Genomic DNA, 144,179 nt, shown 5'->3' with positions numbered 1-144,179 from the left:
ACAGCGCCATGTTGACCTCCTCCATGCCCAGGGACCAGACACGCTCGATGATGGCTGAACTGGTCAAAGGTGTGCTTCCCATGATACCTTCCTGTTCCACTCTGACCTGTGGGGTTCAGATGTCACAGGGCTAGGGTCAGATGAGGGGTGAAAGGGTCATGTGACTTGTTGTTAAGGATTAGATGTTAGCTGCATGACGGTCTAGCAGCATTTCTCCATCTCAGTCCCAAGGACGCACTACCCTCCAACTCAGTCCCAAAGACACACTACCCTCCAACACAGTCCCAGACACACTACCCTCCAACACAGTCCCAGACACACTACCCTCCAACACAGTCCCAGACACACTACCCTCCAACACAGTCCCAGACACACTACCCTCCAACACAGTCCCAGACACACTACCCTCCAACACAGTCCCAGACACACTACCCTCCAACACAGTCCCATAGACACACTACCCTCCAACACAGTCCCAAAGACACACTACCCTCCAACACAGTCCCAGACACACTACCCTCCAACACAGTCCCAGACACACTACCCTCCAACACAGTCCCAAACACACTACCCTCCAACACAGTCCCAGACACACTACCCTCCAACACAGTCCCAAACACACTACCCTCCAACACAGTCCCAGACACACTACCCTCCAACACAGTCCCATAGACACACTACCCTCCAACACAGTCCCAGACACACTACCCTCCAACACAGTCCCATAGACACACTACCCTCCAACACAGTCCCAAACACACTACCCTCCAACACAGTCCCAGACACACTACCCTCCAACACAGTCCCAGACACACTACCCTCCAACACAGTCCCAGACACACTACCCTCCAACACAGTCCCAGACACACTACCCTCCAACACAGTCCCAAAGACACACTACCCTCCAACACAGTCCCAGACACACTACCCTCCAACACAGTCCCAAAGACACACTACCCTCCAACACAGTCCCAAAGACACACTACCCTCCAACACAGTCCCAGACACACTACCCTCCAACACAGTCCCAGACACACTACCCTCCAACACAGTCCCAAAGACACACTACCCTCCAACACAGTCCCAAAGACACACTACCCTCCAACACAGTCCCAAAGACACACTACCCTCCAACACAGTCCCATAGACACACTACCCTCCAACACAGTCCCAGACACACTACCCTCCAACACAGTCCCAAAGACACACTACCCTCCAACACAGTCCCAAAGACACACTACCCTCCAACACAGTCCCAAAGACACACTACCCTCCAACACAGTCCCAGACACACTACCCTCCAACACAGTCCCATAGACACACTACCCTCCAACACAGTCCCAGACACACTACCCTCCATCACAGTCCCATACACACTACCCTCCAACACAGTCCCATACACACTACCCTCCAACACAGTCCCAGACACACTACCCTCCAACACAGTCCCATAGACACACTACCCTCCAACACAGTCCCAGACACACTACCCTCCAACACAGTCCCAGACACACTACCCTCCAACACAGTCCCATACACACTACCCTCCAACACAGTCCCAGACACACTACCCTCCAACACAGTCCCAGACACACTACCCTCCAACACAGTCCCATAGACACACTACCCTCCAACACAGTCCCAGACACACTACCCTCCAACACAGTCCCAGACACACTACCCTCCAACACAGTCCCAGACACACTACCCTCCAACACAGTCCCAGACACACTACCCTCCAACACAGTCCCAGACACACTACCCTCCAACACAGTCCCAGACACACTACCCTCCAACACAGTCCCAGACACACTACCCTCCAACACAGTCCCAGACACACTACCCTCCAACACAGTCCCAGACACACTACCCTCCAACACAGTCCCAGACACACTACCCTCCAACACAGTCCCAGACACACTACCCTCCAACACAGTCCCAGACACACTACCCTCCAACACAGTCCCATAGACACACTACCCTCCAACACAGTCCCAGACACACTACCCTCCAACACAGTCCCAGACACACTACCCTCCAACACAGTCCCAGACACACTACCCTCCAACACAGTCCCAGACACACTACCCTCCAACACAGTCCCAGACACACTACCCTCCAACACAGTCCCAGACACACTACCCTCCAACACAGTCCCAGACACACTACCCTCCAACACAGTCCCAGACACACTACCCTCCAACACAGTCCCAGACACACTACCCTCCAACACAGTCCCAGACACACTACCCTCCAACACAGTCCCAGACACACTACCCTCCAACACAGTCCCAGACACACTACCCTCCAACACAGTCCCAGACACACTACCCTCCAACACAGTCCCAGAAACACTACCCTCCAACACAGTCCCAGACACACTACCCTCCAACACAGTCCCATAGACACACTACCCTCCAACACAGTCCCAGACACACTACCCTCCAACACAGTCCCAAACACACTACCCTCCAACACAGTCCCAAAGACACACTACCCTCCAACACAGTCCCAAAGACACACTACCCTCCAACACAGTCCCAGACACACTACCCTCCAACACAGTCCCAGACACACTACCCTCCAACACAGTCCCAGACACACTACCCTCCAACACAGTCCCAGACACACTACCCTCCAACACAGTCCCAGACACACTACCCTCCAACACAGTCCCATAGACACACTACCCTCCAACACAGTCCCAGACACACTACCCTCCAACACAGTCCCATAGACACACTACCCTCCAACACAGTCCCAGACACACTACCCTCCAACACAGTCCCAGACACACTACCCTCCAACACAGTCCCAGACACACTACCCTCCAACACAGTCCCAGACACACTACCCTCCAACACAGTCCCAGACACACTACCCTCCAACACAGTCCCAGACACACTACCCTCCAACACAGTCCCAGACACACTACCCTCCAACACAGTCCCATACACACTACCCTCCAACACAGTCCCAGACACACTACCCTCCAACACAGTCCCAGACACACTACCCTCCAACACAGTCCCAAAGACACACTACCCTCCAACACAGTCCCAGACACACTACCCTCCAACACAGTCCCAGACACACTACCCTCCAACACAGTCCCATAGACACACTACCCTCCAACACAGTCCCAAAGACACACTACCCTCCAACACAGTCCCAAAGACACACTACCCTCCAACACAGTCCCAAACACACTACCCACCAACACAGTCCCAGACACACTACCCTCCAACACAGTCCCATAGACACACTACCCTCCAACACAGTCCCAGACACACTACCCTCCAACACAGTCCCAGACACACTACCCTCCAACACAGTCCCAGACACACTACCCTCCAACACAGTCCCAGACACACTACCCTCCAACACAGTCCCATAGACACACTACCCTCCAACACAGTCCCAGACACACTACCCTCCAACACAGTCCCAGACACACTACCCTCCAACACAGTCCCAGACACACTACCCTTCAACACAGTCCCAGACACACTACCCTCCAACACAGTCCCAGACACACTACCCTCCAACACAGTCCCAAACACACTACCCTCCAACACAGTCCCAAACACACTACCCTCCAACACAGTCCCATACACACTACCCTCCAACACAGTCCCAGACACACTACCCTCCAACACAGTCCCAGACACACTACCCTCCAACACAGTCCCATAGACACACTACCCTCCAACACAGTCCCAGACACACTACCCTCCAACACAGTCCCAAAGACACACTACCCTCCAACACAGTCCCAGACACACTACCCTCCAACACAGTCCCAGACACACTACCCTCCAACACAGTCCCAGACACACTACCCTCCAACACAGTCCCAGACACACTACCCTCCAACACAGTCCCAAACACACACTACCCTCCAACACAGTCCCATAGACACACTACCCTCCAACACAGTCCCAAACACACACTACCCTCCAACACAGTCCCAAAGACACACTACCCTCCAACACAGTCCCAAACACACACTACCCTCCAACACAGTCCCAGACACACTACCCTCCAACACAGTCCCAGACACACTACCCTCCAACACAGTCCCAGACACACTACCCTCCAACACAGTCCCAGACACACTACCCTCCAACACAGTCCCATAGACACACTACCCTCCAACACAGTCCCAAAGACACACTACCCTCCAACACAGTCCCAGACACACTACCCTCCAACACAGTCCCAGACACACTACCCTCCAACACAGTCCCAAACACACTACCCTCCAACACAGTCCCAGACACACTACCCTCCAACACAGTCCCAAACACACTACCCTCCAACACAGTCCCAGACACACTACCCTCCAACACAGTCCCATAGACACACTACCCTCCAACACAGTCCCAGACACACTACCCTCCAACACAGTCCCATAGACACACTACCCTCCAACACAGTCCCAAACACACTACCCTCCAACACAGTCCCAGACACACTACCCTCCAACACAGTCCCAGACACACTACCCTCCAACACAGTCCCAGACACACTACCCTCCAACACAGTCCCAGACACACTACCCTCCAACACAGTCCCAAAGACACACTACCCTCCAACACAGTCCCAGACACACTACCCTCCAACACAGTCCCAAAGACACACTACCCTCCAACACAGTCCCAAAGACACACTACCCTCCAACACAGTCCCAGACACACTACCCTCCAACACAGTCCCAGACACACTACCCTCCAACACAGTCCCAAAGACACACTACCCTCCAACACAGTCCCAAAGACACACTACCCTCCAACACAGTCCCAAAGACACACTACCCTCCAACACAGTCCCATAGACACACTACCCTCCAACACAGTCCCAGACACACTACCCTCCAACACAGTCCCAAAGACACACTACCCTCCAACACAGTCCCAAAGACACACTACCCTCCAACACAGTCCCAAAGACACACTACCCTCCAACACAGTCCCAGACACACTACCCTCCAACACAGTCCCATAGACACACTACCCTCCAACACAGTCCCAGACACACTACCCTCCATCACAGTCCCATACACACTACCCTCCAACACAGTCCCATACACACTACCCTCCAACACAGTCCCAGACACACTACCCTCCAACACAGTCCCATAGACACACTACCCTCCAACACAGTCCCAGACACACTACCCTCCAACACAGTCCCAGACACACTACCCTCCAACACAGTCCCATACACACTACCCTCCAACACAGTCCCAGACACACTACCCTCCAACACAGTCCCAGACACACTACCCTCCAACACAGTCCCATAGACACACTACCCTCCAACACAGTCCCAGACACACTACCCTCCAACACAGTCCCAGACACACTACCCTCCAACACAGTCCCAGACACACTACCCTCCAACACAGTCCCAGACACACTACCCTCCAACACAGTCCCAGACACACTACCCTCCAACACAGTCCCAGACACACTACCCTCCAACACAGTCCCAGACACACTACCCTCCAACACAGTCCCAGACACACTACCCTCCAACACAGTCCCAGACACACTACCCTCCAACACAGTCCCAGACACACTACCCTCCAACACAGTCCCAGACACACTACCCTCCAACACAGTCCCAGACACACTACCCTCCAACACAGTCCCATAGACACACTACCCTCCAACACAGTCCCAGACACACTACCCTCCAACACAGTCCCAGACACACTACCCTCCAACACAGTCCCAGACACACTACCCTCCAACACAGTCCCAGACACACTACCCTCCAACACAGTCCCAGACACACTACCCTCCAACACAGTCCCAGACACACTACCCTCCAACACAGTCCCAGACACACTACCCTCCAACACAGTCCCAGACACACTACCCTCCAACACAGTCCCAGACACACTACCCTCCAACACAGTCCCAGACACACTACCCTCCAACACAGTCCCAGACACACTACCCTCCAACACAGTCCCAGACACACTACCCTCCAACACAGTCCCAGACACACTACCCTCCAACACAGTCCCAGAAACACTACCCTCCAACACAGTCCCAGACACACTACCCTCCAACACAGTCCCATAGACACACTACCCTCCAACACAGTCCCAGACACACTACCCTCCAACACAGTCCCAAACACACTACCCTCCAACACAGTCCCAAAGACACACTACCCTCCAACACAGTCCCAAAGACACACTACCCTCCAACACAGTCCCAGACACACTACCCTCCAACACAGTCCCAGACACACTACCCTCCAACACAGTCCCAGACACACTACCCTCCAACACAGTCCCAGACACACTACCCTCCAACACAGTCCCAGACACACTACCCTCCAACACAGTCCCATAGACACACTACCCTCCAACACAGTCCCAGACACACTACCCTCCAACACAGTCCCATAGACACACTACCCTCCAACACAGTCCCAGACACACTACCCTCCAACACAGTCCCAGACACACTACCCTCCAACACAGTCCCAGACACACTACCCTCCAACACAGTCCCAGACACACTACCCTCCAACACAGTCCCAGACACACTACCCTCCAACACAGTCCCAGACACACTACCCTCCAACACAGTCCCAGACACACTACCCTCCAACACAGTCCCATACACACTACCCTCCAACACAGTCCCAGACACACTACCCTCCAACACAGTCCCAGACACACTACCCTCCAACACAGTCCCAAAGACACACTACCCTCCAACACAGTCCCAGACACACTACCCTCCAACACAGTCCCAGACACACTACCCTCCAACACAGTCCCATAGACACACTACCCTCCAACACAGTCCCAAAGACACACTACCCTCCAACACAGTCCCAAAGACACACTACCCTCCAACACAGTCCCAAACACACTACCCTCCAACACAGTCCCAGACACACTACCCTCCAACACAGTCCCATAGACACACTACCCTCCAACACAGTCCCAGACACACTACCCTCCAACACAGTCCCAGACACACTACCCTCCAACACAGTCCCAGACACACTACCCTCCAACACAGTCCCAGACACACTACCCTCCAACACAGTCCCATAGACACACTACCCTCCAACACAGTCCCAGACACACTACCCTCCAACACAGTCCCAGACACACTACCCTCCAACACAGTCCCAGACACACTACCCTCCAACACAGTCCCAGACACACTACCCTCCAACACAGTCCCAGACACACTACCCTCCAACACAGTCCCAAACACACTACCCTCCAACACAGTCCCAAACACACTACCCTCCAACACAGTCCCATACACACTACCCTCCAACACAGTCCCAGACACACTACCCTCCAACACAGTCCCAGACACACTACCCTCCAACACAGTCCCATAGACACACTACCCTCCAACACAGTCCCAGACACACTACCCTCCAACACAGTCCCAAAGACACACTACCCTCCAACACAGTCCCAGACACACTACCCTCCAACACAGTCCCAGACACACTACCCTCCAACACAGTCCCAGACACACTACCCTCCAACACAGTCCCAGACACACTACCCTCCAACACAGTCCCAAACACACACTACCCTCCAACACAGTCCCATAGACACACTACCCTCCAACACAGTCCCAAACACACACTACCCTCCAACACAGTCCCAAAGACACACTACCCTCCAACACAGTCCCAAACACACACTACCCTCCAACACAGTCCCAAAGACACACTACCCTCCAACACAGTCCCAGACACACTACCCTCCAACACAGTCCCAAAGACACACTACCCTCCAACACAGTCCCATAGACACACTACCCTCCAACACAGTCCCATAGACACACTACCCTCCAACACAGTCCCATAGACACACTACCCTCCAACACAGTCCCAGACACACTACCCTCCAACACAGTCCCATAGACACACTACCCTCCAACACAGTCCCAGACACACTACCCTCCAACACAGTCCCAGACACACTACCCTCCAACTCAGTCCCAAAGAAAAACCCAGCAGCGTTGCAGTTCTTGACACAAACCGGTGCGCCTGGCACCTACTACCATTCTCTGTTCAACGGCACTTAAATCCTTTGTCTTGCCCATTCCGCCCTCTGAATGGCACAAATACACAATCCATGTCTCAATAGTCTCAACGCTTAAAAATCCTTCTTTAACCATGTCTCCTCCCCTTTCATCTACACTGAATGAAGTGGATTTAACATGTGACATCAATAAGGGATCATAGCTTTCACCTGGATTCACCTGATCAGTCCATGTCATGGAAAGAGCAGGTGTTCTTAATGTTTTGTACACTCAGTCTATATTGTACGGTATGTCTGTCCCAAATGGTATCCTATTTTCAGTATATGTAGTGCACTACTTTTGACTAGAGCTCTATGGGCGCGGTTCAAAAGTAGTGCACTAAATCAGGAATAGTGTGTCATATGAATGTATCCGGAGAGACACAAAGACACATTGAATTACATTGAATTGACATTATTGTACAAACCAAGCAGGGTTTCCAGGTGCAGGAGAATTAAAAACAACGCTGACAGCTGCATTTTACGAGCAGACATTTTACCCACGAGTACCACCATCCACTTTAAAGGAAAGAGGCAAAAAAAAACGTTTCTGTAACACTGGGGCATATTTGTCAAAGTTTTATGTGTGCAGAACATTAAGGCCTACTTTGCGCTAAAAACATGGTTTTCAATACAGTAGTTAATTTATTAGCCTACTTCATCTTTTTAACTGTAGTTAAGTGAGAGAACTTCATGAATCTTATTATATAATGTCATTAAAAAATGTAAAACATTAATTTGATACAAATTCATACAACATAAATAATTTTTAAAAATGAAGACATGGAAGGTACTAATGATACGCACATAATACCTTGACATTAATGTATTAATTAATACCACAGTCTATGGTGTCTCTACTCTTTCACAAAATTACACGTTTTTCCCTGAGAAAGGTAGGAATATTTCTGATAGGAAGATTCCCGTAATCATAATGGTAGAAGCAAGAAATCCGAAATCCTCCAATAGGGATTTCAGGAAGACCGGGGAATTTTTGGGAAAGCAACCCTAACTCGGAAAGTATTCAGACCCTTTCACTTTTTCCTCATTTTGTTACGTTACAGCCTTATTCTAAAATGGAATTAAATAATTTCCCCCCCTCATCAATCTACACACAATAGCTCATAATATCAACACGAAAGCAGGTTTTTACAAATTTTTGCAAATGTTTTCAAAATAAAATCCCAAAATACCTTATTAAGTATTCAGACCCATTGCTATGAGACTCGAAATTGAGCTCAGGTGCATACTGTTTCCATTGATCATCCTTGATGTTTCTACCTGTGGTAAATTCAATTGATTGGACATGATTTGGAAAGGCACACACCTGTCTACATAAGGTCTCACAGTTGACAGTGCATGTCAGAGCAAAAACCAAGCCATGAGGTCGAAGGAATTGTCCGTAGAGCGCCGAGACAGTGGTCGAGGCACAGATCTGGGGAAGGGTACCAAAACATTTCTGCAGCTTTGAAGGTCCCCAAGAACACAGTGGCCTCCATCATTCTTAAATGGAAAAAGTTTGGAACCACCAAGACTCTTCCTAGAGCTGGCCGCCCAGCCAAACGGAGAAATCGGGGGAGAAGAGCCTTGGTCCGAGAGGTGACCAAGAACCTGATGGTCACTCAGACAGAGCTACAGAGTTCCTCTGTGGAGATGGGAGAACCTTCCAGAAGGACAACCATCTCTGCAGCACTACACCAATCAGGCCTTTATGGTAGAGTGGCCAGACGGAAACCACTCCTCAGTAAAAGGCACATGACAGCCCTCTTGGAGTTTGCTAAAAGGCCCCTAAAGACTCTCAGACCATGAGAAACAAGATTCTCTGGTCTGATGAAACCAAGATTGAACTATTTGGCCTGAATGCCAAGCATCACAGGAGAAAACCTGGCACCATCCCTACGGTGAAGCATGGTGGTGGCAGCATCATGCTGTGGAGATGTTTTTCAGCAGCAGGGACTGGGAGACTGGAAGAGATTGAGGGAAAAATTAATGGAGAGCAAAGTACAGAGAGATCCTTGACGAGTGAAGGTTCACCTTCCAACAGGACAGCGATCCTAAGCACACAGCCAAGACGACGCAGGAGTAGCAGTCGCTGAATGTCCTTGAGTGGCCCAGCCAGAGCCCAGACTTGAACCCAATCTAACATCTCTGGAGAGACCTGAAAATAGCTGTGCAACAACGCTCCCCATCCAACCTGACATAGCTTGAGAGGATCTGCAGAGAAGAATGGGAGAAACTCCCCAAATACAGGTGTGCCAAGCTTGTAGCGTCATACCCAAGAAGACTCAAGGCTGTAATCACTGTCAAAGGTGCTTCAACAAAGTACTGAGTAAAGGGTCTGAATACTTATGTAAATGTCATATTTCAGATGTTTTTTATACATTTGTCAAAAAAAATATCAAAAAAACTGTTTTTTCTTTGTCATTTTGGGGTATTATGTGTAGGTTGATGAGGGAAAATGTAATCCATTTTAGAATAAGGCTGTAACGTAACATAATGTGGAAAAAGTGAAGGAGTCTGAAACATTCTGAATTCCCTGTATGTCTGCTGTACAGACAGACACACAAAACAACTTCAGGAGGGTGATGGAGAGAGGAAAGAGAGGGGAGAGAAGGGAGAGAGGGGCAGCAAAGATAGAGGAAATAAAGGAGAGAGAACAGAGAGAAGGAGAGAAGGGGAGAGAGGGGAGAGATTTAGGAGAGAGAAGGAGAGAGAGGACAGAGGAGAGGTAGGATGCAACAATAATCACATAATGACTTGACATTAATGTATTAATACCACATTCTATGGTGTCTCTACTCTTTCCCCAAATTACCAGGTTTTCCTGAGAAAGGTAGGAAGATTCCCAGAATCATAAGGGAAGAAGCAGGAAATCCGAAATCGTCCAATAGGGATATCTGGAATACCGGGGGATTTTGGGGAAGTTACCAAAATGTGCAACCTTAACTTCACTGTGTCTATCCATCAATCACAAACAGGTGCAGCTGACGCCAGCCGCTAGTATTAGAATCACAGTCAGGGCGACCAGGAGTCCCAGAGCCACAATGGACGCCGTGACGGCCCAGATGTAGGTGCCCTTGGAAAAATCAACCATTGGGGTCCTCATGGCCAGCCTGACCCTGCGAACCTTCTGGTGGTTCTGGGGTGGGTACCGCACCACGTTGACCTCCTCCATGCCCAGGGACTTGACCAGACACGCTCGATGATGGCTGAACTGGTTAAAGGTGTGCTTCCCATGATAGCTTCCTGTTCCACTCTGACCTGTGGAGTGGGGTTAGAGATGTTAGATGTTATGATGTTCAAGTTTCCCAGGTTTACCAGAAATCTCTGTTGAAAGATTCCTGGAATCAGGAGGAACTAAACAGGAAATCCAGAATCCTCCAACCAGGATTTCGGGCAAACCTGGGACATTTGGGAAAGTTGCTGGAATTTTTCAACTATAGTCCAAATTCAAGGATTCCCTATGTTGGCTACTGTATACTGCTTTCCATTCCAGCAAACCTTTTCTATTATTGTTAGGATATATGTGAATGCGGTCAGGTGATTCTCTGATTCAGAGGGGTTGGGTTAAATGCGGAAGACATTTTGGTTGAATGCATTCAGTTGTGCAACTGACTAGGTATCCCCCTTTCAATAAAAGATAGACCTAACTTTTCAGTTCTTTGACAATCTTTAAACAAACAAAGATAAACCATAGATTGGCTGTTAGATTAGAATGAAATTATAGATTAAAACGGAAGATCAGAAAAACACATCTAGCAAGCAAACAGCAGCCCGCCATCGACAGAATCAGTGGCTCATCGTCATTACAGAGGATCGGTGATGGCAAGCTGACGCCACTAACAGCAGTCAGGGGTTTGCACCACCAGGGTTGTGAGTTGAGTTACAGTGTCAGACACACAAAGACATTAGACATTATTCTAAAGACACAGGCACAGGGACATGTCTTTCGTTGAATGTACGTCGGCCAATACAGCTAAAGACTGGCTAGCGCCAGATTTGCCAAAGTCTCCAACAGGTGCAGTTCAAGCCACCAGCAATTAGCAGAATGGCAGTCAAGGTGATCAAGAGACCGAAAGCAAAGACTGTGGCCGCCACGGCCCAGATGTAGGTTTTCCTAGAGAAGTCGACCAGTGGGGTCCTCATGGCCAGCCTGACCCTGCGAGCCTTCTGGCGGTTCTGGGGTGGGTACCGCACCACGTTGACCTCCTCCATGCCCAGGGACTTGACCAGACACGCTCGATGATGGCTGAACTGGTCAAAGGTGTGCTTCCCATGATACCTTCCTGTTCCACTCTGACCTGTGGGGTTCAGATGTCACAGGGCTAGGGTCAGATGAGGGGTCAAAGGGTCATGTGACTTGTTAAGGATTAGATGTTAGCTGCATGACGCTCTAGCAGCATTTCTCCAACTCAGTCTCAAGGACGCACTACCTTCCAACTCAGTCCCAAGGACACACTACCTTCCAACTCAGTCCCAAAGACACACTACCTTCCAACTCAGTCTCAAGGACGTGCTACCTTCCAACTCAGTCTCAAGGACGCGCTACCTTCCAACTCAGTCCCAAGGACGCACTGCCTTCCAACTCAGCCCCAAGGACGCGCTACCTTCCAACTCAGTCCCAAGGACACACTACCTTCCAACTCAGTCCCAAGGACGCGCTGCCTTCCAACTCAGCCCCAAGGACGCGCAACCTTCCAACTCAGTCCCAAGGACACACTACCTTCCAACACAGTCCCAAGGGCGCACTGCCTTCCAACTCAGCCCCAAGGACGCGCTACCTTCCAACTCAGTACCAAGGACGCGCTACCTTCCAACTCAGTCCCAAGGACGCATTACCTTCCAACTCAGCCCCAAGGACGCGCTGCCTTCCAACTCAGCCCCAAGGACGCGCTGCCTTCCAACTCAGCCCCAAGGACACACTACCTTCCAACTCAGTCCCAAGGACGCGCTGCCTTCCAACTCAGCCCCAAGGACGTGCTACCTTCCAACTCAGTCCCTGGTATCTATCAGAAACTTGTTCACTGAGGATAACTCTGATTCTATCTATATGGATGATCTCTATGGTAACTTGTCCCCTAAAGAGGACTCTATATGTATTATCTCTATGGTAACTTGTCCCCTAAAGAGGACTCTATATGGATGTATTATCTCTATGGTAACTTGTCCCCTAAAGAGGACTCTATATGGTGATTACCTCTATGGTAACTTGTCTCCTAAAGAGGACTCTATATGGATGTATTATCTCTATGGTAACTTGTCTCCTAAAGAGGACTCTATATGTATGATCTCTGTGGTAACTTGTCTCCTAAAGAGGACTATATGTATTATCTCTATGGTAACTTGTCTCCTAAAGAGGACTCTATATGGATTTATTATCTCTATGGTAACTTGTCTCCTAAAGAGGACTCTATATGTATGATCTCTGTGGTAACTTGTCTCCTAAAGAGGACTATATGTATTATCTCTATGGTAACTTGTCTCCTAAAGAGGACTCTATATGTATTACCTCTATGGTAACTTGTCCCCTAAAGAGGACTCTATATGGATGTATTTGTCCCCTAAAGAGGACTATATGTATTATCTCTATGGTAACTTGTCCCCTAGAGAGGACTCTATATGGATGTATTATTTCTGTGTCTTGTATCTGGACAGGGTGAACTCTGAATTACTCAAGGGGGTTTATGTTCCTCTCAGAAATTCTGTCTTATTTACATCGGCCTCATCCCCTCATCACACCAGCCTTTAAATGCTGTGACACCCTGTGGAGATTGGGCCTGGGAGTGTTTAGGTTATTATAAACTTGGTATGGTTTGATTGGTCAATGGTGGTTGGTTTTGGGTTGAAAAGTTACACCTTCAGATGTTATAAATGTAATTAAATGCATCATGTATCCAGTTCATGGAGGAAGGTTGTATAATAAATTCTAATTTCCTAGGCTTCTAGGCCTCTGGCCTAGTAAGCATCTCTTTGTTCATGCTTTGTCCTATAAGTTAACTTTAGGATCTATATGCCTAGAATGATGCTTTGTCCTATAAGTTAACTTTAGGATCTATATGGTTGGAATAATGCCTTGTAATGCTTGTTAATGTTCGTAACTTAAGCTTCATGCCTGGTATGTTTAAATTAATTCATTGTTCAATGTTAATTAAACATCTGCCTTTGATATAGACAATTCTCAGACCCATTCTTGCTAGTCAACGTCAACTCATTGTCTAATGCTTGCTTGTGTATTTTAATTGTCTTTATAGAGTCATATCAACATTTTAATAGGTTAATTGCTTAGTCTTTATTACGAGTTTTATGTGACGTATATCTAATATATATATATTATATATATACACATTTTACTGCTCACTACAGTCAGAGGGTGAATGTAGACACAGTGCATCTGTCTACTGTAGGCAAGCCACCATTGGACTGTCGTAGGCATGACTACTGTAGTGGCAAGGTGTGGTTGGGCCAGCAGTGGCATGCCATCATATCAGCTGCCGTCAGTTAACCAGAATCGTCCCAGTACCGGCTAGCGTGCCAACCAACAGTATATTCACCAGAGGTCCGGCTAGGCCGTATCCTAAAGCCTAACAGTATTATGAGACAGTTTTCTTACCTACACCCCCAAAGGGCAGAGAGTTGAGGGTGTAGTGCATAATAACGTCGTTGACTGTTACCCCGCCACTGGTAGTCTCAGCCAGCATTCGCTTTATCACCTTATTGACAGAGACAGAAAGAAGGATGTCTTTTATCAAACCCTCATATGTAAATACATACTGTACATACCCAAAATAAGGACAATTGTTGTTGCCACAGTAACAGATGACCTCCTTACAGTATATAAACTACATTTCATCAGGAGCTCAACTGAAAGTGACCCATGTCCAATCCCAAATAAACCCCTAAAACCCTATGCCCAAATTGTGGAGATTTGAGTGGATTCGGCTGGTGTAATCTCCACCATGTCCTCCTTTTTGGATTTCAGCCCTACTCCATAGCTTGCTCACTAGCTCCCTCCAGACCTTACCTTCTTGTTGGAGGAGAAGACGTAGAGCGCCAAAGGCTTCTCTCTCTCGTTGAGGAAGTGGATGGCGTCGTCTATGTCGCTGACGGTCACTATGGGCAACAGGGGGCCGAAGATCTCCTCCTGCATCAGCCTAGCCTGGGGGGGCACGTCCTTCACCACCGTGGGGGCTGAGGGGGTCAGGGGTCAATCAACGTTTTTTGACAGACCAAGCATAGTTCTCAAGTGTTTCAGAAAGAATCGCAGCTGGAGGATTTTCAATGAGTAAATTCTTAGTTTGAGGATTCCCAGTTAGAGCAATCCCAGTTGGGAGATTCCTGGAATCAAGAGAGCCGAAGCTGGGAGGGAATCCTCCAACTGAGCCACACTTGGTCCCATGCAACCACAGGGTTGTGGGTTTGATTCTCACAGGGGACCAGTACAAATGAAATTGTATGCACTCACTACTCTGGACAAGAGCGTCTGCTAAATGACTAAAATTAAAAATAAAAAAATTTAAAATGTAATTCTCCAATTGTGATTTCTGAAAAACCTTGGAACTTTGGGAAAGGTACTGGGAATGTTGCAACCCAAGGGGGAAATACAGTAATATTATTAAAACCCGAGTCTGCCAACTACTAACTAATGTGTCACCAAATATCTGTGAACCCAATGAGACTGCGTACCAATGTAGCGCTGTGACGCATCACTCTGCCCCCCTACTGTTGCCGTGTAGCCCTCCAGCAGAGTCATCACGCGGTTGAAGTGGCGCTGGTTGATGATGCGGCCGTAGTCAGGGGAGGATTTGGGGTCAGGCCCATAAAACTCCTAGGATTAAGGAAAACAACGTATGGATTAGATGCTAGCTGAGAATAAGGGGTTGTTACCTACAGTCAATCAGAGTTGGGGTCAATTCTGGAAGGGAATTGAAATCAAATTCATGAATTGGGAAGATTCTCATAGAAAACAATGGACTTTCACCCCCTAAGTGTTTTATTTATGAATCTAATAATTTCATTTCACTTCCTGAATTGACTGAATTGAAAATCTGAATTGATACCATACTGTGTACATTAATATACAATGTAATAAAGTAGTAATCCATTGGCAGAGCTATCGTAGCATCCTTGCTAACTAGCTACAGTAGAGATAGAGAGGAGGTAAGAGACCAGTAGTGTCTGCCGGATACCCTCCACCACTCTGTTCTGGATGCTGGGTTCACACAGGATGTAGTCTGGGGCGATGCACGTCTGACCGCAGTTCACAAACTTCCCCCACGTGATACGCCTGCGGTGGATGAACAAAACCAACATGAAGAGAAAAATTAAACAATAAATAAACCACAGACATAAAATCAATGTGCATCTTTCATCTTTCACATACACCTTCAACATTTGTAAAAGGAGCTAAGCATGCTGTTGTCTCATTACATATAATAACCCTTTAGGGTTAAAAGATTCTGGGGGAAAAAATCCCCAAATCCCCTTGTTTTCCAGAAATCCTGGGTGGATGATTATGTATTTCCTGCTTATTCCCTTCTAACTCCGGGAATCTCTCGAAAAGGATTTCTGGAAAACCTTGGAATTTTGGGAACATTTTTACAATTTTGCAACCTTATGACCCTTAATAAATCCTGTTCCTCACATCTTTCTCAATCACCAACTGCCAAAACATTAGCCACGATGCTACGCTAATACACGTCAGCTGAAACGGCTTTGCTAGGCAAAGATTCTAACTAGTCCAAAACTCCCTATCAAAGATGTTAACTAGTACAAACTCCCTATCAAAGATGTTAACTAGTACAAACTCCCTATCAAAGATGCTAACACGTACAAAACTCCCTATCAACGATGCTAACTAGTACAAACTCCCTATCAAAGATGCTAACTAGTACAAACTCCCTATCAAAGATGCTAACTAGTACAAACTCCCTATCAATGATGCTAACTAGTACAAACTCCCTATCAAAGATGCTAACTAGTACAAAACGCCCTATCAAACGTGCTAACTAGTACACAACTCCTTATCAAAGATGCTAACTAGTACAAAACTCCTTATCAAAGATGCTAACTAGTACAAAACTCCTTATCAAAGATGCTAACTGTTAAAGCTAGCTCACTATGTCATCTCTCGCTGATAGCAACAGGTGGTGGGGTTGTTACCTTGACCAACAATATGGCTGTTATATTACTGACACCAGGTATTACAGACCACAGGTATTACAGACCACAGGTATTACAGACCACATGTTACTGACCGGCATGCGACTCTGAGGTCGACGTCCTTATCGATGTAACAGGGGCTCTTCCCCCCCAGCTCCAGGGTCACGGGGGTGAGGTGTCGGGCTGCGGCCTCCATCACCAGTTTACCCACAGTGCTGTTCCCTGTGTAGAAGACGTGGTCGAAACGCTGACGCAGCAACTCCTGGGTCTCTGACACACCCCCACACACTACAGGGTACAGCTCCTGGAAAGACCCCAACATTAACAGGACAGTTCATCCCAGAACCAAAGTTGCTTAGATGCATGGTAAGATGCTTGAAAATTAAGCATGCTGTGTACTATCCCTTTAAGCGTGCTGTTTACTATCCCTTTAAACATGCTGTGAACTATCCCTTTAAGCGTGCTGTGAACTATCCCTTTAAGCGTGCTGTGAACTATCCCTTTAAGCGTGCTGTGAACTATCCCTTTAAGCGTGCTGTGAACTATCCCTTTAAACACGCTGTGAACTATCCCTTTAAACACGCTGTGAACTATCCTTTTAAGCGTGCTGTGAACTATCCCTTTAAACACGCTGTGAACTATCCCTTTAAACACGCCATGAACTATCCCTTTAAGCGTACTGTGAACTATCCCTTTAAACACGCCATGAACTATCCCTTTAAACATGCTTTGAATTATCCCTTTAAGCGTACTGTGAACTATCCCTTTAAGCATGCTGTGCACTATCCCTTTAAACATGCTGTGACCTATCCCTTTAAGCGTGCTGTGAACTATCCCTTTAAACATGCTGTGTACTATCCCGTTAAGCGTGCTGTGAACTATCCCTTTAAACACGCTTTGAACTATCCCTTTAAGCGTACTGTGAACTATCCCTTTAAACACGCCATGAACTCTCCCTTTAAACACGCTTTGAACTATCCCTTTAAACATGCTGTGTACTATCCCTTTAAGCGTGCATAGGACACTAACTCAAGACAGCAGGATGTAGCCACTATGTATTATTGACATCACAGCAATAGAGGACTTGTCTATACTACACGCAGTATAAAGGTGATGCTGTAATATTGGAGCTAAATCGCTGACTATTGGCTCACAGTCACAGGACTAAAACAGTTCAGCTCAGATTGCTCTCAAAAAACGGAGTATACAAAACATTAAGAACACCTTCCTAATATTGGGTTACTTTCACCTGGTCAGTCTATGTCATGGAAAGAGCAGGTGTTCCTAATGTTTTGTACACTCAGTATATATAGGTAGTGTCCCAAATGGCACTCTATTACCTATATAGTACACTACTTTTGATCGGGGCCCATAGGGTTCTTGTCTAAAGTAGTGCACTATATAGGGAATAGGGTGCCATTTGAGGGACGGTGACATACAGTATTCTCATACAGCAGACAAGGGGGAATAGAATAGGGACCTGGTCCAGATATCGTGGGAGCAGAGCTTTGAGGAGACTAGCAGAGTATTCACTCAGCTCAGACGGCTTCACCACAGCTGCATTGCCTAGAGAGAGAGAGAGAGAGGGAGAGAGAGAGAGAGAGAGAGAGAGAGAGAGAGAGAGAGGAGAGAGAGAGAGAGAGAGAGAATGAACAGTGTGTGAATGGGATGACATCACTCAGTGGTATCAGAAGGCTAGACAACTAGGGAGATGGATAATGCTGTGTGTCCGTGTCCGTGTCAGTGAGGGATGGAGAGACAAAGCTGAATAAAAGACAACTACAGTGGTGGGAAAAGTAGGAGTGGAGGGGGCAGCTGAAGATTACACAGCGAAGGAGGAATAGGAATGAAGGGGGGGGGGGGGGTCGTTGTGGTGTACCTGCAGCGATAGCCCCGACCAGGGGCTGCAGGGTGAGGGCCCAGGGGTAGTTCCAGGCCCCAATGATGAGGACCACTCCCAGGGGCTCCGGCTGGATGTACGCCTTCAAGTATATTACATTACATTACAGTACATTCAACTTTATTCATCCCTTTTGAGTTCCAAGTAGAACCCTTTTGATTCCCAAGTAGAACCCTTTTGAGTTCCAAGTAGAACCCTGTTGAGTTCCAAGTAGAACCCTTTTGATTTCCAAGTAGAACCATTTTGATTTCCAAGTAGAACCCTTCTAAGTTCCAATTAGAACCCTTTTGAGTTCCAAGTAGAACCCTCTGTTGAAATGGTTATTCAAAGGGGACAGCGGCAGAACCATTTTAGGTTCTAGATATAACTTTGTTTCTAACAGTGTAGCTAACTGTAAACGGACTGATGTAGTGCAATGATAAGTCTTCCATAGAGTACCTGGTCTGAGATGGTGAGGAGGTTCCTCTCTACATGCCGAGGAGCAGCCCACTGGGCCAGCTTCGACACAGCCAGGCTGATCTCATTCTCCAGGCCGATCAGCTCAAACAGCGGGGTGTCGTACTGGCTCTGTGGAACGCAAAGTGAGCTTTCTTTATGTGAGATATGGGTATTTCCACAGTAAACTTACTGAAACTTTTGGCAAAATGATCTAAATGTATAAGTCCGTGTATTTGTACAGTTACTCCCAACACTTTAAACTTTCAAAAGCTACTGAGGAAGACATAATTCATAGTTCAGAGGCGTGATAGTTTGTGATATACTTACAAGGCTCATTTAATTGGCTCTTATCGAAGGCGTCACAATTGGCCCCAGACTATCACAGCTAATGAACTACTGTATGATTGAAGATTACCCTGCTGATGTCCTGTTTGAGGGCAGTAGCGATCTCTCCCTGTCTGTCTGTGATCATCCTCTGGAGGGACTTGAGCTGCTGAACTCTGAACTCTAGGGGTCGCGACCGCCCAGCGAGGAAAGCCTCTCTGGCCTTCTGCACCGCCTGCTTCTCCATGGTAACCGGTCACCAGCACACACCTGAACAGTAAACACACAGCCACTGTAAAGTACACACAAAGTACACCTGTTCAGATAGACACAGGTACATGTCACTAGAATACACCTGTTCAGATAGACACAGGTACATGTCACTAGAATACACCTGTTCAGATAGACACAGGTACATGTCACTAGAATACACCTGTTCAGATAGACACAGGTACATGTCACTACAATACACCTGTTCAGATAGACACAGGTACATGTCACTAGAATATACCTGTTCAGATAGACACAGGTACATGTCACTACAATACACCTGTTCAGATAGACACAGGTACATGTCACTAGAATACACCTGTTCAGATAGACACAGGTACATGTCACTACAATACACCTGTTCAGATAGACACAGGTACATGTCACTATAATACACCTGTTCAGATAGACACAGGTACATGTCACTACAATACACCTGTAAAGTAAAGTACAGCAGACAGACACAGGGACACTCGGCACGGAATAACTAAAATATGCATGCCCATCCTTATACTTGTATCATACATGGCTATATACTGTATATCACTAAATTTCTTATGAAAGATAATTGTTTTGAATAATTGGTACATTGGTTTATCATAGATTTGCCTATGAATACTCACGTGAAGAAAATGCTGAGAATTATCCCAAACCATCAAATAAATGTCCAGTGCTTTTGTGGTCTGCTTAAAATGAACAAATATGAAGTAGGTCTACTGTATTTTTCTTGAAGAGTATATTATCTAATCAACTTTGACCTGGCATGGTCCCGTGTAGCTCAGTTGGTAGAGCATGGTGTTTGCAACGCTAGGGTTGTGGGTTCGAGTCCCACGGGGGACCAGTACGGAGAAAAAAATGTATGAAATGTATGCATTCACTACTGTAAGTCGCTCTGGATAAGAGCGTCTGCTAAATGACTAAAATGTAAAAATATGTAGCGGGGTTCAACAGAGCACGAAAGTAGAATGCACGGTCTACAATAGAAGAGTAACTACAGGGTCAACAGTACTATGCAGTTGTTTGTTTTCTCTACCATCAACCTAAATGTGGAATATAAAATATCACTTAAAAATCAGTTTACATATGTTGGTTGTCAAATATGTTGAAATAATCATTAAATGATGACGCTTTCACCGCACAATAAAGAAGTACTGAACAGTATTTTGTCTGTTGAATAAGCTTAACTACGTCATCGAATACATGTAAAACAACGTTTCCAATACTCACACATGAATAAAAGAAGCACGCAGGATTATTGTCCGTTGTCAATAAATTCCATCCATAAAATCGGAAAAATGTATGACAAAAAATACACTTCTGAAAAGTTAAATCCTTCGGGACAGTGTAAAAAAAATATATATATAACGATATCAGAAACTTTACTATTCTGCGCAAACTTCTTGCATAAAACAAAAAGTCATTCACCGTGTGAAACAAAATGCGCTGCTACCGACGTCTCATTACCAAGGAGGTGAACTTCATTATGCCACAGTAACGCACCTTCTCTTCCGCTCAGGTTCTGCCTCACTGACGTAACCGCGGGATTGACGTTTATTTATTGCTTGAGGCAACGGGTGGTATCGGTTTAGCCGCAGACCGTAGCCTACTCAAATTAGCCGTTTATTTTGCATTTTTGCTAATTAATGGAAGTATTTGTCTTTATGGAAAACGAGCTAAAAATGACCTAGAATTTTCTTAATGACGTTAATTAAATATGTTTAATATATATTTTTTAAATGTCTCCTAGATTTAGGACAGACAAAACCGTGTTTCTAATCATGTATTCTTTGACTGTCCTTATTGCCATTATGAATGTATTATTCAGTCCTTCTTGCCATTATGAATGTATTATTCAGTCCTTCTTGCCATTATGAATGTATTATTCAGTCCTTCTTGCCATTATGAATGTATTATTCAGTCCTTCTCACAGCAGGAACACCAGCTTCCCCACGTTAACCTCACAGCAGGAACACCAGTTTCCCCAGTTAACCTCACAGCAGGAACACCAGTTTCACCACGTTAACCTCACAGCAGGAACACCAGTTTCCCCACGTTAACCTCATCGCAGGAACACCAGTTTCACCACGTTAACCTCATCGCAGGAACACCAGTTTCCCCACGTTAACCTCACAGCAGGAACACCAGTTTCACCACGTTAACCTCATCGCAGGAACACCAGTTTCACCACGTTAACCTCACAGCAGGAACACCAGTTTCACCACGTTAACCTCACAGCAGGAACACCAGTTTCCCCACGTTAACCTCACAGCAGGAACACCAGTTTCACCACGTTAACCTCACAGCAGGAACACCAGTTTCACCACGTTAACCTCATCGCAGGAACACCAGTTTCACCACGTTAACCTCACAGCAGGAACACCAGTTTCCCCACGTTAACCTCACAGCAGGAACACCAGTTTCCCCACGTCAGCCTCACAGCAGGAACCTCTGCAAGAAACACAAGGCACAAAATGGCTCCCATCATCACCTCTATTCACAAAACAGGACAACAAGTGAATACAAACAGTGACACAGCAAGTCACAGAGATGAGGAGATTGGCAGTCAGATATACTTTAAAGGGACTGTTCATGTGAGGACAAAGTGTAGAGGTCAACAAACAGCGATACAAAAAAACAAAGGCCTAATTTAGTGGAGGAGAATGGTGCATGCTGGGTAATTATAGGGGGCTGTAGATCATGTCGCTAGTTTTGTGTGGTTAGATTTTCCTCAACAACACCATACATTGTCTGACGGTGACAAAGCCATTCTTGTGTTGCAGCAGCGCAAGGGCTGTGTACCCAATGCCACACAGTTCCCTATATAGCGCACTACTTTTGACCAGATCTCTATGGGTCCCTGTTCAACACTAGTGGACTATGTAGAGTAAAGGGTAACATTTGGGACAAGCCTTAGCCTTTGGAGCTGTGGGACAATGTTCTCATAATGCATCTTGAAATCTCTGAGGAAAATGAACTTTTCATGATGGATTGGCGAGAGAAAATAGAAGCGTTTCCCCATTTTAGACAAACAAATAGCTCATTGAATAACAATAGCTGAGGTTTCTTTTTCCCCCGAGATAATAATTGAGTCCTATTTATAAAATCAAATGTTTTCATTTGAAAATAGTTACTGTTTGACAACATAAACTACGTAAAACACTGCTGCTACTCTCTGTATATTATCTATGCATAGTCACTTTAATAACTCTACATACATGAACATATTACCTCAACTACCTCAACCCCCTGTATATAGTCTCATTACTAACCTGTACCCCCTGTATATAGCCTCATTACTAACCTGAACCCCCTGTATATAGTCTCATTACTAACCTGTACCCCTTGTATATAGTCTCATTACTAACCTGTACCCCTGTATATAGCCTCATTACTAACCTGTACCCCCTGTATATAGCCTCATTACTAACCTGTACCCCTGTATATAGTCTCATTACTAACCTGTACCCCTGTATATAGTCTCATTACTAACCTGTACCCCTGTATATAGTCTCATTACTAACCTGTACCCCCTGTATATAGTCTCATTACTAACCTGTACCCCCTGTATATAGTCTCATTACTAACCTGTACCCCCTGTATATAGTCTCATTACTAACCTGTACCCCTGTATATAGTCTCATTACTAACCTATCCCCCCTGTATATAGCCTCATTACTAACCTGTACCCCCTGTATATAGCCTCATTACTAACCTGTACCCCCTGTATATAGCCTCATTACTAACCTGTACCCCCTGTATATAGTCTCATTACTAACCTGTACCCCCTGTATATAGTCTCATTACTAACCTGTACCCCCTGTATATAGTCTCATTACTAACCTGTACCCCCTGTATATAGTCTCATTACTAACCTGTACCCCTGTATATAGCCTCATTACTAACCTGTACCCCCTGTATATAGCCTCATTACTAACCTTTACCCCCTGTATATAGCCTCATTACTAACCTGTACCCCCTGTATATAGCCTCATTACTAACCTGTACCCCTGTATATAGCCTCATTACTAACCTGTACCCCTGTATATAGTCTCATTACTAACCTGTACCCCTGTATATAGTCTCATTACTAACCTGTACCCCTGTATATAGCCTCATTACTTACCTGTACTCCCTGTATATAGCCTCATTACTAACCTGTACCCCCTGTATATAGCCTCATTACTAACCTGTACCCTCTGTATATAGCCTCATTACTAACCTGTACCCCTGTATATAGTCTCATTACTAACCTGTACCCCTGTATATAGTCTCATTACTAACCTGTACCCCCTGTATATAGCCTCATTACTGACCTGTACCCCCTGTATAAAGTCTCATTACTAACCTTTACCCCCTGTATATAGTCTCATTACTAACCTTTACCCCCTGTATATAGTCTCATTACTAACCTGTACCCCTGTATATAGTCTCATTACTAACCTGAACCCCTGTATATAGTCTCATTACTAACCTGTACCCCCTGTATATAGTCTCATTGCTAACCTGTACCCCCTGTATATAGCCTCATTACTAACCTGTACCCCCTGTATATAGCCTCATTACTAACCTGTACCCCCTGTATATAGCCTCATTACTAACCTGTACCCCTGTATATAGCCTCATTACTAACCTGTACCCCTGTATATAGCCTCATTACTAACCTGTACCCCCTGTATATAGCCTCATTACTAACCTGTACCCCTGTATATAGCCTCATTACTAACCTGTACCCCTGTATATAGTCTCATTACTAACCTGTACCCCTGTATATAGTCTCATTACTAACCTGTACCCCTGTATATAGCCTCATTACTTACCTGTACTCCCTGTATATAGCCTCATTACTAACCTGTACCCCCTGTATATAGCCTCATTACTAACCTGTACCCTCTGTATATAGCCTCATTACTAACCTGTACCCCTGTATATAGTCTCATTACTAACCTGTACCCCTGTATATAGTCTCATTACTAACCTGTACCCCCTGTATATAGCCTCATTACTGACCTGTACCCCCTGTATATAGTCTCATTACTAACCTTTACCCCCTGTATATAGTCTCATTACTAACCTGTACCCCTGTATATAGTCTAATTACTAACCTGAACCCCTGTATATAGTCTCATTACTAACCTGTACCCCCTGTATATAGTCTCATTGCTAACCTGTACCCCCTGTATATAGCCTCATTACTAACCTGTACCCCTGTATATAGCATCATTACTAACCTGTACCCCCTGTATATAGTCTCATTACTAACCTGTACCCCCTGTATATAGCCTCATTACTAACCTGTACCCCTGTATATAGTCTCATTACTAACCTGAACCCCTGTATATAGTCTCATTACTAACCTGTACCCCCTGTATATAGTCTCATTACTAACCTGTACCCCTGTATATAGCCTCATTACTAACCTGTACCCCTGTATATAGTCTCATTACTAACCTGTACCCCCTGTATATAGTCTCATTACTAACCTGTACCCCCTGTATATAGCCTCATTACTAACCTGTACCCCTGTATATAGCCTCATTACTAACCTGTACCCCTGCACATTGACTCTGTACCGGTACCCCCTGTATATAGTCTCATTACTAACCTGTACCCCCTGTATATAGCCTCATTACTAACCTGTACCCCCTGTATATAGTCTCATTACTAACCTGTACCCCCTGTATATAGTCTCATTACTAACCTGTACCCCTGTATATAGCCTCATTACTAACCTGTACCCCCTGTATATAGCCTCATTACTAACCTGTACCCTCTGTATATAGCCTCATTACTAACCTGTACCCCCTGTATATAGCCTCATTACTAACCTGTACCCCTGTATATAGCCTCATTACTAACCTGTACCCCTGTATATAGTCTCATTACTAACCTGTACCCCTGTATATAGTCTCATTACTAACCTGTACCCCCTGTATATAGCCTCATTACTAACCTGTACCCCTGTATATAGTCTCATTACTAACCTGTACCCCTGTATATAGTCTCATTACTAACCTGTACCCCCTGTATATAGCCTCATTACTAACCTGTACCCCCTGTATATAGTCTCATTACTAACCTGTACCCCCTGTATATAGCCTCCTTACTAACCTGTACCCCTGTATATAGCCTCATTACTAACCTGTACCCCTGTATATAGTCTCATTGCTAACCTGTACCCCCTGTATATAGTCTCATTACTAACCTGTACCCCCTGTATATAGCCTCATTACTAACCTGTACCCCTGTATATAGTCTCATTACTAACCTTTACCCCCTGTATGTAGTCTCATTACTAACCTGTACCCCTGTATATAGTCTCATTACTAACCTGAACCCCTGTATATAGTCTCATTACTAACCTGTACCCCCTGTATATAGTCTCATTACTAACCTGTACCCCTGTATATAGCCTCATTACTAACCTGTACCCCTGTATATAGTCTCATTACTAACCTGTACCCCCTGTATATAGTCTCATTACTAACCTGTACCCCCTGTATATAGTCTCATTACTAACCTGTACCCCTGTATATAGCCTCATTACTAACCTGTACCCCTGTATATAGTCTCATTAATAACCTGTACCCCCTGTGTATAGTCTCATTACTAACAAGTACCCCCTGTATATAGTCTCATTACTAACCTGTACCCCCTGTATATAGCCTCATTACTAACCTGTAGCCCTGTATATAGCCTCATTACTAACCTGTACCCCTGCATATTGACTCTGTACCGGTACCCCCTGTATATAGTCTCATTACTAACCTGTACCCCTGTATATAGCCTCATTACTTACCTGTACTCCCTGTATATAGCCTCATTACTAACCTGTACCCCCTGTATATAGCCTCCTTACTAACCTGTACCCCTGTATATAGCCTCATTACTTACCTGTACTCCCTGTATATAGCCTCATTACTAACCTGTACCCCCTGTATATAGCCTCATTACTAACCTGTACCCCTGTATATAGTCTCATTACTAACCTGTACCCCTGTATATAGTCTCATTACTAACCTGTACCCCCTGTATATAGCCTCATTACTGACCTGTACCCCCTGTATAAAGTCTCATTACTAACCTTTACCCCCTGTATATAGTCTCATTACTAACCTTTACCCCCTGTATATAGTCTCATTACTAACCTGTACCCCTGTATATAGTCTCATTACTAACCTGAACCCCTGTATATAGTCTCATTACTAACCTGTACCCCCTGTATATAGTCTCATTGCTAACCTGTACCCCCTGTATATAGCCTCATTACTAACCTGTACCCCCTGTATATAGCCTCATTACTAACCTGTACCCCCTGTATATAGCCTCATTACTAACCTGTACCCCTGTATATAGCCTCATTACTAACCTGTACCCCTGTATATAGCCTCATTACTAACCTGTACCCCCTGTATATAGCCTCATTACTAACCTGTACCCCTGTATATAGCCTCATTACTAACCTGTACCCCTGTATATAGTCTCATTACTAACCTGTACCCCTGTATATAGTCTCTTTACTAACCTGTACCCCTGTATATAGCCTCATTACTTACCTGTACTCCCTGTATATAGCCTCATTACTAACCTGTACCCCCTGTATATAGCCTCATTACTAACCTGTACCCCTGTATATAGTCTCATTACTAACCTGTACCCCTGTATATAGTCTCATTACTAACCTGTACCCCCTGTATATAGCCTCATTACTGACCTGTACCCCCTGTATATAGTCTCATTACTAACCTTTACCCCCTGTATATAGTCTCATTACTAACCTGTACCCCTGTATATAGTCTAATTACTAACCTGAACCCCTGTATATAGTCTCATTACTAACCTGTACCCCCTGTATATAGTCTCATTGCTAACCTGTACCCCCTGTATATAGCCTCATTACTAACCTGTACCCCTGTATATAGCATCATTACTAACCTGTACCCCCTGTATATAGTCTCATTACTAACCTGTACCCCCTGTATATAGCCTCATTACTAACCTGTACCCCTGTATATAGTCTCATTACTAACCTGAACCCCTGTATATAGTCTCATTACTAACCTGTACCCCCTGTATATAGTCTCATTACTAACCTTTACCCCTGTATATAGCCTCATTACTAACCTGTACCCCTGTATATAGTCTCATTACTAACCTGTACCCCCTGTATATAGTCTCATTACTAACCTGTACCCCCTGTATATAGCCTCATTACTAACCTGTACCCCTGTATATAGCCTCATTACTAACCTGTACCCCTGCACATTGACTCTGTACCGGTACCCCCTGTATATAGTCTCATTACTAACCTGTACCCCCTGTATATAGCCTCATTACTAACCTGTACCCCCTGTATATAGTCTCATTACTAACCTGTACCCCCTGTATATAGTCTCATTACTAACCTGTACCCCTGTATATAGCCTCATTACTAACCTGTACCCCCTGTATATAGCCTCATTACTAACCTGTACCCTCTGTATATAGCCTCATTACTAACCTGTACCCCCTGTATATAGCCTCATTACTAACCTGTACCCCTGTATATAGCCTCATTACTAACCTGTACCCCTGTATATAGTCTCATTACTAACCTGTACCCCTGTATATAGTCTCATTACTAACCTGTACCCCCTGTATATAGCCTCATTACTAACCTGTACCCCTGTATATAGTCTCATTACTAACCTGTACCCCTGTATATAGTCTCATTACTAACCTGTACCCCCTGTATATAGCCTCATTACTAACCTGTACCCCCTGTATATAGTCTCATTACTAACCTGTACCCCCTGTATATAGCCTCCTTACTAACCTGTACCCCTGTATATAGCCTCATTACTAACCTGTACCCCTGTATATAGTCTCATTGCTAACCTGTACCCCTGTATATAGTCTCATTACTAACCTGTACCCCCTGTATATAGCCTCATTACTAACCTGTACCCCTGTATATAGTCTCATTACTAACCTTTACCCCCTGTATGTAGTCTCATTACTAACCTGTACCCCTGTATATAGTCTCATTACTAACCTGAACCCCTGTATATAGTCTCATTACTAACCTGTACCCCCTGTATATAGTCTCATTACTAACCTGTACCCCTGTATATAGTCTCATTACTAACCTGTACCCCCTGTATATAGTCTCATTACTAACCTGTACCCCCTGTATATAGTCTCATTACTAACCTGTACCCCTGTATATAGCCTCATTACTAACCTGTACCCCTGTATATAGTCTCATTAATAACCTGTACCCCCTGTGTATAGTCTCATTACTAACCTGTACCCCCTGTATATAGCCTCATTACTAACCTGGAGCCCTGTATATAGCCTCATTACTAACCTGTACCCCTGCATATTGACTCTGTACCGGTACCCCCTGTATATAGTCTCATTACTAACCTGTACCCCCTGTATATAGCCTCATTACTAACCTGTACCCCTGTTTATAGCCTCATTACTAACCTGTACCCCCTGTATATAGTCTCATTACTAACCTGTACCCCTGTATATAGCTTCATTACTAACCTGTACCCCCTGTATATAGTCTCATTACTAACCTGTATCCCCTGTATATAGTCTCATTACTAACCTGTACCCCCTGTATATAGTCTCATTACTAACCTGTACCCCCTGTATATAGCCTCATTACTAACCTGTACCCCTGTATATAGCCTCATTACTAACCTGTACCCCCTGTATATAGCCTCATTACTAACCTGTACCCCCTGTATATAGTCTCATTACTAACCTGTACCCCCTGTATATAGCCTCATTACTAACCTGTACCCCTGTATATAGCCTCATTACTAACCTGTACCCCTGTATATAGCCTCATTACTAACCTGTACCCCTGTATATAGTCTCATTACTAACCTGTACCCCTGTATATAGCCTCATTACTAACCTGTACCCCCTGTATATAGTCTCATTACTAACCTGTACCCCTGTATATAGTCTCATTACTAACCTGTACCCCTGTATATAGTCTCATTACTAACCTGTACCCCCTGTATATAGTCTCATTACTAACCTGTACCCCTGTATATAGTCTCATTACTAACCTGTACCCCCTGTATATAGTCTCATTACTAACCTGTACCCCTGTATATAGTCTCATTACTAACCTGTACCCCCTGTATATAGCCTCATTACTAACCTGTACCCCTGTATATAGTCTCATTACTAACCTGTACCCCTGTATATAGTCTCATTACTAACCTGTACCCCCTGTATATAGTCTCATTACTAACCTGTACCCCCTGTATATAGTCTCATTACTAACCTGTACCCCCTGTATGTAGTCTGACTATTGTTATTTTACTGCTGCTCTTTAATTACTTGTTACTTTTATTTCTTATTCTTATTCATATTTTTTAAATTGTGTTGTTGGTTAAGGGTTTGTAAGTAAGAATTTCACTGTAAGGTCTACACCTGTTGAATTCGGCACATGTGACTAATAAAATTTGATTTGATTTGAAACACTTTATTCAGCCAATAAGCTGCAGTACCGGTCAGTTAGAAACACACAGTAAACTGCTGTGGTTTCGTCCTAAACGGCTCCCTATTACAGATATAGTGCGCACAAGTAGTACATTAAAAATGCACCCTTTATCTCCCTCTGTTCCTTGGATCACTGGTCGCTGAGAGGTTCTCGTAATTAAACCAGTCCCTCCCTGCCCTCACACAGGCCACTATGTTATTTAAGTAGGAGGGGTCGTAGAGACCAGCGGAGCTAAGAGGGGGGGGGGGGGGGGGGGGGGGAATCTAATGTGGGGATCTCAACTGTTCATAATATCCATTTACGATATATGTCCAAAATGGCACCCTATTCCCTAGGTAGTGCACACTACTTTTGACCAAGGCTCTGGTCAAACTGGTTAAAAGTAGTGCACTATATAGGGAATAGCGTGCCATTTGGGACACTACCCTGGTTCTCTAAATCAGTGGTCACCAACCGGTCGGTCGCAATCGACTGGTCGATTACCAAGGCATTCCTAGTCGATCACCAAGGCATTCCTAGTCGATCTCCAAGGCATTCCTAGTCGATCTCCAAGGCATTCCTAGTCGATCTCCAAGGCATTCCTAGTCGATCTCCAAGGCATTCCTAGTCGATCTCCAAGGCATTCCTAGTCGATCACCAAGGCATTCCTAGTCGATCTCCAAGGCATTCCTAGTCGATCACCAAGGCATTCCTAGTCGATCTCCAAGGCATTCCTAGTCGATCTCCAAGGCATTCCTAGTCGATCTCCAAGGCATTCCTAGTCGATCTCCAAGGCATTCCTAGTCGATCTCCAAACATTTCTGTAAAATAACAATGATAAAGCCTTGTGTTTATATTTGTTTTATTAGTTTTGTGCTGTTTGTGTTACGTTAATTATCCTAACCTGCTACATTAATTATCCTAACCTGCTACATTAATTATCCTAACCTGTTACGTTAATTATCCTAACCCGCTACGTTAATTATCCTAACCTGCTACGTTAATTATCCTAACCCGCTACGTTAATTATCCTAACCCGTTACGTTAATTATCCTAACCCGTTACGTTAATTATCCTAACCCGCTACGTTAATTATCCTAACCTGCTACGTTAATTATCCTAACCTGTTACGTTAATTATCCTAACCCGTTACGTTAATTATCCTAACCTGTTACGTTAATTATCCTAACCTGTTACGTTAATTATCCTAACCCGTTACGTTAATTATCCTAACCCGTTACGTTAATTATCCTAACCCGTTACGTTAATTATCCTAACCCGTTACGTTAATTATCCTAACCTGTTACGTTAATTATCCTAACCCGTTACGTTAATTATCCTAACCTGTTACGTTAATTATCCTAACATGCTACGTTAATTATCCTAACATGCTGCTTAAGTTCTCCTAACCTGCTACGAATTGTCAATTCTGTTCAATTCTGACATAAAGTGTATCTCATCTAGTCAAACCCCTGTAACTGTTAGCAGAGAGGAAGAGGCGAAGCGAGAGGGGTTTCTCCACCCAAAAATGTATCCATGTTAAGCAGATCATGAATTATTAAGCAAGTGAGGAGTTTTTGTATGGGGGCAATGAGAGTACGTTGAATTTAGTCAAGATAAACATGAATTTCTATTTTGATACGTAATGCTTATTTGATCCTAATAGAAGTTTGGTAAATGCTTAGGTTGTTAGGAGTGTACTGATATAAGTGTGATGCAAATGACATTCCAGACACTTTGATTAAAAAAACACTTTATATCAGAGTTGTCCCTGTTGAAATTCGAGACAGTCTATGCATATTCATAAGGTTGATTAATTTGTAATATCTTTTCCAGAGATTTCAGGCGGTTGACGACAAAACTTATCGAATATTCACCACCCCTCATCGAATATTCACCACCCCTCATCGAATATTCAAAGGCATTGATGGAAAAGAGACCACTCTTGGGAAGTTTTCCCATAACAAAAGGGTCGAATACTTATCGACTCAAGACATTTCAGCTTTTCATTATTTATTCATTTGTACAAAATGTTTTAAATAAACAATTCCACTTTGACATTATGGGGTATTGTGTGTAGGCCATTGACAAATATAATCAATTTTAAATTCAGGCTGTAACAACAAAATTAGGAAAAAGCCAAAGGCTGTGAATAATTTCTGAAGGCACTCTAACTGGTTTCAGAGCTGAGGTGAGAGAAGTTGTCCGCCATGTTTTGTGTTTTGGCAAGGGTTGTGCGACGTCACGCACCCAAGAAGGCTCAACCAATCATCAGACAGATATTATTGACTGCCTCCAGGGATAGACCCAGTCCGGTATTAGCTAGAACGTCGCGACTCTGCCCACCTGTGGGGTAAACAGCTTGCGGTTTTATTGTTACACAGAGAGATATGGAGTGCAGATCCGGGGAAGCTCGGATGAGTTGCAGAAAAAACAGATGTGGAGACTGAGGTTGGAGTTGGCTGAGTAGAACAGGGTAAACAGGTCCTAAGGGGAATCCAAGGTAGTGGTGGTGAGTAAAATCCAGAGCAAGGTAGTTGGGTGGTGAGATGTGGAACAGGAGACAGGAGCCAGAGACAGAGCTGTAATGAGCAGAGATTACAATCTGGCAGAGTGGAAGTGGCAGGACTGAGTATTTGTAGTAGAGGTCTTGATTATGGAACGAGTTGCAGCTGGTAGGGATCTGCTTTGACTCCAGCACACCTGTCTCAAACCACACAATCACACAGAGAGGGAGCGGGAGAGAGAGAGAGTGTGTACAAGGGGAGTAACTGCAGGTCAAGAAGATACCGGATGAACACCAGAGGGCGCTAGCTTATCGACTTTGAATCTCACTCCCCTAACAATGACTTACTACAGTGTTTCATAATTTTGTGATATACTGATATTCGTTGTTGCATTTCATAAGGGTCTGCTCAATAATACATGTTACAGCAATGCATACTTTGAGGTTCTGTTGATGTAAAAAGCTTATTACCAAATAAAGTAGGCTTTCTTGACACAGCGGCTTATGGCAACCTAAAGTAGGCTCTATAACAGAGGGTTCTGTTAAGTCAGGCTTATGACAGTTCTATGATAGTGCGTTCTGTTAAGTCAGGCTTACGACAGCCGAAAGTAGGCTCTATAACAGAGAGTTCTGTTAAGTCAGGCTAACGACAGCATAAGGTAGGCTCTATGACAGAGGGTTCTGTTAAGTCAGGCTTACGACAGCCTAAAATAGGCTCTATAACAGAGGATTCTGTTAAGTCAGGCTAACGACAGCATAAGGTAGGCTCTATGACAGAGGGTTGAAGTTCTACAGTATGTGATGACAGCAGTATGGTAGGCTCTATGACAGAGGGTTGAAGTTCTACAGTATGTGATGACAGCAGTATGGTAGGCTCTATGACAGAGGGTTGAAGTTCTACAGTATGTGATGACAGCAGTATGGTAGGCTCTATGACAGAGGGTTGAAGTTCTACAGTATGTGATGACAGCAGTATGGTAGGCTCTATGACAGAGGGTTGAAGATCTACAGTATGTGATGACAGCAGTATGGTAGGCTCTATGACAGAGGGTTGAAGTTCTACAGTATGTGATGACAGCAGTATGGTAGGCTCTATGACAGAGGGTTGAAGTTCTACAGTATGTGATGACAGCAGTATGCTTGGCCGTATACCGTATACTGGGGTATTTGGAAAAATACACGGGATGTTTTTTTTAATACAGTCAATACCGTTGAAACAATTTCTTTGAAGTGTTTTTTTATTCATTTCAATATTTGTAACCACTTTTTAAGTAGGTGCCTGCAGTCAACTTGTGCAATACGTTAGGAGATAAAGAACATTGCTTTCTTCATTTCACCTGTCACATTATTATGACACTTATGGTAGTCCCCAGTCACGTGTCATATGGTGTTTGTTTACAAGCATATAACGATGAGTGACCGGAGCCTTGTGAGTCACTCACTGCTGTGCAGCATGCGCCAAGTGATCTAATTACAGAATACAAGATGGCGCTGATAGAGATGGCAGCTTCGCTTCTAGGCCTTAGGAAACTGTGCAGTATTTTTTTTTAATGTATTATTATTATTTATTTGATTTGATTTACAGTATTTGATTTACTAGATATTTACCAGATATATATCTTATAACTATTATGTTAACTGTCTAAAATGTGCTAAATGCTCAACAATTCTGCTAATTTAGTAGCTTGTTAGCTATGGTTTAGGTCAGAAACTGTACAAAATGGTTGCAATGCACTCGTTAGCATTTAGTTAGCATTCTCTATGGGATTTTACATGTACTTGTTAGCATTGCTAACAGTGAGGTTTGGAAACAGCACCCCTTGTGCTCAGTGCCGGTATTATTGAATATCACAGTATGGCACAAGGTCGGTATAAAAGGTATGACAATCTGGATACCGCCCAAGCCCAGACAGCATTCTGTTTCTGCCTGAGAATCATTTCCCTCTCAGTGCAACCAGCAGGCAGGTCAGAGTTCAACTGGTTAGACTGTCTCTGTCATCACAGCCCAGTCCTAATTATGTTTGACTCAACTCCTGGCTCTCACACCTCACTTATCTTCTTGGCACATGCACACACACACACACACACACACACACACATACACACACACACACATCCCCCATATCAACTACGTTCCAGATGTGAAAGAATATACTCCTTCAGAGAAGACCAGTGTAAAACACATGCTCCGGTCATAGGGTAAAGGACTTAGAGAATTACTGCTAACTGTGAAATATCTCAATGACACTAATCAATTATGGATCTAAAAACAAGAAATTGTCCTTTACTGAGGTGGTGTTTTGATGAATTTCCAGCGTTGTCTTACTGTGTTGTGCAAATGGTTGGAGTAATTATGTTACTATGCATGGAACTGGTTTAAACTGTTTGGCTAAGGTATCTAAGACACACACACACACACACATTGTCTCAGACACACACTGAGATGGAAGAAATCTAGGACACCCAAAGGTAATTACAGCTGCTAACTGTAAGTGAACAATGGTGAGATCAGAAAATTATCTAAAAATGCAAAGGGATATTCGATTTTAACGATGTATCAGATGACAAGGATGTTTTTTTCTATTTAAAATGTTTTGTGTGTGTGTGTGTGTGTGTGTGTGTGTGTGTGTGTGTGTGTGTGTGTGTGTGTGTGTGGTTCAGTTGTACTGTCATAGTAGTTGGTGAGGCAGAGTGTGTTCTCTTTCTTAAAATAAATAAATAAATAAAACTGATCAAAATTGACCCTCATCACAAGTCAAATTTATTGAAATAGAAAGTCATACTTTCAATATATTACTCTAGTGCGCAACTTGTTCAAAAAGGTTTGAGTTATTATACATGAAAGACTGTTAAGATCCCTGGTAACCTCCCTGGTAACCTCCCTGGTAACCTCCCTGGTAAACTCCCTGGTAACCTCCCTGGTAACCTCCCTGGTAACCTCCCTGGTAATCTCCCTGGTAAACTCCCTGGTAAACTCCCTGGTAAACTCCCTGGTAACCTCCCTGGTAATCTCCCTGGTAAACTCCCTGGTAACCTCCCTGGTAAAGTCCCTGGTAACCTCCCTGGTAATCTCCCTGGTAACCTCCCTGGTAACCTCCCTGGTAACCTCCCTGGTAAACTCCCTGGTAACCTCCCTGGTAACCTCCCTGGTAACCTCCCTGGTAACCTCCCTGGTAAACTCCCTGGTAACCTCCCTGGTAACCTCCCTGGTAACCTCCCTGGTAATCTCCCTGGTAAACTCCCTGGTAACCTCCCTGGTAACCTCCCTGGTAAACTCCCTGGTAACCTCCCTGGTAATCTCCCTGGTAAACTCCCTGGTAACCTCCCTGGTAACCTCCCTGGTAACCTCCCTGGTAATCTCCCTGGTAATCTCCCTGGTAACCTTCACTCAGATTGCTGCTGGTAACTACAAAGTCTGATTGTACTCAACATGTCCACCGAGTATTTTCTTTATAAATCCTAAATCACACAATCAATCACTGTGTTTTTTTTAATGAAATGGAGAGTGAGGTATTCAGATTCACAGTTATATTATTGCTACATATAAAGCACATGCACTGCTCCATTGTAGTCTTTAAAAAAAAAAATTATATCACAAGGACAGACTACGTAAATAGCATCTGACCAAATTACGTGAGATTTGTGTTGATTCTTACAGTAAATACAGTCAGAAGCTATTGGCCAGGCAGCTTGGGTAATCCAGGGATCAATGATTGTGACCTCTTTGAATCAGATCCTCTAGTTGGAATGGGTGGATTGAAGTAGTCTCACTGTGGAGATCAGTAGGCTACAGTATCATTTACATTGTCCTCGTGGAAGCAGTCTTACATTTTTATTTTACCTTTATTTAACTAGCCAAGTCAGTTAATAAGAACAAATTCTTATTTTCAATGATGGCCTAGGAACAGTGGGTTAACTGCCTTGTTCAGGGGCAGAACGACAGATTTGTACCTTGTCAGGTCGGGGATTCAAACTTGCAACCTTTCGGTTACTAGTCCAACGCTCTAACCACTAGGCTACGCTGCCGACCCGAATGATTGGTCTATACGATGCGTAGCTCGTGGCTGTCTGAGAGTCCACAGCTGGCCTTGTGTTCATTGAAGAGCTTGGCCAGGGATTCCATGTATAGGCCATGATAGTGGTCCACCTCCTCCTGAGTGGGAAAAGGCCTCTTCGGCACTAGGATAGGACTACCCACTACAGTGGTGACCGGGCAGTGGTAAGGCATCCAAAACCAGCGTTCCCCTACAAACAGACATGGGGAAAAGCTCATGATTTTCTTAAAGAGTTGCTGTAACCTCCAGCCCACACTCCCCTCTGAGAAGATCACCTGGTGGAACATATTGTTCTCCCCATACGAGTAGACGGGCACCAGGTCAGCCCCAAACTCCAGGGCCACCCGGACGAAGCCTTTCCTCTGTTTCATAACCACAGTGTTGACCCCAGGCAGGCTCAACAATGACTCAGCAGCGCCCCCTATCACAATCACCACCGCATTGCCTTGTCCACTTTTAGACAGAAGGTGCTTTAGACTGGGCTTGCTGACTGGACAACAACCTGTGGCCATGGCATATTCCCTGTAGAGGGGGATCTTGAAGAGACCACCCAGGATGCAGAGGCAAGAGCGCACGCCAGGAAAAAGGTCCATAAAGCCACAGGCCTCGGTGCTAAAAGAGGCAAAGGCTCCGATACTGAACACCCCATGAGGATGACACCCTAAGATGTAGTTCTTGTTTGGGTTCAACTCCGCTGTCTTCACTAACTTCATTGGGAAATAATCCCTAACGTGCTTCCACACTTTCCAGTTTCTCACAAAAGAACTTCTCCTACCCCCTCTTTCAGGTGTGTGCCAGTCCGTCAACTGCCACATGAGGTAGAGAACAGGCAGCGGCCACAGAGAGGTCAACAGAAGGTACACCATCAATCCAATACAAGCCGGACCTAACAGGAGGAAGCTCCATATCCATTTCAGAACACTGATATTCTCCAGGAACTCCTTGTGTTTACTCTTTTCCTGCTTCATCCCTGCAAAACCTTTTCTGTAGTTTTCCCCCAAAAGTGTTTATAGCGTGACTCCGCGAACAAGAACAACTGTCCCGGAGAGCACTAGTACCCCTGCATGGACGTACTTTGATCACAGATCAATTGAAGTTGCAGAGATAACGATTACTTCCACTCCCCCGAGACTTTGACACACTGACGAGCGATCACTTTTCAAAGATAAACATGGCATTGTCCAAATCTAACATGAATGGGTACGATCCAGATTGAGGCTGTTCTCTCTGATAGCTCCACAGATCCTGGAGAGACAGCCCGGTCTCATAGACGGCTCCACAGAACCTGGAGAGACAGCCCGGTCTCATAGACGGCTCCACAGATCCTGGAGAGACAGCCCGGTCTCATAGACGGCTCCACAGATCCTGGAGAGACAGCCCGGTCTCATAGACGGCTCCACAGAACCTGGAGAGACTGCCCGGTCTCATAGACGGCTCCACAGAACCTGGAGAGACAGCCCGGTCTCATAGACGGCTCCACAGATCCTGGAGAGACAGCCCGGTCTCATAGACGGCTCCACAGAACCTGGAGAGACAGCCCGGTCTCATAGACGGCTCCACAGATCCTGGAGAGACAGCCCGGTCTCATAGACGGCTCCACAGAACCTGGAGAGACAGCCCGGTCTCATAGACGGCTCCACAGATCCTGGAGAGACAGCCCGGTCTCATAGACGGCTCCACAGAACCTGGAGAGACAGCCCGGTCTCATAGACGGCTCCACAGATCCTGGAGAGACAGACCGGTCTCATAGACGGCTCCACAGAACCTGGAGAGACAGCCCGGTCTCATAGACGGCTCCACAGATCCTGGAGAGACAGCCCGGTCTCATAGACAGCTCCACAGAACTTGGAGCGACAGCCCGGTCTCATAGACAAGACATAACATAGTAATTGTAAGTTCGGGACACTCAAATAAGTATGATATGATACATTTGGTATTGCTACATAAGACAGTCCAAAAAACGAATGTGGGGTGGGTTGGTTGAGACTTTGAATCTCATCACGGATAACTTTAGCATTTTAGCAAATTAACAACTTTTTAACTACACAGAACAAAATGAGCAACGCAACATGTAAAGTGTTGGTCCCAAATCTCAGCATATAAAATGTATGCGGGAAAAAAACTGAAATAATGGCAATAGGAAAAGGAAAATAAATAATTCACGATCTGCAGCAATCCTTTAAGTGGACCACAAAAAATATGAAATACTAAGTATTAAAGTATTAAATACTTAGAATAAGTCACAAAGAACAAATATACAATGAACCCATGTCCCATGTTTCATGATCTGAAATAAAAAATCACAAAAAGCACAAAAAGCTGAGGAGTATTTCTGTCTGAAATAAAGCCCTTTTATGGGGAAAAACTCATTCTGATTGGCTGGGCCTGGCTCCCCAGTGCGTGGGCCTGGCTGCCATGTTGGTGGTCCTATGCCCTCCCAAGGCCCACCCATGGCTGCACCCCTGCCCAGTCATGTGAAATCCATAGATTATGGCCTAATCAATTTATTTAAATTGACTTATTTCCTTATATGAACTGTAACTCAATAAAAACTTTGAAGTTGTTACATGTGGCGCTGATATTTTTGTTCAGTATACTTAATATGTTTTAGCTAGTAGTCAGCTAGCCACTGCTAGCGGTCATCAGCTAACCTTTAGCCCGGACAACTCCTGCCAGTCTGCACAACGCAATTCAACCCAGAGCTTATCGGACTTCTTTTTCTCCCATATCGCCGGATTCCTACCGCAAGCTTTGAACCTCTTCACCTGGATCATTGCAGCTAGCTAGCTGCTATCCGATTGGCTTCTCCTGGCTAACGTCTCTGTCCCAAAGCAAGCAGCAATTAGCCTGGAGCTAGTCTATGCTAAGCCCATCTCCCGGCTAGCTGAAGAGGTCCATCAGCCACTCCTTGATCACTCGGCCACGCATGCCTCTCCCTAATGTCAATATGCCTTGTCCATTGCTGTTTTGGTTAGTGATTATTGTCTTATTTCACTGTAGAGCCTCCAGCCCTGCTCAATATGCCTCAGCTAACCCTCTTGTCCCACCTCCCACACATGCGGTAACCTCACCTGGTATAACTGATGTCTCTAGAGACAATACCTCTCTCATCGTCACTCAATGCCTAGGTTTACCTCTACTGTACTCACATCCTACCATACCGTTGTCTGTACATTATGCATTGAATCTATTCTACCGCGCCCAGAAAACTGCTCCTTTTACTCTCTGTTCCGAACGCACTAGACGACCAGTTCTTATAGCCTTTAGACGTACCCTTATCCTACTCCTCCTCTGCTCCTCTGATGATGTAGAGGTCAATCCAGGCCCTGCAGTGCCTAGCTCCACTCTCATTCCCCAGGTGCTCTCATTTGTAAACTTCTGTAAACGTAAAAGCCTTGGTTTCATGCATGTTAACATTAGAAGCCTCCTCCCTAAGTTTTATTCACTGCTTTAGCACACTCTGCCAACCCGGATGTCATAGTCGTGTCTGAATCCTGGCTTAGGAAGGCCACCAAAAACCCTGAAATTTCCATCCCTAACTATAACATTTTCCGACAAGATAGAACTGCCAAAGGGGGCGGAGTTGCAATCTACTGCAGAGATAGCCTGCAAAGTTCTGTCATACTATCCAGGTCTGTGCCCAAACAATTTGAGGTTCTACTTTTAAAAATCCACCTTTCCAGAAACAAGTCTCTCACTATTGCCGCTTGCTATAGACCACCTTTTGCACCCCGATGTGCCCTGGACACCATATGTGAATTGATTGTCCCCCACCTATCTTCAGAGTTCGTACTGTTAGGTGACCTAAACTGGGACATGCTTAACACCCCGGCCATCCTACAATCTAAGCTTGATGCCCTCAATCTCACACAAATTATCAATGAACCTACCAGGTACAACCCCAAATCTGTAAACACGGGCACCCTCATAGATATCATCCTAACCAACCTGCCCTCCAAATACACCTCTGCTGTCTTCAACCAGGATCTCAGCGATCACTGCCTTATTGCCTGCGTCCGTAATGGGTCTGCGGTCAAACGACCTCCCCTCATCACTGTCAAACGCTCCCTAAAACACTTCAGCGAGCAGGCCTTTCCAATCGACCTGGCCCAGGTATCCTGGAAGGATATTGACCTCATTCCGTCAGCAGAAGATGCCAAGTTATTCGTTAAAAGTGCTTTCCTCACAATCTTAAAATGAGCACGCCTCATTCAAAAAATATAGAACCAGGAACAGATATAGCCCGTGGTTCACTCCAGACCTGACTGCCCTTGACCAGCACAAAAACATCCTGTGGCGTTCTGCATTAGCATCGAATAGCTCCCGCGATATGCAACTTTTCAGTTTAACCTAACTCCTATTAACCATAACAGTAACCCCCAGCCTAGCTAACTTTAGCCAGCTAGCTAATGTTAGCCACCTAGCCACCTAGATAGAATTCATAACATATTGTACAAAATTGAAATTCATAACATATAATACCAATTGTAAATCGTAACATATCATACGAAATGGGTGATGGACATCCACAAATTAAAACGTAACATATCATACTACTACTCTGCTCTGAGACCAGGTTGGGAGAGAAGAGGCTGACTGTGTACTGACCATGCCCTGCTAAGAGAGCACAGAGCTTGGTACCAGAGTATGGGGATGACCCCTCTTCACGTAACAGAGAGATCGGGTCAGGTATCCAGTGTCATGACATGACATTAGATGGTCATGGGAATGCCATGACATTAGATGGTTATGGGAATGCCATGACATTAGATGGTTATGGGAATGCCATGACATTAGATGGTTATGGGAATGCCATGACATTAGATGGTTATGGGAATGCCATGACATTAGATGGTTATGGGAATGCCATGACATTAGATGGTAATGGGAATGCCATGACATTAGATGGTTATGACATGACATTAGATGGTTATGGGAATGCCATGACATTAGATGGTTATGGGAATGACATGACATTAGATGGTTATGGGAATGCCATGACATTAGATGGTTATGGGAATGCCATGACATTAGATGGTTATGGGAATGACATGACATTAGATGGTTATGGGAATGACATGACATTAGATGGTTATGGGAATGCCATGACATTAGATGGTTATGGGAATGACATAACATTAGATGGTTATGCCATGACATTAGATGGTTATGGGAATGACATGACATTAGATGGTTATGACATGACATTAGATGGTTATGCCATGACATTAGATGGTTATGGGAATGCCATGACATTAGATGGTTATGGGAATGACATGACATTAGATGGTTATGGGAATGCCATGACATTAGATGGTTATGGGAATGACATAACATTAGATGGTTATGCCATGACATTAGATGGTTATGGGAATGCCATGACATTAGATGGTAATGGGAATGACATGACATTAGATGGTTATGGGACATGACATTAGATGGTTATGGGAATGCCATGACATTAGATGGTTATGGGAATGCCATGACATTAGATGGTTATGGGAATGACATGACATTAGATGGTTATGGGAATGCCATGACATTAGATGGTTATGGGAATGCCATGACATTAGATGGTTAATGGGAATGACATGACATTAGATGGTTATGGGAATGCCATGACATTAGATGGTTATGGGAATGCCATGACATTAGATGGTTATGGGAATGACATGACATTAGATGGTTATGGGACATGCCATGACATTAGATGGTTATGGGAATGCCATGACATTAGATGGTTATGGGAATGACATGACATTAGATGGTTATGGGAATGCCATGACATTAGATGGTTATGCCATGACATTAGATGGTTATGGGAATGCCATGACATTAGATGGTTATGGGAATGAGCATGACATTAGATGGTTATGGGAATGCCATGACATTAGATGGTTATGCCATGACATTAGATGGTTATGGGAATGCCATGACATTAGATGGTTATGGGAATGCCATGACATTAGATGGTTATGGGAATGCCATGACATTAGATGGTTATGGGAATGACATGACATTAGATGGTTATGGGAATGACATTAGATGGTTATGGGAATGACATGACATTAGATGACAGGAGTTACTATAAGACATTATGTAGAGAGACCGGGTTTTCTTCCTTTTGGACCAGCAGCTCAAGCGCCTCTCCATAAGTGCCTTTGTGAGAGAGAGAGTGAGTGAGTGAGTGAGTGAGTGAGTGAGTGAGTGAGTGAGTGAGTGAGTGAGTGAGTGAGTGAGTGAGTGAGTGAGTGAGTGAGTGAGTGAGTGAGTGAGTGAGTGAGTGAGTGAGTGAGTGAGTGAGTGAGTGAGTGAGAGAGAGCGTGCGTGCAGGGGGAGGGGTAGGGGTTAACCTTCTGTTACTGGGCACAGAGTCACGGGACAGGAGAATGTTTTCTACATTCAGGGTAACCATAGCAACGTCTATTTAACTTCCTGGGCTGTGAGGTCAATGCCACCAGACACATGGAGCTGGCCGCCTAAAATAGAGCAAATAACAGACTACGGCTGGTGTGTGTGTGTGTGTGTGTGTGTGTGTGTTTGTAAACAGATCAATCCAGTGCATATCACCATCCTTTCTGCTGTCTGACTCAAGAGAGAGAAGGCTAGACTAGAGAATCAATAGAATTCTAACTTCACTGAAGAGTCACACTCCATTCTGTTCTCCTTCATTCAGACACCGTTGCCATGGAGATGCATGATGCGTGTTTCAGAAAGAGAGAGCAAGAGAGGGAAAGAGGAGAGAGAGGGGAAGAAAGAGGGGAAGAGGAGAGAGGGGAAGAGGAGAGAGGGAAAGAGGAGAGAGAGGGAAAGAAAGAAAGAGGGAAAGAGGAGAAGAGAGGGGAAGAAAGAGGGAAAGAGGAGAGAGAGAGGGGAAGAAAGCGGGAAAGAGGAGAGAGAGAGGGAAGATGCGAGAGAGGAAAGAGGAGAAGAGAGGGAAGAAAGAGGGAAAGAGGAGAGAGTGGGGAGGATGCGAGAGAGGGGAAGAGGAGAGTGAGGGAAAACGGAGAGAGAGGGAAAGAGAAAGAGAGAAAGGGGAAGAGAGAGAGGGGGAGAGAATAGAGAGGGAAAGAAGAGAGCGAGGGGAAGAGAAAGAGAGAAGGGGAGAGAGAGAGAGAGAGGGAAAGAGGAGAGAGAAAGGGGACGAGAAAGAGTATTCGGCGCATGTGACGAATAAAGTTTGATTTTGAATTGATTTGAATATCAGTCATTCTTGGCAGTGATATTATGATATTACATGGACAGATTATTTCAAATACTTAGATCACCTGCTGAGGCCCTCATCCAACAGAAGCAGTGTTGCATGTACACGCTTACAGGAATACTCATCTCTACTGCCAGTTAGCGTGTTGCTCCTATTCTGCCATGATTCATGTGCTGCAGGTTTGATCTGGTGATCTATCCGGGCCAGTGTAATCAGCAGACTTCCTCTCTCTGGCCCTGACAAGACAGGCCATCTCTGTGACACGGTGAAACTGACCTAGCAAGCTACTGTAGCAGCACCTGTCACAGTGTGATGAAATTAACTAGACACTGAGTCAATTCTGCTTCCTCCACTCTGCTCTCTACAGGTCAACCTCTCTCAAACTTCCTCCTTTCTGCTCTCTACAGGGTCAATCCCTCTCTCTCTCTCTGCTCTCTCTCTGCTCTCTCTCTGCTCTCTACAGGGTCAACCTCTCTCTCTCTCAAACTTCCTCCTTTCTGCTCTCTACAGGTCAACCTCTCTCTCTCTCTCCCCCCCCCACTCTGCTCTCTACAGGGTCAATCCCTCTCTCTTTCACTGAGGCTCCATGAAGCCAGGGGTAGGGTTGAGCCAGGATGTGGACATGAATCCAGAGGTAGGGTTGTGGTTTAGACTAATTTAGGAATAACCTTGTTTTCTCATCCTGTCCACAACGCATCTCCCTACCCCCTCCCTCTCTCTCTCGCTCCCTCCCTACCCCCTACCTCTCTTTCTCGCTCCCACCCACCCCATCCCTCTCTCGCTCCCTCCCTCCCACCCCCTCCCTCCCTCCCTCCCTCCCACCCCCTCCCTCCCTCCCTCTCTCTCTCGCTCCCTCCCTACCCCCTCCCTCTCTTTCTCGCTCCCTCCCACCCCATCCCTCTCTCGCTCCCTCCCTCCCTCCCTCTCCTCTCTCCCCCTCCCTCCCTCTCCTCTCTCCCCCTCTCTCTTGTGTCAGCCTGCAGTGTAAATACATTGACCGTTCTCCCTGTTTGCATGTCGTATTGATCGGCTGACTCCAGTCCAGCTGTCTGCTGTTTGCAATAGACAGAACACCCCTCAGCCTGTTGTTAGACAGACAGAACACCCCTCAGCCTGTCGTTAGATAGACAGAACACCCCTCAGCCTGTCGTTAGATAGACAGAACACCCCTCAGCCTGTTGTTAGATAGACAGAACACCCTCAGCCTGTTGTTAGATAGACAGAACACCCCTCAGCCTGCTGTTAGATAGACAGAACACCCCCTGTTGTTAGATAGACAGAACACCCCTCAGCCTGCTGTTAGATAGACAGAACACCCCTCAGCCTGCTGTTAGATAGACAGAACACCCCTCAGCCTGTTGTTAGAGACAGAACACCCCTCAGCCTGTTGTTTTATAGACAGAACACCCCTCAGCCTGCTGTTAGATAGACAGAACACCCCTCAGCCTGTTAGATAGACAGAACACCCCTCAGCCTGCTGTTAGATAGACAGAACACCCCTCAGCCTGCTGTTAGATAGACAGAACACCCCTCAGCCTGTTGTTAGATAGACAGAACAACCCTCAGCCTGTTGTTAGACAGACAGAACACCCCTCAGCCTGCTGTTAGATAGACAGAACACCCCTCAGCCTGCTGTTAGATAGACAGAACACCCCTCAGCCTGTTGTTAGAGACAGAACACCCCTCAGCCTGCTGTTAGATAGACAGAACACCCCTCAGCCTGCTGTTAGATAGACAGAACACCCCTCAGCCTGCTGTTAGATAGACAGAACACCCCTCAGCCTGCTGTTAGATAGACAGAACACCCCTCAGCCTGTTGTTAGAGACAGAACACCCCTCAGCCTGTTGTTAGACAGACAGAACACCCCTCAGCCTGTGGTTAGATAGACAGAACACCCCTCAGCCTGTCGTTAGATAGACAGAACACCCCTCAGCCTGTCGTTAGATAGACAGAACACCCCTCAGCCTGTTGTTAGAGACAGAACACACCTCAGCCTGTCGTTAGATAGACAGAACACCCCTCAGCCTGTTGTTAGACAGACAGAACACCCCTCAGCCTGTTGTTAGACAGACAGAACACCCCTCAGCCTGTTGTTAGACAGACAGAACACCCCTCAGCCTGCTGTTAGATAGACAGAACACCCCTCAGCCTGTTGTTAGAGACAGAACACCCCTCAGCCTGTGGTTAGATAGACAGAACACCCCTCAGCCTGTTGTTAGATAGACAGAACACCCCTCAGCCTGCTGTTAGACACAGAACACCCCTCAGCCTGTTGTTAGACGGACAGAACACCCCTCAGCCTGTTGTTAGATAGACAGAACACCCCTCAGCCTGTTGTTAGACAGACATAACACCCCTCAGCCTGTTGTTAGACAGACATAACACCCCTCAGCCTGTTGTTAGACAGACATAACACCCCTCAGCCTGTTGTTAGACAGAACACCCCTCAGCCTGTTGTTAGAGACAGAACACCCCTCAGCCTGTTGTTAGACAGACAGAACACCCCTCAGCCTGTTGTTAGATAGACAGAACACCCCTCAGCCTGTTGTTAGAGACAGAACACCCCTCAGCCTGTTGTTAGAGACAGAACACCCCTCAGCCTGCTGTTAGATAGACAGAACACCCCTCAGCCTGTTGTTAGAGACAGAACACCCCTCAGCCTGTTGTTAGATAGACAGAACACCCCTCAGCCTGTTGTTAGAGACAGAACACCCCTCAGCCTGCTGTTAGATAGACAGAACACCCCTCAGCCTGTTGTTAGATAGACAGAACACCCCTCAGCCTGTTGTTAGAGACAGAACACCCCTCAGCCTGTTGTTAGATAGACAGAACACCCCTCAGCCTGTTAGATAGACAGAACAACCCTCAGCCTGCTGTTAGATAGACAGAACACCCCTCAGCCTGTTGTTAGACAGACAGAACACCCCTCAGCCTGTTGTTAGACAGACATAACACCCCTCAGCCTGTTGTTAGACAGACATAACACCCCTCAGCCTGTTGTTAGACAGACATAACACCCCTCAGCCTGTTGTTAGACAGACAGAACACCCCTCAGCCTGTTGTTAGATAGACAGAACACCCCTCAGCCTGTTGTTAGACAGACATAACACCCCTCAGCCTGTTGTTAGACAGACATAACACCCCTCAGCCTGTTGTTAGACAGACATAACACCCCTCAGCCTGTTGTTAGATAGACAGAACACCCCTCAGCCTGTTGTTAGAGACAGAACACCCCTCAGCCTGCTGTTAGATAGACAGAACACCCCTCAGCCTGCTGTTAGATAGACAGAACACCCCTCAGCCTGCTGTTAGATAGACAGAACACCCCTCAGCCTGTTGTTAGATAGACAGAACACCCCTAAGCCTGCTGTTAGATAGACAGAACACCCCTCAGCCTGTTGTTAGAGACAGAACACCCCTCAGCCTGTGGTTAGAGACAGAACACCCCTCAGCCTGTTGTTTTATAGACAGAACACCCCTCAGCCTGTTGTTAGATAGACAGAACACCCCTCAGCCTGTTGTTAGATAGACAGAACACCCCTCAGCCTGTTGTTAGATAGACAGAACACCCCTCAGCCTGTTGTTAGAGACAGAACACCCCTCAGCCTGCTGTTAGATAGACAGAACACCCCTCAGCCTGTTGTTAGACAGACAGAACACCCCTCAGCCTGTTGTTAGACAGAACACCCCTCAGCCTGTTGTTAGAGACAGAACACCCCTCAGCCTGCTGTTAGATAGACAGAACACCCCTCAGCCTGCAGTTAGATAGACAGAACACCCCTCAGCCTGTTGTTAGACAGAACACCCCTCAGCCTGTTGTTAGAGACAGAACACCCCTCAGCCTGCTGTTAGATAGACAGAACACCCCTCAGCCTGCTGTTAGATAGACAGAACACCCCTCAGCCTGTCGTTAGATAGACAGAACACCCCTCAGCCTGCTGTTAGATAGACAGAACACCCCTCAGCCTGTTGTTAGATAGACAGAACACCCCTCAGCCTGTTGTTAGACAGAACACCCCTCAGCCTGCTGTTAGAGACAGAACACCACTCAGCCTGTTGTTAGATAGACAGAACACCCCTCAGCCTGTTGTTAGATAGACAGAACACCCCTCAGCCTGTTGTTAGATAGACAGAACACCCCTCAGCCTTTTGTTAGAGACAGAACACCCCTCAGCCTGTTGTTAGACAGAACACCCCTCAGCCTGTTGTTAGATAGACAGAACACCCCTCAGCCTGTTGTTAGATAGACAGAACACCCCTCAGCCTGTTGTTAGACAGACAGAACACCCCTCAGCCTGTTGTTAGATAGACAGAACACCCCTCAGCCTGTTGTTAGATAGACAGAACACCCCTCAGCCTGTGGTTAGATAGACAGAACACCCCTCAGCCTGTCGTTAGATAGACAGAACACACCTCAGCCTGTCGTTAGATAGACAGAACACCCCTCAGCCTGTTGTTAGACAGACAGAACACCCCTCAGCCTGTTGTTAGACAGACAGAACACCCCTCAGCCTGTTGTTAGACAGAACACCCCTCAGCCTGCTGTTAGATAGACAGAACACCCCTCAGCCTGCTGTTAGATAGACAGAACACCCCTCAGCCTGTTGTTAGATAGACAGAACACCCCTCAGCCTGTTGTTAGATAGACAGAACACCCCTCAGCCTGTCGTTAGATAGACAGAACACCCCTCAGCCTGTTGTTAGATAGACAGAACACCCCTCAGCCTGTTGTTAGAGACAGAACACCCCTCAGCCTGTGGTTAGATAGACAGAACACCCCTCAGCCTGTTGTTAGATAGACAGAACACCCCTCAGCCTGCTGTTAGACACAGAACACCCCTCAGCCTGTTGTTAGACGGACAGAACACCCCTCAGCCTGTTGTTAGATAGACAGAACACCCCTCAGCCTGTTGTTAGACAGACATAACACCCCTCAGCCTGTTGTTAGACAGACATAACACCCCTCAGCCTGTTGTTAGACAGAACACCCCTCAGCCTGTTGTTAGAGACAGAACACCCCTCAGCCTGTTGTTAGACAGACAGAACACCCCTCAGCCTGTTGTTAGATAGACAGAACACCCCTCAGCCTGTTGTTAGAGACAGAACACCCCTCAGCCTGTTGTTAGAGACAGAACACCCCTCAGCCTGCTGTTAGATAGACAGAACACCCCTCAGCCTGTTGTTAGATAGACAGAACACCCCTCAGCCTGCTGTTAGATAGACAGAACACCCCTCAGCCTGTTGTTAGATAGACAGAACACCCCTCAGCCTGTTGTTAGAGACAGAACACCCCTCAGCCTGTTGTTAGATAGACAGAACACCCCTCAGCCTGTTAGATAGACAGAACAACCCTCAGCCTGCTGTTAGATAGACAGAACACCCCTCAGCCTGTTGTTAGACAGACAGAACACCCCTCAGCCTGTTGTTAGACAGACATAACACCCCTCAGCCTGTTGTTAGACAGACATAACACCCCTCAGCCTGTTGTTAGACAGACAGAACACCCCTCAGCCTGTTGTTAGATAGACAGAACACCCCTCAGCCTGTTGTTAGACAGACATAACACCCCTCAGCCTGTTGTTAGACAGACATAACACCCCTCAGCCTGTTGTTAGATAGACAGAACACCCCTCAGCCTGTTGTTAGACGGACATAACACCCCTCAGCCTGTTGTTAGATGGACAGAACACCCCTCAGCCTGTTGTTAGATAGACAGAACACCCCTCAGCCTGTTGTTAGATAGACAGAACACCCCTCAGCCTGCTGTTAGACAGACAGAACACCCCTCAGCCTGCTGTTAGATAGACAGAACACCCCTCAGCCTGCTGTTAGATAGACAGAACACCCCTCAGCCTGCTGTTAGATAGACAGAACACCCCTCAGCCTGTTGTTAGATAGACAGAACACCCCTCAGCCTGCTGTTAGATAGACAGAACACCCCTCAGCCTGTCGTTAGATAGACAGAACACCCCTCAGCCTGCTGTTAGATAGACAGAACACCCCTCAGCCTGTTGTTAGATAGACAGAACACCCCTCAGCCTGTTGTTAGACAGAACACCCCTCAGCCTGTTGTTAGACAGAACACCCCTCAGCCTGTTGTTAGAGACAGAACACCCCTCAGCCTGCTGTTAGATAGACAGAACACCCCTCAGCCTGCTGTTAGATAGACAGAACACCCCTCAGCCTGCTGTTAGATAGACAGAACACCCCTCAGCCTGCTGTTAGATAGACAGAACACCCCTCAGCCTGTTGTTAGATAGACAGAACACCCCTCAGCCTGTTGTTAGATAGACAGAACACCCCTCAGCCTGTTGTTAGACAGACAGAACACCCCTCAGCCTGTTGTTAGATAGACAGAACACCCCTCAGCCTGTTGTTAGAGACAGAACACCCCTCAGCCTGTTGTTAGATAGACAGAACACCCCTCAGCCTGTTGTTAGATAGACAGAACACCCCTCAGCCTGTTGTTAGATAGACAGAACACCCCTCAGCCTGTTGTTAGATAGACAGAACACCCCTCAGCCTGTTGTTAGAGACAGAACACCCCTCAGCCTGTTGTTAGATAGACAGAACACCCCTCAGCCTGCTGTTAGATAGACAGAACACCCCTCAGCCTGTTGTTAGATAGACAGAACACCCCTCAGCCTGTTGTTAGATAGACAGAACACCCCTCAGCCTGCTGTTAGATAGACAGAACACCCCTCAGCCTGTTGTTAGATAGACAGAACACCCCTCAGCCTGTTGTTAGATAGACAGAACACCCCTCAGCCTGTTGTTAGACAGAACACCCCTCAGCCTGTTGTTAGATAGACAGAACACCCCTCAGCCTGCTGTTAGATAGACAGAACACCCCTCAGCCTGTTGTTAGACAGACAGAACACCCCTCAGCCTGCTGTTAGAGACAGAACACCCCTCAGCCTGTTGTTAGATAGACAGAACACCCCTCAGCCTGTGGTTAGATAGACAGAACACCCCTCAGCCTGTCGTTAGATAGACAGAACACCCCTCAGCCTGTCGTTAGATAGACAGAACACACCTCAGCCTGTCGTTAGATAGACAGAACACCCCTCAGCCTGTCGTTAGATAGACAGAACACACCTCAGCCTGTCGTTAGATAGACAGAACACCCCTCAGCCTGTCGTTAGATAGACAGAACACCCCTCAGCCTGTTGTTAGACAGACAGAACACCCCTCAGCCTGTTGTTAGACAGACAGAACACCCCTCAGCCTGTTGTTAGACAGACAGAACACCCCTCAGCCTGTTGTTAGATAGACAGAACACCCCTCAGCCTGTTGTTAGACAGAACACCCCTCAGCCTGCTGTTAGATAGACAGAACACCCCTCAGCCTGTTGTTAGATAGACAGAACACCCCTCAGCCTGTTGTTAGAGACAGAACACCCCTCAGCCTGTGGTTAGATAGACAGAACACCCCTCAGCCTGTTGTTAGATAGACAGAACACCCCTCAGCCTGCTGTTAGACACAGAACACCCCTCAGCCTGTTGTTAGACGGACAGAACACCCCTCAGCCTGTTGTTAGATAGACAGAACACCCCTCAGCCTGTTGTTAGACAGACATAACACCCCTCAGCCTGTTGTTAGACAGACATAACACCCCTCAGCCTGTTGTTAGACAGAACACCCCTCAGCCTGTTGTTAGAGACAGAACACCCCTCAGCCTGTTGTTAGACAGACAGAACACCCCTCAGCCTGTTGTTAGATAGACAGAACACCCCTCAGCCTGTTGTTAGAGACAGAACACCCCTCAGCCTGTTGTTAGAGACAGAACACCCCTCAGCCTGTTGTTAGAGACAGAACACCCCTCAGCCTGTTGTTAGAGACAGAACACCCCTCAGCCTGTTGTTAGATAGACAGAACACCCCTCAGCCTGTTGTTAGATAGACAGAACACCCCTCAGCCTGTTAGATAGACAGAACAACCCTCAGCCTGCTGTTAGATAGACAGAACACCCCTCAGCCTGTAGTTAGACAGACATAACACCCCTCAGCCTGTTGTTAGACAGACATAACACCCCTCAGCCTGTTGTTAGACAGACATAACACCCCTCAGCCTGTTGTTAGACAGACATAACACCCCTCAGCCTGTTGTTAGACAGACAGAACACCCCTCAGCCTGTTGTTAGATAGACAGAACACCCCTCAGCCTGTTGTTAGACAGACATAACACCCCTCAGCCTGTTGTTAGACAGACATAACACCCCTCAGCCTGTTGTTAGACAGACATAACACCCCTCAGCCTGTTGTTAGATAGACAGAACACCCCTCAGCCTGTTGTTAGACAGACATAACACCCCTCAGCCTGTTGTTAGATGGACAGAACACCCCTCAGCCTGTTGTTAGACAGACATAACACCCCTCAGCCTGTTGTTAGATAGACAGAACACCCCTCAGCCTGTTGTTAGACAGAACACCCCTCAGCCTGCTGTTAGATAGACAGAACACCCCTCAGCCTGTTGTTAGATAGACAGAACACCCCTCAGCCTGTTGTTAGAGACAGAACACCCCTCAGCCTGTGGTTAGATAGACAGAACACCCCTCAGCCTGTTGTTAGATAGACAGAACACCCCTCAGCCTGTTGTTAGACGGACAGAACACCCCTCAGCCTGTTGTTAGATAGACAGAACACCCCTCAGCCTGTTGTTAGACAGACATAACACCCCTCAGCCTGTTGTTAGACAGACATAACACCCCTCAGCCTGTTGTTAGACAGAACACCCCTCAGCCTGTTGTTAGAGACAGAACACCCCTCAGCCTGTTGTTAGAGACAGAACACCCCTCAGCCTGTTGTTAGAGACAGAACACCCCTCAGCCTGTTGTTAGAGACAGAACACCCCTCAGCCTGTTGTTAGATAGACAGAACACCCCTCAGCCTGTTGTTAGATAGACAGAACACCCCTCAGCCTGTTGTTAGATAGACAGAACACCCCTCAGCCTGTTGTTAGATAGACAGAACACCCCTCAGCCTGTTGTTAGATAGACAGAACACCCCTCAGCCTGTTAGATAGACAGAACAACCCTCAGCCTGCTGTTAGATAGACAGAACACCCCTCAGCCTGTTGTTAGACAGACATAACACCCCTCAGCCTGTTGTTAGACAGACATAACACCCCTCAGCCTGTTGTTAGACAGACAGAACACCCCTCAGCCTGTTGTTAGATAGACAGAACACCCCTCAGCCTGTTGTTAGACAGACATAACACCCCTCAGCCTGTTGTTAGACAGACATAACACCCCTCAGCCTGTTGTTAGACAGACATAACACCCCTCAGCCTGTTGTTAGATAGACAGAACACCCCTCAGCCTGTTGTTAGACATAACACCCCTCAGCCTGTTGTTAGATGGACAGAACACCCCTCAGCCTGTTGTTAGATAGACAGAACACCCCTCAGCCTGTTGTTAGACAGACATAACACCCCTCAGCCTGTTGTTAGATGGACAGAACACCCCTCAGCCTGTCGTTAGATAGACAGAACACCCCTCAGCCTGCTGTTAGATAGACAGAACACCCCTCAGCCTGCTGTTAGATAGACAGAACACCCCTCAGCCTGTTGTTAGATAGACAGAACACCCCTCAGCCTGCTGTTAGATAGACAGAACACCCCTCAGCCTGTTGTTAGATAGACAGAACACCCCTCAGCCTGTTGTTAGATAGACAGAACACCCCCCTGTTGTTAGATAGACAGAACACCCCTCAGCCTGTTGTTAGACAGAACACCCCTCAGCCTGTTGTTAGACAGAACACCCCTCAGCCTGTTGTTAGACAGAACACCCCTCAGCCTGTTGTTAGATAGACAGAACACCCCTCAGCCTGTTGTTAGAGACAGAACACCCCTCAGCCTGCTGTTAGATAGACAGAACACCCCTCAGCCTGTTGTTAGACAGACAGAACACCCCTCAGCCTGTTGTTAGACAGAACACCCCTCAGCCTGTTGTTAGAGACAGAACACCCCTCAGCCTGCTGTTAGATAGACAGAACACCCCTCAGCCTGCTGTTAGATAGACAGAACACCCCTCAGCCTGCTGTTAGATAGACAGAACACCCCTCAGCCTGTTGTTAGATAGACAGAACACCCCTCAGCCTGTTGTTAGACAGACAGAACACCCCTCAGCCTGCTGTTAGAGACAGAACACCCCTCAGCCTGTTGTTAGAGACAGAACACCCCTCAGCCTGTTGTTAGATAGACAGAACACCCCTCAGCCTGTTGTTAGATAGACAGAACACCCCTCAGCCTGTTGTTAGATAGACAGAACACCCCTCAGCCTGTTGTTAGATAGACAGAACACCCCTCAGCCTGTTGTTAGAGACAGAACACCCCTCAGCCTGTTGTTAGATAGACAGAACACCCCTCAGCCTGTTGTTAGACAGACAGAACACCCCTCAGCCTGTTGTTAGAGACAGAACACCCCTCAGCCTGTTGTTAGACAGAACACCCCTCAGCCTGCTGTTAGATAGACAGAACACCCCTCAGCCTGTTGTTAGAGACAGAACACCCCTCAGCCTGTTGTTAGATAGACAGAACACCCCTCAGCCTGTCGTTAGATAGACAGAACACCCCTCAGCCTGTTGTTAGACAGAACACCCCTCAGCCTGCTGTTAGATAGACAGAACACCCCTCAGCCTGTTGTTAGAGACAGAACACCCCTCAGCCTGCTGTTAGATAGACAGAACACCCCTCAGCCTGTTGTTAGAGACAGAACACCCCTCAGCCTGCTGTTAGAGACAGAACACCCCTCAGCCTGTTAGATAGACAGAACACCCCTCAGCCTGTTGTTAGATAGACAGAACACCCCTCAGCCTGCTGTTAGATAGACAGAACACCCCTCAGCCTGTTAGATAGACAGAACACCCCTCAGCCTGCTGTTAGATAGACAGAACACCCCTCAGCCTGTTAGATAGACAGAACACCCCTCAGCCTGCTGTTAGAGACAGAACACCCCTCAGCCTGTTGTTAGAGACAGAACACCCCTCAGCCTGTTGTTAGATAGACAGAACACCCCTCAGCCTGTTGTTAGACAGACAGAACACCCCTCAGCCTGTTGTTAGATAGACAGAACATCCCTCAGCCTGTTGTTAGAGACAGAACACCCCAAAAAAAGTTTGCACCCAGGGCACCTTAGTTACACATCACCCCTTGTTACTGTTGCCATGCCCATCAAGGCCCTGATTGGTGAACCACATCACCCCTTGTTACTGTTGCCATGCCCATCAAGGTCCTGATTGGTGAACCACATCACCCCTTGTTACTGTTGCCATGCCCATCAAGGTCCTGATTGGTGAACCACATCACCCCTTGTTACTGTTGCCATGCCCATCAAGGTCCTGATTGGTGAACCACATCACCCCTTGTTACTGTTGCCATGCCCATCAAGGTCCTGATTATTGAACCACATCACCCCTTGTTACTGTTGCCATGCCCATCAAGGTCCTGATTGGTGAACCACATCACCCCTTGTTACTGTTGCCATGCCCATCAAGGTCCTGATTGGTGAACCACTGATCCAGTCAGAGTTGTTTGTCTTTTAGCAATGCAAGGGACACCCAAACATTGCTTTTAACACAGTGTTTTCAACTTCCATATTTGACACACTTTGACATACATGTTTACAATAGCTTGGTTCTTTGTTATATGGCCGAAATGGTTGGAGAAGTGGTTTATCCATACATCTCCATTTTGGATAGATAACTCTTCATGTCATTTATTCAGTGTTTCACAGAAGTGACTTGATATTCTGGAATCGTCCATCTCTCCAGCTAGGGTTCTAATTGGCCAACATATTTTCATGCAAATATGCTACTTTTCCCATCAGTGGTGTGTTTAGAGCAAATGGACTTGGTGTGAACATAAATCAGTGCGTGTTGACGTAGTGCACACAAAAATAAATATTTCGCTTAAGTTTTCATGTACTGAATAAAAATCTAAAGTTCAATGTGTTTCCATCGAGCCTTACGGTCAGAGGCCGAGCAGTTGCCATACCAGGCGGTGATGCAACCGGTCAGGATGCTCTCGATGGTGCAGCTGTATAACTTTTTGAGGCTCTGTGGATCCATACCAAATCTTATCAGTCTCCCATAGGTTTTGCCGTGCCCTCTTCACGACTGTCTTGGTGTGTTTGGACAATGATAGTTTGTTGGTGATGTGGACACCAAGGACCTTGAAACTCTCGACCCGCTCCACTACAGCCCCGTCGATATTAATGGGTGCCTGTTCGGCCCTCCTTTTCCTGTAGTCCACAATCATCTCCTTTGTCTTGCTCACATTGAGGGCGAGGTTATTGTTCTGGCACCACACTGCCAGGCCTCTGACCTCCAACCTGTTGGTTCATGTCATTCTGATCTTCCTGCTTGGGATTTGAACTCACAACCTCTTGGTTCATTCTGATCTTCCTGCCATGTCATTAATATCATGTCTGTATTAATGACTGACTTCACCGGCAGGCCTATTGAACTTCCTGCTTATTCACCGGCAGGCCTATTGAACTTCCTGTCTATTCACCAGCAGGCTTATTGAACTTCCTGCCTATTCACCGGCTGGCCTATTGAACTTCCTGTCTATTCACCGGCAGGCCTATTGAACTTCCTGCCTATTCACCGGCAGGCCTATTGAACTTCCTGCCTATTCACCGGCTGGCCTATTGAACTTCCTGTCTATTCACCGGCAGGCCTATTGAACTTCCTGCCTATTCACCGGCAGGCCTATTGAACTTCCTGCCTATTCACCGGCAGGCCTATTGAACTTCCTGCCTATTCTTACACTTTCAACTTCAAAGTAAACCTCAGGTCGGTTAAAATAACACTGAAGAAAAATGATTATATGTAGCATAATGATTCAGGAGAAACATTAAAAATAATTAATTGTTTAAAGGAAAATTCCACTCCAAAAACAATATTTTGTTATTTGTTTCATTGGTCCATTGTCGTCATAGTGCCAAAAAATGTTTTGCATGTCAGCAATCAAGTTTTGAAGATATGTAACTTAAATAAATACAGCAGGTACGATGAATTTTGCAGCCTGCTAGGAGTAACCTGTACTTTGATCGATATTGTGGAGAACTTTGAAACATGGCGGTTTGTTTATTCCTGTCACCCAAAATCTTAAAGATCAAATAATGGAGGACATTTGTATTTATTATGGATCCCCATTACTTCCTGCCAAGGCAGCAGCTACTCTTCATGGGGTTTATTATGGATCCCCATTAGTTCCTGTGAAAGCAGCAGCTACTCTTCCTGGGGTTTATTATGGATCCCCATTAGTTCCTGCCAAGGCAGCGGCTACTCTTCCTGGGGTTTATTATGGATCCCCATTAGTTCCTGCCAAGGCAGCGGCTACTCTTCCTGGGGTTTATTATGGATCCCCATTAGTTCCTGCCAAGGCAGCGGCTACTCTTCCTGGGGTTTATTATGGATCCCCATTAGTTCCTGCCAAGGCAGCGGCTACTCTTCCTGGGGTTTATTATGGATCCCCATTAGTTCCTGCCAAGGCAGCGGCTACTCTTCCTGGGGTTTATTATGGATCCCCATTAGTTCCTGCCAAGGCAGCGGCTACTCTTCCTGGGGTTTATTATGGATCCCCATTAGTTCCTGCCAAGGCAGCAGCTACTCTTGCTAGGGTCCAGCAAAATTAAGGCAGTTATAAAATTTTAAAAACATTACAATACACTCCACAACACATTAAGTGTGTGCCCTCAGGCCCCTACTCTACTACCACATATCTACAGTACAACACAAAATCCATGTGTACATGTGTGTATGTTATCCTGTGTGTCTGTTATCATGTGTCTGTGTCTCTTCACAGACCTCACTGTTCCATAAAGTGTATTTGTGTATCTTAAATCTAATTTTACCTCTTGCATGAGTTACTTGATATGGAACATCATGTAGTCATGGGTCTATGTAGTACTGTGAGCCTCCCATAGTCTGTTCTGGACTTGGGGACTGTGAAGAGACCTCTTGTGGCTTGTCTTGTGGGGTATGCATAAGTGTCAGAGTTATGGGCTTGTAGGGTAAACAGACAGCTCGGTGCATTCAACATGTCAATACCTCTCATAAATACAAGTAGTGATGAAGTCAATGTCTCCTCCACTTTCAGCCAGGAGAGATTGACATGCATATTATTAATATTAGCTCTCTGTGTACATCCAATGGCCAGCCGTGCTGCCCTGTTCTGAGCCAATTGCAATTTTCCAAAGTCCCTCTTTGTGGCACCTGACCACACGACTGGACAGTAGTCCAGGGGCAACAAAACTATGGCATGTAAGAGCTGCCTTATCGATAGTGTTGTTAAGAAGGCAGAGCAGCTCTTAATTATGTACAGACTTCTCCCCATCTTAGCTTCTGCTGCATCAATGTGTTTTGACCATGACAGTTAACAATCCAGGGTTACTCCAAGCAGTTTAGTCTCCTGAGCTTGCTCAATTTCCACATTATTAATTTCAAGATTTAGTTGAGGTTGAGGGTTTAGTGAATAATTTGTCCCAATGCTTTTAGTTTTGGAAATATTTAGGATTAACTTATTTCTTGCCACCCATTCTGAAACTAACTGCAGCTCTTTGTTAAGTGTTACAGTGATTTCAGTCGCTGTAGTAGCTGACGTGTATAGTGTTGAGTCATCCGCATACATAGACACACTGACTTTACCTAGAGCCAGTGATAGGTCATTAATAAAGATTGAAAAAAGTAAGGGGCCTTGACAGCTGCCCTGGGGAATTCCTGATTCTACCTGGATTATGTTGGAGGCTTCCTTTACAGAACACCCCCTTTGTTCTGTTGGACATTCCATCCTGTGGATGGATAGATAGGCCTGCCGAAGCAGGTAAGACCGCATATATGGGGAGTTTACTCACTTGGTAGCTACATATTTCTAATATTAAGTATATCTGGTATGGATTGTCATAGATACTACATACCTGACTTGAAACAGAACTTTGTTTCAAGTAAAAAAAAAAGATATATATATAAAAAAGTAATGTTATGGAGGTGAATTAATTCCAATCTCTAGAGAAAGATCAAGGTGACTATTGTACGATCTACTGGGCTCCATGGGGACATGTAGCTCTCCCAAACCTCTAATGGATGCTGGGGCATAACATATAGCACATATTAAATCAGTAGCACAAATAACAGTAGTAAAATACCTCTTTAAAAGAAACTCGGGACATATACAGTTGAAGTCGGAAGTTACCATACACGTAGGTCGGAGTCATTAAAACTCGTTTTTCAACCACTCCACAAATTTCTTGTTAACAAACTATAGTTTTGGCAAGTCGGTTAGGACATCTACTTTGTGCATGACACAAATAATTTTTCCAACAATTGTTTACAGACAGACTTCAATTATAATTCACTGTATCACAATTCCAGTGGTTCAGAAGTTTACATACACTAAGTTGTGTGTGCCTTTAAACAGCTTGGAAAATTCCAGAAAATAACATCATGGCTTTAGAAGCTTCTATGAGGCTTCTGATAGGCTAAATGACATCATTTGAGTCAATTGGAGGTGTACCTGTGGATGTATTTCAAGGCCTACCTTCAAACTCAGTGCCTCTTTGCTTGACATCATGGGAAAATCAGAAGAAATCAGCCAAGACCTCAGAATATAAATTGTAGACCAAATGCCTTAAGGTAGCACGTTCATCTGTACAAACAATAGTACGCAAGTATAAACACCATGAGACCATGTAGCCGTCATACCGCTCAGGAAGGAAACCCGTTCTGTCTCCTAGAGATGATTACATAGTACAGTTAGAACTATTAACAGCAGATATGATTACATAGTACAGTTAATAAATATATTTTCAGAGCTATTGGGTGGCAGGTAGCCTAGTGGTTAGAGCGTTGGACTAGTAACTGAAAGGTTGCAAGATCGAATCCCCAAGCTGACAAGGTAAAACATCTGTTGTTCTGCCCCTGAACAAGGCAGTTAACCCACTGTTCCCCGGTAGGCCGACACTATAAATAAGAATTTGTTCTTAACTGACTTGCCTAGTTAAATAAAGTTAAAATTTAAACATTTAAAATTAGCAGCAGATATGATTACATAGTAATTTATTCTCAGTGCCATTAGCAGCAGATATGATTAGATAGATCTCATACAACTGTAGTACAGTTTAGTACTGCTATATAGCAATAATTTCTAAAGGAATATAGTATATAAACAATCAATATGCATCACCGCCTACCTCCATTGGAAGAAAGGTACCAGAATTGATGGAATCTTCTTCCGCAGGGTTTTCTTATTTCTGGATCGTCGGGGCTTCTTTGTGGATGAGGTGAACATTGTCCTCTTTTAAGGGGGATTTTGGCATCATTAGGTGGTACACACACTCGTATGGGGACGGTATATTTATCTAAAACTACGGTACCCCCTGTATATAGTCTCATTACTAACCTGTACCCCCTGTATATAGCCTCATTACTAACTGGTACTCCCTGTATATAGCCTCATTACTAACCTGTACCCCCTGTATATAGTCTCATTACTAACCTGTACCCCCTGTATATAGCCTCATTACTAACCTGTACCCCCTGTATATAGCCTCATTACTACCTGTACCCCCTGTATATAGCCTCATTACTAACCTGTACCCCCTGTATATAGCCTCATTACTAACCTGTACCCCCTGTATATAGTCTCATTACTAACCTGTACCCCCTGTATATAGCCTCGCTATTGTTGCTCTTTATTATTATTTACTTCAGTTAATTTAGTAAATACTTTAGTACTTAAAACTGCATTGTTGGTTATGGGCTTGTAAGTAAGCATTTCCCTGTAAGGTTTACACCTGTTGAATTCAGCATGTGATAAATAACATTAGATTCGAATTATTGTATGTAAACCGCTGTGAAATATATTTTCAAGAACCAGAAATATTACATCTTCAGCTGGTGTACAAAACCAAAAGACGCAAAAACAAAACTTAAGAACAGGAAGCATAGAAATAACACACACAGAACATCTACAGCTTCTTAGACTTGCTTTCAATGAGTATGACAGATCTATAACTCACATTTCTATGTGAATTCGATTAGTCGACCCAAAAAGCAGCTTTAAAATAGAATATCCTGATTGATGGGGAATTATATAGTCCAGAAGAATGGGTCCAAGATCAGAGAGGGGAATATTGTATATGCAGTCTACCGGTCCATGTCCTGGAGGGGCCAGTTTCTGTCCAGAGGATAGGGGGCCATGTCCTAGAGGGGCCAGTTTCTGTCCAGAGGATAGGGGGCCATATCGTAAAGCATTAGACTGGTGGCCAGTCTGTTTAGCTACAACTTTCCACTCCTTATGCTCCAGTGGCACATGAGACCACAAGGAGTGGAAAGTACAGAAACGGTCCCTGTCCTCTGGACAGAAACGGTCCCTGTCCTCTGGACAGAAACGGTCCCTGTCCTCTGGACAGAAACGGTCCCTGTCCTCTGGACAGAAACGGTCCCTGTCCTCTGGACAGAAACGGTCCCTGTCCTCTGGACAGAAACGGTCCCTGTCCTCTGGACAGAAACGGTCCCTGTCCTCTGGACAGAAACGGTCCCTATCCTCTGGACAGAAACGGTCCCTATCCTCTGGACAGAAACGGTCCCTATCCTCTGGACAGAAACGGTCCCTATCCTCTGGACAGAAACGGTCCCTATCCTCTGGACAGAAACGGTCCCTATCCTCTGGACAGAAACGGTCCCTATCCTCTGGACAGAAACGGTCCCTGTCTAGGAATGTTATAGCTAAACAAAGCCTAGCAACCAGTCTAGGTAACAACAGCAACTGGCAGTCACCAGCGTGGGTGGGAATCGCATTCTCAAATTTATATGAATTAATTTCCATTCCATTGATAGGCAGACAACTCCTGGAAGAAAACAACCGTCAATTTCTAAATGGGGAGAAAAAATAAATGATTTTAATCCACCCGTTTGTAAGTGAGTAGGATTGATTCGAGTCCATTTGAGTCTAAATCTTGCCGGTCACAGCTCCTCTGGTCACACAGGAAGGACAGTAGTACTCCATGAGTGTGAATCTCCAGGCCGGAACACACAGGACTGACTGGGGTTTAGAAGTGAGGCCTTCTCTGCCGGGCAGTGTACTTTGTGTCAGCTCGGACTTCCCTGGGAGACAGAACACACCACAGAGAGGCAAGACTGTAAGAGACCAGCCTTTCTGTTACAGAGCCTGGTGGCTTCCTCCAAATGGGGTTGTAAGCTATATGAACATCATAATGCATGGTACAAATGTTGACCTGTACAGGATCAGGATCCCTGCCCCAATGAGGCAGAGTAGCCAGGATCCCTGCCCCAATGAGGCAGAGTGGCCAGGATCCCTGCCCCAATGAGACAGAGTAGCCAGGATCCCTGCCCCAACGAGACAGAGTAGCCAGGATCCCTGCCCCAATGAGGCAGAGTGGCCAGGATCCCTGCCCCAATGAGGCAGAGTGGCCAGGATCCCTGCCCCAATGAGACAGAGTGGCCAGGATCCCTGCCCCAATGAGGCAGAGTGGCCAGGATCCCTGCCCCAATGAGACAGAGTAGCCAGGATCCCCGCCCCAACGAGACAGTAGGCAGAGGGGTACATACCTGCCCTGTCTTCTCCTCCTCTCCTTCTTCTCTAGGATCCAGTCTTTTCCCTTCTTTGCAGACTTGCCCTTCATGTTCTTAAAGCGAGATCTTTACAAAAGACAAACAGGAAATGACCACCAGCAGACACAGGAAGGGATAGAGACACCTCAGCTCTAATCAAATCGGTAGTTATGTTTTACATATTTCAATCTTCAAACGGGCTCCGTGTCTTCTGACAGATGTGATCAGTGTCATTGTAAAGGACGTCACACTGCTTGCTAAGCCATTTCCTCCCGATTTGGTTCATACCAAGGCTCCATCCCAGGACCTCAGTCTAGCAAACACACAGGATCACCCTCCTTTAAGTGTCTTACCCAGTCGAGACACAGAAAAGCTAGCTATTTGGACGAGCAAGTGGAGACACTTCAGGCTGAGTTTCCCATATCCCCATCTGCTACATCATGTGATGTCAGAGGGAGGAAAAGCTGCCGGGCAGTAACTTTAATCAGGCAGGAAGACAGCCCTCTTGTCTCTCTGGGAGATGAGCCTGGCCTGACGACAAGACCTGTCCAAATGCCATCTACCCAACTATGTTAATGCATTGATTAATGAGTCATAATGGTGGTAATTAATCACCACAACACTTCTAAAGTAGAGGATGTTATTGCTTTACCTCTGTCCTGTGAACTGGACTTGATTTGGGACTCCCCTGTCCACTGTCTCTGACCCTAGCCCCTGAAACACAGGGAACACAAACCATCAGCGTTCAGCATTCAAGACAACAGTCTCTCCAATGAACCCTTATTATTTTTCCTCACCTTGGGTAGGGTTCCTGAAAACCCAGCGAACAGACACAGGAAGAACCTGATGAGGGAAAATCAGAGAACAATGTCAGTGTTAGTCATTTAGCAGCCACTCTTAACCAGAGCGACTTATAGTTAAGTGCATTCATCTTAAAGTAGCTAGGTGGGACAACCACATATCACAGTCATAGTAAGTAAAACCAGTCAGTAGTGTGAGTGTTCGTGCCAGAAAGACATGGGTTTGTGTGTGCGTTTTTCTAGTATAACCACCAACTGATGACCATAGAAATAGAATCTGACATCATTGACTCATTATGCCATCATTCACATAATTATGACATCATTGACTCATTATGACATCATTGACTCATTATGACATCATTGACTCATTATGACATCATTGACTTTACTGGAGAGGCACATTCAATTGGTTACATTTTTATGGTGACTACCAATCCCGGTTGGGCCGCTGGGGGACTCACTTTTTGGCCTTGGTGCTGTTAGGATAGTCCACCACCATGCCTCCACTGAAGCCTGCCTTCATGGCCTGGGATGTAATCAGTTCCAGCTGCACACAGTCAAGTCTATTACTCATATGCACAGCACAGACATGGTGTACACCGAAACGCTCGCTGGCAGGTTCACCTCTTTAATAATATCAATAGTAAAAAAGAAGTAATAAAGGTGTAATAAAATAGAACAACATTTAGTATAAATATATATAGAAGGAAGACAGTCAGCAACAGTACACAGATGAGAGGAGCAACTACAGGTTAGCAGTGGATATCAGGTGTCACGGAGTGTGTCGGCATGTTTCTGTGGAGATTAATAAACTATTTTAATATCACTGTACCTGCTCAGAGTTCTCTGGGTAAAGCTGAAACACAGCTCGGGCTCCTCTTGACTAAAAACATACGGGACAATAACAGTAGTTAGATTGGACCGAGGTCCCTAGGCAGCTCACCAGGGAGGAGTAGTTACATTGGACCGTGGTCCCTAGGCATCTCACCAGGGAGGAGTAGTTAGATTGGACCGAGGTCCCTAGGCATCTCACCAGGGAGGAGTAGTTAGATTGGACCGAGGTCCCTAGGCATCTCACCAGGGAGGAGTAGTTAGATTGGACCGAGGTCCCTAGGCATCTCACCAGGGAGTAGTAGTTAGATTGGACTGAGGTCCCTAGGCATCTCACCAGGGAGGAGTAGTTAGATTGGACCGAGGTCCCTAGGCATCTCACCAGGGAGGAGTAGTTAGATTGGACCGAGGTCCCTAGGCATCTCACCAGGGAGGAGTAGTTAGATTGGACTGAGGTCCCTAGGGATCTCACCAGGGAGGAGTAGTTAGATTGGACTGAGGTCCCTAGGCAGCTCACCAGGGAGGAGTAGTTAGATTGGACCGAGGTCCCTAGGCATCTCACCAGGGAGGAGTAGTTAGATTGGACTGAGGTCCCTAGGGATCTCACCAGGGAGTAGTAGTTAGATTGGACCGAGGTCCCTAGGCATCTCACCAGGGAGGAGTAGTTAGATTGGACCGTGGTCCCTAGGCAGCTCACCAGGGAGGAGTAGTTAGATTGGACCGAGGTCCCTAGGCATCTCACCAGGGAGTAGTAGTTAGATTGGACCGAGGTCCCTAGGCAGCTCACCAGGAGTAGTAGTTAGATTGGACCGAGGTCCCTAGGCAGCTCACCAGGGAGGAGTAGTTAGATTGGACCGAGGTCCCTAGGGATCTCACCAGGGAGGAGTAGTTAGATTGGACCGAGGTCCCTAGGCATCTCACCAGGGAGGAGTAGTTAGATTGGACTGAGGTCCCTAGGCAGCTCACCAGGGAGGAGTAGTTAGATTGGACCGAGGTCCCTAGGCAGCTCACCAGGGAGGAGTAGTTAGATTGGACCGAGGTCCCTAGGCAGCTCACCAGGGAGGAGTAGTTAGATTGGACCGAGGTCCCTAGGCAGCTCACCAGGGAGGAGTAGTTAGATTGGACCGAGGTCCCTAGGCATCTCACCAGGGAGGAGTAGTTAGATTGGACCGAGGTCCCTAGGCATCTCACCAGGGAGGAGTAGTTAGATTGGACCGAGGTCCCTAGGGATCTCACCAGGGAGGAGTAGTTAGATTGGACCGAGGTCCCTAGGCATCTCACCAGGGAGGAGTAGTTAGATTGGACTGAGGTCCCTAGGCAGCTCACCAGGGAGGAGTAGTTAGATTGGACCGAGGTCCCTAGGCAGCTCACCAGGGAGGAGTAGAGTGTACTGAAGAAGGTGTAGAGCCTCTTGTGGGGGCTGTGAGTCTTTTTGTCAGCATTGCAGAGCCACTGGAGAGCAGAAATACTGAGGGATGAGACAAAGAGAGGTAGGGGAGGACACAGACGATGGGTAGAAAGAGAAGGATGGAGACAGACAGAAGGAGACATTACTAACTCAGTCTTGACAAGTTCATCAATAGTAATTTGTCAGTAGAGAACTCAGGTATCTCTTACAGGACAGGAAGGACAAGCTCTTTACCTGATGCAGCCATCAAAGGTCCCAGGCCTGAAGGGCAATCCCTCACCCATATCCCCCAACACAAGGTCTCCCTCCACCTCCCGATCCAGCGCTACATCTAGAGACAAGGACACAGCACTGGTCAACAGCCGAGCACAACAAACAAATATTGACTGCTAGATTTCAGGTTGCTGATCCATCTCTAAATATGAATGCAATATTTTTACACCAGGAATGACACCAACCACACATGGCTGTGCTGACACCCACACTCACCCAACATGGCTGTGCTGATGTCCACTCCAACCCAGCAATGTCCCTCCTCTGACAGGTAGTCCCCACTTAGCCCAGAGCCACACCTGATGGGACAAGTTATATAGACACTCAGTCTAAAGTAGGTTTGGTGTTGTTTTGTTCTCCTACCCAGACCCATTACATCAATGAGAGCCGTAAGCAGTCCCCTGGCTGGTACACATACCCCACATCTAGCAGGAAACAGGGCTGGTCCTAATGAGAGCCCTCAGCAGTCCCCTGGCTGGTACACATACCCCACATCTAGCAGGAAACAGGGCTGGTCCTAATGAGAGCCCTCAGCAGTCCCCTGGCTGGTACACATACCCCACATCTAGCAGGAAACAGGACTGGTCCTCGGGCAGGTTCAGCAGCTCCACAGCTCTCTCAGACATCTGGCTCTGGATCTCAATCATCCGAGAACTGGAAACCAACGAGGAAATTATTTAACAGTTGATTACTTAGCTACCTCGAATCATATTAAATTCTACTGTCTCAAAGAGATTCTGTTAAGGACAGCCTCTGGTCAGTATGTAAATGGTAAAAATGCAACGATTTGTATTCAAACACAGTGATTCGTATTATGCAGCCCATAGGAGGTTATTGTCAAACTCACTTCTGAGAATATTTCTTGGCCTCCTCTTCGTTATAGAACTGCAGAACGAGTAGAAACACAAGAAGTTAAGTGCTGTGTGCAGGTAAACACAAGATGTGTCGGGGAAATGTAGTCCACATCATGAAATAAACATAACTAGTCACTTGCTAGGTAGGTATTTAGGAACAGATCACTAGCTAACTAACTTAGCAAACGTTTGTTTTCTTCCAGTTAATGCGGCTAACGTTAGCTAGCTCTCGTCTGTCTTTCAACAACAACAACAACAACAACAACAACAACGATGAAAATATCATACTAACAATTTCAGGCGGAGCCATATGCTCGGGTCTTCGACAACTTGAGGCCATGTCTAATAGTGTTTACTACAAGATATCTACGAATGATCGATTTAAACCAAAAAGCTTAAACGTTTTTATGACGTCTGGTTACAGCTGAGGCTCCACATGTACGTGTGACGTAGAATTTCAGCGACAAGGAAAGACGCACGTAATTAAAGCGACAGCCGCATAGTTGGGGAATAAAACAATACTGTCAGAAACGACAAAAACAACCACAACGGCCTATGGAATGAAATGCATATCTAAACACCATTTTAAAGCATAGGAAAAATTAATTTGCACAAGACCATCAAATCAGAGAGGAAGAGGCGATATTTGAGAACGTTTAAACCTCAATGTCCTCGTATATGATTGGATGACAGAATAGGTTTTGTGACCACATCCCATTTATATATTCTGTCATTGGTCTGCTATACATTTAACCGGATCCCACCCCTGTCTTCTTCGCTTCTGGCATTTCTCCATGGCCGCTGTACCTGCTGCTACGGGAGAATGGCGGAGGTCAGTCGGAGATTGGGGAGCGGACTTTACAGTTTTTCAGCTATCAGAAACGCACCGATTCACTCCATCCCCTGCGCCGAAGGTCGACCACACGAAACGATGTCAGTAGTAACAGCAGCAACCTCTATAATTGGAGCCAGAACCTGTAAAGCCAAGGTAACCGGCCAAGGGATTTACTTATGTCACCCGGTGTCAACAAGGGACAGTCAGGCGAGTTCCTGGGAACCGGAACATAAAAACCTCAAAGAGAATGCACAGGAATGCACGGATATAGAGCACATTGACCAAATACTTTCTAGGCTTAAACACGAGGAGAGACTGGGGTATGGGACATTACTTTGGTCAAGTAGTGACTTGCTTTTATTAGACATTAATGCTAAACCTGCTATCAAATTAGCAACTGTTCAGGATAGTGAACTCAGACGGTCACCTTTGAACCTGTGGCCCAGTGTACAGCCTCTGTCCCAGGGTTACCTAGTAACGGTGCACAGGATGACGTGTTGGAATAACAGAGGTGTTGTCATGGCCACCTTACACCCTGAAATCTTTGGGTTACCTCAGCAGCTCCGAGCATTCAGCACGGTCATGCTCAACCTCTCAGAGCACCAGTCAGGCCAGTTTAGACCTCACCCAGAGGTCTCCACCAGGGCTTACAGCTGGAGGAGCAAAAACAACCAGTCAGACTTCCCGCCGCTTCACAGGAGCAGAACGGCCTACTACGACATCCTCCGAGTGTCCCCAAGCGCCACCCAATCCCAAATAAAGACAGCATATTACAAGCAGTCGTTCATCTACCACCCAGACAAGAACCCAGACAACGAGGAAGCCACCCAGCGTTTCTCTGAGATCAGCGAGGCCTATAGCGTGCTGGGGAGCATGGTCCTGAAGAGGAAGTACGACCGCGGCATCCTCAGTGGGTCAGACGTCCAGGGGGCCGGCAGACCCTCGGAACGGGAGTCTACCTCCAGCAACAGAGCCTCTGGCCCACAGCAGTATCAACAACAGCAGAGGTCCCGGCGGTTCTCCAACGTTGGAGGGAAGGCCATGTTTGACTTTGATGCCTTCTTCCAGGCTCACTATGGAGAGCAGCTGCAGAGGGAGAAGGAGCTGAGGGCCAGAAGGGCCCAGTACCAGCAGAAACAGCAGCAGGATTATAAGCAGTGGAAGCTGGGGAAGATGTTGGAGATTACTGTCGGGGTGCTGCTGGCCATGGGAGGGGTCATCTTTTTCAGTATCACCAGGTCCTGAAATAGAAATAAACCAATCTGTCTCTACCTACCTGGTGAGGTTCTGTTTTTGGACAGGTGGTTGCTTGAAGTGTTTCACAATGTTTCAATTTCTCTCTCCCCAGGTTATTTTCACAGCAAACCGTTGACTTTTAACAAGAATAGCAGAAACTGATGTCACTAATGGACTCTACTCTCCATAGTGTCATTATCAGGACTGATGCCAGGCTTTAGCCTACTTCCTTTCTACACAACTGATTATAGCCACATGTACATGGCCAAGCTATTGTAAAAACTCAATCAAACCACAGTCAGTTGTTTTATACAGAGAGGATTTAGTTAAGTAGGATCTCCATTAGCTGTTATGCATGCAGCAGATACTCTTCCTGGGGTCCACACATTTACATTGACCTTTTAGTGATGCAGCAGATACTCTTCCTGGGGTCAACACATTTACATTGACCTTTTAGTGATTCAGCAGATACTCTTCCTGGGGTCAACACATTTACATTGACCTTTTAGTGATTCAGCAGATACTCTTCCTGGGGTCAACACATTTACATTGACCTTTTAGTGATTCAGCAGATACTCTTCCTGGGGTCAACACATTTACATTGACCTTTTAGTGATTCAGCAGATACTCTTCCTGGGGTCAACACATTTACATTGACCTTTTAGTGATTCAGCAGATACTCTTCCTGGGGTCAACACATTTACATTGACCTTTTAGTGATTCAGCAGATACTCTTCCTGGGGTCAACACATTTACATTGACCTTTTAGTGATTCAGCAGATACTCTTCCTGGGGTCAACACATTTACATTGACCTTTTAGTGATGCAGCAGATACTCTTCCTGGGGTCAACACATTTACATTGACCTTTTAGTGATTCAGCAGATACTCTTCCTGGGGTCAACACATTTACATTGACCTTTTAGTGATTTAGCAGACACTCTTATCCAGAGCGACTTATAGCAGTACATTCACCTTAAGATAGCTAGGTGGGACAATGACATATCACAGGCATAGTAAGTACACTTTTCCTCAATAAAGTAGCTATCAGGTTGGTTGGGGGGGTTATTTACGATACTCTGAAGTGGAAGGGTTTCAGGTGCTTTCGGAAGATGGGAAGGGCTTCAGGGGGAAGATGGGAAGGGCTTCAGGGGGAAGATGGGAAGGGTTTCAGGGGGAAGATGGGAAGGGTTTCAGGGGGAAGATGGGAAGGGCTTCAGGGGGAAGATGGGAAGGGTTTCAGGGGGAAGATGGGAAGGGTTTCAGGGGGAAGATGGGAAGGGTTCAGGGGAAGATGGGAAGGGCTTCAGGGGGAAGATGGGAAGGGCTTCAGGGGGAAGATGGGAAGGGCTTCAGGGGGAAGATGGGAAGGGCTTCAGGGGGAAGATGGGAAGGGTTTCAGGGGGAAGATGGGAAGGGTTTCAGGGGGAAGATGGGAAGGGTTTCAGGGGGAAGATGGGAAGGGTTTCAGGGGGAAGATGGGAAGGGTTTCAGGGGGTGGGCGGGTTTCGGGGAAGATGGGAAGGGCTTCAGGGGGAAGATGGGAAGGGCTTCAGGGGGAAGATGGGAAGGGCTTCAGGGGGAAGATGGGAAGGGCTTCAGGGGGAAGATGGGAAGGGCTTCAGGGGGAAGATGGGAAGGGTTTCAGGGGGAAGATGGGAAGGGTTTCAGGTGCTTTCGGAAGATGGGAAGGGCTTCAGGGGGAAGATGGGAAGGGTTTCAGGGGGAAGATGGGAAGGGTTTCAGGGGGAGGGGGTTCAGGGGGAAGATGGGAAGGGTTTCAGGGGGAGAGGGATCGGGGGAAGGGTTTCAGGGGGAAGATGGGAAGGGTTTCAGGGGGAGGGAAGGGTTTCAGGGGGAAGATGGGAAGGGCGGGGGGGTTCAGGGGGAAGATGGGAAGGGCTTCAGGGGGAAGATGGGAAGGGCTTCAGGGGGAAGATGGGAAGGGCTTCAGGGGAAGATGGGAAGGGTTTCAGGGGGAAGATGGAAGGGTTTCAGGGGGAAGATGGGAAGGGAAGATGGAAGGGTTTCAGGGGGAAGGGTTTCAGGGGGAAGATGGGAAGGGCTTCAGGGGGAAGATGGGAAGGGCTTCAGGGGGAAGATGGGAAGGGCTTCAGGGGAAGATGGGAAGGGTTTCAGGGGAAGATGGAAGGGTTTCAGGGGGAAGATGGGAAGGGAAGATGGGAAGGGCTTCAGGGGGAAGATGGGAAGGGTTTCAGGGGGAAGATGGGAAGGGCTTCAGGGGAAGATGGGAAGGGAAGATGGAAGGGTTTCGGGGAAGATGGAAGGGCTTCAGGGGGAAGATGGGAAGGGCTTCAGGGGGAAGATGGAAGGGCTTCAGGGGGAAGATGGGAAGGGCTTCAGGGGGAAGATGGAAGGGCTTCAGGGGGAAGATGGGAAGGGTTTCAGGGGGAAGATGGAAGGGCTTCAGGGGGAAGATGGGAAGGGCTTCAGGGGGAAGATGGAAGGGCTTCAGGGGGAAGATGGGAAGGGTTTCAGGGGGAAGATGGGAAGGGTTTCAGGGAGAAGATGGTTCTACTTTTGGGGCGCCAGGACAGAGAGGAGCTTGGACTGGGCTGCAAAACACAAAACATAAAATACATGTTCAGAGTACAGAACATTTACTTTATATACAAGAACAACAAGATGATAATAATACATCAATATAAAATAATAAATTATAATGACACAACTGAATTGTGGTTGTTTATAGAGATCTCGGATGATGACTTCATCCCTGTTTCTATTGGTCCAGTCGGAGTTGATACAGTGAATAGGTCTGATACTTGGCACTGGTTTAAGATAGAACTATTGTAACGTTTGGCCAGGGACTACAGTGTTGTAAGGATTGTGGAATATACAGTAGATATTTTTTATTTTATTTATTTTTATTTAACCTTAATTTAACTAGGCAAGTCAGTTAAAAATAAAAAAAATCTTATTTACAAAGTCTACCAAAAGGCCTCTTGCTGGGGACGGGGACCTGGGATTAAAAATAACAACAAATACAATAGAAATATAGGACAAAACACACATCACCACAAGAGAGACAACACAACACTACATAAAGAGAGATCTAAGACAACAACATAGCAAGGCAGCAACACATGACAACACAGCATGGTAGCAACACAACAGGACAACACAGCATGGTAGCAACACAACAGGACAACACAGCATGGTAGCAACACAATATGACGACAACATGGTAGCAACACAACATGACAACAACATGGTAGCAACACAATATGACGACAACATGGTAGCAACACAACATGGAACAAACATTGTTAAGCACAGACAACAGCACAAAGGGCAAGAAGGTAGAGACAACAATACATCACGTGAAGCAGCCACCACTGTCAGTAAGAGTGACCATGATTGACTGTTTGAATGAAGAGATGGAGATTTAACATATGAATAAAATAATAGGTACTCATTGTATTTCGGGGTAATGGCTGTTGTTCTTTTCTAACTGTGTCACTTGTCAAATCAACCTTTCTGTCGTTCCATCCTGATTTCTGGGTCAACATTAACGTCACAATATAAATATATTAAAGCAATTAACTCCATGTTACCTCTTGACTTTAGTGATCACAATTAAAATGGTTATGACTTTTGAATGAAAACGTATTTCTCACAATTGGTCATTAAGTAGTCTCTACCTCTGTAGTAGTACTCTAGTCTCTACCTCTGTAGTAGTACTCTAGTAGTACTCTAGTCTCTACCTCTGTAGTAGTACTCTAGTCTCTACCTCTGTAGTAGTACTGTAGTAGTACACTAGTCTCTACCTCTGTAGTAGTACTCTAGTCTCTACCTCTGTAGTAGTACTCTAGTAGTACTCTAGTCTCTACCTCTGTAGTAGTACTGTAGTAGTACTCTAGTCTCTACCTCTGTAGTAGTACTCTAGTCTTTACCTCTGTAGTAGTACTCTAGTCTCTACCTCTGTAGTAGTACACTAGTCTCTACCTCTGTAGTAGTTCTCTAGTCTCTACCTCTGTAGTAGTACTCTAGTAGTACTCTAGTCTCTACCTCTGTAGTAGTACTGTAGTAGTACTCTAGTCTCTACCTCTGTAGTAGTACTCTAGTCTCTACCTCTGTAGTAGTACTCTAGTAGTACTCTAGTCTCTACCTCTGTAGTAGTACTGTAGTAGTACTCTAGTCTCTACCTCTGTAGTAGTACTCTAGTAGTACACTAGTCTCTACCTCTGTAGTAGTACTCTAGTAGTACACTAGTCTCTACCTCTGTAGTAGTACTGTAGTAGTACACTAGTCTCTACCTCTGTAGTAGTACTCTAGTAGTACTCTAGTCTCTACCTCTGTAGTAGTACTCTAGTCTCTACCTCTGTAGTAGTACTCTAGTCTCTACCTCTGTAGTAGTACTCTAGTAGTACTCTAGTCTCTACCTCTGTAGTAGTACTGTAGTAGTACTCTAGTAGTACACTAGTCTCTACCTCTGTAGTAGTACTCTAGTAGTACACTAGTCTCTACCTCTGTAGTAGTACTCTAGTAGTACACTAGTCTCTACCTCTGTAGTAGTACTCTAGTAGTACACTAGTCTCTACCTCTGTAGTAGTACTGTAGTAGTACACTAGTCTCTACCTCTGTAGTAGTACTCTAGTCTCTACCTCTGTAGTAGTACTCTAGTCTCTACCTCTGTAGTAGTACTCTAGTAGTACTCTAGTCTCTACCTCTGTAGTAGTACTCTAGTAGTACTCTAGTCTCTACCTCTGTAGTAGTACTCTAGTAGTACTCTAGTCTCTACCTCTGTAGTAGTACTCTAGTCTCTACCTCTGTAGTAGTACTGTATTCTCTACCTCTGTAGTAGTACACTAGTCTTTACCTCTGTAGTAGTACTGTATTCTCTACCTCTGTAGTAGTACTCTAGTCTCTACCTCTGTAGTAGTACACTAGTCTTTACCTCTGTAGTAGTACACTAGTCTCTACCTCTGTAGTAGTACTCTAGTCTCTACCTCTGTAGTAGTACTGTAGTATCTGAAATGCAGAGGAGGCTGCTGAGGGGAGGAAGGCTCATAATAATGGCTGGAATGGAGTCAATGGAATTTGTAAGTCGCTCTGGATAAGAGCGTCTGCTAAATGACGTAAATGTAAAATGTAAATGTATCAACCGCATGGAAACCATGTATTTAATACAATTCCACTCATTCCGCTCCAGCCATTACCACGAGCCCATCCTCCCCAATTAACGTGCCACCAACCTCCTGTGCTGAAATCCCAGACAAGTGTATGCTGGGATGTTATTTATGTGAGGCGGCAGGTACCCTAGTTAGAGCGTTGGGCCAGTAACCCAAAGGATTCTGGATCCAATCCTTCTGCTGACAAGGTAAAAAAAATCATCTGTCATTTTGCCCCTGAACAAGGCAGTTAACCCTTCGTTCCTCAGTAGGCCGTCATTGTAAATAAGAATTTGTTATTTTAACTGACTTGCGTAGTTAAATAAAAGGTTAAATACAATAGACCTAGAAGACAAGTCAATAAGCACAGTGTTTGTCCACTAGATGGCTCTGTTCTCCATCAGTTAAAAACAAGCCTTTTCTCATGGACTTATTACTGAGCAGTGTTCAATTCAATATGCTGTGTTGTGATGCAAGGGTTGGTGCTAAATCAAATGTCCTGTGGGTTGCTTAGAAACAGAAGACATGACAGGGCCGTTGTAACCGTTTGCTCACATGTTTTATTCACAGAAATATAAAGCATTATGTCAAGTACATCACTTTGTACAAAAGTTCACAGACTCTTCAAAACTCAGCCACACAACAGAAATCAGCATTAAATGTTAAGAAATGAAGTGGAAACCGCTCCGGCATTAGCCTCTGATATGTGAACAAGTCTGCTGTGACTCACCGGTTACACTGAGGATCTCACTGAGAACAATGGAGAAGAATGATGACATCAAATAAGACTCGATAGGAAATTTGTCATGTACAAAAACGGGCGGAGGAATACTCTTGAAAAATACGATTTGAATTTCCACATGTAGCTGCTGTCGTTCTCTATCAGTCTGATTATAGGGAAACGGGCGGTGTCTGTCAGTCTGATTATAGGGAAACGGGCGGTGTCTGTCAGTCTGATTATAGGGAAACGGACGGTGTCTGTCAGTCTGATTATAGGGAAACGGGCGGTGTCTGTCAGTCTGATTATAGGGAAACGGACGGTGTCTGTCAGTCTGATTATAGGGAAACGGACGGTGTCTGTCAGTCTGATTATAGGGAAACGGGCGGTGTCTGTCAGTCTGATTATAGGGAAACGGACGGTGTCTGTCAGTCTGATTATAGGGAAACGGACGGTGTCCGTCAGTCTGATTATAGGGAAACGGGCGGTGTCCGTCAGTCTGATTATAGGGAAACGGGCGGTGTCGCCATAATGACCACGTTATACAGGACGGAAGTACAGCGTTTTCTGATTACAAAATGCTATTTCAATAATAACCTATTGCCGATTCAGCCTTCGAGGGGAGACCACCAGGCCACCAGGCCATCTGAACAGTTCACCAGCAGGTCACACACACAACGATGCAGCGGTGCCATTACGTAGCACTAAGTCCCCCAAACTACGGTCGTCAAGTCCCCCAAACTACGGTCGTCAAGTCCCCCTAACTACGGTCGTCAAGTCCCCCTAACTACGGTCGTCAAGCCCCCCTAACTACGGTCGTCAAGTCCCCCTAACTACGGTCGTCAAGTCCCCCTAACTACGGTCGTCAAGTCCCCCTAACTACGGTCGTCAAGTCCCCCTAACTACGGTCGTCAAGTCCCCCTAACTACGGTCGTCAAGTCCCCCTGTTTCTGCTTGTTTTCCTGTATTCTAATTCCACAATCAAGTTGTTGAGAATGTTCCAAACCAACTTTAAAATGAGTCAAGTCTTCAGATACCTTGGACAGACGGCCATCACACAAAGAGGAGGTCCAGGACCAGGGTCAGGAAACGTTACTGTAGCACATCAATCATCACAAACATCAGTCTTCAGGCTGTACATCACACCAGAGATTAGTCAAACCCATAGAGGTCACCCAGAACAACCCTCCTTCCTCCTCCCTCCTTCCTCCTCCCTCCTCAGGTTCTGTTGTTTTCATCGTGTAACTTTACAACTTCAACTGCCATAGATGATCATATCGCTGTCGCTTGGCTCTCAGACAGTTGTCTTGTAGGCACTTGCCAGTGGCGCAGCGGTCTAAGACACTGTCTCTCAGTGCAAGAGGCGTCACTGCAGTCCCTGGTTCGAATCCAGGCTACATCACATCTGACTGTGTATTGGGAGTCCCATAGTGTGGCGCACAATTGGCCCAGCGTTGTCCGGGGCAGGCCGTCATTGTAAATAAGAATTTATTCTTAACTGACTTGCCAAGTTACATAAAAAAATACAATATATCACTTAAATTCTGCATTGTCCCCAACAACAGTCCATATATGCCTGGAAGCAAAACATGTTGAATATTATGCATTGAATTTGACTGAATTACAGTAGTGAAAATGTTGCTGGCTGCATCATGTTGATATGTGAGTGGAAATGCTGGGTTCTGGTAGTGGATCATGTTTTCAAGTCAATTCCATAGAAATTCCAGTCAATTCAGGAAGTATTGGAACTTTCAATTCTCTTTAAATGTTTTTTTTTTAAGAGGACAACGTGGAATTAGAATGGGGTTAACTTTCTGCATGACTGGAATTCCAAAGGGAATCGACCCCCAACCCTGCACGTTTTATCCCTCTGACCTGATGTCATCACGGCCAATGAGACGGCCAGTCAGTCACAATCATATCAGGTCAAAGGTCCTTTGTGACTGACAGGCACTAAGATCTTTTGACACTAAGAAAATATCCATCTCTGAAATGACACTAACACACCCTTACCATTCATTTTGTTTTGCAAAGCTATAGGAGAAGAAAGTACTTGGAACTCCCCTTGGGGACAGCGAGGATATCCGGGACAGACTACAAGCAGCTTCACAAACATTAGAGATATGCTCAGGAGGGCTTGGGGAGGAAAACCATTTATTACGGGTGGCTTCACCTCTTGATCACTTAGCAGGGCAGTGACAGAGGCTTTGTTCCTAGGGAACTGTGGGTAGGGCGGACAGGGAGTCATCTGGTGAAGTGAATCAAAACCTCCACTCAACTACTTCCTTTCTCTCGTTCTCCATCCTTCCCTCTCTCTCATCTCTCTTTCACCATCCCTCCCTCCCTCTCTCTCATCTCTCCTTCCTTCTCCCTCCCTCTCTCTCATCTCTCCTTCCTTCTCTCTCCCCCTCTCTCCTTCTCCCCCTATCTCTCAACTTCTCCCTCCCTCCCTCTCTCTCTCATCTCTCTTTTCTTCATCCCTCCCTCCCTTTCTCTCATCCCTCTCTCCTTCTCCCTCCCTCTCTCTCCTTCTCTCTCATCTCTCTCTCATCTCCCTCTCCTTATCCCTCCCTCTCATCTCTCTCTTCTTATCCCTCCCTCTCTCCTTCTCCCCCTCTCTCATCTCTCTCCTTCTCCCTCCCTCCCTCCCTCCCTCCCTCGCTCCCATCTCTCTCCTTCTCCCCCTATCTCTCTCCTTCTCCCTCCCTCCCTCTCTCTCTTATCTCTTTTCTTCTCCATCCCTCCCTCCCTTTCTCTCATCCCTCTCTCCTTCTCCCTCCCTCTCTCTCCTTCTCTCTCCCTCTCTCATCTCTCTCTCCTTCTCTCATCTCCCTCTCCTTATCCCTCCCTCCCATCTCTCTCTCTCCTTATCCCCCCCTCTCTCCTCCCCCCTCTCTCTCATCTCTCTCCTTCTCCCTCCCTCCCTCCCTCCTCTCTCTCTCCCTCTCTCATCTCTCTCTCCTCCATCCCTCTCTCTCTCATCTCTCTCCTTCTCCCTCCCCCTCATCTCTCTCATCTCTCTCCTTCTCCATCTCTCTCTCCTTCTCATCTCTCTCTCCTCCATCCCTCTCTCCTCTCTCTCCTCCATCCCTCTCTCCATCTCCATCCCTCTCATCTCTCTCCTTCTCCCTCCCTCTCTCATCTCATCTCTCTCTCCTCCATCCCTCCATCCCTCACCTTCCTATTCCCCTCTCATTATCTCCTTCTCCCTCCCTCTCTCTCTCTCTCTCTCTCTCTCGCTCTCTCTCCTTCTCTCATACCTCCCTCCCTCCCTCCCTCCCCCTCTCCTTATCCCTCTCTCTCTCTCCTTCTCCCTCCCTATCTCTCTCTCTTTCTCCCTCCCCCCTCTCATCTCTCTCCTCACACTCAAGTCTAAATCATCAGTTTCTTCATATATTTAAATGTCAGCTGCTGATGAGGGTGACCAAAGATCCAACGGCTAACTGGACACAGACTGGCATACAGTCTGATATGCTTCCTTGTCACATTGGAGAAACAGCACATCTCTTGGAAAACAAACAAGAAAATAAACAAGATAATTAGTGATCCATGTCCATCCACACACAGCACTCCCCTGCCATCCATGGCCTTTCACCTATTGGGTCCAAATCCCTGCACGTCCTGTGTCTCAGCCAATGAGAGCTCCCGGGTTTGGTTGTGCCCAGTCTCAGTAGAAGGAGTACTGGTTCTCCACAGCTCTGGCCCTGCGTGTTCCGTCTGTCTCTTGGTAGTCCTCCGAGGCGCCACTAGAGGGATCTAACAGACGCTCTGCGCTGTTACTCCTGCTAACCAGCCCCCCTTCTTCTTCTCCTCCTCCTCCTCCTCCTCCTCCTCCTCCGCTGCCTGGCTCACCACGGGAGAGGGAAGGAAGAGCGGTTGGTGAGGATGAGGAGCTGGAGGAGAGCTGGGTGTCGGAGGTGGGCCCTGCCGGCTGTGAGACCCCAGGGAGGTGAAGGGTTGGCTGGGCTGGGTCAGTCCAGCAGCCTTGGTCCCTGGGTGGGGTTGGGAGCTGAGGCGCGGTCACATCTGTGTGAGAGCAGTAGAGAGAGACGGGATATCTGTCTGTAAGAAAAGAGAAGTGTTTTTAGAGACCTGATACAGTTCATTTTATAAACGTATCTTTCATTAAAATGCCAAAGATAAACACAAGATCAAGTGTTGACCTTTTAAGCATTTCACTGTAAGATTCTACACCTGTTGTATTCGGCGCAAGTGAGAAATAAAATGTGATTTGATCTACAACAGCAGCAGCAGCAGCAGCAGCGATAAAGACACGGCTGAGCAGCGTGTATGAATAAAGCCTTTTACACACAGCATCAACAACCCACTCAGTGTGTCTGTGTAGACCCAGGGCCATGGGTGGAAACAGAGGGTCTCTTTGTGAGTGTTGGGTTGGGGCTGGAGCCTGGGCCTGTATGCAAAAACCAGTGTGGTATAATCACCCTCTCTCTCCCCCCCCCCGTCTCCCCCCTTGCACAGGAGGGCATTCATCCCTTGCCAGGTGAGGGTGTGGGGGAGGAAGGACGAGGCTAGTTGACTGCGTTTCTGTGTTGGTTTCCTCAGTTTAAGGACTAACCTGTAGTTAAAACATTTTAAGACTGAAGGAAAAACATCAATCTGTCTGTGAGGTCATCCCACATGAACGTTTTGTTCCTCCAAGCGATTCACAGGACTTAAGCACCCAGCGATGTTGTTGTTTACAGGCAGACGTTAGAGAGTTTGAGAGGCTGTCATCTTCAATAACAAGGGCCAGATTGAGCCACCGAGGGGCTGTGAGACATAGTAGTTACAACTGATCAGGAAAACTGTTTCTAGAAGGACATTGTCAACATTGGACCTGTTATTAATGTCTTTATGTAAACCTACAGTATGCTGTGCACATTCATGTTTAGGGGTGTGTGTGTGTGTGTGTGTGTGTGTGTGTGTGTGTGTGTGTTTGGTTTGGGCGTACCTGTGGGGGTGTGTGTGTGTGTGTGTGTGTGTGTGTGTGTGTCTGTGTCTGTGTGTTTGGTTTGGGCGTACCTGTGGGGGTGTGTGCGTGTTGGGCGTACCTGTGGGGGATGTGTGCGTGTGTGTGCGTGTGTGTGTGTGTTGGGCATACCTGTGGGGGTGTGTGCGTGTGTGTGTGTGTGTGTGTGTGTTGGGCGTACTTGTGGGGGTGTGTGCGTGTGTGTGTGTGTGTTGGGCGTACCTGTGGGGGTGTGTGTGTGTGTGTGTGTGTGTGTGTGTGTGTGTGTGTGTGTGTGTGTGTGTTGGGCGTACCTGTGGGGGTGTGTGCGTGTGTGTGTGTTGGGCGTACCTGTGGGGGTGTGTGCGTGTGTGTGTTGGGCGTACCTGTGGGGGTAACCTGTACGTAGGAACGCAGTGTGATGTCAGCACAGCCCCCTGACTCCAGAGGGATGGGGTGGGAGTGGAAGTGCCTCAGCATGTCTGACACGGTGTGGAACCACAGATGATGAACATGACACTGACCCTTACCATTCACCGACAGACGCAGGTGCTGGGGGGAGAGGGGGGAGAGGAGGGAGAGGAGGGAGGAGAAAGAGGGAGGGAAGAAGGGAGGGAGGGAGGGAGGGAGGGAGGGAGGGAGGGAGGGAGGGAGAAAGAGGGAGGGAGAGAAAGAGGGAGAGAGGGGGAGAAAGAGGGAGGGAGGAATGGAGGGAGGGGGAGAAAGAGGGAGGGAGGGAGGGAGGGAGGGGAGGGAGGGAGGGGGGAGGGGGGAGGGAGGGAGGGGGGAGGAGGGGGAGAAAGGGAGAGGGAGAGGGAGGGTGGCAGGGGGAGGGAGGGAGGGGGAGAGGGGGAGAAAGCGCGAGGGAGGGGGATCAAGAGGGAGGGAGGGGGAGAAAGAGGGAGGGAGAGAGAGAGAATTATGAGTAATATACACTATATCATTAGAACACTTTCCTAATATTGAGTTGTCCCCTCCCCTCAGAACAGCCTCAATTCATCAGGACATGGACTCTACAAGGTGTTGAAAGCGTTCCACAGGGATGCTGGACCATGTTGACTCCAATGCTTCCCCACAGTTGTGTCAAGTTGGCTGGATGTTCTTTGGGTGGTGGACCATTCTTGATACACACTGGAAACAGTCACACACAGATACACAAACACACAAACACACAGATACACAAACACACAGATACACAAACACACAGATACACAAACACACAGATACACAAACACACAGATACACAAACACACAGATACACAAACACACAGATACACAAACACACAGATACACAAACACACAGATACACAAACACACAGATACACAAACACACAGATACACACTCAAACCGGTGTGCCGGTACTACCATACCCTGTTCAAAGATGCTTAAATATTTTGTCTTGCCCCGTTCATCCTCTGAGTGGCACAAATACACAATCCATGTCTCAATTGTCTCAAGGCTTAAAAATCCTTCTTTAACCATGTCTCCTCCCCTTTCATCTACACTGAATGAAGTGGATTTAACATGTGACATCAATAAGGGGTCACAGCTTTCACCTGGATTCACCTGGTCAGTCCGTGTCATGGAAAGAGCAGATGTTCTTAATGTTTTGTATACTCAGTATAAAGTTTCAAGTCTAACACTGAGAGATTGAAAGAGACAGAGAGAGAGAGAGACAGAGAAATAGAGGGGGGAGACAGAGAAATAGAGGGGGGAGACAGAGAAATAGAGGGGGGAGACTGAGAAATAGAGGGGGGAGACTGAGAAAGAGAGAGACCACTGTGACTGACCCAAACTTAAGGAAAGCTTTGACTATGTAAAGACTCAGTGAGCATAGCCTTGCTATTGAGAAAGGCCACCGTAGTCAGACCTGACTCTCAAGAGAAGACAGGCTGTGTCCACACTGTCCACAAAATGAGGTGGAAACTGAGCTGCACTTCCTAACCTCCTGCCAAATGTATGACCATATTAGAGACACATATTTCCCTCAGATTACACAGATCCAAAAATCCAAGCAGGACATAATGCTGAACTGTTGGAGGAGAGTCACAGAATGCCAAGACTGGCACTGGAGGAGAGGAGGAGAAGAGCCTTGACTTCCTGAGACTGACACTGGAGGAGAGGAGGAGAAGAGCCCTGACTTCCTGAGACTGACACTGGAGGAGAAGAGCCCTGACTTCCTGAGACTGATACTGGAGGAGAAGAGCCCTGACTTCCTGAGACTGACACTGGAGGAGAAGAGCCCTGACTTCCTGAGACTGACACTGGAGGAGAAGAGCCCTGACTTCCTGAGACTGACACTGGAGGAGAAGAGCCCTGACTTCCTGAGACTGACACTGGAGGAGAAGAGCCCTGACTTCCTGAGACTGACACTGGAGGAGAAGAGCCCTGACTTCCTGAGACTGACACTGGAGGAGAAGAGCCCTGACTTCCTGAGACTGACACTGGAGGAGAAGAGCCCTGACTTCCTGAGACTGACACTGGAGGAGAAGAGCCCTGACTTCCTGAGACTGATACTGGAGGAGAAGAGCCCTGACTTCCTGAGACTGACACTGGAGGAGGAGAGCCCTGACTTCCTGAGACTGACACTGGAGGAGAAGAGCCCTGACTTCCTGAGACTGACACTGGAGGAGAAGAGCCCTGACTTCCTGAGACTGACACTGGAGGAGAAGAGCCCTGACTTCCTGAGACTGACACTGGAGGAGGAGAGCCCTGACTTCCTGAGACTGACACTGGAGGAGAAGAGCCCTGACTTCCTGAGACTGACACTGGAGGAGGAGAGCCCTGACTTCCTGAGACTGACACCGGAAGAGAAGAGCCCTGACTTCCTGAGACTGACACCCAGAGGGTATGGGAACAGACCTGGTGCCTGCAGCTCCAGAGGGCATGGGAACAGACCGGTCTGTCTGTTTCATGAAGGGGAGGAAGAAGAGATAGGCCGCCTGTGATTGGCTAACCTTGGCGTTGCCATGCATGTGATTGGCTCACCTTCGCTTTGCCCTGGAAATTAAAGGTGAGGACGTACTCCCCCGGCCGCGTCTCGCTTTGGCGAATCACAAACAGCCCGTGGCTCCTAGGGCCGCCCGCCAGCACCAGTTGGGCCGCCCGTACGCGTGACAACGTCCCGTGGAACCATGGGTAGGTTGCCAGGCTGGGGTCAGCCTCCGCCTCGGTCGCTCCCTCACCTGAAACACCTGAAGGGAGGAGAAAAAGAGGCGAGATCACATGGTAAAGATGGACCACAACCCCTCTGACTTCTTCAAACTATATATGTGTATGTGTATGTTAATATAGAATAATGATATGACTACCGTTCAACAGTTTGGTGGTCACTTACAAATGTCCTAGTTTTTGAAAGAAAAGCACATTTTTTGCCCATTAAAATAACATCAAATTGATCAGAAATACAGTGTAGACATTGTTAATGTTGTAAATGACTATTGTAGCTGGAAACCGCAGATTTTTTATGGAATATCTACATAGGCGTACAGAGGCCCATTACCAGCAACCATCACTCCTGTGTTCCAATGGCACGTTATGTTAGCTAATCCAAGTTTATCATTTTAAAAGGCTAATTGATCATTAGAAAACCCTTTTGCAATTATGTTTGTGGGTTCGATTACAGGCTCAAAATGGCAAGAAACAAAGCACTTTCTTCTGAAACTCGTCAGTCTATTCTTGTTCTGAGACATGAAGGTTATTCCATGCAAGAAACTGCCAAGAAACTGAAGATCTCGTACAACGCTGTGTACTACTCCCTTCACAGAACAGCGCAAACTGGCTCTAACCAGAATAGAAAGAGGAGTGGGAGGCCCCGGTGCACAACTGAGCAAGAGGACAAGTACATTAGAGTGTCTAGTTTGAGAAACAGACGCCTCACAAGTCCTCAACTGGCAGCTTCATTAAATAGTACCCGCAAAACACCAGTCTCAACGTCAACAGTGAAGAGGCGACTCCGGGATGCTGGCCTTCTAGGCAGAGTTCCTCTGTCCAGTGTCTGTGTTCTTTTGCCCATCTTAATCTTTTTTTTTATTGGCCAGTCTGAGATATGGCTTTTTCTTTGCAACTTAAGCAGACACTTTCATCCAGGGGTAAAAGTCGAATTAATTTCTTCCCGGTACAGGACCACCCACATGTCCTATAGCCCTAATCGTGGAACTACACAAAGAGTTTCAGTGGGCCTAGTCGTAAAGATTTGTCATTTAACTTTGAAAACTTGTAAACCTTTTATTGTGTCATAAACACAACCAGTCATGATGTTTTCATCTGATAATCACTTCAAAAGGGCTCCTTTTACTAGGTTATCAGCGCACGTTCATCCACTCGTAACACAGCCTCCAAACAGAGAGAGACTTCTGTTACACATAACCACAAGAAGTCTCCAACTGATTCCACCGAGGGCCGAGTGTCAGCTGGTTTTCACTCCTCCCTTGTCCTTGATTGATGAATTAAGGTCACTAATTAATAAAGAACTCCCCTCACCTGGTTGTCTAGGTCTCAGTAAGGAACTCTCCTCACCTGGTTGTCTAGGTCTCAGTAAGGAACTCTCCTCACCTGGTTGTCTAGGTCTCAGTAAGGAACTCTCCTCACCTGGTTGTCTAGGTCTCAGTAAGGAACTCTCCTCACCTGGTTGTCTAGGTCTCAGTAAGGAACTCTCCTCACCTGGTTGTCTAGGTCTCAGTAAGGAACTCTCCTCACCTGGTTGTCTAGGTCTCAGTAAGGAACTCTCCTCACCTGGTTGTCTAGGTCTCAGTAAGGAACTCTCCTCACCTGGTTGTCTAGGTCTCAGTAAGGAACTCTCCTCACCTGGTTGTCTAGGTCTCAGTAAGGAACTCCCCTCACCTGGTTGTCTAGGTCTCAGTAAGGAACTCTCCCCACCTGGTTGTCTAGGTCTCAGTAAGGAACTCTCCTCACCTGGTTGTCTAGGTCTCAGTAAGGAACTCTCCTCACCTGGTTGTCTAGGTCTCAGTAAGGAACTCTCCTCACCTGGTTGTCTAGGTCTCAGTAAGGAACTCTCCTCACCTGGTTGTCTAGGTCTCAGTAAGGAACTCTCCTCACCTGGTTGTCTAGGTCTCAGTAAGGAACTCCCCTCACCTGGTTGTCTGGGTCTCAGTAAGGAACTCCCCTCACCTGGTTGTCTGGGTCTTAATTGAAAAGAAAAAAACTAAAATCCCACAGACACTCGGCCCTTCCGTGGAATGTTGACACCTCTGATGACAGCGATTGTCATTAGGCCAGATTGAATATGTCCACTGCAGTCTGTGCGTGTCTCGATGTTGGCAGCTCATCTCTGCCAAACTTGTATGTTTTGACGTGTAGGCTATACCACTCGTTGTCAAGTCCATTCGTCCGCGTGCCACGCCGCTGACATGCGGTAACGATAAAGTGGTGTTATTGCCGACAGTTTCCTTGACATTTTGTTTTAATAATTGTGATAGGCTCAGGTTTTACAGATACGGCGTATCCCCTACTATTTATTTACGTTTCACCCCGGGTTTTATCCAAAAACGACAGTCATACGTGCATACAGTTTATGTACGGGCGGACCCGGGAATCGAACACACTATCCTGGCATTGCAAGCACTCTCTACCAGCCTAGCTACAGTTCCCTTTACCTGTGGTGGGGTTTTTCTCCTGGGCCTCTGGGAACTGGAGGAAGTGCTCCAGGGGAACATGGGAAGGGTGCTGGGTGAAGGGTAGTTCTCTGCAGCGGACAGAGGGGGCGCTATACAGTTCTGCTGCTGCTGAGCCACAGGATTTTTCAGGGACACGATGGACACCTGGACACAAACACGACAACATGAGATACTAGAGAACAACATTACACAGCAGACAGACTGACAGCACATCCATTTCCTCTCAAAAGGCAATGTGTGAGGTTAGGTTACGTGTGTGTGTGTTTGTCTCACCCTCTGACAGAAGCTCACAGCTGCAGGAGGCCACCATGGAGAACTCTTTAGACGCCTGGCCGTTGGGACATGACGCCAGCTCAATGTCATCTCCACTGTCCCTGTGCCACACACGGACACACACACACACGGAGACACACACACACACACGCACACGGACACACAGACACGGACACGGACACGGACACACACACACACACACACACACACACACACACACACACACACACACACACACACACACGGACACACACGGACACACACGGACACACACACACACACACACACACACACACACACACACACACACACACGGACACACACGGACACACACGGACACACAAAATGTATTTCTGTTTATGGCCGTCCAAAAACATGCCGTGACTGAACAGAGAAACTCACTGTACCAGAAAAACTCGGCGTGAAATAGTGTGAGAGAGGGATCTGTCAAAAACTGTCTTACAGGGTGATTAATGACTGTGTGCTGTTCCCTCCCTCAGGGAACAGTAAATATTTATCCCTCCATTTACCCAGGGTCCATGCAGTCCTGGATGTCAGCGACCCAGGAGTTTTTCTGCAGCGAGTCGATGGTCTCCAGGATATATTCACCTCCGTTCTCCACCTGTGGAGAGAGAACACACCACACCATAGAACAGTTACTGTGGAGAGAGAACACACCACACCATAGAACAGTTACTGTGGAGAGAGAACACACCACACCATAGAACAGTTACTGTGGAGAGAGAACACACCACACCATAGAACAGTTACTGTGGAGAGAGAACACACCACACCATAGAACAGTTACTGTGGAGAGAGAACACACCACACCACACCATAGAACAGTTACTGTGGAGAGAGAACACACCACACCACACCACAGAACAGTTACTGTGGAGAGAGAACACACCACACCATAGAACAGTTACTGTGGAGAGAGAACACACCACACCATAGAACAGTTACTGTGGAGAGAGAACACACCACACCATAGAACAGTTACTGTGGAGAGAGAACACACCACACCACACCATAGAACAGTTACTGTGGAGAGAGAACACACCACACCACACCATAGAACAGTTACTGTGGAGAGAGAACACACCACACCATAGAACAGTTACTGTGGAGAGAGAACACACCACACCATAGAACAGTTACTGTGGAGAGAGAACACACCACACCATAGAACAGTTACTGTGGAGAGAGAACACACCACACCATAGAACAGTTACTGTGGAGAGAGAACACACCACACCACACCACACCATAGAACAGTTACTGTGGAGAGAGAACACACCACACCATAGAACAGTTACTGTGGAGAGAGAACACACCACACCATAGAACAGTTACTGTGGAGAGAGAACACACCACACCATAGAACAGTTACTGTGGAGAGAGAACACACCACACCATAGAACAGTTACTGTGGAGAGAGAACACACCACACCATAGAACAGTTACTGTGGAGAGAGAACACACCACACCATAGAACAGTTACTGTGGAGAGAGAACACACCACACCATAGAACAGTTACTGTGGAGAGAGAACACACCACACCATAGAACAGTTACTGTGGAGAGAGAACACACCACACCATAGAACAGTTACTGTGGAGAGAGAACACACCACACCATAGAACAGTTACTGTGGAGAGAGAACACACCACACCATAGAACAGTTACTGTGGGAGTCCAGAGGAGAGACAGAGAGACTTCTGAACACACTGCAAGAAAGAGAAGTAGGCAGTTAGTTTGGTTTGTCAGGTCAGGTAGTCGTGTCTATAAGGTAGTGTTGTGAGAGGACAGGGAGAAGACAGGGTAATGTTGTGAAAGGTAGAACAGGGAGAAGACAGGGTAGTGTTGTGAAAGGTAGAACAGGGAGAAGACAGGGTAATGTTGTGAGAGAACAGAACAGAGAGAAGACAGGGTAATGTTGTGAGAGGTAGAACAGGGAGAAGACAGGGTAATGTTGTGAGAGAACAGAACAGAGAGAAGACAGGGTAATGTTGTGAGAGGTAGAACAGGGAGAAGACAGGGTAATGTTGTGAGAGGTAGAACAGGGAGAAGACAGGGTAATGTTGTGAGAGAACAGAACAGAGAGAAGACAGGGTAATGTTGTGAGAGGTAGAACAGGGAGAAGACAGGGTAATGTTGTGAGAGAACAGAACAGAGAGAAGACAGGGTAGTGTTGTGAGAGGTAGAACAGGGAGAAGACAGGGTAATGTTGTGAGAGAACAGAACAGAGAGAAGACAGGGTAATGTGAGAGAACAGAACAGAGAGAAGACAGGGTAATGTTGTGAGAGGTAGAACAGGGAGAAGACAGGGTAATGTTGTGAGAGAACAGAACAGAGAGAAGACAGGGTAGTGTTGTGAGAGGTAGAACAGGGAGAAGACAGGGTAATGTTGTGAGAGGTAGAACAGGGAGAAGACAGGGTAATGTTGTGAGAGAACAGAACAGAGAGAAGACAGGGTAGTGTTGTGAGAGGTAGAACAGGGAGAAGACAGGGTAATGTTGTGAGAGGTAGAACAGAGAGAAGACAGGGTAATGTTGTGAGAGAACAGAACAGAGAGAAGACAGGGTAATGTTGTGAGAGGTAGAACTGGGAGAAGACAGGGTAATGTTGTGAGAGGTAGAACTGGGAGAAGACAGGGTAGTGTTGTGAGAGAACAGAACAGAGAGAAGACAGGGTAATGTTGTGAGAGGTAGAACTGGGAGAAGACAGGGTAATGTTGTGAGAGGTAGAACTGGGAGAAGACAGGGTAATGTTGTGAGAGAACAGAACAGAGCGAAGACAGGGTAATGTTGTGAGAGAACAGAACAGAGAGAAGACAGGGTAATGTTGTGAGAGAACAGAACAGAGAGAAGACAGGGTAATGTTGTGAGAGAACAGAACAGAGAGAAGACAGGGTAATGTTGTGAGAGGTAGAACTGGGAGAAGACAGAGTAATGTTGTGAGAGGTAGAACTGGGAGAAGACAGAGTAATGTTGTGAGAGGTAGAACAGGGAGAAGACAGGGTAATGTTGTGAGAGAACAGAACAGAGAGAAGACAGGGTAGTGTTGTGAGAGGTAGAACAGGGAGAAGACAGGGTAATGTTGTGAGAGGTAGAACAGAGAGAAGACAGGGTAATGTTGTGAGAGAACAGAACAGAGAGAAGACAGGGTAATGTTGTGAGAGGTAGAACTGGGAGAAGACAGGGTAATGTTGTGAGAGGTAGAACTGGGAGAAGACAGGGTAGTGTTGTGAGAGAACAGAACAGAGAGAAGACAGGGTAATGTTGTGAGAGGTAGAACTGGGAGAAGACAGGGTAATGTTGTGAGAGGTAGAACTGGGAGAAGACAGGGTAATGTTGTGAGAGAACAGAACAGAGCGAAGACAGGGTAATGTTGTGAGAGAACAGAACAGAGAGAAGACAGGGTAATGTTGTGAGAGAACAGAACAGAGAGAAGACAGGGTAATGTTGTGAGAGAACAGAACAGAGAGAAGACAGGGTAATGTTGTGAGAGGTAGAACTGGGAGAAGACAGAGTAATGTTGTGAGAGGTAGAACTGGGAGAAGACAGAGTAATGTTGTGAGAGGTAGAACAGGGAGAAGACAGGGTAATGTTGTGAGAGAACAGAACAGAGAGAAGACAGGGTAGTGTTGTGAGAGGTAGAACAGGGAGAAGACAGGGTAATGTTGTGAGAGGTAGAACAGAGAGAAGACAGGGTAATGTTGTGAGAGAACAGAACAGAGAGAAGACAGGGTAATGTTGTGAGAGGTAGAACTGGGAGAAGACAGGGTAATGTTGTGAGAGGTAGAACTGGGAGAAGACAGGGTAGTGTTGTGAGAGAACAGAACAGAGAGAAGACAGGGTAATGTTGTGAGAGGTAGAACTGGGAGAAGACAGGGTAATGTTGTGAGAGGTAGAACTGGGAGAAGACAGGGTAATGTTGTGAGAGAACAGAACAGAGCGAAGACAGGGTAATGTTGTGAGAGAACAGAACAGAGAGAAGACAGGGTAATGTTGTGAGAGAACAGAACAGAGAGAAGACAGGGTAATGTTGTGAGAGAACAGAACAGAGAGAAGACAGGGTAATGTTGTGAGAGGTAGAACTGGGAGAAGACAGAGTAATGTTGTGAGAGGTAGAACTGGGAGAAGACAGAGTAATGTTGTGAGAGGTAGAACAGGGAGAAGACAGGGTAATGTTGTGAGAGAACAGAACAGAGAGAAGACAGGGTAGTGTTGTGAGAGGTAGAACAGGGAGAAGACAGGGTAATGTTGTGAGAGGTAGAACAGAGAGAAGACAGGGTAATGTTGTGAGAGAACAGAACAGAGAGAAGACAGGGTAATGTTGTGAGAGGTAGAACTGGGAGAAGACAGGGTAATGTTGTGAGAGGTAGAACTGGGAGAAGACAGGGTAGTGTTGTGAGAGAACAGAACAGAGAGAAGACAGGGTAATGTTGTGAGAGGTAGAACTGGGAGAAGACAGGGTAATGTTGTGAGAGGTAGAACTGGGAGAAGACAGGGTAATGTTGTGAGAGAACAGAACAGAGCGAAGACAGGGTAATGTTGTGAGAGAACAGAACAGAGAGAAGACAGGGTAATGTTGTGAGAGAACAGAACAGAGAGAAGACAGGGTAATGTTGTGAGAGAACAGAACAGAGAGAAGACAGGGTAATGTTGTGAGAGGTAGAACTGGGAGAAGACAGAGTAATGTTGTGAGAGGTAGAACTGGGAGAAGACAGAGTAATGTTGTGAGAGAACAGAACAGAGAGAAGACAGGGTAATGTTGTGAGAGGTAGAACTGGGAGAAGACAGGGTAGGGGTGTGTTATGGTTTCTTACCTTCAGGACGAAGGTGTTGTCTTTGTCAGGCATCTCCAGGGGCATGGTGGTCCTCACCTCCACGATGGCAGACAAAGGGATGCTCACCTTGGGCTTTGATGACTGTTAGACACACACACACACAACCACACAGATCCCAATTCTTTTAGATTTCAATTAAAAAGTCCTCTGTGTGTGTGTGTGTGTGTGCGTGCGTGCGTGCGCGTGTGTGTGTGTCTGTGAGTGAGAGAGGCCATAGTAAAGGTTTATCAGTTGATCTGACTGTTCTTCATCTTCATCTCCCTGTACGACTGACTGGCTGTCCTGAGTCCTCCACTCCACTCATCTCCCTGTATGACTGACTAGCTGTCCTGAGTCCTCCACTCATCTCCCTGTACGACTGACTAGCTGTCCTGAGTCCTCCACTCCACTCATCTCCCTGTATGACTGACTAGCTGTCCTGAGTCCTCCACTCATCTCCCTGTACGACTGACTAGCTGTCCTGAGTCCTCCACTCCACTCATCTCCCTGTACGACTGACTAGCTGTCCTGAGTCCTCCACTCCACTCATCTCCCTGTACGACTGACTAGCTGTCCTGAGTCCTCCACTCCACTCATCTCCCTGTACGACTGACTAGCTGTCCTGAGTCCTCCACTCATCTCCCTGTACGACTGACTGGCTGTCCTGAGTCCTCCACTCCACTCATCTCCCTGTACGACTGACTAGCTGTCCTGAGTCCTCCACTCCACTCATCTCCCTGTACGACTGACTAGCTGTCCTGAGTCCTCCACTCATCTCCCTGTACGACTGACTGGCTGTCCTGAGTCCTCCACTCCACTCATCTCCCTGTACGACTGACTAGCTGTCCTGAGTCCTCCACTCCACTCATCTCCCTGTATGACTGACTAGCTGTCCTGAGTCCTCCACTCCACTCATCTCCCTGTACGACTGACTGGCTGTCCTGAGTCCTCCACTCCACTCATCTCCCAGTACGACTGACTAGCTGTCCTGAGTCCTCCACTCCACTCATCTCCCTGTACGACTGACTAGCTGTCCTGAGTCCTCCACTCCACTCATCTCCCTGTACGACTGACTAGCTGTCCTGAGTCCTCCACTCCGCTCATCTCCCTGTACGACTGACTAGCTGTCCTGAGTCCTCCACTCCGCTCATCTCCCTGTACGACTGACTAGCTGTCCTGAGTCCTCCACTCATCTCCCTGTACGACTGACTAGCTGTCCTGAGTCCTCCACTCCGCTCATCTCCCTGTACGACTGACTAGCTGTCCTGAGTCCTCCACTCATCTCCCTGTACGACTGACTAGCTGTCCTGAGTCCTCCACTCCACTCATCTCCCTGTACGACTGACTAGCTGTCCTGAGTCCTCCACTCATCTCCCTGTACGACTGACTAGCTGTCCTGAGTCCTCCACTCCACTCATCTCCCTGTACGACTGACTAGCTGTCCTGAGTCCTCCACTCCACTCATCTCCCTGTACGACTGACTAGCTGTCCTGAGTCCTCCACTCCGCTCATCTCCCTGTACGACTGACTAGCTGTCCTGAGTCCTCCACTCCACTCATCTCCCTGTACGACTGACTAGCTGTCCTGAGTCCTCCACTCATCTCCCTGTACGACTGACTAGCTGTCCTGAGTCCTCCACTCCACTCATCTCCCTGTACGACTGACTAGCTGTCCTGAGTCCTCCACTCCACTCATCTCCCTGTACGACTGACTGGCTGTCCTGAGTCCTCCACTCATCTCCCTGTACGACTGACTAGCTGTCCTGAGTCCTCCACTCCACTCATCTCCCTGTACGACTGACTAGCTGTCCTGAGTCCTCCACTCCACTCATCTCCCTGTACGACTGACTAGCTGTCCTGAGTCCTCCACTCCACTCATCTCCCTGTACGACTGACTAGCTGTCCTGAGTCCTCCACTCCACTCATCTCCCTGTACGACTGACTAGCTGTCCTGAGTCCTCCACTCATCTCCCTGTATGACTGACTAGCTGTCCTGAGTCCTCCACTCCACTCATCTCCCTGTACGACTGACTAGCTGTCCTGAGTCCTCCACTCATCTCCCTGTACGACTGACTGGCTGTCCTGAGTCCTCCACTCCACTCATCTCCCTGTACGACTGACTAGCTGTCCTGAGTCCTCCACTCCACTCATCTCCCTGTACGACTGACTAGCTGTCCTGAGTCCTCCACTCCACTCATCTCCCTGTACGACTGACTAGCTGTCCTGAGTCCTCCACTCATCTCCCTGTACGACTGACTGGCTGTCCTGAGTCCTCCACTCCACTCATCTCCCTGTACGACTGACTAGCTGTCCTGAGTCCTCCACTCCACTCATCTCCCTGTACGACTGACTAGCTGTCCTGAGTCCTCCACTCCACTCATCTCCCTGTACGACTGACTAGCTGTCCTGAGTCCTCCACTCCACTCATCTCCCTGTACGACTGACTAGCTGTCCTGAGTCCTCCACTCATCTCCCTGTACGACTGACTGGCTGTCCTGAGTCCTCCACTCCACTCATCTCCCTGTACGACTGACTAGCTGTCCTGAGTCCTCCACTCCACTCATCTCCCTGTACGACTGACTAGCTGTCCTGAGTCCTCCACTCCGCTCATCTCCCTGTACGACTGACTAGCTGTCCTGAGTCCTCCACTCCGCTCATCTCCCTGTACGACTGACTAGCTGTCCTGAGTCCTCCACTCCGCTCATCTCCCTGTACGACTGACTAGCTGTCCTGAGTCCTCCACTCCGCTCATCTCCCTGTACGACTGACTAGCTGTCCTGAGTCCTCCACTCAGTTCATCTCCCTGTACGACTGACTAGCTGTCCTGAGTCCTCCACCCATCTCCCTGTACGACTGACTGGCTGTCCTGAGTCCTCCACTCCACTCATCTCCCTGTACGACTGACTAGCTGTCCTGAGTCCTCCACTCCACTCATCTCCCTGTACGACTGACTAGCTGTCCTGAGTCCTCCACTCCACTCATCTCCCTGTACGACTGACTAGCTGTCCTGAGTCCTCCACTCCACTCATCTCCCTGTATGACTGACTAGCTGTCCTGAGTCCTCCACTCCACTCATCTCCCTGTACGACTGACTAGCTGTCCTGAGTCCTCCACTCCGCTCAGCTCATCTTTGGGGGAAGAATATCAAATGTCACTTCCTGTATCTAAAGGGATATTTCCTGTTCCTCTTGCCCCACTCAGATCACATAACATCCTTGGCAACAGTCAAGAAGACCCTGGCCCCATTCAAAAACTGTACCTGAAAAATGGTTTCACTAATTTCATCTGACATGACTGGATTGATAAAAGCACTATGGAGTAGAGGTCGGCCGATTATGATTTTTCAACGCCGATACCGATACCGATTATTGGAGGGACAAAAATGCCGCTGCCGATTAATCGGCCGATTAAATTTTTCCCCAAAAATCTATTTGTAATAATGACAATTACAACAATACTGAATGAACACTTATTTTAACTTAATATAATACATAAATAAAATCAATTTAGCCTCAAATAAATAATGAAATGTGTTCAATTTGGTTTAAATAATGCAAAAACAAAGTGTTGGAGAAGAAAGTAAAAGTGCAATATGTTCCATGTAAGAAAGCTAACGTTTAAGTTCCTTGCTCAGAACATGAGAACATATGAAAGCTGGTGGTTCCTTTTAACATGAGTCTTCAATATTCCCAGGTAAGAAGTTTTAGGTTGTAGTTATTATAGGAATTATAGGACTATTTCTCTCTATACAATTTGTATTTCATATACCTTTGACTATTGGATGTTCTTATAGGCACTTTAGTATTGCCAGTGTAACAGAATAGCTTCCGTCCCTCTCCTCGCTCCTACCTGGGCTCGAACCAGGAACACATCGACAACAGCCACCCTCGAAGCAGCATTACCCATGTAGAGCAAGGGGAACAACTACTCCAAGTCTCAGAGCGAGTGACGATTGAAACGCTATTAGCGTGCACCCGCTAACTAGCTAACCATTTCACATCGGTTACACCAGCCTCATCTTGGGAGTTGACAGGCTTGAAGTCATAAACAGCGCAATGCATTGCGAAGGGCTGCTGGCAAAATGCACGAAAGTGCTGTTTTGAATGAATGCTTACGAGCCTGCTGGTGCCTACCACCGCTCAGTCAGACTACTCTATCAAATCATAGACTTAATTATAACATAATAACACACAGAAACACGAGCCTTAGGTCATTAATATGGTTGAATCCGGAAACTATCATTTCGAAAACAAAACGTTTATTCTTTCAGTGAAATACGGAACCGTTCCGTATTTTATCTAACGGGTGGCAACCATAAGCCAAAATATTCCTGTTACATTACACAACCTTCAATGTTATGTCATAATTACGTAAAATTCTGGCAAATTAGTTCGCAACGAGCCAGGTGGCCCAAACTGTTGCATATACCCTGACTCTGCGTGCAATGAACGGAAGAGAAGTGACACAATTTCACCTGGTTAATATTGCCTGCTAACCTGGATTTCTTTTAGCTAAATATGCAGGTTTAAAAATATATACTTCTGTGTATTGATTTTAAGAAAGGCATTGATGTTTATGGTTAGGTACAGTTGTGCAACGATTGTGCTTTTTTTCCGCAAATGCGCTTTTGTTAAATCATCCCCCGTTTGGCGAAGTTGGCTGTCTTTGTTAGGAAGAAATAGTCTTCACAGTTCGCAACGAGCCAGGCGGCCCAAACTGCTGCATATACCCTGACTCTGTTGCAGAGGTGACACATTTTCCCTAGTTAAAATAAATTCATGTTAGCAGGCAATATTAACTAAATATGCAGGTTTAAAAATATATACTTGTGTATTGATTTTAAGAAAGACATTGATGTTTATGGTTAGGTACAAGTTGGAGCAACGACAGTCCTTTTTCGCGAATGCGCACCGCATCGATTATATGCAACGCAGGACACGTTAGATAAACTAGTAATATCATCAACCATGTGTAGTTAACTAGTGATTATGATTGATTGATTGATTGTTTTTTATAAGATAAGTTTAATGCTAGCTAGCAACTTACCTTGGCTTCTTACTGCATTCGCGTAACAGGCAGGCTCCTCGTGGAGTGCAATGTAAAGCAGGCGGTTAGAGCGTTGGACTAGTTAAACGTAAGGTTGAAAGATTGAATCCCCAAGCTGACAAGGTAAAAATCTGTCGTTCTGCCCCTGAACAAGGCAGTTAACCCACCGTTCCTAGGCCGTTATTGAAAATAAGAATGTGTTCTTAACTGACTTGCCTAGTTAAAAAATATTTCTAAAAGAAATATTTTTTTTAAATCCCCCCCCCCAAAAATCGGCAAATCGATGGCCAAAAATACTGATTACCGATTGTTATGAATCCTTGAAATCGGCCCTAATTAATCGGCCATTCCGATTAATCGGTCGACCTCTACTATGGAGCAGACTTAGCTCACCCCACTACCTCTATGGGATAAGTCAACATCTTCAAAGAGGAGAGAAGGAAGCATTTTAACTGCTGTTATACAGTGTACTGTGTGGTTAGAGGTTAGAGGCAGGTAGCCTAGTGGTTAGAGTAGTGGCAGGTAGCTTAGTGGTTAGAGGCAGGTAACCTAGTGGTTAGAGGAGCGGCAGGTAGCCTAGTGGTTAGAGGAGCGGCAGGTAGCCTAGTGGTTAGAGGGGCGGCAGGTAGTCTAGTGGTTAGAGTAGTGGCAGGTAGCTTAGTGGTTAGAGGCAGGTAACCTAGTGGTTAGAGGAGCGGCAGGTAGCCTAGTGGTTAGAGGAGCGGCAGGTAGCCTAGTGGTTAGAGTAGTGGCAGGTAGCTTAGTGGTTAGAGGCAGGTAGCCTAGTGGTTAGAGTAGTGGCAGGTAGCCTAGTGGTTAGAGTAGTGGCAGGTAGCTTAGTGGTTAGAGGCAGGTAGCCTAGTGGTTAGAGGAGCGGCAGGTAGCCTAGTGGTTAGAGGAGCGGCAGGTAACCTAGTGGTTAGAGGGGCGGCAGGTAGTCTAGTGGTTAGAGGGGCGGCAGGTAGTCTAGTGGTTAGAGGGGCGGCAGGTAGCTTAGTGGTTAGAGGCAGGTAACCTAGTGGTTAGAGGGGAGGCAGGTAGCCTAGTGGTTAGAGGGGCGGCAGGTAGCCTAGTGGTTAGAGGGGCGGCAGGTAGCCTAGTGGTTAGAGGGGCGGCAGGTAGCCTAGTGGTTAGAGGGGCGGCAGGTAGCCTAGTGGTTAGAGGAGGAGGCAGGTAGCCTAGTGGTTAGAGGGGCGGCAGGTAGCCTAGTGGTTAGAGGGGCGGCAGGTAGCCTAGTGGTTAGAGGGGTGGCAGGTAGCCTAGTGGTTAGAGGAGGAGGCAGGTAGCCTAGTGGTTAGAGGGGCGGCAGGTAGTCTAGTGGTTAGAGGGGCGGCAGGTAGTCTAGTGGTTAGAGGGGCGGCAGGTAGCCTAGTGGTTAGAGGGGCGGCAGGTAGCCTAGTAGTTAGAGGGGAGGCAGGTAGCCTAGTGGTTAGAGGGGCGGCAGGTAGCCTAGTGGTTAGAGGAGGAGGCAGGTAGCCTAGTGGTTAGAGGAGGAGGCAGGTAGCCTAGTGGTTAGAGGGGCGGCAGGTAGTCTAGTGGTTAGAGGGGCGGCAGGTAGCCTAGTGGTTAGAGGGGCGGCAGGTAGCCTAGTAGTTAGAGGGGAGGCAGGTAGCCTAGTGGTTAGAGGGGCGGCAGGTAGCCTAGTGGTTAGAGGGGCGGCAGGTAGCCTAGTAGTTAGAGGGGAGGCAGGTAGCCTAGTGGTTAGAGCGTTGGGCCAGTAACTGAAATGTTGCTAGATCGAATCCCCGAGTTGACAAGGTAAAAATCTGTCGTTCTGCTCCTGAACAAGGCAGTTAACCCACTGTTCCTAGGCCGTCATTGTAAATAAGAATTTGTTCTTAACTTGACTTGCCTAGTTAAAATAATGTTTTATTTAATTTCTTTGTAAAAATAAAACAGGCCCTGATAAACGTAGTGAAGCAGTCTCTGCTGAGACATGTACGTATTTTAGGGAACAACATGATCATTATTCAGTGGACCTGGATCACAACAACAAGTTACAGTCAGTTTCAGGATTGGCACGGCAACTTCTACTTAATAGCAACAAAAATGTGTTTGGAGAAAACAGACAGTTCCAGAAGATGTGAAACAACCCATCGTGTCATCGTATTCCATATCCTCATTTCTCTTCCGAAAGTAATTCCTCAGATTCACAATAACGATCCAGAATACTATCCATACATAACTAATCCCTCTACGTCGGTGTCTCTTCTTCCTGGTTCTGGGGCCCCTAGCACTACACACCTGATTCGACTAATTAACTCATCATCGTCGAACCTTAGGAACTAAGTCTGAGTGGATTCGCTAATCGGCTGTGTAGTTGCTAGGGGCAAAAACTAAAATGTGCACCACTTTGGGTCCCCAGGACCAGGATGAAGAACCACTGCTCGGTTTCATATAGAATCTATCATCCATGGAAATCCCTCTACATGGCTACATCCCCTCATATCTCTCCCCATAAAGCCATGGAAATCCCTCTACATGGCTACATCCTCTCATATCTCTACCCATAAAGCCATGGAAATCCCTCTACATGGCTACATCCTCTCATATCTCTACCCATAAAGCCATGGAAATCCCTCTACATGGCTACATCCTCTCATATCTCTCCCCATAAAGCCATGGAAATCCCTCTACATGGCTACATCCCCTCATATCTCTCCCCATAAAGCCATGGAAATCCCTCTATATGGCCACATCCTCTCATATCTCTCCCCATAAAGCCATGGAAATCCCTCTACATGGCTACATCCCCTCATATCTCTCCCCATAAAGCCATGGAAATCCCTCTACATGGCTACATCCCCTCATATCTCTCCCCATAAAGCCATGGAAATCCCTCTACATGGCTACATCCCCTCATATCTCTACCCATAAAGCCATGGAAATCCCTCTACATGGCTACATCCCCTCATATCTCTACCCATAAAGCCATGGAAATCCCTCTACATGGCTACATCCCCTCATATCTCTACCCATAAAGCCATGGAAATCCCTCTACATGGCTACATCCTCTCATATCTCTCCCCATAAAGCCATGGAAATCCCTCTATATGGCCACATCCTCTCATATCTCTCCCCATAAAGCCATGGAAATCCCTCTACATGGCTACATCCTCTCATATCTCTCCCCATAAAGCCATGGAAATCCCTCTACATGGCTACATCCTCTCATATCTCTCCCCATGAAGCCATGTGTTCCTGGGTGGGTTTCCTCAGTCAGCTTCCTCCCAAGCTGCTTAATGTTTCCTTCAGGTCCTTAAGGTCCTTCAGAAAGCCCTCCATCCCTCTAGTTCTTCTACCCCCTCCCTCCCTCCCTCCCTCCCTCCCTCCCTCCCTCCCTCCCTCTCTCCCCTCTCTCCCTCCCTCCACACCCACCTCCCGGCCCCATCTCTCCTTGGGGCCCTCTGGTATCAAGGAGAGAAAGTCAGTTGGACAGCTTTAGTCTTATTTAGTCACCTTAAGGTCAGAGCCAGTGATCATAGACATATACTCAGACTGTTTCATGTGTGTGTATGTGTGTGTGTGTGTGTTTACCTGTGTGTGTGTGTGTGTGTGTGTGTGTGTGTGTGTTTGTGTGTGTGTGTCCACGTCCATATACTGTAACTCTACCTTGGGTGGCACATAGAACTCCAACAGGAACTTGTTACCCCCTTCGTCCCTCCTGGTCTTCCTCAGCAGCAACCTACACTTCTGCCACTGAGGCACCCCTATACAGTTAGTATCATCAGCTACCATGTAACGCAGAGCCCCCTCTCTCTGGATCTCCAGCAGCTCAGCCTTGTGCCCCTGGGAACCCCTGTGAAGACGCAGTCTCTGGGACCATCTCTCCCCCCCTGGCTCCCCTCCTCCGTTGGCCCGTCTGACCCCTCCGGACCCTCCTACAGGGTCTGGTTCAGGGGAGGCGCGGCGGTGCCAGATCTCCTTCACCCCGTCCACCACACACAGACTCATGTTCCTCAGAGAGAATCCCTTCTTGAAGCGGGCCTTGGGGTGTCCCACTGACACGTCCTCTGAGCTGCGTGATTGGCCCAGAGCAGAGGGCTTGTGGGTGGGTTGAGGGGTGCGGGAGGTGGCCATAGCCATGGAGGAAGAACTTCCTCCTCCTATCCCTTCTATTCCTAAACCTCCACTGTCCATACTGTCCAGGGACTCGCTGGAGGCACCGGTGTCCTTGCGCCGCTGGTAGAGGTCGTTGTGTCCGTAGGGCAGAAGGCAGCCCTGGATGCCCAGGAAGGGAACAATGCTGTATTTGGGGGGAGCGTTGGAGCCGTCGTCCCCTGGCGAAAGCGAGGCCTGGTGGTCCCTGGCTTGTGTGACAGCAGCAGAGAAACACTCCAGGAAGTGTCTGGCGAAGTGCTGCGAGAAGCTGCTGTCGGCGCCCGGGGAGTCGTAGCACGGGTTCTCCGTTAGGAAGCGGCGAAACTTGTGGGCAAAGTCGGAGGCGGAGGAACGGGCATGGAGCTCGCAGAACTCTCTCCAGTCGGGCAGCGGGCATGAGGAGGAGAACTCCGGGCTGCCGGGCACCGCCGCTCCGTTCATCACTGGGCCATGCCAACCCGCCTTGGAGAGGCTGAGACAGATGACAGAAGGAAAGAAAGAGAGAGAGAGAGACATGTTAGAGAGAGTGTGGGGGTTCTTTCATCACCAAGCCCTGCCAACATACTGTGTGTGTGTGTGTGTGTGTGTGTGTGTGTGTGTGTGTGTGTGTGTGTGTGTGTGTGTGTGTGTGTGTGTGTGTGTGTGTGTGTGTGTGTCACCAATAGCAGGGAAAGAGACATTACAGTGAGAATGTGTGGCTCCTAGGATTTACAAAGACAGCGCCAACAGAATAACAGTCCCTGTGTGGGAAAGCGTGTCGTGTGAACAACAGAAGATGTGGGAATGAAACAAGACTTCTGAGGCTGGGAGATTGTGAGCGTGTTTGTCATTTCCCTAAATAGAGGCAACAGCCCTAGTTCTTTTCTCTCTGTGGAAGAACGGTCTCTCCACACAGCCCTGCTACACTGACATACATTATAATCCACTCGTGTAAAGTATTTAAGTAAAAATACTTTAAAGTACCATTTAAGTAGTTTCTTTGGGGTATCTGTACTTTTACTTTTACTTCACTACATTCCTAAAGAAAATAATGTACTTTTTACTCCTTGCATTTTCCCTGACAAACAAAAGTACTCGTTACATTTTGAACGCTAAGCAGAACAGGAAAATGGTCTAATTCACACTCTTATCAACACAACATCCCTGGTCGTCCCTTCTGCCTCTGATCTGGAGGACTCACTAAACAGAGAACATCCCTTGTCATCCCTACTGCCTCTGACCTGGAGGACTCACTAAACAGAGAACATCCCTGGTCATCCCTACTGCCTCTGATCTGGAGGACTCACTAAACAGAGAACATCCCTGGTCATCCCTACTGCCTCTGATCTGGAGGACTCACTAAACAGAGAACATCCCTGGTCGTCCCTTCTGCCTCTGATCTGGAGGACTCACTAAACAGAGAACATCCCTGGTCGTCCCTTCTGCCTCTGACCTGGAGGACTCACTAAACAGAGAACATCCCTGGTCGTCCCTACTGCCTCTGATCTGGAGGACTCACTAAACAGAGAACATCCCTGGTCGTCCCTACTGCCTCTGATCTGGAGGACTCACTAAACAGAGAACATCCCTGGTCGTCCCTACTGCCTCTGATCTGGAGGACTCACTAAACAGAGAACATCCCTGGTCATCCCTACTGCCTCTGATCTGGAGGACTCACTAAACAGAGCACATCCCTGGTCATCCCTACTGCCTCTGATCTGGAGGACTCACTAAACAGAGAACATCCCTGGTCATCCCTACTGTCTCTGATCTGGAGGACTCACTAAACAGAGAACATCCCTGGTCGTCCCTACTGCCTCTGATCTGGAGGACTCACTAAACAGAGAACATCCCTGGTCGTCCCTACTGCCTCTGATCTGGAGGACTCACTAAACAGAGAACATCCCTGGTCATCCCTACTGTCTCTGATCTGGAGGACTCACTAAACAGAGAACATCCCTGGTCGTCCCTACTGCCTCTGATCTGGAGGACTCACTAAACAGAGAACATCCCTGGTCGTCCCTACTGCCTCTGATCTGGAGGACTCACTAAACAGAGAACATCCCTGGTCGTCCCTACTGCCTCTGATCTGGAGGACTCACTAAACAGAGAACATCCCTGGTCGTCCCTACTGCCTCTGATCTGGAGGACTCACTAAACAGAGCACATCCCTGGTCATCCCTACTGCCTCTGATCTGGAGGACTCACTAAACAGAGAACATCCCTGGTCATCCCTACTGCCTCTGATCTGGAGGACTCACTAAACAGAGAACATCCCTGGTCATCCCTACTGCCTCTGATCTGGAGGACTCACTAAACAGAGAACATCCCTGGTCATCCCTACTGCCTCTGATCTGGAGGACTCACTAAACAGAGAACATCCCTGGTCATCCCCTGCCTCTGATCTGGAGGACTCACTAAACAGAGAACATCCCTGGTCGTCCCTACTGCCTCTGATCTGGAGGACTCACTAAACAGAGAACATCCCTGGTCATCCCTACTGCCTCTGATCTGGAGGACTCACTAAACAGAGAACATCCCTGGTCATCCCTACTGCCTCTGATCTGGAGGACTCACTAAACAGAGAACATCCCTGGTCGTCCCTACGGTCTCTGATCTGGAGGACTCACTAAACACACATTCTTCGTTTGTAAATTATGTTGGAATGATGGAGTGTGCTTCTGGCTGTCCGTAAATTAAAAAAAAAAGAAAATGGTGCTGTCTGTTTTGCTTAATATAAGGAATAAAAAAGTATTCATACTTTTACTTTTGATACTTAAGTATATTTTAGTAATTACTTTTACTTTTTATACTTCAGTATATTTAAAACCAAATACTTTTAGACTTTTACTCAAGTAGTATTTTACTGGTTGACTTTCACTTTTACTTGAGTCATTTTCTACTAAGGTATCTTTACTTTTACTGCAGTATGAGTTTTGGGTACTTTTTCCACCACTGTCACAATCACACGGCTCATACCAGCTGACATCATCTGTTGTAAAGAGGTCATTGACATGGACATGAATAAAGCCAGACGGAATCTGGAGAAAATTATTTCCTTTTAAATCATTTTTATCCTGCTGTGTTCATCGAATCCAAAATAAATCTGTATCTGTTCACGTTTTGTAGCAGTGTTTGGTTTGGAATTCTACAGATAGTATGACTTTAAGCACAGATAGATGTTTGTTCATCAGCTAAAAACAATCCAATTAAAAGAGGCATTTAGAAAGATATAAGAACTATCCGTTTGTCAGCTAGAAATCTATAATTCCATGAATGTTCCTCCTGAGTTCTACCCCCCCTATATCCTTTTACTGTAGGCAGCATGAGTTGTTATCGCTGTAACTCGGTGTGACAGTGGTCACCTTGTTCCTCCTCTCTTACTGAAGACACTCCTCTCCCTCTCTGATCCTTCCATCTCTCTCTGCCTCACTGGGACGATGACTCAGCCCTATCCCTCTCTCCCTCGCTCCCTCCTCCCTCAGCCCTATCCCTCCCTCCCTCAGCCCTATCCCCCTCCCTCCCTCCCTCCCTCCCTCCCTCAGCACTATCCCTCCCTCGCTCCCTCCCTCCATCAGCCCTATCCCTCCCTCCCCCCCTCCGCCCTATCCCTCCCTCCCTCCCTCAGCCCTATCCCTGTCTCCCTCCCTCCCTCCCTCCCTCAGCCCTATCCCTCTCTCCCTCCCTCCCTCCCTCCCTCCCTCCCTCCCTCCCTCCATCAGCCCTATCCCTCCCTCCCTCCCTCCCTCAGCCCTATCCCTCTCTCCCTCCCTCCCTCCCTCCATCAGCCCTATCCCTCTCTCCCTCCCTCCCTCAGCCCTATCCCTCCCTCCCTCCCTCAGCCATATCTCTCTCTCTCTGTGTGTCTCTCTCTCGCTCTCTCTGTGTCTCTCTCTCTCCCTCTCTCTCTGTGTCTCTCTCTCTCCCTCTCTCTCTGTGTCTCTCTCTCTCCCTCTCTCTCTGTGTCTCTCTCTCTCCCTCTCCCTCTGTCTCTGTCTCTCTGTCTCTGTGTCTCTCTGTGTGTCTCTCTCTCTCTGTCTCTCTCTCTCTCTCCCTCTCTGTGTCTCTCCCTGTCTGTGTCTCTCTCTCTCCCTCTCTGTGTCTCCCTCTCTCCCTCTCTGTGTCTCTCCCTCTCTGTGTCTCTCTCTCTCTGTGTCTCTCTGTCTCCCTCTGTCTCTCTGTCTCTGTGTCTCTCTCTCTCTCTCTCAGGTTAATGAGAAGGGTGTGCTTGAAATGATGCTCATAACTCTGTAATGTTGGGTTGTATCGGAGAGAGTCTCAGTCTTAAATCATTTTCCATACACAGTCTGTTCCTGTATTTAGTTTCCATGCTAGTGAGGGAGGAGACTCCACTCTCACATAGGTATGTGGTTGCAAAGGGCATCAGTGTCTTAACAGCGCGATTTACCAAGGCAGGATACTCTGAACGCAGCCCTATCCAGAAATCTGGCAGTGGCTTCTGAATAAATTCAATTTTCACAGAACCGCTTGTTGCAATTTCGATGAGGCTCTCTTGTTCAGATATCGGTAAGTGGACTGGAGGCAGGGCATGAAAGGGATAACGAATCCAGTTGTTTGTGTCATCCGTTTCGGGAAAGTATCTGCGTAATTGCGCACCCAGCTCACTCAGGTGCTTCGTTATATCACATTTGACATTGTCCGTAAGCTTGAGTTCATTTACACACAAAATCATACAATGATGGAAAGACCTGTGTGTTGTCCTTGTTAATGAAGACAGAGAAGAGCACAAACTTCTTAATCATAGCTTCAATTTTGTCCTGCACATTGAATATACAGTCGTGGCCAAAAGGTTTGAGAATGACACAAATATTAATTTCCACAAAGTTTGCTGCTTCAGTGTCTTTAGATATTTTTGTCAGATGTTACTATGCAATACTGAAGTATAATTACAAGCATTTCATAAGTGTCAAAGGCTTTTATTGACAATTACATGAAGTTAATGCAATCCGCCCTGACATGCTGTCAATTCACTTCTGGGCCACATCCTGACTGATGGCTGCCCATTCTTGCATAATCAATGCTTGGAGTTTGTCAGAATTTGTGGGGTTTTGTTTGTCCACCCGCCTCTTGAGGATTGACCACAAGTTCTCAATGGGATTAAGGTCTGGGGAGTTTCCTGGCCGTGGACCCAAAATATTTCTGTTTTGTTTGTTATCATTTTGCCTTATGGCAAGGTGCTCCATCATGCTGGAAAAGGCGTTGTTCGTCACCAAACTGTTCCTGGATGGTTGGGAGAAGTTGCTCTTGGAGGACGTGTTGGTACCATTCTTTATTCATGGCTGTGTTCTTAGGCAAAATTCTGAGTGAGCCCACTCCCTTGGCTGAGAAGCAACCCCACACATGAATGGTCTCAGGATGTTTTACTGTTGGCATGACACAGGACTGATGGTAGCGCTCACCTTGTCTTCTCCGGACAAGCTTTTTTCCAGATGCCCCAAACCATCGGAAAGGGGATTCATCAGAGGAAATGACTTTACCCCAGTCCTCAGAAGTCCAATCCCTGTACCTTTTGCAGAATATCAGTCTGTCCCTGATGTTTTTCCTGGAGAGAAGTGGCTTCTTTGCTGCCCTTCTTGACACCAGGCCATCCTCCAAAGGTCTTCGCCACATTGTACGTGCAGATGCACTGTCACGCCCTGACCTTAGAGATCCTTTTTATGTTTCTATTTAGGTTTGGTCAGGGTATGATTTGGGTGGGCATTCTATGTCTGTATTTCTATGTTGGGGATTGCTTTGTTTCGGCCGGGTATGGCTCCCAATCAGGAACAGCTGTACATCGTCGCCTGTCCGGAGCCGCCAGAGTCGCCCGCCTGTCCGGAGCCGCCAGAGTCGCCCGCCTGTCCGGAGCCGCCAGAGTCGCCCGTCTGTCCAGAGCCGCCAGAGCCGCCCGCCTGTCCGGAGCCGCCAGAGTCGCCCGTCTGTCCAGAGCCGCCAGAGTCGCCCGCCAGTCCGGGGCCCGCTGCGAGGGTCCCCAGTCCGTGGTCGGCGGCAGGAGATCACGCTCTAGGGGAGCCAGTGAAGTGGGGTGAGCCAGTGGTGGAGCGGGGTCTGCGTCCCGCTCCAGAGCCTCCACCGCGGAGAAATGCCCACCAGACCCTCCCCTATAGGTTCAGGTTTTGCGGCCGGAGTCCGCACCTTTGGGGGGGGGGGGGGTACTGTCACGCCCTGACCTGAGAGAGCCTTTTTATGTCTCTATTTAGGTTTGGTCAGGGTGTGATTTGGGTGGGCATTCTATGTCTGTATTTCTATGTTGGGGATTGCTTTGTTTCGGCCGGGTATGGCTCCCAATCAGGAACAGCTGTACATCGTTGTTGCTGATTGGGAGTCATACTTAGGCAGCATGTTTTTCCTTTGGGTTTTGTGGGTAGATGTTTTCTGTTTAGTGTGTTAGGATACCTGACAGGACTGTTTGGCTGTCGTCTGTGTTTCTTTGTGAAGTGCCTTTTTTCATCTAAAATAAAAGATGAACAAATTCCAGGCTGCACCTTGGTCTACTACTTCAGACAGCCGTTACAGTTCAGTCTGTCCCTGATGTTTTTCCTGGAGAGAAGTGGCTTCTTTGCTGCCCTTCTTGACACCAGGCCATCCTCCAAAAGTCTTCGCCTCACTCTGCGTGCAGATGCACTCAAACCTGCCTGCTGCCATTCCTGAGCAAGCTCTGTACTGGTGGTGCCCCAATGCCGCAGCTGAATCAACTTTAGGAGACGGTCCTGGTGCTTGCTGGACTTTCTTGGGCGCCCTGAAGCCTTCTTCACAACAATTGAACCGCTCTCCTTGAAGTTCTTGATGATCCAATAAATGGTTGATTTAGGTGAAATCTTACTGGCAGCAATATCCTTGCCTGTGAAGCCCTTTCTGTGCAAAGCAATGATGACGGCACGTGTTTCCTTGCAGGTAACCATGGCTGACAGTAGAAGAACAATGATTCCAAGCACCACCCTCCTTTTGAAGCTTCCAGTCTGTTTTTCGAACTCAATCAGCATGACAGAGTGATCTCCAGCCTTGTCCTCGTCAACACTCACACCTGTGTTAACGAGAGAATCACTGACATGATGTCAGCTGGTCCTTTTGTGGCAGGGCTGAAATGCAGTGGAAATGTTTTTTGGGATTCAGTTCATTTGCATTGCAAAGAGGGACTTTACAATTAATTGCAATTCATCTGATCACTCTTCATAACATTCTGGAGTATATGCAAATTGCCATCATACAAACTGAGGCAGCAGACTTTGTGAAAATTAATATTTGTGTCATTCTCAAAACTTTTGGCCACGACTGTAGTGTCCAAAACGTCTTTCAAGCTGTCAGGCATTCCCTTGGCAGCAAGAGCCTCTCGGTGGATGCTGCAGTGGACCCAAGTGGCGTCGGGAGCAACTGCTTGCACACGCGTTACCACTCCACTATGTCTCTCTGTCATGGATCTTGTGCCATCAGTACAGATACCAACACATCTTGACCACCAAAGTACATTTGATGTCCCAAAGCTGTCCAGTACTCTGCTCTTTACTGAGGGGGCTCTCTGCAGACTGCAGGTAGAGGTCTTTACTGAGGGGGCTCTCTGCAGACTGCAGGTGGAGGTCTTTACTGAGGGGGCTCTCTGCAGACTGCACGTGGAGATTTTGACCCACTGGTTTTGGGGTCATTTTGTTATTAAGTGCTGCTTGTAATTTGTGTTGGATTGGAGCAGTCCTGATTTCTCAACCCACACAAAGTTACACTTACAATCCAGATGAAGAGAGGAGCTGTACACACACAACAGTCCCACTCCATCATCACCTGCACTGTCACTCCATCATCACCTGCACTGTCACTCCATCATCACCTGCACTGTCTGTTTGTCCTTTTCAAAAACAGAATCTTGTCACACAGGTTTAGTGCCCAAGCCTCTCTCTACCCTCTCTCTCTCGACCCTCTCTCTCTCTCTACCCTCTCTCTCTCTCTCTACCCTCTCTCTCTCTCTCTCTACCCTCTCTCTCTCTCTCTACCCTCTTTCTCTCTCTCTCTCTACCCTCTCTCTCTACCCTCTTTCTCTCTCTCTCTCTACCCTCTCTCTCTCTCTCTCTCTACCCTCTCTCTCTCTACCCTCTCTCTCTCTCTCTCTACCCTCTCTCTCTCTCTCTACCCTCTCTCTCTCTCTACCCTCTCTCTCTCTCTCTCTCTACCCTCTTTCTCTCTCTCTCTCTACCCTCTTTCTCTCTCTCTCTCTACCCTCTCTCTCTCTCTCTCTCTCTACCCTCTTTCTCTCTCTCTCTCTACCCTCTTTCTCTCTCTCTCTCTACCCTCTTTCTCTCTCTCTCTCTACCCTCTTTCTCTCTCTCTCTCTACCCTCTCTCTCTCTCTCTCTACCCTCTTTCTCTCTCTACCCTCTTTCTCTCTACCCTCTTTCTCTCTCTCTACCCTCTTTCCCTCTTTACCCTATTTCTCACTCTCTCTACCCTCTCTCTCTCTCTCTCTCTCTACCCTCTTTCTCTCTCTCTCTACCCTCTCTCTCTCTCTCTACCCTCTTTCCGTCTCTCTCTCTCTACCCTCATTCTCTCTCTCTACCCTCTCTCTCTCTCTCTCTCTCTACCCTCTCTCTCTCTCTACCCTCTCTCTCTCTCTACCCTCTTTCTCTCTCTCTCTCTACCCTCTTTCTCTCTCTACCCTCTTTCCCTCTCTCTCTCTCTACCCTCTTTCTCTTTCCCTCTCTCTCTCTCTACCCTCTTTCTCTCGCTCTCTCTCTACCCTCTTTCTCTCTCTCTCTCGACCCTCCTCAATGCCCTGATCTCTCCTCTCCTCTCTCTACTCTTCCTCTCCTCTCCTCCCTCCTCACTGAAGCCCTGTGGTAGAGATCCAATTGAGCTGGATTAAATCAGATCTCATGAAGGACCTAGACTGAGCCCAGGGAAGGATAAGGAGACAAACTCCAAGTACATACAGCTGTTGGAGGGAGCATCCATCTATCACCTTATTTCAAGATGTAAAAACATGTTTGTGATGCCGCCCGAGATAAAACCACATCTAGAGGAATGTCAGAGGATGTGGAGAGAGAGGGGGAGGTAGGAGGAGAGGAGGGAGATGAGAGGAGGAGAGAGAGGGGGAGGTAGGAGGAGAGGAGGGAGATGAGAGGAGGAGAGAGAGGGGGGTAGGAGGGGAGGAGGGAGATGAGAGGAGGAGAGAGAGGGGGAGTTAGGAAGAGAGGATCACAAAATGAAAATCAGAAGACAGATTCATGTTGAGTGAAATCCCTCTGATCTCTTTGTCTGCTTCTCCTTCTCTCTCTACTCCTCCTCTCCTCTTTCTACTCCTCTACTCCTCCTCTCCTCTCCTCTTTCTACTCCTCTGCTCCTCTCTCTCTACTCCTCCCCTCCTCTCTACTCATCTCCTCTCCTCCTCCTCTCTACACCTCCCCTCTCTACCCCTCCTCCTCTCTACTCCTCTCTCTACTCCTCCTCTCCTCTTTCTACTCCTCTACTCCTCCTCTCCTCTCCTCTTTCTACTCCTCTACTCCTCCTCTCCTCTCCTCTTTCTACTCCTCTGCTCCTCTCTCTCTACTCCTCCTCTCCCCTCCTCTCTACTCATCTCCTCTCCTCTTTCTACTCCTCTACTCTCCTCTTTCTACTCCTCTACTCCTCCTCTCCTCTCCTCTTTCTACTCCCCTGCTCCTCTCTCTCTACTCCTCCCCTCCTCTCTACTCATCTCCTCTCCTCCTCCTCTCTACACCTCCCCTCTACCCCTCCTCCTCTCTAGTCCTCTCTCTACTCCTCTCTACTCCTCTCTCTACCTCTCCTCCTCTCCCCTCCTCTCTCTATCCCTCCTCTCCTCATATCTCTCTCTCTCTCTCAGCCAAGTACATACAGCTGTTGAAGGGAGCATCCATCTATCACCTTATTTCAAGATGTAAAAACATGTTTGTGATGCCGCCCGAGATAAAACCACATCTAGAGGAATGTCAGAGGATGTGGAGAGAAGGAGGAGGGGGGTAGGAGGAGAGAAGGGAGATGAGAGGAGGAGAGAGAGGGGGAGGTAGGAGGAGAGGAGGGAGGGAGATGAGAGAGGGGGGTAGGAGGAGAGGGGGGTAGGAGGAGAGGAGGAAGATGGGAGGAGGAGAGAGCGTGGGAGGTAGGAGGGGAGGAGGGAGATGAGAGGAGGAGAGAGAGGGGGAGGTAGGAGGAGAAGACGGAGATGGGAGGAGGAGAGAGAGAGGGGGAGGTAGGAGGAGAGGAGGGAGATGAGAGGAGGAGAGAGAGGGGGAGGAGAGGAGGAGAGGAGGGAGATGAGAGGAGGAGAGAGAGGGAGAGGTAGGAGGAGAGGAAGAGAGAGAGGGGGAGGTAGGAGGAGAGGAGGGAGATGAGAGAGAGGGGGAGGTAGGAGGAGAGGAGGGAGATGAGAGGAGGAGAGAGAGGGGGAGGTATGAGGAGAGGAGGGAGATGAGAGGAGGAGAGAGAGGGGGAGGTAGGAAGAGAGGAGGGAGATGGGGAGAGGATCAGACAGATTCATGTTAAGTGAAATCCCTCTGAAGGGCAGTAATCTCTGGAGAAGTTGAAGAACATTCCCTCCGTGGTTGGTAGCACAGTTGAACAGCATAGGTTGAATAATAAACACTGTGTTAATGTCTACAGTCTTCCCATCAAAGATTAAAGTATCTTTAACCAGCAGCCAGGACATAAATACTCTTATTGAAGTATCAGCCACAGCAGGCAAGGTTACGTCTGACTAAGAGGTTTTAGTGAATGAGACTCTCGCCCACGCACACACACGCACACACATATACACACACAAACACAGGCGCATAAAGACGCATACACACACAGCTGAATGAGAGAGACCTCCCATCCAGTGACCTGATCAATAGTTAATACATAGAGTTAACTAATGTTCTCTAAATCACTAGTGTCTGTTTCAATTCAACAAAACATTTCATCCTGACTCAATGTTCAGCATTAAACCAGTTTCATAAATACATTGCAATGTAACTCCCTACGTAACCACTATGTAATTCATTATATAATCTAGCCAGCAGCGTAGGTCCAGCAAAAAATATAGGTGGGCCAGAATGTGGACCCTCAAATCATCATTAAATTATCATACAAGCCTACCCTATACCCCTACTCTAAAGGCATTATCATCATTGCATGATCATAAAAGCCTACCCTATACCCCTACTGTAAATACATGATCATCATTCCATTATCATAAAAGCCTACCCTATACCCCTACTGTAAAGACATTATCATCATTCCATTATCATAAAAGCCTACCCTATACCCCTACTCTAAAGGCATTATCATCATTCCATTATCATAAAAGCCTACCCTATACCCCTACTGTAAAGACATTATCATCATTCCATTATCATAAAAGCCTACCCTATACCCCTACTGTAAATACATTATCATTAAATGATCATAAAAGCTTAGCCTACCCTATACCCCTACTGTAATCAATCACACACCCTCAACCATCCAACATGTGATTTCACTTTACTGACCAACTAGTCTTGTAGGCTTACGTAAATCCAGGACTCTTGCATTGAACATGTGACTCACATAGACTCACACATAATAACCCAGAAGTCTATAGTTAATAGACTATGAGACTAGAACATCATGTCCTGATGCAGTGCATTCAGAAAGTATTCAGACCCCTTGACTACGTTACAGCCTTATTCTAAAATGTAGGAAATTGTTTTGTTTTTTATTTGGGGAGTTTCTCCCAGTGTTCCCTGCAGATCCTCTCAAGCTCTGTCAGGTTGGATGGGGAGCATTGCTGCACAGCTATTTTCAGGTCTCTCCAGAGATGTTTGATCGGGTTCAAGTCCGGGCTCTGGCTGGGCCACTTAAGGACATTCAAGGACACTTGTTCCAAAGCCACTCTTGCGTTGTCTTGGCTGTGTGCTTAGGGTCATTGTCCTGTTGGAAGGTGAACCTTCGCTCCAGTCTGAGGTCCTGAGCACTCTGGAGCAGGTTTTCATCAAGGATCTCTCTGTACTTCGCTTCGTTCATCTTTCCCTCGATCCTGACTAGTCTCCCAGTCCCTGCTGCTGAAAAACATCCTCACAGCAGGATGCTGCCACCACCATGATTCACCGTAGGGATGTTGCCAGGTTTCTTCCAGATGTGACGCTTGACATTCAGGCCAAAGAGTTCAATCTTGGTTTCATCAGACCAGAGAATCTTTTTTCTCATGGTCTGAGAGTCTTTAGGTGCCTTTTGGGAAGGCCCTTCTCCCCTGATTGCTCAGTTTGGCCGGGCAGCCAGCTCTAGGAAGAGTCTTGGTGGTTCCAAACTTCTTCCATTTAAGAATGATGGAGGCCACTGTGTTCTTGGGGACCTGCAATGCTGCAGAAATGTTTTGTTACCCTTCCCCAGATCTGTGCCTCGACACAGTCCTGTCCCGGAGCTCTATGAACAATTCCATTGACCTCATGGCTTGGTTTTTACTCTGACATGCACTGTCAATTGTGGGACCTTAGAAAGACAGGTGTGTGCCTTTCCAAATCATGTCCACTCAATTGAATTTACCACAGGTGGACTCCAATCAAGTTGTAGAAACATCCAGGATGATCAATGGAAACAGGATGCACCTGAGCTCAATTTTGAGTCTCATAGCAAAGGGACTGAATATTTATGTAAATAAGGTATTTCTGTTTTTTTATTTTAATACATTTGCAAACATTTCTAAAAACCTATTTTTGCTTTGTTATTATGGGGTAGATTGACAAGGAAAATATTTAATTGAATACATTTTAGAATAAGGCTGTAACGTAACAAAATGTAGAAAAAGTAAAGAAATAGTAAAATAAATATGAATACTTTCCAAATGCACTGTATAACAAAAAAATACTCACAATAGGCTTGGCAACCTCTCACTGGCTCAGCGACCAAATTGTATTTATCACATGCGCCAAATACAACAGATGTAGACCTAACCATGAAATGCTTACTTACAAGCCCTTAATCAACAATGCAGTTTTAAGAAAATACGTAGAGTTAAGAAAAGTAAATAAAAAAGTAACACAATAAAATAACAATAATGAGACTATATACAGGGGGTACCGGTACAGAGTCAATGTGCAGGGGTACAGGTTAGTCAAGCTAATAGGTTCCCTGTTAGCTTGTTGATAGGTTCCCTGTTAGCTTGTTGTAGGTTCCCTGTTAGCTTGTTGTAGGTTCCCTGTTAGCTTGTTGAGAGGTTCCCTGTTAGCTTGTTGATAGGTTCCTTGTTAGCTTGTTGAGAGGTTCCCTGTTAGCTTGTTGAGAGGTTCCCTGTTAGCTTGTTGAGAGGTTCCCTGTTAGCTTGTTGATAGGTTCCCTGTTAGCTTGTTGAGAGGTTCCCTGTTAGCTTGTTGTAGGTTCCCTGTTAGCTTGTTGATAGGTTCCCTGTTAGCTTGTTGTAGGTTCCCTGTTAGCTTGTTATAGGTTCCCTGTTAGCTTGTTGATAGGTTCCCTGTTAGCTTGTTGATAGGTCCCTGTTAGCTTGTTGATAGGTTCCCTGTTAGCTTGTTGTAGGTTCCCTGTTAGCTTGTTGAGAGGTTCCCTGTTAGCTTGTTGAGAGGTTCCCTGTTAGCTTGTTGTAGGTTCCCTGTTAGCTTGTTGATAGGTTCCCTGTTAGCTTGTTGAGAGGTTCCCTGTTAGCTTGTTGAGAGGTTCCCTGTTAGCTTGTTGAGAGGTTCCCTGTTAGCTTGTTGAGAGGTTCCCTGTTAGCTTGTTGAGAGGTTCCCTGTTAGCTTGTTGAGAGGTTCCCTGTTAGCTTGATAGGTTCCCTGTTAGCTTGTTGAGAGGTTCCCTGTTAGCTTGTTGATAGGTTCCCTGTTAGCTTGTTTTAGGTTCCCTGTTAGCTTGTTGTAGGTTCCCTGTTAGCTTGTTGTAGGTTCCCTGTTAGCTTGTTGAGAGGTTCCCTGTTAGCTTGTTGAGAGGTTCCCTGTTAGCTTGTTGATAGGTTCCTTGTTAGCTTGTTGTAGGTTCCCTGTTAGCTTGTTGTAGGTTCCCTGTTAGCTTGTTGATAGGTTCCCTGTTAGCTTGTTGATAGGTTCCCTGTTAGCTTGTTGATAGGTTCCCTGTTAGCTTGTTATAGGTTCCCTGTTAGCTTGTTATAGGTTCCCTGTTAGCTTGTTATAGGTTCCCTGTTAGCTTGTTGTAGGTTCCCTGTTAGCTTGTTGATAGGTTCCCTGTTAGCTTGTTGATAGGTTCCCTGTTAGCTTGTTGATAGGTTCCCTGTTAGCTTGTTATAGGTTCCCTGTTAGCTTGTTATAGGTTCCCTGTTAGCTTGTTATAGGTTCCCTGTTAGCTTGTTGTAGGTTCCCTGTTAGCTTGTTATAGGTTCCCTGTTAGCTTGTTGATAGGTTCCCTGTTAGCTTGTTGATAGGTTCCCTGTTAGCTTGTTGATAGGTTCCCTGTTAGCTTGTTGATAGGTTCCCTGTTAGCTTGTTATAGGTTCCCTGTTAGCTTGTTGTAGGTTCCCTGTTAGCTTGTTGATAGGTTCCCTGTTAGCTTGTTGATAGGTTCCCTGTTAGCTTGTTGATAGGTTCCCTGTTAGCTTGTTGATAGGTTCCCTGTTAGCTTGTTGATAGGTTCCCTGTTAGCTTGTTGATAGGTTCCCTGTTAGCTTGTTGTAGGTTCCCTGTTAGCTTGTTGTAGGTTCCCTGTTAGCTTGTTGTAGGTTCCCTGTTAGCTTGTTGATAGGTTCCCTGTTAGCTTGTTGATAGGTTCCCTGTTAGCTTGTTGATAGGTTCCCTGTTAGCTTGTTGTAGGTTCCCTGTTAGCTTGTTGTAGGTTCCCTGTTAGCTTGAGAGGTTCCCTGTTAGCTTGTTGTAGGTTCCCTGTTAGCTTGTTGATAGGTTCCCTGTTAGCTTGTTGTAGGTTCCCTGTTAGCTTGTTGTAGGTTCCCTGTTAGCTTGTTGTAGGTTCCCTGTTAGCTTGTTGTAGGTTCCCTGTTAGCTTGTTGATAGCTTCTCTGTTAGCTTGTTGAGAGGTTTCCTGGCACTGAAGTCCACAAGCGAACGGAAAAGGTGAGAGGAGGAGAGCGCGTAAATGCGAGAAGGAATTCTACAACGAGCAAAATGATCATGCTGTTTGTATGTGGCTGCTATGAAAGTGAACTCTGTGTGCAAGTGATCAGGGGGTGTCTTCATTCCACCGATTCTGTTGAAAAACATTTCTTAAAAGGAAGCAAATGGAACGAAACGGGGATAAACCTACCTGAATATGTCCAACTGAAAGTCCCGTTTGCAACTGTTGGACTAATGATTCCACCCTAGATCAGATAGATGCAGGGCGGTATTGAATGTGTCACTGTCTGTCACCTTGATTACTCCAAGTTGTAATCTTTCATTCACAGGCTAGGTTGTAGCAACCTCATGATGGCTATAGGGGAACATTCTAGCATCATGTAGTAGCCTAAACCTATCGACGTTACATTGAGCCGGGTGAACGGAATATGAATGACAGTCATCCAATATGCTATAATAGAAATAAGGCCATGTTCATTAACAATATATTAAAACATCAGTCCTCCCTCGTGCTGTGTGCGTGTGCAGTGGCTGGGAGGCAGTCCGATATCAGTTCAGCTATTTAAAAATATCCGGGTGGTCCAGTTTTCCACACGTTCAGCAAAAAACATAACACACATGATGAGGAGCATTTCTCAAGATCATGTCCTTCCGTTAAGAAGAGGATATGTGCCTTTCTAAAAGATACAGGATAGACTGTACACACACACACACACACACACACACACACACACACACACACACACACACACACACACACACACACACACACACACACACACACACACACACACACACACACACACACACACAGTCAGCATGAAACTCAAGCCAGAGAAGCTTGTAGAGGAAGTGGAAGCAGTGGGTTTGAGGTCTGGAGTCCAGTGGATGCTGATACAATACTGAACACGGAGGGTCTCCAGATACTACAATACTGAACACGGAGGGTCTCCAGATACTACAATACTGAACACGGAGGGTCTCCAGATACTACAATACTGAACACGGAGGGTCTCCAGATACTACAATACTGAACACGGAGGGTCTCCAGATACTACAATACTGAACACGGAGGGTCTCCAGATACTACAATACTGAACACGGAGGGTCTCCAGATACTACAATACTGAACACGGAGGGTCTCCAGATACTACAATACTGAACACGGAGGGTCTCCAGATACTACAATACTGAACACGGAGGGTCTCCAGATACTACAATACTGAACACGGAGGGTCTCCAGATACTACAATACTGAACACGGAGGGTCCCCAGATACTACAATACACTGTGTACACAGTACCAGTCAAAAGTTTAAACACACCTACTCATTTCAGGGTTTTTCTTTATTTTTTACTATTTTCTATATTGTAGAATAATAGTGAAGACATCAAAACTATGAAATAACACATATGGAATCATGTAGTAACCAAAAAAGTGTTAAACAAATCAACATGTATTTTATATTTGAGGTTTATCAAAGTAGCCACCCTTTGCCTTGATGCAGCTTTGCACACTCTTGGCATTCTCTCAACCAGCTTCATGACGCAGTCACCTGGAATGACTGTCATTAATTTATTTAGAATTCAAGGCACACTTAACCAGCATGGCTACCACAGCATTTTGCAGCGATACACCATCCCATCTGGTTTGCGCTTAGTTATGAGATGAGGAGAGAGAAAGAGAGAGGGGTGGTGAGATGAGGAGAGAGAGAAAGAGAGGGGTGGTGAGATGAGACAGAAAGAGAGGGGTGGTGAGATGACGAGACAGAAAGAGAGAGGTGGTGAGATGAAAGAGAGGGGTGGTGAGATGAGACAAAGAGAGAGGGGTTATGAGATGAGAGAGAGGAGTAGTAAGATGAGACAGAAAGAGAGAGGGGTTATGAGATGAGAGAGAGAGAGAGAGAGAGAGAGGAGTAGTAAGATGAGACAGAAAGAGAGAGGGGTTATGAGATGAGAGAGAGAGAGAGAGAGAGAGAGAGAGAGGAGTAGTAAGATGAGACAGAAAGAGAGAGAGGTTATGAGATGAGAGAGAGAGAAAAAGAGGGGTGGTGAGATGAGACAGAAAGAGAGAGGGGTTATATGTATGAGATGAGAGAGAGAACGAGAGAGGGGTTGTGAGCCTATGGAAAGAGAAGAGAAGAGAGAAGAAGGGGTCATGTTTTTGCTCCATGGTCCAGCTGCTAAAACAATGTGTGTGTGTGTGTGTGTGTGTGTGTGTGTGTGTGTGTGTGTGTGTGTGTGTGTGTGTGTGTGTGTGTGTGTGTGTGTGTGTGTGTGTGTGTATATACATGTGTACATATGTAGGTGGAGAGGCCACTGGGGACACAGAGGGGAAAACAGGCCCACTCCAGGACCTTGGTGAACATTCAGTCACCATTTACAGCACCTTAAAGGGATCATTCAGTCACCATTTACAGCACCTTAAAGGGATCATTCAGTCACCATTTACAGCACCTTAAAGGGATCATTCAGTCACCATTTACAGCACTTTAAAGGGATCATTCAGTCACCATTTACAGCACCTTAAAGGGATCATTCAGTCACCATTTACAGCACCTTAAAGGGATCATTCAGTCACCATTTACAGCACCTTAAAGGGATCATTCAGTCACCATTTACAGCACTTTAAAGGGATCATTCAGTCACCATTTACAGCACCTTAAAGGGATCATTCAGTCACCATTTACAGCACCTTAAAGGGATCATTCAGTCACCATTTACAGCACCTTAAAGGGATCATTCAGTCACCATTTACAGCACTTTAAAGGGATCATTCAGTCACCATTTACAGCACTTTAAAGGGATCATTCAGTCACCATTTACAGCACCTTAAAGGGATCATTCAGTCACCATTTACAGCACCTTAAAGGGATCATTCAGTCACCATTTACAGCACTTTAAAGGGATCATTCAGTCACCATTTACAGCACCTTAAAGGGATCATTCAGTCACCATTTACAGCACCTTAAAGGGATCATTCAGTCACCATTTACAGCACTTTAAAGGGATCATTCAGTCACCATTTACAGCACTTTAAAGGGATCATTCATTCACCATTCTCTCTCTCTCTCTCTCTCTCTCTCTCTCTATACCCCCACCCCTCACTATCCACTCTGTCTCTCTCTGCCCCCCACACCTCCCTCTCTCTATACCCCCCCACCCCTCCCTATCCACCCTCTCTCTCTCTGCCCCCACCCCTCCCTCTCTCTCTCCCCACCCCTCCCTCTCTCTGCCCCCCACACCTCCCTCTCTCTCTGCTCCCACACCTCCCTTTCTCTCTCTCTCTGCCCCCACCCCTCCCTCTCTCTCTCTCTCTGCCCCCACCCCTCCCTCTCTCTCTCTCTCTCTCCCCACCCCTCCCTCCCTCCCTCTCTCTCTCTCTCTCCCTCTCCCCACCCCTCCCTCCCTCTCTCTGCCCCCACACCTCTCTCTCTCTCTGCCCCCACACCTCTCTCTCTCTCCCCACCCCTCCCTCTCTCTCTCCCCACCCCTCCCTCTCTCTCTCCCCACCCCTCTCTCTCTCCCCACCCCTCCCTCTCTCTCTGCCCCCACACCTCTCTCTCTCTCTGCCCCCCACACCTCCCTCACTCTCTCTCTCCCTCTCTCTCCCTCTCTCCACCTCCCAGAAGGATATGGCTGATATCTCTGTCAGGTGGTTTAAGTTTAGCAATGGTAGCTGTGTGTGTGTGTGTGTGTGTGTGTGTGTGTGTGTGTGTGTGTGTGTGTGTGTGTGTGTGTGTGTGTGTGTGTGTTCATCAGGTGGTTTTAGTATGGTAATAGTAACTGACCCAGGAGATATGGACAGGAAAGAGACTAGGAGCAGGAAGCAGAGAGGAAACTCCAACCTGCGAAACACATTGACCAGGAGATGTGTGATCAGTGTGATCTGATATGATCCAGTCCCTCTAAGGAGATGTTCTGTTCACTACATCATGTTGATTAATACAGCAGCACTATTTTAGCTGCACACACACACACACACACACACAAACACACACAGGAAATGACTGCTGGGATGAGCAGGAAATTACACAAACAGACATCGACACATCACAGTTCACACACACAGGCCTACAAGAGTAGAATGTAACCACACAGAAATAGATCCAAAAGTCATTGGTTTCCTCTGTGTATTAGGGTAAGTGTACGTTTTAGGGTAAGTGTACATATTAGGGTAAGTGTACGTTTTAGGGTAAGTGTACGTATAAGGGTAAGTGTACGTTTTAGGGTAAGTGTACATATTAGGGTAAGTGTACGTTTTAGGGTAAGTGTACATATTAGGGTAAGTGTACGTTTTAGGGTAAGTGTACATATTAGGGTAAGTGTACGTTTTAGGGTAAGTGTACATATTAGGGTAAGTGTACGTTTTAGGGTAAGTGTACGTTTTAGGGTAAGTGTACATATTAGGGTACACGTAATAGGGTAAGTGTGCGTATTAAACCCACCAAAATCTAAGTTTAGACATTTCTAACATATACTGCCCTAATTTCTGTAAGAAAAGTTTCTATGAAATTAAAGATACATTTTTTTATGTAAAGTTTTATGACTTTACTTTAATAAGACATTAAAATATTTGATAAAATGTGAAAAGTCCGGAGTGGCTTTAATAGTACTGAGAGTACCCTTTAAGACCTTGGGTGTTCCAAATAAGCCCACTTTTAAATCATCTATTTAAATTAAATGTCCAAATGTTCAAAACTTACATTTCTTATATACACTAAACAAAAATATAAAAAAACGCAACATGTAAAGTGTTGTTCCCATGTTTCATGAACTGAAATAAAAGATCCCAGAAATGTTCCATACACACAAAAAAAGCTTATTTCTCTAAAATGTTTTACACAAATTTGGTTACATCCCTGTTAGTGAGCGTCTTATCCTTTGTCAAGATGACAGGTGTGGCATATCAAGAAGCTGATTAAACAGCATGATTATTACACAGGTGCACCTTGTGCTGGGGACAATTAAAGGCCACTCTAAAATGTGACATTTTGTCATGCAACACAATGCCACAGATATCTCAAGTTTTGAGTGGGCATGCAAATTGGCATGCTGACTGCAGGGATGTCCACCAGAGCTGTAGCCAGATGTTCAGTTTTCTACCATAAGCCGCCTCCAATGTTGTATTAGAGAATTTGGCAGTACGTCCAACCAGCCTCACAACCGCAGACCACGTGAAACCACACCAGCCCAGGACCTCCACATCCGGTTTCTTCACCTGCGGGATCATCAGAGGCGGGATGGTGGCTGGCTTTTCAGTGAGTGGCCCTGGCACCTAAGTGGGTTGGCCTATGCCCTCCCAGGCCCACCCATGGCTGCGCCCAGTCATGTGAAATCCATAGATTAGGGCCTAATGAATTTATTTCAATTGACAGATTTCATTTTATGAACTGTAACTCAGCCATAAATTTGAAATTGTTGCATGTTGCGTTTATATTTTTGTTCGGGATAAAATGTGATTATATTAATGTCCCTTAAAGTTATTAAAAATAAACAAAGAATTGCTATTCATCATGAAAGTATCACTCATAACAGTGGGGTGTCCGATCGCATCCACAGAGATCAATTTGGAATTAGGCTTTTGTTCTTGTCAACCAGTACTGTACACACCTGATTCAACTAAACAACTGATCATAGACTTCAATCAAGACATGATTAGTTGAATCAGGTGTGTTATTTCTTGTTAATAAAATAATAAATAAATAATAAATATCCCTCTGTGGATAAGAAGATAAAGACCATAACACACACAACTTTCAAATTCATTATCCTAAAGCTGATTCACATTTGCTGTTCTGCTATTGTTGTTAAACCCACATGAGATAAATGCCACATTTACAAAAATGCTATCTATGTATTAAACAATGCATGGTTCATTTAACAGTAAAATAAGACAAAATGCATTTTGTGAATGCCTGAAATCTATCATTTTGTTGTAGTTCACCAAGCTATGTGGCTACTGTGTGACTGTGACATGCAGCCACGACCGCTAGCATGAAAAACCCATCTTTTCAACTGGCAAAGAAATAGTAATTAACGCCCATATGCTATCATGTGTATACAGTACCAGTCAAAAGTTTGGACACACCTACTCATTTCAGGGTTTTTCTTTATTTTTACTATTTTCTACATTGTAGAATAATAGTGAAGACATCAAAACTATGAAATAACACATATGGAATCATGTAGTAACCAAAATAGTGTTAAACAAATCAATATACATTTTAGATTTTAGATTCTTCAAAGTAGCCACCCCTTTGCTTTGATGACAGCTTTGCACACTCTTGGCATTCTATCAACCAGCTTCATGAGGTAGTTACCTGGAATGCATTTCAATTAACAGGTGTGCCTTGTTAATAACCTCTTCCATCTAGACGTTCCGCTAGCGGAACACCTGCTCCAATATCCAATGATGGGCGTGGCGCGAAATACAAACTCCTCTAAAATCCGAAAACTTCAATTTTTCAAACATATGACTATTTTACAGCATTTTAAAGACAAGACTCTCGTTAATCTAACCACACTGTCCGATTTCAAAAAGGCTTTACAGCGAAAACAAAACATTAGATTATGTCAGCAGAGTACCCAGCCAGAAATAATCAGACACCCATTTTTCAAGCTAGCATATAATGTCACAAAAACCAAAACCACAGCTAAATGCAGCACTAACCTTTGATGATCTTCATCAGATGACAACCCTAGGACATTATGTTATACAATGCATGCATGTTTTGTTCAATAAAGTTCATATTTATATCAAAAAACAGCTTTTTTACATTAGCATGTGACGTTCAGAACTAGCATACCCCCCCCCGCAAACATCCGGTGAATTTACTAAATGACTCACGATAAACGTTCACAAAAAACATAACAATTATTTTAAGAATTATAGATACAGAACTCCTCTATGCACTCGATATGTCCGATTTTAAAATGGCTTTTCGGTGAAAGCACATTTTGCAATATTCTCAGTAGATAGCCCAGCCATCACGGCTAGCCATTTAGACACCCACCAAGTTTAGCCCTGACCAAACTCCGATTTACTATTACAAAAGTTTGATTACCTTTGGTGGTCTTCGTCAGAATGCACTCCCAGGACTGCTACTTCAATAACAAATGTTGGTTTGGTTCAAAATAATCCATCGTTATATCCAAATAGCGGCGTTTTGTTCGTGCGTTCAAGACACTATCCGAAGTGTAAATAAGGGTCACGAGCATGGCGCAATTCGTGACAAAAAAATTCTAAATATTCCATTACCGTACTTCGAAGCATGTCAACCGCTGTTTAAAATCCATTTTTATGCCATTTTTCTCGTAAAAAAGCGATAATATTCCGACCGGGAATCTGCGTTTAGGTAAACAGAGGAAAGAAAACAAGGCATGGGGTCGACGCGGGCACGCGCCTGAGTCTCACAGTACTGTAACCAGCCACTACCCAAACGCGCAACTTTTTTTCAGCAAGAGCCTGCAAAGCCACGATTCAGCTTTTTGCCGCCTTCTGAGAGCCCATGGGAGCTGTAGGAAGTGTCACCTAACAGCAGAGATCCTCTGTAATGGATAGAGATAATCAAGAAGGGCAAGAAATTGTCAGACAGGGCACTTCCTGCATGGAATCTTCTCAGGTTTTGGCCTGCCAAATGAGTTCTGTTATACTCACAGACACCATTCAAACAGTTTTAGAAACTTTGGAGTGTTTTCTATCCAAAGCTAATAATTACATGTATATTCTAGTTTCTGGGCAGGAGTAATAATCAGATTAAATCGGGTACGTTTTTTTATCCGGCTGTGAAAATACTGCCCCCTAGCCATAACAGATTAAAAGTTCATTTGTGGAATTTATTCCTTCTTAATGCATTTGAGCCAATCAGTTGTGTTGTGACAAGGTAGGAATTGTTTACAGAAGATAGCCCTATTTGGTAAAAGACAAAGTCCATATTCTGGCAAGAACAGCTCAAATAAGCAAAGAGAAATGACAGTCCATCATTACTTTAAGACATGAAGGTCAGTCAATACGGAACATTTCATGAACTTTTAAAGTTTCTTCAAGTGCAGTCGCAAAAACCATCAAGCACTATGATGAAACTGGCTCTCATGAGGACCACCACAGGAAAGGAAGACCCAGAGTTATCTCTGCTGCAGAGGATAAGTTCATTAGAGTTACCAGCCTCAGAAATTGCAGAGTTCAAGTAACAACATCAACTGTTCAGAGGAGACTACGTGAATCAAGCCTTCATGGTCGAATTGCTTCAAAGAAACCACTACTAAAGGACACCAATAATAAGAAGAGACTTGCTTGGGATAAGAAATACGAGCAATGGAATTCAGACCGGTGGAAATCTGTCATTTGGTCTGATGAATGCAAATTTGAAATTTTTGGTTCCAACTACCGAGTCTTTGTGAGACGCAGAGTAGGCAAACGAATGATCTCCGCATGTGTGGTTCCCACCGTGAAGCATGGAGGAGGAGGTGTGATGGTGTGGGGGTGCTTTGCTGGTGACACTGTCTGTGATTTATTTAGAATTCAAGGCACACTTAACCAGCATGGCAACCACAACATTCTGCAAGACTGTTGGAAAAGCATTCCAGGTGAAGCTGGTTGAGAGAATGCCAAGGGTGTGCAAAGCTGTCGTCAAGGCAAAGGGTGGCTACTTTGAAGAATATAAAATATAAAATATATTTTGATTTCTTTAACACTTTTTTGGTTACTACATGATTCCATGTGTGTTATTTCATAGTTTTGATGTCTTCACTATTATTCTAAAATGTAGAAAATAGTAAAAAAATAAATAAGAAAAACCCTTGAATGAGTAGGTGTCCAAACTTTTGACTGGTACTGTATATCATTACATTCATCTCTTAACTTTACATATGTGGTCATTCTTTATCTGACAAGGTACAAAAAAATATCAGAAAATGTATTTATCTGATGGTCGCCTCAACCCCAAGAGTTGTTGATCAGCTTTGAAATTGGCCACTTGTGGGAACTTAACACATAACTGTATAACTGTCAATAACTTAATAATAAAACATCTGATTGGCTTAGAATACAAACTGTTATGGATATAACAACCAGATGAATTGGTTGAAACATTAAACAGCTGAACATTTTTCTTGTTTTCTTTTTATTTGAATCCACAGATGGAAGTGGACTTAATTGGTACACTTACCCTGTGTCTAAAATCAACAAGGTTTGTTCCTTCGGGATCTACAAGAGCAGATCGTCAGAGAGTGGAGGGTAGCCTAGTCTGACTACTGGGACTGACTGACTGACTGACTGACTGACTGACTGACTGACAGACTGGATGACTGGCTGACTCACCAAAGGAAGTCAGAGGCCAGAGAAACCAATGGCAGCCTAAATGCATAGTAGAAGAAAGGATGACAGAGAGAGAGGGAGCAGCAGAAAGGATGACAGAGAGAGAGGGAGCAGCAGAAAGGATGACAGAGAGAGAGGGAGCAGCAGAAAGGATGACAGAGAGAGGGAGCAGCAGAAAGGATGACAGAGAGAGAGGGAGCAGCAGAAAGGATGACAGAGAGAGAGGGAGCATCAGAAAGGATGACAGAGAGAGAGGGAGCATCAGAAAGGATGACAGAGAGAGAGGGAGCAGCAGAAAGGATGACAGAGAGAGAGGGAGCATCAGAAAGGATGACAGAGAGAGAGGGTTCATCAGACATTCAGAAGAAAGGATGACAGAGAGGGAGCATCAGAAAGGATGACAGAGAGAGAGGGAGCAGCAGAAAGGATGACAGAGAGAGAGGGAGCAGCAGAAAGGATGACAGAGAGAGAGGGAGCATCAGAAAGGATGACAGAGAGAGAGGGAGCAGCAGAAAGGATGACAGAGAGAGAGGGAGCATCAGAAAGGATGACAGAGAGAGAGGGAGCATGGGAAAGGATGACAGAGAGAGGGAGCAGCAGAAAGGATGACAGAGAGAGAGGGAGCATCAGAAAGGATGACAGAGAGAGAGGGAGCATGGGAAAGGATGACAGAGAGAGAGGGAGCAGCAGAAAGGATGACAGAGAGAGAGGGAGCAGCAGAAAGGATGACAGAGAGAGAGAGAGCAGCAGAAAGGATGACAGAGAGAGCAGCAGAAAGGATGACACAGAGAGAGAGCAGCAGAAAGGATGACAGCCCATAGAGCCAGCCAGTAGATAAGACCTCCAGAGGTAAGAAAGGGGTTCAGAGGCCAAAGTTATACAACCTTCACCTGCTCTGGCCTCATCATCACAGACCACACACTATGACCTTTGACCTGACCTCTGATAACCCTGCCGGCCCGCTTCCTGACTCTCAACCAACTGTCTGAGAGAGGAATGTTCTTTCCTGGTAGAAGTGGGATGTAGCCTAGCAACAGATCTACCCCACCTCCTCACTGATACAGTCTCTCTTTTAACTCCTGATAGAGCAGGGCTGACATGATGACAGTAGTCACTTACTCAATGACCAAACACTGAATCATGCTACAAGCATAACGTACTCTGAGTAAATACACAAAAACATGGAAATGATGTCTTTGAGGAGTGCAGTATTATAAAAAATACTCCCGTCAGGAATCTAACTGTTTTCTTCTGATTGTGAATGTGACTACTGTTAAGACTACAGGCTCCTACAGTGATGTAAAACAAGCAACAACGACCCACTTATAACAACCCACACGTCACTGTGCATGTTAAACACACTAATTAGCATGTCCTCTGGGGTGAGAAAGGGCACGGAGACAAACAGAGCTAATGTAAATATTGAGCGAGCTGAGGGTGAGCCTTCATGCAGCGAGTCTCCACATGGCCAACCGTGATAAAGGATAGAGCGTGGGAGACGCGCATTCCGCGACTCCGTTTCTGCTTCCTGTCCCTCTCACCCACTAAATTAATTTCACAGATGACCAACAAAAAAAAGAAGAAAAAAAACACACCCTGAAATGCAAGATGTGGAAGTTTTTAATTTTTCATGTTGAAACTATAAAGATGAACGGTGGATACATCGGCTGTAATCAACGAATAAATGATGTGAACGAACAGGATACTGCAGCATTTTAACAGACTGGTAACAAAACCAACACGTGTAAAAGTTGGAATAGGACTAGGTTAGCCTAGCTTGTTGCACTACACTGACATGTATGAAGTGGCATGATGCTTGTTTGATCTTCACTGTCCTATTGTTTCATAGTCTATCGAATAAAACAGGCCGCGATTGAAGCAAAAAACATTTTTTTATATATATATATATATATATATATATATAGCAGTATGCCTATATAAACCATTACCAATAAGAAAGAACTGTAAAAGATATGACTAGTCTAGGCCTTTTAATTAATGGGAATAATCGATATGCTGTGGTAGCATGTGCGCACCGTGGCGGTACTCATGAATGAGAAATAACCCGCTGCTGAATGGCTGAGCGCCGAATCTACGCGTGAAAGAACCGATCCCGAAATCCGCGAATCAATGAATGACTGTTAACAGAGAGTCTATTCGCAGGGCCAGGACACAGACAGACCCGGGGGATTGTCAATAACTGCTGGAGACTGAATGTTATAATGGTATCTGTTATGGTCAGTGACCAGAGACCTTTACCCCTGGACAGACATACCCCTGGACAGACCTACCCCTGGACAGACCCACCCCTGGACAGACCCACCCCTGGACAGACCCACCCCTGGACAGACCTACCCCTGGACAGACCTACCCCTGGACAGACCTACCCCTGGACAGACCTACCCCTGGACAGACCTACCCCTGGACAGACCTACCCCTGGACAGACTTACCCCTGGACAGACCTACCCCTGGACAGACCTACCCCTGGACAGACCTACCCCTGGACAGACTTACCCCTGGACAGACTTACCCCTGGACAGACCTACCCCTGGACAGACCTACCCCTGGACAGACCTACCCCTGGACAGACTTACCCCTGGACAGACTTACCCCTGGACAGACCTACCCCTGGACAGACCTACCCCTGGACAGACCTACCCCTGCCCTGGACAGACCTACCCCTGCCCTGGACAGACCTACCCCTGGACAGACCTACCCCTGGACAGACCTAGCCCTGGACAGACCTACCCTTGGACAGACTTACCCCTGGACAGACTTACCCCTGGACAGACCTAGCCCTGGACAGACCTACCCCTGGACAGACCTACCCCTGGACAGACCTACCCCTGGACAGACCTAGCCCTGGACAGACCTAGCCCTGGACAGACCTACCCCTGGACAGACCTACCCCTGGACAGACCTAGCCCTGGACAGACCTAGCCCTGGACAGACCTACCCTTGGACATACCTACCCCTGGACAGACCTACCCCTCGATCCGCAAAAATGGATTAGGGGAAAAGTCCTTTACCGCGACCCTCAATCCCGAGCAGCGAATGTCTTGAGGAAGCGTATCAATCACTGAGGTGTACTAAGAACGGAATCATTCGAGTCTGTTATAGCCTAGGATACCCGTGTGTTGAAATCATGTTGTTTTTACATGGATGCGTTTCAGCACCAGGCGCGTTGGCGAGTCGATTGGACATACGGCTATCCTTCAGCACCTGGACCCAACACAGTGAGGGCTGAGACGAGCTGCCTATCTTATTGCTACCGTCCTCACTAAAAACACGACGCAAACATTTTCATAGCCTAGGAAATCATATTATATGTGGAACGTAGCCTAGGTTACAGGTTGGCGATTATAAAAGGCAACTGGTAGGCTAGAATGTGCGCTAAATTGCTTCCAGCAACATCCAAACAGGTCGGGAAGTCACAAAATGGAAAACATGAATGCAGCAGCACTCACCTCGATGTCCGACTCACTGCATGGCGCTACGCTGATGTCTGGGAGCCAATCCTTGCTCTGTTGTTTGTTGTTGTTGTTGTTGTTCTCCAATCAAGTCCAATAATATGTATTAATTGTCTTCATATCTGTATTCTCGATGAGCGGTTAGACAGATATAAGAGGCTAGCGGCCGCGCCGTTACATTTCCTCCATATCCATTCGAAGCACACTGCACTGTAGGATCCACGGTCTCTCATTCCAGGACTGTCTGCCCTTAAAGGAGCCGCCCACGGTTCCCGCTTGCCAAAACCAGTTCACTTTGCCATAGGTATAAACGTTTAGTGTTTTTTTTTTTTTTTTGTGAGCCAGAGGGAAGTCCATTGTGTGTAATCCCACCAGTCTTCTCCCTCTTTTTCTCCCTCTCACTCAGAGGCGTCGTGCCCCCTCAGATTTGTCCTATTAAAGAAAATAATATATACAGTACCAGTTAAAAGTTTGGATGCACTTATTCTACGGTTTTTTCTTTACTTTTACTATTTTCTACATTGTAGAATAATAGTGAAGACATCAAAACTATGAAATAACACATGGAATCATGTAGTAACCAAAAAAGTGTTAATGAAATCTAAATATATTTTTGATTTTAGATTCTTCAAAGTAGCCACCCTTTGCCTTGTTAACAGCTTTGCACACTTTTGGAATTCTCTTAACCAGCTTCACCTGGAATGCTTTTCCAACAGTCTTGAAGGAGTTTCCACATATGCCTTTACTCTGCGGTCCAACTCATCCCAAACCATCTCAATTGGGTTGAGGTCGGGTGATTATGGAGGCCAGGTCATCTGATGCAGCACTCCATCACTCTCCTTCTTGGTCAAATATCTCTTACACAGCCTTGAGGTGTGATGGGTCATTGTTCTGTTGAAAAACGAATGATAGTCCCACTAAGCGCAAATCAGATGGGATGGCGTATCACTGCAGAATGCTGTGGTAGCCATGCTGTTTTAGTGTGCCTTGAACTCTAAATAAATCACAGTGTCACGAGCAAAGCACCCCTACACCATCACACCTCCTCCTCCGTGCTTCACGATTTTTAACCTTTATTTAACTAGGCAAGTCAGCTAAAAGCAAATTATTATTTACAATGATGGCCTACCCCGGCCAAACCTGGATGAAGCTTGGCCAATTGTATGCCGCCCTATGGGACTCCCAATCACGGCCGGATATGATACAGCCTGGATTCGAACCAGGGACTGTAGTGATGCCTCTTGCACTGAGATCGATGGGAACCACACATGCAGAGATCATCCATTCACCTACTCTGCATCTTACAAAGACATGGCGGTTGGAACCAAAATCTTAAATTTGGATTTATCAGACTAAAGGACAGATTTCCACCAGTCTAATGTCCATTGCTCGTGTTTCTTGGCCCAAGCAAGTCTCTTCTTATTATTGGTGTCCTTTAGTAGTGGTTTCTTTGCAGCAAATCGACCATGAAGACCTGATTCACACAGTCTCCTCTGAACAGTTGATGTTGAGATGTTCAAGTAACAGACCGTGAGGCATTTATTTTGGCTGCAATTTCTGAGGCTGGTAACTCTAATGCACTTATCTTCTGCAGCAGAGGTAACTCTGGGTCTTCCTTTCCTGTGGCGGTCCTCATGTGGGTCAGATTCATTATAGCGCTTGATGGTTTTTGCGACTGCACTTGAAGAAACTTTCAGTTCTTTACATTTTCCAGATTGACTGACCTTCATGTCTTAAAGTAATGATGGACTGTCATTTCTCTTTGCTTATTTGAGTTGTTCTTGCCATAATATGGACTTGGTCTTTTACTAAATAGGGCTATCTTCTGCATACCACCACTACCTTGTCACAACACAACTGATTGGCTCAAACATATTAAGAAGGAAAGAAGTTCCACAAATTAACTTTTAAGATGGAACACCTGTTAATTGAAATGCATTCCAGGTGACTACCCCGATGAAGTTGGTTAAGAGAATGCCAAGAGTGTGCAAAGCTGTCATCAAAGCAAAGGGTGGCTACTTTGAAGAATCTCAAATATAAAATATATTTGGATTTGTATAACACTTTTTTGGTTACTACATGATTCCATATGTGTTATTTCATAGTTTTGATATCTTCACTATTAATCTACAATGTAGAAAATAGTAAAAAATAAAGAAAAACCCTGAAATGAGTAGGTGTGTCCAAACTTTTGACGGGTACTGTATATATTTTACAAAGAATTAAGCATAATGATTATGGCTCTAGATTGCAGGAAAAAGCTGTTTCAGGTGTTTGAAAAATGCAAAATTCTCCAATTTACAGTCAGTGGGGCTAGCCACCCCCCTAGCCACCCCCCCGGACCACCCCCCTAGCCACCCCCCCGGACCACCCCCCTAGCCATCCTCACGTATTTTGTGCCCCCTCAGATTTTTGGGGTGCCTGCTCTCCCTGTCACTCTCTCACCAGCATACTCCCTAAAGCTTGGTGTCTAAGCAGCGCTAATGTTGATTCACACTTTATAATACGGGATGTTCAGTGCTGGTGGGTTTCCTGGAGTGGTGAGTGGGAGAGAGAGCCAGGTGACCTATTGCCACACACACACACACACACACACACACACACAGTTAGTCTCAATCACTAGCCATTTCTCTTACCACTCCATTATATCAGAGCCTATAAGCCTGGCACTGGCATATCATACATTCATTTGGTGACAGACAGACAGACAGACAGACAGACAGACAGACAGACAGACAGACAGACAGACAGACAGACAGACAGACAGACAGACAGACAGAGTAACTCATTGAGTGCAGAGTGACACAGCCTCCCCCACACGATTTCTCACAGTATTGTTCTTTCAGACTGTCTCCTGAAAATCACTCACAAGGGGCTTCCTGAGGGAAGGGCTCAGACCAGCTGGACACACACACACGCACGCACGCACGCGCACGCACGCACGCACACGCACACACACACACACACACGGTGCTTTCCACACTGCGTCTGTCCAGTAGAGGACTGCTGCAAAATGTATTTACATTTTTTTACATGATACAATATCAGTACATGTTGCATTTCCAACTAGACTAAAACCTACAGCTACAAACCTGTCATCCAGTGATATCAGCCAGTGTCTGGATGGCTGTGGATTGACTGCATTGTTTGAATGGAATGTTGGCATATTGGCAGTTCATTTGTAACATGTAGGGAATTCATCCTCAACAAAAACTGGCTAGCTAGCTAACCAACATACAGTGCAGATAAATTCCTCAAATTCATTATTTTACACAATATCTTATCACAGCACTGGCTGACCAAAATGGCTGATCTTTATCTCATCATAAAGAAGGTTCATGTACATTCTAGAATTCTATTTCCTAATTCTATTGAATTAGACAGGAACAAGGTGTGTTTCCCTCCATTAGACAGGAACAAGGTGTGTTTCCCTCCATTAGACAGGAACAAGGTGTGTTTCCCTCCATTAGACAGGAACAAGGTGTGTTTCCCTCCATTAGACAGGAACAAGGTGTGTTTCCCTCCATTAGACAGGAACAAGGTGTGTTTCCCTCCATTAGACAGGAACAAGGTGTGTTTCCCTCCATTAGACAGGAACTAGGTGTGTTTCCCTCCATTAGACAGGAACAAGGTGTGTTTCCCTCCATTAGACAGGAACAAGGTGTGTTTCCCTCCATTAGACAGGAACAAGGTGTGTTTCCCTCCATTAGACAGGAACAAGGTGTGTTTCCCTCCATTAGACAGGAACAAGGTGTGTTTCCCTCCATTAGACAGGAACAAGGTGTGTTTCCCTCCATTAGACAGGAACAAGGTGTGTTTCCCTCCATTAGACAGGAACAAGGTGTGTTTCCCTCCATTAGACAGGAACAAGGTGTGTTTCCCTCCATTAGACAGGAACAAGGTGTGTTTCCCTCCATTAGACAGGAACAAGGTGTGTTTCCCTCCATTAGACAGGAACAAGGTGTGTTTCCCTCCATTAGACAGGAACTAGGTGTGTTTCCCTCCATTAGACAGGAACAAGGTGTGTTTCCCTCCATTAGACAGGAACAAGGTGTGTTTCCCTCCATTAGACAGGAACAAGGTGTGTTTCCCTCCATTAGACAGGAACTAGGTGTGTTTCCCTCCATTAGACAGGAACAAGGTGTGTTTCCCTCCATTAGACAGGAACAAGGTGTGTTTCCCTCCATTAGACAGGAACAAGGTGTGTTTCCCTCCATTAGACAGGAACAAGGTGTGTTTCCCTCCATTAGACAGGAACAAAGCTACCTGGAGATGTCCTAAAACAAGGCTATGGGGAGTGTACGTGTGAGTGAGTGAGTGAGTGTACGTGTGAGTGAGTGAGTGAGTGAGTGAGTGAGTGAGTGTACGTGTGAGTGAGTGAGTGAGTGAAAACAGCTGTCCTTTATATAGGACCACTTTAAGATGATTCTTAACGTGTACAGTACCAGTCAAACGTTTGGACTCATCTACTCATGGAACACCTGTCCTAACCCTTCCGCTAACTGGATCAGTACACTAACAATGAGACTGTATCTTACATGGAATCAAGCTCCATCTAAAGTAACAGTACCATGTAAAAATGTGGACATATCTCAACATCAACTGTTCAGAGGAGACTGCATGAATCAGGCCTTTATGGTCGAAGTACGGCAAAAAAAACACTACTAAAGGACACCAATAAGAAGAAGAGACTTGCTTGGGCCAAGAACACGAGCAATGGACATTAGACCAGTGGAAATGTGTCCATTGTTCTGATGAGTCCAAATTTGAGAATTTTGGTTCCAACCGCCGTGTCTTTGTGAGACACAGAGTAGGTGAACGGATGATCTCCGCATGTGTGGTTCCCACCGTGAAGCATGGAGGAGGAGGTGTGATGATGCTTTGCTGGTGACACTGTTAGTGATTTATTTAGAATTCAAGGCACACTTAACAAGCATGGCTGCCACAGCATCCCATCTGGTTTGTGCTTAGTGAGACTACTTGTTTTTCAACAGGACAATGAGCCAAAATACCTCCAGGCTGTGTAAGGGCATTTTGACTAAGAAGGAGAGTGATGGAGTGCTGCATCAGATGACCTGGCCTCCACAATCACCCAACCTCAACCCAATTGAGATGGTTTTGGATGAGTTGGACCACAGAGTGAAGGAAAAGCAGCCAACAAGTACTCAGCATATGTGGGAACTCCTTCAAGACTGTTGGAAATGCATTCCAGGTGAAGCTGGTTGAGAGAATGCCAAGTTTGTGCAAAGCTGTCATCAAGGCAAAGGATTTGTTTAACACTTATTTTGTTACTACATTATTCCATATGTGTTATTTCATAGTTTTGATGTCTTCAAAACCCTTGAATGAGTAGGTCAAATCAAATCAAATGTTATTGGTCACATACACATGGTTAGCAGATGTTAATGCGAGTGTAGTGAAATGCTTGTCCTTCTAGTTCCCGACAGTGCAGTAATATCTAACAAGTAATCTAACAATTCTCCAATAGCTACCTAATACACACAAATCTAAAGGGATGGAATAAGAATATGTACATATAAATAAATATATGGATGAGCGATGTCCGAGCGGCATAGGCAAGATGCAGTAGACGGTATAAGATACAGTATATACATATGAGATGAGTAATGTGTCCAAACTTCTGACTGGTAGTATGTTATCAGTATGTTATACCTGAAGACAAATATTACAAATCTTTAGAACTGCACCATAATAGTGAATTATACTTGTCTGTGTTGAAGTTTTACCACATCGGTCACACAAGAACCCAGACGGGATAATCTTCGATCTGACAGCGGGAGAGGGTTGTTCACCTCCCTACGCTATACAGGAATCTGAAGTACGTGGGGGGGGGGGGCACCCTCTCATTCTCCCGACCACAGAGCGTAGTCCACACCCAACCAGCCTTTCCATTGACTTCTTCCTCAGGAAAGTGTCTGAAAAGCGGTTGAAGGGGAGAATGAACACTCTTGGGGGTGTTTGAGGATCGATGTGCGGGTCTTCTCAACCCCCCCCAACCAGAGACATTCCTTAATTCCAAGACAGAATTCCAGAGGAGCACATCTTATTGATTAGGGGGGGCGGGGGCACTTAAAAGCACGTCTCCAAAAACGGCCTGTCTGTCACAAGAGGGCCTGGCGACTGCAAGATCCCCCTTCCCCCTTCCCCCTGAGCTGTAGAGATGGGAGAGATGGGAGAGAGATAGAGAGAGAGTTGTGACGGTGAGACCTCTGTTCTTCCTAGAGACCGAGAACAGAAAAGGCCCAATGAACAGAGCTTACTCAGGCTCCCACAGTCCCTCAGCGCCCATTTGTCTCACTGGGGTCATCAACTACATATTTATTAAAGCAGCTAATGTGTGTGTGTGTGTGTCTGTGTGTGTGTATTGTGTGTGTGTATTGTGTGTGTGTGTGTGCGTGTGTATTGAGAGTCAAATTGCACCTGATCTCTCACAGAGCTAGTGATTAATTTGATGATGTCAGTATGTCTGGGGCCGGGACAGGAGGAGACAACACACAGAGAACCAGACAGACAACACACAGAGAACCAGACAGACAACACACAGAGAACCAGACAGACCAGGAGAGACAACACACAGAGAACCAGACAGACAACACACAGAGAACCAGACAGACCAGGAGAGACAACACACAGAGAACCAGACAGACCAGGAGAGACAACACACAGAGAACCAGACAGACCAGGAGAGACAACACACAGAGAACCAGACAGACCAGGAGAGACAACACACAGTAAACCAGACAGACCAGGAGAGACAACACACAGTGAACCAGACAGACCAGGAGGAGACAACACACAGTAACCCAGACAGACCAGGAGGAGACAACACACAGAGAACCAGACAGACCAGGAGAGACAACACACAGTAAACCAGACAGACCAGGAGAGACAACACACAGTGAACCAGACAGACCAGGAGGAGACAACACACAGTAACCCAGACAGACCAGGAGGAGACAACACACAGAGAACCAGACAGACCAGGAGAGACAACACACAGTAAACCAGACAGACCAGGAGAGACAACACACAGTGAACCAGACAGACTAGGAGAGACAACACACAGTAAACCAGACAGACCAGGAGAGACAACACACAGTAAACCAGACAGACCAGGAGGAGACAACACACAGTGAACCAGACAGACCAGGAGGAGACAACACACAGAGAACCAGACAGACCAGGAGGAGACAACACACAGAGAACCAGACAGACCAGGAGAGACAACACTCAGAGAACCAGACAGACCAGGAGAGACAACACACAGAGAACCAGACAGACCAGGAGGAGACAACACACAGTAACCCAGACAGACCAGGAGGAGACAACACACAGAGAACCAGACAGACCAGGAGAGACAACACACAGTAAACCAGACAGACCAGGAGAGACAACACACAGTGAACCAGACAGACTAGGAGAGACAACACACAGTAAACCAGACAGACCAGGAGAGACAACACACAGTAAACCAGACAGACCAGGAGGAGACAACACACAGTGAACCAGACAGACCAGGAGAGACAACACACAGTGAACCAGACAGACTAGGAGGAGACAACACACAGAGAACCAGACAGACCAGGAGAGACAACACACAGAGAACCAGACAGACCAGGAGGAGACAACACACAGTAACCCAGACAGACCAGGAGGAGACAACACACAGTAACCCAGACAGACAACACACAGTGAACCAGACAGACAACACACAGAGAACCAGACAGACCAGGAGGAGACAACACACAGTAACCCAGACAGACCAGGAGAGACAACACACAGAGAACCAGACAGACCAGGAGGAGACAACACACAGTAACCCAGACAGACAACACACAGTAACCCAGACAGACCAGGAGAGACAACACACAGAGAACCAGACAGACCAGGAGGAGACAACACACAGTAACCCAGACAGACCAGGAGAGACAACACACAGAGAACCAGACAGACCAGGAGGAGACAACACACAGTAACCCAGACAGACAACACACAGTAACCCAGACAGACCAGGAGAGAAGGATGAATGTGCAGCATCCAACCACATCAAAAGAGACATCAACAGCACTTGATGAACAGCAAGTGTTCCCATTCACTCCCGCAATAATGAAACCATCAGTATCAATCAATGACATTTCACGCTGCTTCGTAGAGAAATAAATTGGACACAAAGTCACTGACAGTTAAAATGTATCCATTTTAATTGTGTTTGACACCATGTACTCTTCAATAAACACTGCAGGAGACTAAGAGTCTGACAGTAAATAATATGAATGTTGTTTTTGCCATGAGGCCATGATCCCAGTGATCAGTGGAGGAGTGGAGCAGTCTTCACTCTGAGACCCAGCTCCAATCCTCACAGTTACCTCCTGTACCCGACGGTAAGGGGGCCGGGTGAAAGGGGGGAGGGGGGGGACAGGCCACAGAGCTGGGCTGGGAGGGGCTCTAGACATCTGATTGGCTGGACAGGGGTTACATGTGTGGGCAACTCAAGCCAGATGCTGTCAGAGCGAATCAGAAAGCATCGGGAGTGTTCAGCAGGAGCAACCTGACAGAGGACTGTTTCCATGGCAATTTCCTGTTTCCAGGGGGGGGGGGGGGGGGGGGGGGGGACCGGTACGAAGCGACTGCATGCTGGGAAAGAGCGATAGAGAGAGGCGGGGTTGTTGTGGGCGAGAGGTACAGACAGTTCCCTAGGAGATAAAGGGAATGAGGAGGAGTGGTACAAGATGCTATGGACCCCCCCACTCCTCTTTGTACTAATGATCACGGGAAAAATAAATCTTGATTCTTCATTTTCTGAGGTGAGGTACTTAGCAACACAAAATAGGAAATCTTGAATGATGTTGAATCGGTGAATGAGATTTCCACAGCTACTTAGAAGTGAATGAAGAGGGAACACTTCACATACAGCACTTCTGGCCTGGGGAGCAGGTTTGGGGTCAATTCCATTTAAATTCCAGTCACTTCAGAAAGTTGAAACCAAATTCCAATTCCAAATTTTCCTCATTGAAAATCATGGTAGAGAATTGAAACTGGACTTCCAGTGTACTTTCTGAATCGACTGGAATTGTAAATGGATTTAACCTTTACAGACAACGGTCCCGTGTGGCTCAGTTGGTAGAGCATGGTGTTTGCAACGCTAGGGTTGTGGTTTCGATTCACACGGGGGACCAGTACGGAAAAAACATGTATGAAATGTATGCATTCACTACTGTAAGTCGCTCTGGATAAGAGCGTCTGCTAAATGACTAAAATGTAAATGTAACCCTGCGGAGTAGTCTTTAAAAAACAGGGGTTTAAAGTAACTGCCCAGTGAAAATCATATTCTGTTAACTCATACCTAAATAATGTTGTTGACTATTCCTATATTCGGATTTGTGGCCAAACCATCAATTGGAGAAAATCCCACTTCAAACTTGTATCACAAAACAGACCGTTTAAAAAAAATGCTTGCTATTTCCTCAGAGAATGATGTCATCCTCCTGAGCCAAGGATGCACTTTGCTAGGTTTAGGACCTCATATTGTAGCTTATGGAGATCCCAAATGACTTATAAAACAGTCTTAAAATTATCTACGTTGGTTTAGATACCTATAAACACAATACATTTATTTGACTTGGTGAAAATCTGTTTTTTTGGATCTAATTTGCTAACCACTTTTTTTCCCATGTGGTTCCTTCCTTCACAGACTCCATGTGGTTCCTTCCTTCACAGACTCCATGTGGTTCCTTCCTTCACAGACTCCATGTGGTTCCTTCCTTCACAGACTCCATGTGGTTCCTTCCTTCACAGACTCCATGTGGTTCCTTCCTTCACAGACTCCATGTGGTTCCTTCCTTCACAGACTCCATGTGGTTCCTTCCTTCACAGACTCCATGTGGTTCCTTCCTTCACAGACTCCATGTGGTTCCTTCCTTCACAGACTCCATGTGGTTCCTTCCTTCACAGACTCCATGTGGTTCCTTCCTTCACAGACTCCATGTGGTTCCTTCCTTCACAGACTCCATGAAATGATGACCTCTTCCTAAATATTTGGTCACATGATACATTTTGTTTATGGTTTCCTAGAAACAAGGGGTGGCTCAACTTACCCCACTCTCCCCTAAACATTTTTTTTTTGGGGGGGGGGAAGTTGAACTCAAATTCTAATTAATTAAAGGTCATATTTCATGGAAATACTGGACATCACTCTTCTGATCTCAATACATTATTTGCAGTTTTGTGATTTCACCTAATTTACCTAATCTCTTATGTATTTTTCAGCAGTGCAGGTTGAATTAAATTACACCCTAATTAGCAGAAGCAGAAGTTTGTATGTATTGTCAACTGTGAGGTAGAAAGAAACAGGGAACAGCCTGGAGACATAAGAACACCACTATTCATTACAGTATTTCTGCCTGAGCATCTCTATGGACAGAAAGATCCCTTTAGCAACACTGGACAAACAAAACACAATGACAGAGAGACAGAGAATGAAAGAGACAGAAAGAGAGAGAGAGAGAAATAGACAGAGAATGAAAGACAGAGAGAAATAAGACAGAAAGGGAGAGAGAAATAGACAGAGAATGAAATAAAGACAGAAAAATAAGACAAAAGAAGGAAATAAAGACAGAGAGAAATAGACAGACAGAAACACAGACACGCCCCTAAGGTAAGGATGAGAGAAGGAGAGCCAGCATGAGGCCAATAAATAATTCAGAGAACGCATTCCTCTATCGCCCTCTGCTGACGGCATGTTGTTGTCGGATCTCAAAGTGTGTCTGGATTTCAGCTCGTGGGGATGACGCGTGTGGTCAGACCGCCTTGTTACAGTTTAATGAGCCAGTATGAGGTTTAGAGACGTCGAACTCCAAGAAGACTCCTCATCACAACCCTCCAAGAGGACTCCTCACATGAATAATGCAGCCTAATTGAGTCTCCCTCAGACAGAACTGAGATCTCCTGCAGCCCCCTCAAACTGTAGACAGGGACCTCTCCTTCCAACACATCAACGGGTGGGTGTGTTTGACTCGTAGGGCTCAAGCAACCGACTGTAGACAGGGAACTCTCCTTCCAACACATCAACGGGTGGGTGCGTTTGACTCGTAGGGCTCAAGCAACCGACTGTAGACCAAAGTGAATTGGGGGAGGTACATCTGACATGGAGGGAGAATAGACGTGACATGGAGGGAGAATAGACGTGACAGTGACATGGAGGGAGAATAGACGTGACAGTGACATGGAGGGAGAATAGACGTGACATGGAGGGAGAATAGACGTGACAGTGACATGGAGGGAGAATAGACGTGACATGGAGGGAGAATAGACGTGACATGGAGGGAGAATAGACGTGACATGGAGGGAGAATAGACGTGACATGGAGGGAGAATAGACGTGACAGTGACATGGAGGGAGAATAGACGTGACATGGAGGGAGAATAGACGTGACATGGAGGGAGAATAGACGTGACATGGAGGGAGAATAGACGTGACATGGAGGGAGAATAGACGTGACATGGAGGGAGAATAGACGTGACATGGAGGGAGAATAGACGTGACATGGAGGGAGAATAGACGTGACATGGAGGGAGAATAGACGTGACAGTGACATGGAGGGAAAATAGACGTGACATGGAGGGAGAATAGACGTGACATGGAGGGAGAATAGACGTGACATGGAGGGAGAATAGATGTGACAGTGACATGGAGGGAGAATAGACATGACATGGAGGGAGAATAGACGTGACATGGAGGGAGAATAGACGTGACATGGAGGGAGAATAGACGTGACATGGAGGGAGAATAGACGTGACATGGAGGGAGAATAGACGTGACATGGAGGGAGAATAGACGTGACATGGAGGGAGAATAGACGTGACATGGAGGGAGAATAGACGTGACATGGAGGGAGAATAGACGTGACATGGAGGGAGAATAGACGTGACATGGAGGGAGAATAGACGTGACATGGAGGGAGAATAGACGTGACATGGAGGGAGAATAGACGTGACATGGAGGGAGAATAGACGTGACATGGAGGGAGAATAGACGTGACAGTGACATGGAGGGAGAATAGACGTGACATGGAGGGAGAATAGACGTGACATGGAGGGAGAATAGACGTGACATGGAGGGAGAATAGACGTGACATGGAGGGAGAATAGACGTGACAGTGACATGGAGGGAGAATAGACGTGACATGGAGGGAGAATAGACGTGACATGGAGGGAGAATAGACGTGACATGGAGGGAGAATAGACGTGACATGGAGGGAGAATAGACGTGACAGTGACATGGAGGGAGAATAGACGTGACATGGAGGGAGAATAGACGTGACATGGAGGGAGAATAGACGTGACAGTGACATGGAGGGAGAATAGACGTGACATGGAGGGAGAATAGACGTGACATGGAGGGAGAATAGACGTGACATGGAGGGAGAATAGACGTGACATGGAGGGAGAATAGACGTGACATGGAGGGAGAATAGACGTGACATGGAGGGAGAATAGACGTGACAGTGACATGGAGGGAGAATAGACATGACATGGAGGGAGAATAGACGTGACATGGAGGGAGAATAGACGTGACAGTGACATGGAGGGAGAATAGACGTGACATGGAGGGAGAATAGACGTGACATGGAGGGAGAATAGACGTGACATGGAGGGAGAATAGACGTGACATGGAGGGAGAATAGACGTGACATGGAGGGAGAATAGACGTGACATGGAGGGAGAATAGACGTGACAGTGACATGGAGGGAGAATAGACGTGACAGTGACATGGAGGGAGAATAGACGTGACATGGAGGGAGAATAGACGTGACATGGAGGGAGAATAGACGTGACATGGAGGGAGAATAGACGTGACATGGAGGGAGAATAGACGTGACATGGAGGGAGAATAGACGTGACAGTGACATGGAGGGAGAATAGACGTGACATGGAGGGAGAATAGACGTGACATGGAGGGAGAATAGACGTGACATGGAGGGAGAATAGACGTGACATGGAGGGAGAATAGACGTGACAGTGACATGGAGGGAGAATAGACGTGACATGGAGGGAGAATAGACGTGACATGGAGGGAGAATAGACGTGACATGGAGGGAGAATAGACGTGACAGTGACATGGAGGGAGAATAGACGTGACATGGAGGGAGAATAGACGTGACATGGAGGGAGAATAGACGTGACAGTGACATGGAGGGAGAATAGACGTGACATGGAGGGAGAATAGACGTGACATGGAGGGAGAATAGACGTGACATGGAGGGAGAATAGACGTGACATGGAGGGAGAATAGACGTGACATGGAGGGAGAATAGACGTGACATGGAGGGAGAATAGACGTGACAGTGACATGGAGGGAGAATAGACATGACATGGAGGGAGAATAGACGTGACATGGAGGGAGAATAGACGTGACAGTGACATGGAGGGAGAATAGACGTGACATGGAGGGAGAATAGACGTGACATGGAGGGAGAATAGACGTGACATGGAGGGAGAATAGACGTGACATGGAGGGAGAATAGACGTGACATGGAGGGAGAATAGACGTGACATGGAGGGAGAATAGACGTGACAGTGACATGGAGGGAGAATAGACGTGACAGTGACATGGAGGGAGAATAGACGTGACATGGAGGGAGAATAGACGTGACATGGAGGGAGAATAGACGTGACAGTGACATGGAGGGAGAATAGACGTGACAGTGACATGGAGGGAGAATAGACGTGACAGTGACATAGAGGGCAGCTGTAGTTAGTTTAAGGTCCTAACAGCAGGTAGTGAGAGGAGGTCAGGAAATAGGAATCTTTCAACATAATCAACCACATGAAATTCAGTAACCATTCATGTGAACTACCGCAACAGAAATCATGACCTGTCTGTTGTCCTCTGTCCAAATCCACCAAGCTAGGAACCAAAGAGCCCTCAACACAAACACAACACCCTTATTCATCTGACTGGAAACAACGCCCCTGTCCGGCCATATTGTCAATTCAATTAAATTCAGATATTTCTAATCAATTACAGGTGCTGTGATAATTCTTCACATTTTCCTCAACGATGTACTCTCAATAAGGGAACTCTAAAAGCCAAGACTTCATCTTTAATCAACATCTCTTAAATTGTCTTGTAATATTTAATCCCTTAACAAATATACATGCGCTTTCCCAGAATTCCCAGCACCCCTAACATATAGCCGTATCAAATGATAACAAACACCCCTCTTGTCAATCAGTACTTCATTCATCAAAATTAATATCAGTACAGAAGACTACAGTTAATATCAGCATAGGAGATTACAGTTAATATCAGTATAGGAGATTACAGTTAATATCAGCATAGGAGACTACAGTTAATATCAGCATAGGAGATTACAGTTAATATCAGCATAGGAGATTACAGTTAATATCAGTATAGGAGATTACAGTTAATATCAGTATAGGAGATTACAGTTAATATCAGTATAGGAGACTACAGTTAATATCAGCATAGGAGATTACAGTTAATATCAGCATAGGAGATTACAGTTAATATCAGCATAGGAGATTACAGTTAATATCAGCATAGGAGATTACAGTTAATATCAGCATAGGAGATTACAGTTAATATCAGTATAGGAGATTACAGTTAATATCAGCATAGGAGATTACAGTTAATATCAGCATAGGAGATTACAGTTAATATCAGTATAGGAGATTACAGTTAATATCAGTATAGGAGATTACAGTTAATATCAGTATAGGAGATTACAGTTAATATCAGTATAGGAGATTACAGTTAATATCAGTATAGGAGATTACAGTTAATATCAGTATAGGAGATTACAGTTAATATCAGTATAGGAGATTACAGTTAATATCAGTATAGGAGATTACAGTTAATATCAGTATAGGAGATTACAGTTAATATCAGCATAGGAGATTACAGTTAATATCAGCATAGGAGATTACAGTTAATATCAGCATAGGAGATTACAGTTAATATCAGCATAGGAGATTACAGTTAATATCAGCATAGGAGATTACAGTTAATATCAGCATAGGAGATTACAGTTAATATCAGCATAGGAGATTACAGTTAATATCAGTATAGGAGATTACAGTTAATATCAGCATAGGAGATTACAGTTAATATCAGCATAGGAGATTACAGTTAATATCAGCATAGGAGATTACAGTTAATATCAGCATAGGAGATTACAGTTAATATCAGTATAGGAGATTACAGTTAATATCAGTATAGGAGATTACAGTTAATATCAGCATAGGAGATTACAGTTAATATCAGTATAGGAGATTACAGTTAATATCAGTATAGGAGATTACAGGCTAGAACAGAATATAGCAAGACCTAAAGGAGACTTTTCTGACCAGCATCCCATTGACAGCTCGACTAGCCAAAATCACATTGGTCTCGTTTAAGTTTACGGTTAATGAAAGGATTCAAAAAGATTAAATATTACGGGTTTGCACATAAACCACATCCACTTAGTTCCCCTCCCGAAGAAGAGAGCAAGCCTACCCCCTAGTGGTTAAAAGCAGCTACTGCAGAAAATAAAGCTGTTCTTTCTGTCAAACCAACTCTGCAAAAAACTCAGACTTGGAAAATAGTGTTGAACGATCACCCAACTCGGAATTCCAAGTCGGAAACTCTGGCATCTTTCTAGAACTCCGACTTTCTGACCTGAAGATCACTGACGTCATGAATTGACCCCCAGTTGTCTTGAAAGCCTCACAGGTTGTCCCCGTTCTCATGAAAACGATGCAGGTGATCCGAGTACCTGAGAAACAGACAGAGGGGAGGAGATCGAAAGATTAGAGGCAATCCTAACTAAAATCCCAAACACACCGCTGTTCTGCTAGCGGGAAGGAAGACAGAATGAAACTCACTTCTTAGCACAGAAGGCAGAGCAGTCTCGACCGATGCTCTCACTCCAGGCAGTCTTATACAGCACCTGAGAACACACACAAACACACATTATGACATCAGCAAACATCTCTGAATAACCAATGGGCACTGGAGTGGCGGGAGGTGAAAGGTCAAAGGCTACATACCAGGAAGACCAGGCAATGCAGGAAGAGGGTGTAGAAGAATGTAACGGTTCTGGCCATCTTGTTGGAGAGAATACCACGACCCTAAAACACATGGGTGAATTACAACCGTTTGTTCACACATATCTATCTGTGTGAATGACTCACCAGGCTGAGGGTAACCTTGTCACATATCTATCTGTGTGAATGACTCACCAGGCTGAGGGTAACCTTGTCACATATCTATCTGTGTGAATGACTCACCAGGCTGAGGGTAACCTTGTCACATATCTATCTGTGTGAATGACTCACCAGGCTGAGGGTAACCTTGTCACCTATCTATCTGTGTGAATGACTCACCAGGCTGAGGGTAACCTTGTTACATATCTATCTGTGTGTATGACTCACCAGGCTGAGGGT

The 144,179-nt window shown here is 46.3% G+C and overlaps 5 protein-coding genes and 1 pseudogene across 6 annotated transcripts in view; 1 reads left to right on the top strand and 5 right to left on the bottom strand.

The window, feature by feature from the left end:
- Positions 1-5,975: 5,975 nt before the first annotated feature.
- LOC106613311 (aldehyde dehydrogenase, dimeric NADP-preferring) lies at positions 5,976-22,612 on the bottom strand. Of its 2 annotated transcripts, none has more exons than XM_014215405.3 (11): positions 21,402-22,612; positions 19,996-20,174; positions 19,581-19,709; positions 19,122-19,224; positions 18,723-18,808; positions 17,338-17,546; positions 16,250-16,367; positions 15,767-15,908; positions 15,105-15,271; positions 14,694-14,793; positions 5,976-11,344 (listed from the first exon to the last, which is right to left on the bottom strand). In XM_014215405.3, exons 2-11 carry the CDS (start codon positions 20,149-20,151, stop codon positions 11,052-11,054), a joined length of 1,503 nt encoding a protein of 500 aa, XP_014070880.1. In that variant the 5' UTR covers positions 20,152-20,174; positions 21,402-22,612; the 3' UTR covers positions 5,976-11,051. The 2 variants fall into 2 exon arrangements, with proteins under 2 accessions (XP_014070880.1, XP_014070877.1); XM_014215402.3 differs by having other exon boundaries at positions 11,187-12,384.
- A 13,292-nt stretch (positions 22,613-35,904) lies between these two features.
- On the bottom strand, positions 35,905-38,338 carry LOC123744763 (diacylglycerol O-acyltransferase 2 pseudogene; annotated as a pseudogene).
- Positions 38,339-61,270: 22,932 nt separating this feature from the next.
- Positions 61,271-67,617, bottom strand: bud23 (BUD23 rRNA methyltransferase and ribosome maturation factor). The gene is given in 8 exon segments (NM_001165274.2): positions 61,271-61,599; positions 65,479-65,740; positions 65,966-66,107; positions 66,282-66,378; positions 66,537-66,619; positions 66,879-66,974; positions 67,168-67,205; positions 67,467-67,617. Coding segments are annotated over 8 exon segments (816 nt in total). The 5' UTR covers positions 67,515-67,617; the 3' UTR covers positions 61,271-61,549.
- A 355-nt stretch (positions 67,618-67,972) lies between these two features.
- dnajc30b (DnaJ (Hsp40) homolog, subfamily C, member 30b) lies at positions 67,973-69,279 on the top strand. Its single transcript, NM_001141018.1, is given in 1 exon segment — positions 67,973-69,279. A coding segment is annotated over 1 exon segment (1,257 nt). The 5' UTR covers positions 67,973-67,997; the 3' UTR covers positions 69,255-69,279.
- A 5,641-nt stretch (positions 69,280-74,920) lies between these two features.
- On the bottom strand, positions 74,921-128,114 carry LOC106613312 (SH2B adapter protein 2). The gene is made up of 9 exons (XM_082956496.1): positions 127,708-128,114; positions 99,447-100,407; positions 90,790-90,891; positions 86,486-86,577; positions 85,956-86,056; positions 85,662-85,826; positions 83,035-83,240; positions 80,432-80,597; positions 74,921-79,159 (listed from the first exon to the last, which is right to left on the bottom strand). The coding sequence occupies exons 2-9, from the start codon at positions 100,374-100,376 to the stop codon at positions 78,765-78,767; spliced, it is 2,157 nt and encodes a 718-aa protein (XP_082812622.1). The 5' UTR covers positions 100,377-100,407; positions 127,708-128,114; the 3' UTR covers positions 74,921-78,764.
- A 13,703-nt stretch (positions 128,115-141,817) lies between these two features.
- The window catches only part of LOC106613316 (protein CASP), a 203,785-nt gene continuing 201,423 nt past the window's right edge, over positions 141,818-144,179 (bottom strand). Inside the window, exons 21-23 of the mRNA XM_082956495.1 lie at positions 143,784-143,864; positions 143,619-143,683; positions 141,818-143,509 (exon numbers count right to left, since the gene is read on the bottom strand). Of these exons, the coding sequence (XP_082812621.1) occupies positions 143,461-143,509; positions 143,619-143,683; positions 143,784-143,864 (195 nt within the window). The 3' untranslated portion in view covers positions 141,818-143,460. The remainder of the gene's footprint in view (positions 143,510-143,618; positions 143,684-143,783; positions 143,865-144,179) is intronic.

This window comes from Salmo salar, chromosome 09 (genome assembly GCF_965601325.2).
Source record: "Salmo salar chromosome 09, fSalSal1, whole genome shotgun sequence".
Taxonomy (NCBI): domain Eukaryota; kingdom Metazoa; phylum Chordata; class Actinopteri; order Salmoniformes; family Salmonidae; genus Salmo; species Salmo salar.
Note: the sequence above shows the minus strand (reverse complement) of the source record. Positions and strands in the feature narration are given on the sequence as shown.

What these genes read in the sequence shown, in the direction of transcription:
- LOC106613312 (XM_082956496.1), bottom strand. Translation starts at nt 100,376, where the DNA reads ATGAACGGAGCGGCGGTGCCCGGCAGCCCGGAGTTCTCCTCCTCATGC. An exon ending in AGTTCTATGTGCCACCCAAG is followed by an intron (nt 90,892 to 99,446) that starts GTAGAGTTACAG and finishes TGTGTCTAACAG; the next exon opens with TCATCAAAGCCCAAGGTGAG. An exon ending in ACAACACCTTCGTCCTGAAG is followed by an intron (nt 86,578 to 90,789) that starts GTAAGAAACCAT and finishes CTCTCTCCACAG; the next exon opens with GTGGAGAACGGAGGTGAATA.
- LOC106613311 (XM_014215402.3), bottom strand. Translation starts at nt 20,151, where the DNA reads ATGGAGAAGCAGGCGGTGCAGAAGGCCAGAGAGGCTTTCCTCGCTGGG. An exon ending in TCAAACAGGACATCAGCAGG is followed by an intron (nt 19,710 to 19,995) that starts GTAATCTTCAAT and finishes TGCGTTCCACAG; the next exon opens with AGCCAGTACGACACCCCGCT. An exon ending in GGTCGGGGCTATCGCTGCAG is followed by an intron (nt 18,809 to 19,121) that starts GTACACCACAAC and finishes CTCTCTCTCTAG; the next exon opens with GCAATGCAGCTGTGGTGAAG.